This window comes from Orbicella faveolata, unplaced genomic scaffold (genome assembly GCF_042242905.1).
Source record: "Orbicella faveolata isolate gen_17 unplaced genomic scaffold, um_ofav_v1 contig_34, whole genome shotgun sequence".
Taxonomy (NCBI): domain Eukaryota; kingdom Metazoa; phylum Cnidaria; class Anthozoa; order Scleractinia; family Merulinidae; genus Orbicella; species Orbicella faveolata.
Genome location: NW_028301563.1, coordinates 15802501 through 15927500, shown reverse-complemented (window position 1 = coordinate 15927500; position 125000 = coordinate 15802501). Strand labels below are relative to the sequence as shown.

At 39.5% G+C, this 125000-nt stretch overlaps 6 protein-coding genes, 2 long non-coding RNA genes and 1 pseudogene across 15 annotated transcripts in view; 6 read left to right on the top strand and 3 right to left on the bottom strand.

Moving 5' to 3' along the window:
• LOC110042855 (alpha-parvin-like) overlaps positions 1-14633 on the top strand; it is a 23160-nt gene extending 8527 nt beyond the window's left edge. The window contains exons 5-13 of the mRNA XM_020748237.2: positions 160-221; positions 2936-3017; positions 4976-5159; positions 5961-5980; positions 7961-8022; positions 9231-9299; positions 9693-9794; positions 11787-11856; positions 13265-14633. Of these exons, the coding sequence (XP_020603896.2) occupies positions 160-221; positions 2936-3017; positions 4976-5159; positions 5961-5980; positions 7961-8022; positions 9231-9299; positions 9693-9794; positions 11787-11856; positions 13265-13341 (728 nt within the window). The 3' untranslated portion in view covers positions 13342-14633. The remainder of the gene's footprint in view (positions 1-159; positions 222-2935; positions 3018-4975; positions 5160-5960; positions 5981-7960; positions 8023-9230; positions 9300-9692; positions 9795-11786; positions 11857-13264) is intronic.
• A 769-nt stretch (positions 14634-15402) lies between these two features.
• On the top strand, positions 15403-20847 carry LOC110042736 (N-acetyltransferase 8-like). 2 transcript variants are annotated; one of them, XM_020748108.2, is made up of 2 exons: positions 15403-15524; positions 20088-20847. In XM_020748108.2, the coding sequence occupies exon 2, from the start codon at positions 20090-20092 to the stop codon at positions 20837-20839; it is 750 nt and encodes a 249-aa protein (XP_020603767.2). In that variant the 5' UTR covers positions 15403-15524; positions 20088-20089; the 3' UTR covers positions 20840-20847. The 2 variants fall into 2 exon arrangements, with proteins under 2 accessions (XP_020603767.2, XP_020603764.2); XM_020748105.2 differs by having other exon boundaries at positions 15403-15528.
• Positions 20848-24105: 3258 nt separating this feature from the next.
• LOC110042832 (uncharacterized) lies at positions 24106-32993 on the top strand (annotated as a pseudogene). Its single transcript, XR_016210109.1, has 3 exons — positions 24106-24797; positions 26794-31138; positions 31742-32993. The product of XR_016210109.1 is annotated as an uncharacterized LOC110042832 (transcript).
• A 6730-nt stretch (positions 32994-39723) lies between these two features.
• Positions 39724-40546, top strand: LOC149105016 (uncharacterized). Its single transcript, XR_016210093.1, has 2 exons — positions 39724-39851; positions 40130-40546. It is a non-coding gene; the product is annotated as an uncharacterized LOC149105016 (long non-coding RNA).
• On the bottom strand, positions 40501-41511 carry LOC149105015 (uncharacterized). The gene is made up of 2 exons (XR_016210092.1): positions 41346-41511; positions 40501-40960 (listed from the first exon to the last, which is right to left on the bottom strand). It is a non-coding gene; the product is annotated as an uncharacterized LOC149105015 (long non-coding RNA).
• A 5817-nt stretch (positions 41512-47328) lies between these two features.
• Positions 47329-63398, top strand: LOC149105014 (uncharacterized). 3 transcript variants are annotated; one of them, XM_089298908.1, is made up of 11 exons: positions 47329-47392; positions 50208-54844; positions 55274-55318; positions 55923-55967; positions 57204-57248; positions 58289-58333; positions 58433-58477; positions 58828-58872; positions 59377-59421; positions 59654-59698; positions 62775-63398. In XM_089298908.1, the coding sequence occupies exons 2-11, from the start codon at positions 50259-50261 to the stop codon at positions 62797-62799; spliced, it is 4971 nt and encodes a 1656-aa protein (XP_089155034.1). In that variant the 5' UTR covers positions 47329-47392; positions 50208-50258; the 3' UTR covers positions 62800-63398. The 3 variants fall into 3 exon arrangements, with proteins under 3 accessions (XP_089155034.1, XP_089155035.1, XP_089155036.1); XM_089298909.1 differs by lacking the exon at positions 57204-57248; XM_089298910.1 differs by lacking the exons at positions 58289-58333; positions 58433-58477; positions 58828-58872.
• LOC110043805 (uncharacterized) lies at positions 47337-93760 on the top strand. 2 transcript variants are annotated; one of them, XM_089298906.1, is made up of 11 exons: positions 71402-71689; positions 74624-74687; positions 75280-75343; positions 75854-75912; positions 82950-83014; positions 83979-88651; positions 89001-89045; positions 90272-90315; positions 90421-90501; positions 90717-90797; positions 91722-93760. In XM_089298906.1, the coding sequence occupies exons 6-11, from the start codon at positions 84030-84032 to the stop codon at positions 92015-92017; spliced, it is 5169 nt and encodes a 1722-aa protein (XP_089155032.1). In that variant the 5' UTR covers positions 71402-71689; positions 74624-74687; positions 75280-75343; positions 75854-75912; positions 82950-83014; positions 83979-84029; the 3' UTR covers positions 92018-93760. The 2 variants fall into 2 exon arrangements, with proteins under 2 accessions (XP_089155033.1, XP_089155032.1); XM_089298907.1 differs by lacking the exons at positions 89001-89045; positions 90272-90315; positions 90421-90501; positions 90717-90797; positions 91722-93760 and adding exons at positions 47337-47392; positions 70571-70633 and having other exon boundaries at positions 71625-71689; positions 83979-88655.
• Positions 93761-98482: 4722 nt separating this feature from the next.
• Positions 98483-106883, bottom strand: LOC110043804 (uncharacterized). The gene is made up of 3 exons (XM_020749311.2): positions 106710-106883; positions 104319-105234; positions 98483-103783 (listed from the first exon to the last, which is right to left on the bottom strand). Exons 2-3 carry the CDS (start codon positions 105157-105159, stop codon positions 100590-100592), a joined length of 4035 nt encoding a protein of 1344 aa, XP_020604970.2. The 5' UTR covers positions 105160-105234; positions 106710-106883; the 3' UTR covers positions 98483-100589.
• A 2488-nt stretch (positions 106884-109371) lies between these two features.
• Positions 109372-120179, bottom strand: LOC110043813 (hemicentin-1-like). Of its 3 annotated transcripts, none has more exons than XM_089271855.1 (7): positions 119979-120179; positions 116828-117088; positions 115887-116243; positions 114371-114652; positions 113496-113729; positions 112638-112910; positions 109372-111807 (listed from the first exon to the last, which is right to left on the bottom strand). In XM_089271855.1, exons 2-7 carry the CDS (start codon positions 117081-117083, stop codon positions 111278-111280), a joined length of 1932 nt encoding a protein of 643 aa, XP_089127981.1. In that variant the 5' UTR covers positions 117084-117088; positions 119979-120179; the 3' UTR covers positions 109372-111277. The 3 variants fall into 3 exon arrangements, with proteins under 3 accessions (XP_089127981.1, XP_089127979.1, XP_089127980.1); XM_089271853.1 differs by lacking the exon at positions 119979-120179 and adding an exon at positions 119338-119548; XM_089271854.1 differs by lacking the exon at positions 119979-120179 and adding an exon at positions 119338-119541 and having other exon boundaries at positions 109372-111801.
• Positions 120180-125000: the final 4821 nt, after the last annotated feature.

The window sequence follows — 125000 nt, the reverse complement described above, 5'->3', positions numbered from 1 at the left end:
TGGATTCTAATCTAGATTGAAAAATCTAGACCGCAGTTAATATTGATTTCAGCCAATCATATTCATGAATTTGGTAGTGCCCGGTACTTTTGAGACGCACCCATTATTTAGTTCTTAAATAAATTTACATGTAACAGTGCTTATCAATTTTTCTATTAGAGAAACTCGCAGAAATCAAGCTTGCTGAATTTGAAGAAGTTACCCAGTCAGTAGAGAGCCAGGTAATTTGTGTTTCAAGTACGTGTACAGTGAATACTACAGTACAGTTTGAGATCTGTTAAAATTAATTTTGTTCCAAATTATTCTTAAGTACGTACATATAGTTACATGTCCCTGCTTTCCAGATATAGTCTAGAAAGTACGCCCAAATTGACACACGTTGACAGAGGTTATAAATGGAAAACATTTTAATGAGCAGTTGAACCATCTCTTAGAGTACATCATGCAGTGACTTCAAATGTCGCCACCTCCCCCTTATCAACCTTCTTATATTGAAACTTTATCAAATATTCTGAAGAACCCCTTTCAAAACATCTCAACCCTTCTCACCTATAGTCCCCTCTCTAGTGGATAAGTAATGACACTAAAAGTTGTGATATTTTGTGACACCTGAATGAAATTTATAGATGTACAATCATGTACAGGCTTTTCTATATATTACATGTATCCTGTATATGCACACTGCTTTTCTAAAGTGCTAGTTCCCCTTGAGATGCACTATAGCTCAGAGTTGTAGCGAAGAAAACAGTCTCCAGCTAAGATTTTCATTGAGCTGGTCACCTTTTTAGTGCAGAGTGCACTATTGGGATGGTTATGGGAGCTGCCTGTCTCTAAGGAACTAAGGCGCTATGGCCCTATGGCACTAAGGTGTAAACTTTAATGTTTGTTTAAGTAATTAATTTCAATTAATTAATTAGTCTAGAGGCAAGGAAGTAGTCGGGGTAGGGTGGGAAAGGTACATGTGTACTCTACGTAAAACACATTCCGTCACCGTCACTTAGCTTTGAACATCGCAAAGCTATATATTTGTTTCAGGTAACCCCTTGCTCTCCTTGTGGTACCATTCTCCTGAGAACAAAACTAATTTGCCCTAAACACATGCGTAGATTAGTTAGCATTTGTGGCTTCTATATTAGGTGAAGGATCCACTGCATACGGAATCACGCACAAATGTTGAGTGGTTTTCCTTATGGTAGAGCTCAACATGTAAGACGCATGCGTTCTAGCATCGTTAGTATTATACACTATCTTTCCACACGGTATTTTATATATCATGTCATGTGACCAAGGACGGCAGTTATTTTTCGGGTGGTGCCGATTGTCCCTTTTTATTGCAAAAGTGAAACATTACTGTGGCTGCGTAGCTTTTAGAATTACACACAGGTTGGTTCAACAAATATCATCTGCTGTTTACAATCTACAATAGTGTGCTTGTCAGGGTTCAAATGTATTGCTTCTCCTTAGCGGCTTGTTTATTTCTTGCCTTAATTGTGTCTGTAAGAGAGACCAAAAAGTTCCCAAGTTAGTGGCTTTAATACTCTGCAAATTGTAAACTTGTAACAAAAGAAACCAGGAAAATGCTCAAATATTGCTGCAGATGACGTGGCTCCTAATGAAAGCGCAAATTAATTTACCGGTAATCAGTCTTTGAGGAGACTCATCCATATCGGCCAAGTAGCGCTGTTTATCTTCAATACTTTTCGTTGAAATGCTTCTCAGCCAAGAATATCGTTGTGTGTTAATTTTGAATTGTTTTATTGTTAACAGCAAAGGTGGCAACAGAAAAAGAAAGTGGTATTTTGTGACTATCTGATAATTAAATTAGTTCTTGTTCATCGGTAAAAATTTGCATTTTTAGTAAAACAACATTGTTTCTGTTCCGTTTCTTCATCACTACATCAGATAGTTAACTTTCTTTCATTTATCTCCAAAAAACAAGGACATATTGCATATGTTTTGGAGAAATTGTCACGTTTGCTTCTTCAGCGTATTATTGAATTTAAAATGAACGAAAACCAACGTAAAACACCAGTAGTAATTAATTTGTGCGTAATTTTTGGACCTTAAATGAAAATACCACCTTAAACATACACACTGCAAAGGGGAAAAGCAGTAGCAGACTACCAAGGTAGACACAAACCGGAAGTGAAGCGAGCAGGGGTGAGTACTTATGGGACTACCGTACCAGAGCTATCAATTGCACTCTGCACTATCTGAGATTGTCTCACTAGTTTTGTGAGAGACCTGGAACAAAATTTTCGTCTCCAGTCATTTGCAACCCCCTGAATGCAGGGCTACAAAACTTCATGTTTACAAGGTGGCGGACACAGTACACAGAAAGAGATCACACTAAACAAGTGCTCAAGACAAGATGTTATTTAATCAATTACTTTACTCATGTTAGTGGCACCGATACTTAGGGTAGTCGGGAATTTATTCCAAACTTTTCATTTACACAGTTTGATGTGGTTTCGATATCAAATGCATAACCTAAAAACCGTTCGTTGTCCTTTACCAAGTGATCGCCCACCAAAATCCAGCTGGTGATCATCTCTTTCTGCGCTGGGGCTTAGTGATAACCCTGGTAGCTGAGAGTTGGTTGCTCTATGTACCACATGCTGTACGAGCGCAACTTTGTACATGTTCCTACGTGTTCCACTGTCAGGTGGAGATCTACAGGTTTATACTGGTTTCCAGCATTTTACAGAAATCATAGGTCAGAGTTTCACGACTGACTCAGAATCCCATATTAGTAGATGTTAGGGAGTTAACTTTTGAGAGTTGGTGCTTGTAGAGCGTTGTCTCAAGTGACATACATTTACAGCAAAAATAACTTAAAATAAACATGTTACTATTAAATGAAGTTGGGACTGCTCATGTCTCTGGCCGAATTGTTATGCTGTTGTTTAAATTAATAGAGCTCTCATTTCAACAGAAAGCCAAGTTGTCTGTTTTACTTGAACATGTAAACAAGCTCCTAGGGATTCCTCAGCAACGAGCAAAATGGACGGCAAATAGTAAGTTCAACTTGTTTAGTTGAATTGTTGTCACTTACATTTGCTGCACATGACATGTTACAAAGTTTACCGGGAAATTATTGTAAGTTATAAAATTATTTTTAATGGTAGTTTTGGGAGGTGCAGTGGCCTCATGGAAAGTGTGCTCGTCTCCAGATCAAGCGGTCTGGGTTTGAGTTCTGGCTGAGGACATTGCATTGTGTTCTTAGGCAAGACACTTTACTCTCACAGTGCCTCTCCACCCAGGTGCATAAATGGGTACCGGTGAACTTAATGCTGGGGGTAACCCTGCGATGGACTAGCATCCCATCCAGGGGGAGTAGAAATATTCCTAAGCACTTCATGCTACAGAAACCAGGATAAGCTCCAGCCTGACGGGCCACTTGCTTCGTATGCAGACTTTACCAACTTACACATGTATAGAGTAGATAAGTAACAATTTTGCTGATGTTGGACTCTTCTGATCCTAAAGAGTGATTGGAGGGGGGAGAGTAGGGAACATGGGCAGGTAGTGCAATTTGACACCATTGTGACAAAAATTTGGATCGGATCAACCGTAAGAAACTCTTACAGATGGTTGCTCTGATCTCTGTTATTAATATTATTTAACACAGCACAAATGTGATATTTCGCACACCAGAGTGCATTATATAGAGGATAGTACACGGTGGCGAGAAGATATGAATTTTATGTTCGAGTGGCAAGAACAATATCTCACTCGTTCGCTTCCCTCACTCGTGAGATATTGTTCTTGCCATGAAAACATAAAATTCATATCTTCAAGCCAACGTGTAATGTTCTTTTTATTATATGGAGAAACCAATTCAACAAAAGCAAAAGACAGGAATCCTGAGGTCATTGAACGATACGATACTCACAAAGGTGACATACGGAAAATATGCCACTCGGGTCCCAGATGAAGTGGCGTATGGAATCTACGAGTGGTTTAGTTCCCAGTAAAACACTCTTCTCCATATAATAAAACACGGCATGACACGGCTTTTGTTTTTGCATCCTTTGACACGCTGCTTTGTTTAACTGATCATGGTTTATCTGGAACAAATAGGAAATTTTAATTATGTGTGCATCGTGACACACTGCTACCGTGTTAATGAAAATTTCTTTTGTCTGCCATGCTAAAATAACGTGCCTGTGTCATCACCATTATACTGGAAATCCTGTGCAGGGTCCGAAATTAACTTTTTCAGGCAGGCACCAACTGGCGACTGAATTTTTTTTTTTTTAGTTGCCATATGGAATAAAATTTTTCCTTCACAGCAAAACACAAACCAAAATTTTTGGTCACCACAGGCTGCCGGCAAAATCAGATTTGAATCGATCATCAGGAATCAAACCAGTGCTCACGTCATCTTTTGACTACTTTGACAGATCTACATTTCCACCTTTTGACGCCCAGAGAATATCTAAATCTTCAACTAATTTCTTCACGGATGTTCCATCTCCCCTTTGTAATAAATTACAGAAAGATTTCAGAGCATCTTTGGACAACATATCGCCTGGATAAATATTCATGTTGAAAGAACGCATGGGGCCTGTTGCGCCCGCAATACGTATGTTATGGAAAACTGCTGAAAAACATGGCGGCGTAGCTTCGCACTGATCGTAGCTATGAAATGTTGTGGTAGACTTACAATAACAGGAAAATCAGTTTTATACTTTTATACAAAAGCAGTGGAAAGGTAAAAAGTAAGTGACCAATAATTGATGGGTGGCTTTGAATTTTATTTTAATTGATTTGGCTGAAAATCACAGTTATTGGCGACCGGGAAAGCGCAATTTCGGACCCTGTCTGTTGGTTCAGTTTAATATGGGTCATCATGCACTTAATCGTTTTTGGCTACTGTACCTTGCAAGTGAATAAAAAAAACATAATATAATTCATTTATTAAATGGTTCGATGGCAAGCCTGTTAATCTTGTGTTTTCAATTTCCACCAGCTATTCATAACAAAGATATCGTAGCCATACTACATCTGTTGGTTGCCCTGGCACATCATTTTGAGTGTCCACGTAAGCTGCCTAGCGGTGTCACAATAAACATGGTTGTGGTGCAGAAAAAGGGTGGAATCCTGTTACCTATGAAGGTTGTCGAGGAAATAACAGCAGCAAATGAAGGAGAGGAGTAAGTCTATGCATGCGGAATGGAGAGTAGAAGATCTAGAGTAGAGCTATTGAGGCTATCTCTGCCCCCCCCTTCTTGACACACACATGCTTTACTCAAAAGGGGGGCAGGATAAGGCAAAGAGGTACCCTTATTTCTACTAAGGTTAGGGGGGAGGGTTATGCAATAATTAACCCTGCTCGTTTTTCTCAAATAATGTAATATGTATAATATAATTTTATGTATCCAAAGCCTCAGGATGGGTACAATTTAGTTCCTATCGTGGATCATAAAGGGAGGATCAGCCTGAAATGGGTACCTTAAATAAGCCTTGAGTTGGTTATCTTTGTGTGAGTTCAAGTACATTGTTTACAGAAAAGGGCCTTTCAAAATATCTCGCACACATGTAGTAGCAGATCCATCTTCTAATGTAAATTAATTAATGCAGTTTCTCAATGTGCAAGTTAGAAAAGGGGTGCAATATTTTTACAGTAGACATTATATGTATATAAAAAGGTTAGGGTTTGGACCTTTAGGTAGAGCATAAAAATTTGATAGGTATTGCCCCCCCCCCCCTTTTTTTTCCTGACACAAGTCCATTTGGTTTTTTTTTTTCTTTTTAATATTATTTTATGCTCAGTTGTATTCAGTACTTATCCAAAGATATTAGCTATCTAATTCTATGGCTCAAAACCTGATGTGTTAATTAATTAAGCAACATAAAGGAAAATTAGATTATCAAAGAATAGGAAAAAAATGATCATAACTTACAGGCCTTATGTCAAAATATTTGCTGACTGTTTTTAATTTTTGTTTTTTCAGTGCACAAAATGGGAAGCCAGGTAAGAAAATCAATGTTTCAGTAAGTGTTTAATACTTCAATGCTCCCAATAATGATTCCTTGTCAAACTTTGTATATTATAAGATGCTATCAGGCATAATCATATCTATATAACAAAATTCTCGATCGAGATTGGTTCTCCACGCACCTATTTGTCACGTACTCGGTGCGTGATCACTTGGGTCTCCAATTACAGGTATCCAATTTGAACTTTTTGTGATTGGATATCTGTAATTGGATACCCACATGATTCGCACCTCAATTACACTTGCTTTTAGTGGCTTCCATAGCAATGTTTTCTAAATTTTTTAAAACTTATGAAAAGTGCTATAGATGTTTTCGCTGAAAAGAAGTTCTTAAAAGACAGTCATTTAAAATTCAGAAATTTGTTATAGATATGATTAATTAGTAATTGGACCTCGTGTTGTACAATTCAGGGAGTAATCGTGCTCATAATTTAAAATCAGCCTGACACTTCGCTCATCCGATTTTGGAATTTCTTGCATGATTAATAATGGTAATAGGACTGAGTGGAGTCCAATTCGGTCTGTAATCATATGAGTGATTAACAAAATCGAACGACTGCAAAGCGGGGGTCCGATTTGTTAATCACGAGTATGATTACAGACTGAATTGGACGACACGATGTCCTGTTACCAATTAATCATAACAATTACAAGTTTCATTTGATAAAGAGCTTTTTATTGTCATTTTAAATATCATAATTATAAAATATGGAGAACAGCTTGCAAAATGGCTGTAAAGTCTCTTTCAAAACAGTCACCAGAGACTAAACCTCCACAATTTTACAAAGTCAGTCTCAGTCAGTGGTTACTATAGTGATTGTAATCAATGTTGTGATCGGTGGATTTAGTGGAGAGGACTTAAAATGATTGGCTCATGTAACTGTCCGATTACAGGTGTCCGATTACAGCCAACTGTCCGATTACACTGTCCGATTACAACTTTGCAGATTAATTAGAGCAAAATACAGCAGTTTATGCACCAATCACATTTGAGGAAATTGTAATTGTTATGATTACTCCCAGAATTGTATGACAGCAGGTCCAATTACTATAATAATCACTTTATTACTAATTATTAAAGCTGGGTGATTTCACAATAATTATGTCATCGTGTGGACCAAAGCTCTAGCTAGCGATATATAAGATTTGCATGTAGGACTAAGGTTCAGTTGTACAATGTTCAGTATTTTCTGTGCAGAAATGGAGAAACAAGAGAAGTAGATCTTTTACTAAATTCCTGTTTGAATTTCCTTGCAAGGGGGAATTGACCACAATATCCACTTGTCTTTCACCATTTTCACATAGAAAATACACTAGCAGGTCACAGGAGGGAACTTGACATGGCAGCAAAAGCAAGCTTTTTTCCAAAACCAACATTGACAACAGACTTAAGATAGCTTATTCCGAAATGGCATAGACAGGGTCAGATTTAGAGGGGGGTGGGGGTGGTGGATTGGGTGGCTAGTCACCCCTTTTGAAGAATCAAAAAATAAAAAAAGTTAAATAGATTGGGAATATTAAGGAGAAATGAAGGGAAACACTTTTGGCAGTTACCTCAATTGTTATTTCTACTTTGTGGCATTGCTAGTATTTGTGGTGTAACAGTTTTAAATTAGGTTCCAATTCTCAAGTTGAAACATTTTTGGGGCATGTCCCATTAGTTCTACAACCCAAAGGTATCATTCACCACCACTTGAAAAATCCTGGATCTGCCCCTGATGGAAAACTACATTGACAAACTAAGCTCACCATGATTATGGATGCATATTATAGGCATTGCAACTTTCTAAGTTTGAGACTACAGTGTACATGTACATGGAACTGCATACCAGACTTTCAAATGAATAAAATACTTCAGACATCTTTAGTCATTTTATTTTATTGTGATCACTGTTTTACGCAATTTACATTCTTTGCTGATGTTAATGGCATCTATCCTTTCCTTTTTGTTTTAGAGAGAGATGCATTTGATGCACTTTTTGATAATGCCCCTGAAAAACTGAACGTTGTGAAAAAGGTAATTGTAACGTATAGTTAGTCAGCAGAAAAGAGATTTTTTTGTCGAGATGCAGCTAAGCTTATTTTGCAAGAATTCATACAAGGGTAGTTCTCACAATGGAGATGTATGTGATTCAAGGTACAGTTAACCCTTTAAGCTCCTACAGTAATCACTGGGTTGCTACAGTTCAGGAAATGGTCAGGGAAAAAAAGGTCAGGAAATATTCACGAAATTTCATTTTGAGTCAGGGAAAATTGACAATTTGAAGAAACGTCAAGATAATTTAACACAGCTGGTTTAATACCATTGAAGGCTGGAAGGAACACCTCAGGTCACCGTGTTCTAAGCGACATTTTTACTTAATGAAATAGAAGGCAAATTTATTTGAAAACTTGTCAGTCAGATCGAGTGTAAAGGATGCCTGTGTGTTGAGGCCAGAAGTTGCTGCTAGATCTGGCATTTTGTATTTATTTGGTCAGGGAAATTTAATTTTGATCAGCGAAAAGTCAGGGTATTTTGAAAAGTGATGTCTGTGGCAACCATGAATCAGTATAAAATGTCTCCTTCTAATACCAAAAGTTCCTCATTGGAAATGTTATGAGAATTCAGGATATGATCATCCAGAATAAATTTCTTGACATTTTAACAACTTTTATCCACTGCTGCTACATTTAACATACATTTATAAGGACTAGAGAGGATAATTTATTTCTGGATATGAGGTATTAAAAAGGGTTATGCTTATTTTGCAAGAACAAAATCTTTATGTATCATTAGGTTATGTTGAAAACAGAGAAAGTAGGTTAACATCTAGCTGTGTTCTTTTTTTGTAACCTGAAGTAATGTGTATTTCCACACGATACCTATACATGTACTTGTACCTTCCCCAAGGAGAGTTTTGGAAATGACCAGTGGGAAAGAGGGTACCATACACCAAGGAAAGAATATTTGTATGAAGTTAAGTTAGAAATTCCAGTAGGATAGGTGTCAAAATCAAGAAAGCATCTTTGGGACGTTAATGGCCAATTACAGGTACCTCAATGAGATGCACCTGCAGGGAATCATGGTAGTTGTATTCATCATCTTGGACTGGATATTTTGTCCTGATGAATACAACTACCATGATTCCCTGCAGGCGTGTGTCATAGAGAGAATTGACCATTGAAGTTAATGGATCTGTTTTTGACCAATACAATACATAATAAAAGTTTTGCTTCTTTTGACAGTCGCTGCAGAGCTTTGTCAACAAGCACCTGAGTAAACTGAGTCTGGATGTTGCTGACGTCGATTCACAGGTATGTATATCTAATATGTATAATTATTTCCATGTACAAGTGGAGCGGTCGTAATACTTTACCTTAAAACAAAGTATTCACTCTGGCCAGTCACAAAGAACGCAGACAATCCAGTGAACCAATCAAAACTCGACACAAATATAAGTGCGGAAAACGTGTGCGAGCGAGTCACAGTTGGTTCTTGTTTTACTTCTGATTTGATGACAAACTGGCGTGAGTTTTTTCAGCCAATTACATTGCGTAGTAATGCAAAATCAAAGCATTGAAATGCGAATTACTTTCGACACCCAAGTGAAAACCACTCTAAATGTGATTTCTAAAGCTTGATTTGTAACAGAATGAAATGACAATCTCGAAAATGATAGATTTTTTCATTTCTGATTTTCTCTGCAGTTTCATGATGGTGTTTATCTTATTTTCTTGCTGGGTCTCCTCGAAGGCTTCTTTGTTCCTCTGTACCAGTTTTACATCACACCTTCCAACAAAGAACAAAAGGTAGGTAACGTTCAATTGTGTGTGTGATTAATCAGTGATAAAATTATGATCAAAATACAATGGCTTCCCAGGGTTAAGGACACAGGTGTGGCAGGGATAGCGCAGTGATGAAAGTGCTCACCTCCCACCAGTGTGGCCTGGGTTCGATTCCGGTCCGGTGCCATATGTGGGTTGAGTTTGTTGTTAGTTCTCGCCTGGCTGCGAGAGTTTTTCTCCGGGTTCTCCGGTTTTCCTTCCTCCACAAAAACCAACATCTCCAAATTCCAATTCAACCAGGATAGAGGACCTGCATGAAAACCAGCTAGGGCTGAGGTGGCTTCCTCTCTAAATATCGTACACACAGACTGCTGGCAGCCGATCTTTTCTCCTAGGGTCAGATTAGTGTTTATCCGTGCACAAGAGCGCAAAAAAGGTTTGAAATATCTCGTCTCGTAGTGATAAATCCCTGCCTGATATCGAGAGAAACACAGACTGCCAGCAGTCTGGTGGACACAGGACATGACGACTCAAGCGTAACCACAATGTACGCAGTTTACCATAACTAAATCACCCACTTTGCTATGAGGGAGGGCTAGCCCCTCCCCCGGGGGGGGGGGGGGAACTACCATATAAAAGGGACACATTTGCTCGTGGTACCTTTTAGGGGTCCCTCTTAGGATGTTCAGCCTCAAAAGGTCCTTAAATTTTCGAAAATTTAAGGTGGCTCTGACCCCACACTACAGAATCTTTTTACACTTGGCAAAAAGTTGCATCTTACCATGCTGATCATAATTCCATGATAAAAAATGGGAATCACCAAGCTCGTTTTTGAGTTACAAGCGCTTAAAGCTAAAATTAAGGGTGTTTTTAGCAGGTCATATTGTTGCTATGCATATAAAGGATGAACGCAACTTGTTTACCAATGATCGGGCATTTGTATGATACCATTATTGTAGCATCACTTGTTAAACAGTGGTAGCCGGCATTCATCCTTCAAAGTATAGCTGTTAGAAAAGTGCTGGAAACTGTTGCCAACCTCCTTAGTGAGTAGAATAATGGATTTACACGTGCGTTATAAATCTTTGTACATTTTTTTGCCGTACTCTGCAAAACAACAACATGAAATGACTAAGTTCTGCATATTTTGGAGAACGACAGCGACGGCGGCTAATTCTTCGTACTTCTATTTGGAATGGAACGCTGGCATTACATATTTAGCTTGAGCAAGTTCTGAGACCAATAGGCGCACTGAACAGATCTAGATAGCCTGCGTAGCTGGCAGGATCTGCGAGAAAGCGATATTTGGCGGCGGAGCTGCCATTTTTTTCACTCATTTCCCGCGAGGAAATTTGCGAGCGACGAAGCCGCAAGTTCAGCTCCACTCTTCGCCAATCCCCTCGCGACTTCTCCGTTTCGCTGCTTCAAAACAAAAGCACTCGGGCGCGAAATCCCGCCAGCTACGCAGGTGAAGATCTAGGCAATTGAGAAATTTGAATGTAAAATACAAATTCATTTTTGGTAGACTTTGTCCCCGGGGTCGCGGTCGTCATTGCTTAAGTTCTCTAATATCCCCAATACGGAGAGAGCCATTGATCGATCGCTTTGAGCAAGAAGCGTCAAGAGAAGAGAAGAGCTACTGGGCAGGCAATCTTTAACTTAGCTTTGCGTGTTGGTGAACCAACTAAAGGGTGTGCGCCTTCGCCTTTTCTGAACCAATCGTATAAACAAAGGCCTATCAACAAGGACTTCCATATGCGTTTCATTCATTTCGCCACTGAAAACAAGCCTCAACAACTTGATTTAAAATCAAACCCATATTGCCAAGTTGATGCTGGGACGTTTTTTTATTTTTGCCTGGCTTATGCCATCAATTAGAACGCTGAGGATACGTCTTCAGACACATTCCCATAATCTTGAAGCTCTCCGAAAAACATTGCTAGTATATAATCCGTCTTGTGAAGTGATTTGAAGAAGCGGTTGACAGTTGTAATGTTCTTTCTTTACAATGAACAGCTCCATAATGTAGCCTTGGCTATCGATCTCATGAGAGACAGTGGAATGAAGTTTTACGCTAAACCAGAAGGTAAGGAAAGGAAATTATTTCCAACAATAATGCAACTCTGGCATATACCATGCATTGTAGATGAAAATACTTTGCGATCGCACGGTTGATATTACCCTTGAGAAATGATGTCCTCTCTTACCAACATGTTAGCTCGATCTGTTAAAGCTGTTTTCTGCTCAGGGGCATGTCTAACTGAATTGCGGTCGTTTCGTCCGCAAGCCAGTTCTCCCGGACTGTAAGTCGGTTCGTCGGACTGTTAGCTCCGTGGTCATTGGATTAGGTAAAGTTAAGTCTGCATACGAGCCAAGTGGCTCATCAGGCTGGAGCTTATCCCGGTTTCTGTAGCATGAAGCGACAAGGAGTATTTCTCCTTCCCCCTGGATGGGATGCTAGTCCATCGCAGGGTTACCGCCAGTAAGTTCACCGGTACCCATTTATACACCTGGGTGGAGAGAGGCACTGTGAGAGTAAAGTGTCTTGCCCAAGAACACAATGCTATGTCCCCGGCCAGGGCTCGAACCCGGACCGCTCGATCCAGAGACGAGCGCATTAACCACGAGAAATAAACATGTTTTGGGTAGTTTTGTTTCATGATACCCACAATGTTGTCTTTTTCGCTCGTTTAGTTAAAAGAGAGAATCTAAGACATCCTTCTTTGAACTTTCATTCCGGGCGAACAGACTTATAGTCCGGGGCGATCTGACATCGGGCGAAACGACCGATTACCGTCTAACCTCCTACTCAGACATTCTAGTCGTCACGCTCTCGTGGGTAAGGGAAAGGTTGCGTGACTAGCCCAAAGGACTTGTGCACACACATATAAAGGAGGCTACTGGGAGTCAAGAAATGTTTGTTCTCTTCACGGGTCGAAACCATGACATACTTGTAAAAGACACAGATTGCTCTGGGGTGGACGGTCTTGACAGACACTGCTAACCTGTGTCGTGTGGTGAAAAATGGTTCATCACACAATCACACGATAATTTAATAGTAACGCGTTAAGATTTTTCGTCAAACACAATTGATTGATGTACATACATCTCGAAAGAAACAGCCGTCAAGTTTTCAAGATTTGTGTCATCATTACTGGAAAGCTCGGGAAAGGTACACAATTATACAACATTGTTTCAAAGCCATTTTGCTGTGTTCATTCGAAGTAGCCTGTGAACAGGCTCCGGCTGGAAGTGTCTGACCGCGGCTGAAAGGCCGAGAAGGAACTGGGTGAGAATGAAGGGCCCGAGGGGGGAATGGGTTGGGGGTTGTGGCGTCTCCCCTTCCCTCTCTCCCCTAATCTTTCTTCTATCCTCTTTCTTCCACTTTCTCTTCATCCCATCCTCGACTAGAGAACCTGTTCATCACAGGCTACATTCGTAGCAGTTTTTACTTAGTTCTGTCGTTGACATTAATTTTGTAAATCTCTCCCCAGATGTAGTTCAAAAGGACCTCAAGTCAACATTAAGAATCCTCTACTGCTTGTTCCAGAAGTACAAGAACTTCAAATAGTTCACGAGTCAGTGTTCCTTGGCTTGTGTATAATTTCATTCTAGTACTACGTAGGGACAAAGTGCTACAGAGCTCATCCTTGCTGCTCACATGTTATTTATCCCTAGTATCGCAGTGTTACGTTAAATTAGACAACGAATAGTTTCTCTTTCGCTTAGTTCATCAAAGGTGACGCGAAAAAAATATGCGAGGAAAAATGGCCGCGCGATATCTGGGGGCGTGAAGATGTGTAGATATTCTCTAGGATAGTGCGGTAGATGTTAGAGAAATGGAAACTCCTTTAACTTGTTAATACAGATCACTATTTTTGTACAATAAAACCTTAAGATACTATTTTGTACTATAAAACGGGTATACGGATTAGAGTAAATCTTTTGCAAGAATGTATTTGAGAGGCTGTTTTACCAAAAACAAAACCCCGTTGTTTTAAAGTAGCCAATGCACCTAGCTACACCTAGCTAGTTCACTGGCCTGCCACTTGATCGGAAAAAAACAAACAAATATACCTACTAAACGTAACAGGCTTAAAAATCCCAACTGGCGGCAGGCAGGTCTACCGAGAAACAACTCCAGCTTAGTGGTCAGAGCGGGACTTGAACCCGAGACCTCCGGATTTCAAGTCCGGCGCCCTAACCACTCGGCCACGCTGCCTCTCGCTGACTGATGATGCAAGATGTTATGTTGAGTAATGAATTATGGATTCCGAAACCTTTTTGCTACAATCCTAAGATAAAGGGTGTTGTATGTGAGGAAAAGTTTATATAAATCATAAGCCAAGAGTTTGTTTACAAAATTTTCCAGTGTTCTCAGCCATGCTGCCTCTCGCTGCCCGATGATGCAAGATGTTATGTTGAGCTATGGATTCTGAAACCTTTTGCTACACTCCTAAGATAAAGGGTGTTGTATGTGAGGAAAAGTTTATATAAATCATAAGTCAAGAGTTTGTATATGAAATTTTCCATTGTTCTCACAAGACCGACCAAAATTAATGATAAAATGCATCTATGAAGGTTTTACGTGTAAAATGAGTACAGTGGTACTTTTAGTAGGTGATAGGTTTCATTTGTATTGTATGTCACTGGAACATTACAATAGGTTATAAATACACTCTTTTACCACTTTCAATGATCTTGCTGTCACACAACGGTTTTTTTTTTGGATGTGTTGTGTGACCTGAACCAAGGTAACGGGTTTTTTCGATTGTAAACAGCTACTTCAATATACTAAATAAAGATAGGGAATTATAGCTTTATTTTTATTTTGAATATTTTTGTAATAAAAATATAAACTGACCACTTGCTCGTTCATTCTCTTGATGTGACTGAAAATACTGCTTACAGTGTTGCGATTGGTGATATACAGTTTCTAAGGGTTTTTATAATCCAATCTGTTTGTTTTTTCTTTTCTTTTTAAATACTGGGTGACTTCTAATAATAATAATAATAATAATAATAATAATAATAATAATAATAATAATAATAATAACCATCATCATCATCATCATCGATATTTAAACAGGGTGACCCCTTCAGTCGCAGGACTGGTATCAACGGGGGCCCTGTATAACGTAAAATAAATAGAGAGCATGTGTAAATAATATATATCTATAAAAAACTAACTACTTTAAAGGATACGCTGAAATGTTTAAAAAATTAAAAAACTTAAAAAGGTAATAGCGTTCTCATAATAATTGTATATCGAATTGAAACTTGAACTTGAACGTGAACTTCTGTTCACCTTCATCAGAGTTGCAGTCAAGAAGGAATTCCAAAAAGAAAAAAACCGATCGGATTACAAAAAAAAACTGTGTTTTGCTTGTTTGCTTCTGTTGACAATGATCGGACCTGTCGGAGGCGGAGCGCATAAAATTACATTAACCAGGGGTGATTCCGAATGTTGCGGTCAGAAGAAACGGAAACGGACCTTTCCATTTGAATTCCAACCGAAATTTCCGAAACCCCTGGTATACTGGATTAATGTCGAGCCCAGTGTCTGTCCTACTTCGCGATCAACCGAGCCGGAGAGAGTCTGAACTGGAGATATAATTGGTGTTAGCTTATATGGACAGCAAAACAGCTGACCAAGAAGCGTGGGAAAGGTTCTGCAATCTTCTGCAATATGTGGCGAGTTAGAAGCTGTACGTTTCGTGTGATTCTCAGAGCTTTGGAGATTCCTACTCGAGGGTAGGTAAGTTGCACTTGACTTATTAGCCTGATTTAAATTTTTGACTTTCCATTACCAATATTCGATTGTTTCTTTTTGCTCGGAGCTCAAAATTTTGTTAGTCTGATAGAGTTTTGACAATTTATATGATGGTGTGTTTCAAAGGAAATGAGTTAAATCTCTTTTTCAATTATTTCCTTGAAAAGCATAGAAGTATTACTTTATTAAAGCTCGGGAAACCCGCAGGAAACTGCAGGAACTGGGAATATTCTTCAAATCTATGCTTCCCAGCCCTTTAAGGCTTTGAATTGTTGGATCATATGTTCTTAATTGTTCTAAATCGATTAAGGTGGCCGAACACAGTTTTCGCGCGCGCTTTTGCTGATGCAATTGAGCGCGCGCACAAGGATTGCAAAAACAAACATGCCGTCAATAGAGCGATCATTTTACTTACTCAACACCCGCACTATCTTTGCTATTTTTCTCTATTATTGAACGCAGTGTATTGATGGTTTTAGTCTTTTATTACAAAGTTATGTTAGAAAAGGTAACGACGCAAAGAACCCAGCAATTCTCAGCTTTTTCTTAGTTACCGAAAGAACCCAGTTAAATGCAGCGCATGTGCAGCTGCTGGAAAAATTGCTTTTGCAGAAACTTGCCGATTTCTGACGATCCAGCCGTTAGAATTTCAAGAAATTTGGCAAAAAAATAGTTCAGAAGCCACGTGAATGATCTATTGCAAAAAAGTCTTACTTTTGACATAGGGAATTTTTAATAATACAGAACATGCAGTGAAAACGATTTACGGCGAATTACGAAAATCTCCTATGTCAAAATTTTATTAGAACAGTGTTGACAGAAGGGATTTAATGTCAATTCGTAGTGGGCAAATGATGAAAAAAAACTAACGACTGGATTTTTTTTAAATAAACAAAAACCATTTTTTGAGCCTTGTTTTTAACCAGCCCCATTGCCATGGCAACAGCACACACCTTAGCCAAAATGCGAGAATAAACCCTTCTGTGGTTAACCTTGACTCTAGCAAAAAAACGGGCGCCAAAGCATAAATAGCTTAAAAGTAATGGTGAATTAGGCATAAGCTCTTGAAAACTGTGTTCGGCCACCTTAACACTCAATCGACATCTCAATCAGCATCTCAACGAACACTCAATCAACATTTGATCAGTTGACTAATTTTCAAAGCTTTCGAATTTTCAAAGACATGCCACTGAGTGTTGATCGATTCGTGTGAGTTGGTTGACACTTAGCCAACTATCAACTGACTGTCAACCAAGTGTCAATCAACTGTCAGTGGAGATGTTGATCAAGTGTCGGTCTAGTGTTGACCAAGTATTCATAGAGATGTCAATCAAGTGTCCATCAAGTAATAATTTACATCAAATATGAGAGACAGTGTTTCATCGGGATATCCAAACACCGAGAAGAAAGCTGAAAATACCATGGGCAGCAGTGTTTGGATAGCTGATGAAACACTGTCTTGAGTGTTTGATATATCTTCTCAATCCAAACAAAAACTAGGGAGTAAACGGAGAAATAAAATTTTCAAAATCTATGCTAATTAAGACCGGGTATCCAGACCTATTTCTTTGTTTTAACTTTGTGAATTATTAATGAGTTTGAGAAATGTCGATCAAGGGTATTGATCAAGGGTATTGATCAACACTCAACTGCGGATGTCTTTATATTTAGTACACATGATCCATTTGTTAGGGAGGATATAAGTTCAATATCATTTGGATTGCTCGGGTCCAGAAAAATAATATCCATATATACCCCTACCATGGAGGGAATTTCCATTTTTTGAACACAAAAATAACCTCCACCCCACCTCTCTGGAATTTCCACAAGTATTATGTACACCCCCCGTACTCTCTGAAAAAAATAGTTTTGGCAAGAAAGTGTGTTAAAGTTGAAGTAAACACTCCAAACAATTAACCGTCTGTATTGCATGTTACTGCTGTTTATTCTCGATCCATCTTAACACCTGAAGAGACACACAAAGAAAACATTGGCAGGTTTCTTTTACAGGTCACAGGTCACAGGTCACAATCAAAAAGCACTCAGTAAAACTCGCGATGTAAATTTTACCCGAGATTCCCAAGAGGTTTATCGATGTTTCCATGCAACAAACCCTAACTAAAAATGTTTTACTGTATAATTTTAATGACAAAAATTTCTAGGGGTGATATATGTACGAAATGGGTTGAAATGTAGCTTTCAGACATGTAGTGTTACATATATTTTATCGTAATAAGATAATTCATTATGATAGCAAATTGAACTGTTTTATTTCTATCTTTTTTTGAAATCTTTACAACGAGTATGTACTAAACAGAAACAAGAGGGTCCCCTATACCTCTTCTGAAAACAATTTCATGCATAAGTAATTGGCCTTTTCATGCATCACAAAAAATTCGAAAACAGTTTCGCGTTCACAGAAAAAAAGAAGCAATCACTTTTTATGTAAAAATGCAAAGGCTAAATCATGTGTCACATAAAAGTACAAATTCTATCCACCTTTCGCAAAACATACAGAACCCTCCATTTTGATGCATCAAAATGCCGTGTGTGACACATCGTGACAGACTAGATTCTAGGCCCTCCTGGTTCACTGTCAACATCAGTGTAAGCCTCTTTCGTTTTCATTTTATATTGAAAGGCTACAAACAATTTATGTTTTCAACAGAAATAACTCTTGGCTTTCTTTGGATCAATTTTTTTTTCTTTCAGTGCTACAGCTAATTTCGCCTATGCGTTTTTTTTTGTTTTTTTTTCAGAAAAGAGCTGTTATAGTTACACTTGGGACGCACTTGTATGCATCTGTTTTATGATGTTTTGGCATATTTTTGGTGACCTGTGACCTGTGAAAGAAACCTACCGAGAAAACATACCGACAGCAATTTATTTAAATATGCTGGTAACTTGTCAAATTTAATTACCTTCCTATACGACTAAGTCTCATTTTGTGAATGTGGTACAATTTTGGTTGAAGGACTGATGAGTGTAGATGAAATTGACACTGTACTTTTATCATGAACACGATCGCTAACACACTAATGACGAAAGCCAATTTTACAGCAAAATCACATACAACTGGACAGAAATAAACATGAACAAGAAATTCTCAAGTTTGTGAAATCATAACATCATTTCTACCTTTATAAAGAAACTCATTTTCACGAAAGAAATCAACTGCCACCTAACAGCTTCAAACAAACTAGGCTAGTCACCAGTGCTTTTCGGTCCACAAGGTGGCTGCATGTACACTGGTAACAAGTCATGGCAGCCATTTCCACGCAACAGCATGTTCTTCACTCTTGTCAGCTTCCAAAGTGCTTTTTGAAGAAAGAAAGTTTATTTTTAAACATAATGTGATTCAAATACAAGTTTTCAAGCTACTATTTTTTCATGTGTAAGATCTATGGTGGGGGTATGGATATTTTCTGGAACCACACATTACAGAAAAACCCAGAATTGCTTTTGATTGAAAACATGCTCAATAGTTTTCTTTAAAATTATGTGTTGGGCAGAGTGGTTCATACTGCTGGAACTTATTCCAGATTCTCTAGCAAAAGCAGCTTGCAGTATTCCTTCACCTTCTCCTTCTGGATGAGATGCTAGTCCATAGCAGGGTTACCCCTCAGCATTAAATTTGCTACCCACATGTGCCAGTTGGCCAGTTACACAATGTGGTTGAGGAGTTGAACTCGGGACTACTGAGAACCAATCCAGATTGTGATTGGGATCAGGATTTGAACCAGGGTAATCCAGATTGCAAATCCAGCACCCTAAACCACTCAACCACATTGCCTCCTTAAACTGAGAAACAATAGGGACTGCTTCTGGTATAATTCTCCTTGAAATTGTCAGGGCTACGTCAACCATGCCAGTCATCAAGGAGATGGTGACATGCTAACAAATTTCCCTAAATGGAACTGTTAGACGATCTGAGGATTATTAGAGAGCATTTGTATGCTGCCTTGCTGACAAGACAAGTTTCCAAATGACAAGAGTGTGATGATGTAACACATTCTCTCAAGCTTTTAAGTGCTTACTTAATTTGGCTCCGAAGTATCTTGGTACTTTACAATGAATAGGACGTTTCATGATCATGCCACTAGAAGAAGTAACGGCCTGCACCCACCGAAGCCTCAACACAATATGGGAAAGAGAACTTTTAAGTATGCAGGAACAATCTGTTTCAATGCATTACCCGCTTGCATTGAAAGTGCCCCATCCTTGAGTAATTTTAAAAGCTTGATAATTAAGCATTTTTATTAGAAACTTTTATTCCCTGGAAATTGATAAAATTTTTATCATATAATATTTGATTGTGTATTTTAGCCTTTTAATTGTTTTTTGGAGTTTTAATCATTTTTTCTTTTAAATTGTACTTAATGTTTTAGATTTTAAAAATTGTACATATCATTATTTCCTTGAGCCTTTATGGATACCAGCCTTGTTGCTGAATGGGCTACCCTCAGCTGGTAAAATGAAGTTACTTACTTTACCTTACCTAACAAACTTGCAGACAATCGTAAAACTTCCTTTTTTCAATGCAGACATGACACTACAAAGGACTCCTACAAGTCGAGCAGAAGTCAAACGACACGAATACACTGACGTCATTATTCGTTCATTCCAATCACGTGACAGTCACGTGGTTCGCAACATCTTTGCAGAAAGCATGGGAGAAATGCGTGGTCCCTTTGTCCGTGACATCATGTCACAGGCTATTTTGTATGGATTGTTGCTATTGCTGCCTGCAGGGCTTTTAAACCATATATGGCCCCTTTGGTCGTTCAAGCTCTATATTTTAGTCCTATTTGGTTTATTACTTACCGTGTTCATTGGATTACACATTGGTTTCTCGAGGTACATTCAAACTTGCTTGCATACAGATTTAGACAATGTGGAAAGTACCTACTTGTGTCAAACGAAATCCCACATGTGGGTGGCGGAGTTACACAAGAAAATCATCGGCATGGTCGCTCTTGTTCCCCTGGACGACCACGAGGACAGCTTCGGAAGACGTCGGGAAACTGTCGGAAGGCTTCGGAGAATGGCCGTTTTGCCCGAGTTCCGACGACTAGGGGTAGCTAGGAAACTGCTCAGTGAACTTTTAAATCATGCAAGAGAGATAGGTTATGAACAAGTCGTGTTATTGACAACCAGCGCTCAACAGGCGGCGCTAAGTTTTTACCCAAAGCAAGGGTTTCAGTTGGTGTCTAAAAGACTTGCTAATAGAGCTCTGAGAGGGTTCTATCATTATGTGTACTGCTACGATCTTGAAAGACGGAATAAAGTTCCATGAAGTTGAAATTTCTCTTATCTTTGGCTTGAAGGCAGTTAGGAAAGAGAGCTAGAGCTTTCAATAATGAGCTGTGACACTGTCGCTTAAAACTTAGTTATCAAACCTTTTTCGAGGCCTGATGCTCAAATTCCTCAGTCAAGGAAGAATTATCTCCCGACATAAGATGAGGTTGGCAGCCAGCCATCATTGTTTAACTCACGTACAGAATTTTACCCCGTAAAACATCACCACTACCCGACAATAGCAGATGACTAGCAAGTGCGTGCGTTATGGAAGAGGAAACGGGACAACCCTGCTTCGAAAGATACTGACAAAAATATGAAACAGTAACAAGCGTTCTTAAAATGAAATAATTATTTTCCCACAAAAGACCATGAAACCAAACTTAGAAGAATTCGATTTCGATAAACCATGGATATTTCACAGTGGGTGAGGAACACCGCTTTTCTGATCTCAATTTATGTTGGGTTTGAGATCAGAAAGTAACTGAGTGCAGCCCCATATAAAAAGAACGGCGATGCTCGTCGAAAAGAACCCCTCATAAGAGGTACCAAAATCCCGCTTTCTGAGCGTGGCTTGAAATTTTTTTTTACCCTTTAGAGGTACCAATTCTAAAACAACAATTAATCTCCTGTCATTTTTTTTTTTCGGCTCAGTACCCTAAAAGGTACCGCGGATGCTTTCGCTGTGGACCTTTTTAAGCCGTGAACACCCTAAGAGGAACTAAAACCACTATTTTAAGGTACGACAAGCACTCCTGTCTTTTTTGTATGGGAGTTGCCTTCTTCCCCCCCCCCCCCCCCCCCTCTCCCGTCGATGTACCCAGGGTCTTAATTTCCCTCCCCCTTCCGATGCAGCCAGAGTCTTATTGCTGGGATCTGAAGGAGACAAATCTCAAACAGTCTCCCGGATCGTTCACAGCCGCTCGTTTTCCCAGTTCGTGAATGCCCGGGCCTTACTTGGCGCTGTTTCAGGTTTGTTTGGTTAGGAAGATAGGGAGGTCGGAGGCTGATTAGACGGAGCAGTGGGGAATTATCCTAAAAAAGGATTAATGGAGTTGATATCTAAACTGAAAGGACAAAAATAAAGTACCTGATTGATAAAAATCTCTCTCATTGTCAAGGCAGTGGGGGCCATTTTAAACTCCCCGTTCATTTTAAAAATTTATAACAAACGTTCACAGGCTATATAAAGTTAAAACTTTCAGAGCTTTCGGCTGTCAGACTACAGCCTTCGATGGTCAGACTACAGTCTGACAGCCGAAAGCTCTGAAAGTTTTAACTTTATATAGCCAGTGAACGTTTTTTTTATAAATTTTTAATATGTTTTGTCCTGGCTACGGTTCTTCTATTTTTATCCCCGTTCATTTTTGTTTGATTTTGTTATAATTTTGTTTTTCTTTACGTTGTCTTCTTTTCTGCAAAAACATTCAATATGATCCTACAGGCGGGTTATAACAAAGGACACAAAGGCCAAAGGTATCATAACAAAGAGGATTGCAGCCATTTCAAGAGTCAAAATATTTATTTTACCACCGACCGCATGTTTTAATAAATTGAAACTTAATCCCTCTATGACCTTATCGATGACAGGAAGGCTACTTGTGCATAATAAAATGACATCACGATCACCTTCATGAACGCATATCTGATGTGAATTCCTCGCCAGCGCTGTTACGATGCACAAGAAAAGCTACCCGCAGTCGCTTTGCTACGGCTTTATCTTCAACCTGTTGGTTGCCCTGTGCACGATAGGCTTCATGTGTTACTTTTTTTACCGATTTGATTCCAGACTTGTTTCACTGGAGCGACGTTTGTGGGAGAAGCAACGAGACGAGCGTGTCACAGCCGGCCGGAAACCAGCGTTTTTAAAGCACGAAAACCACAACGAAAGAGAGCATTTGAAAAAGAAAAACGGGGGGAGATTGGAGGACAGTTATCTTCAACGCGGAGTCCATGCAAGAGCGAGAAAGAAGCAAAGAGAGCGACTTTTGAAATTGTCTGCCTGAGACGCAGGTTACCATACCACATTGGTGTTCAAAGACTTCAAAAGGTTTTACGATGTTACGGGATCTGTTGATGGAGACATCCTTACCATATTACCTTCGATGGATAATGTCTGTCATCTCAGTCCTTTATATTTATATACACTAGACAAAGCGGCTTGATATACGCAAGGTGAAAACAGTTTCTTCTTTCTAATCCGAGTAGTGCCGACTACAAGTTAGCGAGATCGATTTTGTGTGACAGTACGTGACCACTTTGTCAATGACCGATTTGTCACTAATATCCCCAGGGGTAGGGGGAGAGGACTCCCATTTGAACAAAATTTAAACGGGGATGTTCGTCGGAAAATTGAATTAAATCTCTAAACTGAGATCAATATAATGTGGGTGAGAGTCGAGCTTTTTTTTTTTTTTATCTCTCAAGGACACCACTTTAAAGCGAATTTGACAGCGTCCTTTTAATATTTCCTAGGCATCCCCAACCTTTTCACTCTAGGAACAAGTTAGCCTCTTCCAGGGGTTCAGTTTTGCTCCGCCGTCTTTTTCGCGCTGCGCCCCGACTCTGAACGCCTGGTAGAGGCTTAGAACAAGCGCGAGTACGTATGTGGAGCAGGGAAGGAGATTCTTGCGCGCAGGCGGAGGCCATTTTTCGGACGCGTAACTGGCGCTCACTTCTCGCGCTCAGGGTCACCACTGACCAATTGAAAGGCTGACCGGACGGCTGAAAAGAGTAAATTCTATGCCCAATATTTCGGTTAGTTCTTCAGGGGCTACACTGAAGCTAAGTAGATATGGATAAAACGGTTACCACTGACACCTGGCGTCTTTTTCTTCAACCTGCTCGCAGGCTTGGGCTCACGTGCAATCTATACCATTAGCCCATTCTAGCCTGTGAAAATTCGACGAGCAATTTTTTTCCACTATTATATACTATTGTAAGTTCATTTTCATAATTTAGTAACATCTAATAAACCTGAAGAGGACTCCTCTGGCCAGCGGAAATATTGTATTAAATATACTACGTTGTGTCAGCCTGGCAGTAGTCTTTGACTTATCATTGTTTTACTTTTCAAGTTTGGCTGATTAGATCTCCTGTGAGATCCAACGTTCAATCAAGCGAGATCTTTGCAGTTTTTTAGTTTCCTAATAATATACATGCAAAACTTTCAGCATACTGATTGGCTGAGGGGCACGTCAATTAATCACAAACAGTGCAGAGAGTTGAAACTAAATTGTATGTATATTATTAACAAGTAATCAAATGATTTTTCCAGTGCACTTTGGAATAAATAAGTACTCTAAATTTTGCAGAGATTAATATCTCCGAGGGTTGTCTCTGCAAAATTTACTTGTGCTTATTTACTCCAAATTGCACTCGAAATCATTTGATTACTTATACAAACCGCTCAATGAGGGACAACAGATATGGTGCAGAGGAAACTTTTTACTTTATTTGTCTTAAGTGTTTTTAATATTTCTAACTGTAAAGCGCTTTTGAACTTTTAGGATATTGGCGCTATATAAATATTTTTATTATTATTATTATTATTATTATTATTATTATTATTATTATTATTATTATTATTATTATTATTATTAAACTTTCCCTATGGCAGTAGCATGGATGCCCGTGATACATTTAAGGGACTTGTATACACATATTGTGGACCCTATACAAGGCTCCTTTCTCTTTTAAATTTCCGATTAGCTTTGAAAATTTATACTGGAGTTCCACGTTCCCCCCGTCACTGTATTCTAGTGTCCAGAGCCTCTTCCGCCTGGTATCGAAATTGAAACCGCTTCCGTTTTCAAAAGACACCTCTGGTTTCATTTTGCGCTTCGGTGAGCGAATTACTCGATCGTTTGAAATCAAGCTGTCTATGAACTTCAAAAAGTTGTGAAGCAGCGACATGGAACGGCTGAATTTAGATAACAAGCATTAACTTGAAGAAGGTAAGCTAAGAATTTCGAATCAGGTAGTCCTTCTGTCAGCATTTCCTATCTAGTACTAATCGTTCGCGTTGAAGCTGGGCGAGAAAATCTAGAGAAAACTTGAAATTTATTTCACGGTGTCTACATGGCCCAGTATTACCGCTCCAGAATTGTTTTTTCAGTTTAGAAAAGATGAACAGGCACATTATTCACTTTCTTAGGTCTTGTCTGGTTCAGGCTCTATAGTTTAGCTTGTTGGTAGCGAACAACGTAACACGTATGAAATCGAATGCATAGTTATTTTAATAAACTCAATAACTGCGAGCGTTGAAGCCACTACAACGACTTGTGTCTGAAAAGTTTAAAAGATATGTTCCGCAAAAGATGTTGATGGCCAAATGACTACCATTGCTGACTAATTCGAACAAAGCATGCGATACAAATTGTTACAACGACGTAAATTTTTCAATCCTACACGATATATAACCTACTATTAGAAAATTTCCCTTCCGGTTTGTTCAGTCCCATCATTTAAAATAAATTAAAATGTTCAGTAAAATCTATGAAGCCCTTTCTTACGTTTGTTTCTATTGTAGCTACGATGCTGAAGGCAGAACAGTACATATAGATTAGACGTTCATCATTTTCATTAATTATTTTATTTTATTTACTTTATTTCAAAATTTAGTGTTCGTAGAAGGCGCGTGGGTGTCGCGTGACTTGTTTTTGTCGTGCATGACGTCATATTTAAATCACGCGAACCGTCGTTGGTCAAGGATAAGGATTATTAGGACTCTGGGAAGTAGATAGAGTACGAAGTTAATTTTTTGGCAAAGAAGTGTTCGTTTAATATTCATCCACTTTAAGGCAACGTTGATTAGAAATTTCATAGCAAGGATATATCAAAGCTAGACGGGGAGCAGTCTCTCTTTAGCTCGAAAATCCGTGAGTAAGAACAAAAAACAAGTGAGCGTGTCGGGGCGCGGGATGACGAGCATTTGTTAATATATAAGTTAAAAAAATATTTTGATGCCGCTCACAAACACAATTTTGAGATGCTTTCTATTGGCTTTGACTGGATCATCTTTTGGCTGTTAAATGCAGCGAAACCTTAATGATCATTTTATGAGCATAATTGTGGAATCTAGAATTATAATGTGTGAACTTTGGCATAATTCCCCAGCCTTTTTACATAATTCCACATATTGAAAGCAGTGCTAGCAGCATAATTTGCCTTTTTTAGGAACACAATGGGCCTCCGGTTTGAAGAGAAGTTTTGAAAAGCTCCGTTTCCGTGACGGAAGACCTAACCGTAAAAAGAAAGCTGCGATTTCAAATTGCTCTGGTTTAAAAAGCGTTTTCGAGAAGCTCCGTTTTCATGACGGATTAGGCTAGAATTAGTGTGTACGGTAGGCCTAACCGTAGAAATAAACCTGCGTTTTCAAATTTCACTGACGTACCTCATTCCAATATTGTTCCGAGGAATAAACGCTCTATTGTGTCTAAATTTTCTTCCTCGCGCCACTTCAAAAATCATGTATTTTAGATGAAAGGCGTGAAAAGCCAAGTGTAAAATTTGGAAAAAAAAAAACAACAAAAAAAACAGACAAATTGCGTCTTTCAATTTTTTTTCTATATGCCCCACGGTCGAGTACTATTCATCCGGAGATGCACTATGGGCAGATAGATAGTGTCTCTCCGCCGATAACTACCATCGCGTCACGTGATCAATTTACACCAATAAGAATCGGAGAAAATTTAGTAGTGAATTATAAGAGAGGATAGAGGCTTCGGTCAACGTTGCACTTAGCTTAAAGTTTATATTTCCAAATAGTAATTTTATACATAGCGCCCTCTCGCTGACGAATTCACAAGCACTGTTTTGGAACGTTTGTTCAACTATTTTATTCGCATTGTATATTTCATACCTCGTTCTTGTAGGAAATTAGCCAAGAGCCATGGGCTCCTGAATTAACCCATTCAAATGCTGAAAGAGGCGGCATCTTTTCCTTGATAGGTTTGGCCATTTATATTCAATCAGAGAAGCATTTTGTAATTAACGTCAGCACATCTTTCTGAAATGGAAGGACCGGCCCTTTACAGTTCAGTTGAGAAGACAAACGGAGCAAAGTTGAGCAGGCTTCTCATTGACGGTGGAACAAAGGTGCTGAGGAAAGTGTTCAACAGCTATCATTCCCCTGCAAATCTAGTGACTGCTCTTAATTCCAACTACATTACTCTTAACAAACTCTTAAAGAAACGAGTTTTGCATAAGACTCACCAGCTGGTGGAGGTGTTCCTGATTCTAACACTTTTGACATCACGCTTCTTTTTGTCCTGCTGACCAACATTTGCGGGTTGCACCCTCCCCCCTCTGGATGGCACACAAAGCCACCCCCCACTGATCTCTCCCTTGAGGCAAACCTTGCTCGTATGAAGTATTTTCGCAATGAGTTACACGGTCATGTTACAACAACAGGTCTTGACACAGCAACGTTCACTGCTCTTTGGAACGAGATCAGTGCTGTTCTTGTTGTTCTCGGACATGACCAGGCAGAAATTGATAGACTGAAAGCGGAATGCGGCGGGGAGGAGGATTATCTAAATGTTCTGTTTGAGTGGGCTAACAGCGAAGAGGAAATTAAGTCACAATTGAATGAGATAACTCGCGCTCAGAAAAAAACACATAAGGCTGTAGAGGAAGTTCGTCAGATGCTCAAGAAAACGGTTAATACAAAATTAAATCGAACGACAAAAGACAACGTTTCAGAAGAAATCCTCAAAAACCTGGCAAAGTCTGAGTTTAAGGGAGACATCGAGTTTCACGCAGGAAGATTTCAAGTTAACACCCGTGAGTGGGTCTTCAAAGAAGTGGAGGACTGGTTAGACAACAGAAACTGTCAAAACCGCGTGATGGTGATCAGCGGAAATGCAGGCATGGGAAAGTCGGTTATCTCTGCTGTTATTTGCAAAAGAATGCAAAAAGCTGACAGACTGTTAGGTAGCCACTTTTGTCAGCATAATAATACCCGTTACCGAAATCCTCAGTTGATGCTTCAGTCCTTGGCCTGCCACTTATGCCAAGCCCTGCCAGAGTACAAGAATATCCTTGTGGAACAACTGTCGCGAAATTTGGGAGTAGAATTAGATAACCTGGGAACCGAAGAGCTGTTTGCGTTGCTTTTCAAAGAGCCCCTGGGCATTGTGGCTGATCCTGGTAAAAACACGCTAATTGTTATAGACGGCTTGGATGAAAGTGACTACCAAGGACGCAATGAGTTGCTCGACGTGATTGCCAATCAGTTTTGCAAGCTTCCACTGTGGATCCGATTTCTGGTAACCACTCGTCCCGAGAGAAACATTGTAGAGAGTCTCAAACATCTGCAACCGTTACAGCTGGAATCAGATGCCGAAAAGAATTTGGACGACATCGAATTGTTTTTCAAGAAAAAGCTGCAGTATGTGGTGAATCGAGATGTGTCAGACGCTTTTATAAAGAAACTTGTAGCAAAGTCCGAAGGCCTGATGCTGTACGCCTACTTCCTCGTTGATTTTATTCAGAAGAATGCGTTACTTCTACAACAAGGGGAGTTGGATCTCAACTTGCCGTTAAGCATTTCCTCTGTTTACCATTCTTATTTTAAGCGTCTGGAGGTCGAACTTTGCAATGAAGTTTGTATAAACGAGGAAACGTTTCTGATCTTTCTTTGTGCTGTTACTGCTTCGAGGGAACCATTACCGCTAGCTTTCGTTTCAAAAGTCTTTGGACTTGGAACCATGTCGAAACTTGATCAGAGAAAAGCAAACAAAGCTATAAGCTGCGTTTCCGCTCTTCTCCCAATTCGCGATGGTCGTCTGCACATAATTCACAAGTCAGTAAAAGACTGGTTGACTGACAAGTTCTGCTATGGAGATCACGACTTTATTGTTGACGAGAGAGAGGGCCACTGCATCCTTGCAAGGCTTTGTGCCAGTGCACTTAAGGATTTGAAACAGAAAGGCGTTCATGATGCACAGTTCAGTGACACTGAGAAGTATGCCCTTCAACATGGTGTCCAACACATGCTGGCTCTAGGGGAGGATTCAAGTCCTTATGGAATTGAATCGACGATAAAAATGTATGTGATTGATTTGGAACTAGTGTATGCAAAGCTCTGTGTCAGTAACGCGTACAACACAGTAGCCACTGAAGATATCCTTACCGTTCAAATGCATGAGATGTCTAAGGATCTGCCTGCTGAACTGCAGAGAGCCCTAAGTACATTGCTGTTCTTGTTACGGAAGCACCGTAACACACTGAGGGATCTTCCGCGTGTCCTCTTCCAACTTGCACTGAACGAAGGCGGACCACAGGTGTCCCCTGAAGCATTCAACGTGTTGGAGACCAGATATTTTGAAATTCCGTACATGGAATGCCTAGATGACGACGCTCCCCAAGGTGGTGCCTCAGTTGAATTACACTGCTCAGATACAGTAGCTTGTTTTGATGTATCATCTCAGTTAGACTACATGGTTTGTGAATACCATGATGGAACGATACAACTGTGGTCGCTCAAGACCAGCAAGCTAGAATGGGTAAGACCTGTCATATTCAGGAAAGATTACGTCGGTGTGCCATTTGGAAGTGCGTATAAAATACCTCAGTCATCTCAATTCGGAAACTTGGACCAGAGTCTGAGGCCCCTCTCATGTTATCGCTCTGTCGCTTTCCATCCTAACGGCAACTTTGTGTTACCAGGGAACCTCAGTCGTGTTTATACCATTGATGGGGATCATCAAAGGCTCTTTCCCTCAAGTAGCTGCAATTTCACTGTTTGCCACTTTTCTGATGACAGCACCAGGATGCTAACCGATTGTCTCAATGAGACACGATGCGTAATCATGTGGAGTTTGTCAACTGGTAAAGAGATCACTCGTTTAACGAGAAGTGAACCTGTTCTATCGTTTGCCTGTTCTCGTGATGGTACGTTGTTAGCGATTTGCCATCCACATTCAATCTGTCTGTTTGAGGTAGGCTATGATTTCCATTGTCTCGGAGAAACGGCAATACCACTTTCCTGTGGGTTGATCAACTTCTCACATGACAATCAAGTTCTGTCTTGTCTCCATCTCACGGAACTGTCAAGACACACTTGCCGTTTTAAAGTCAGTTTAGAAGATTCTCCTAACATCGCATCGAAGGCTGTTTTGGAGGAAATTGATGAGGACCAAGACAACTCCGGTCCCTGGGAGTTTGAACATAGAATTAATGGAGGATTTTTGTTAGGAGACCCGATTGACATCTCAAAAAAAACGTTGTCAAGCGTGGTGCCATTTTGGGAAGCAGGATTCATCTCTGTGCTAAACGAAGAAACTGCATTGATGAGTAGTCCAGATCTCAACTACCTGAGTCTGATAGATCTTCGCAAGCTGAAAGAGAACAGCGGAGAAAGTCCAGAAACCACCGTGCAAGATTTTGCATTTTCTATCGATGGACAGACTGTTTATGTAGTAAGTAATGATGAGACAAGTCAAACAACGGTCACTGCCTGGGACGTCTCAAATAGAAAGGTTCAAGGGCGACTAGAGCTTCGGCTGATCTCTCTTGTACCTGTGAGAGATGGTGTTGTTTTGGTGGCACAAAACAAACCACCTGAGCTGTGGAATTTCAAGTTATCCACTTGTGTCAGATGCTGGAGCACGTTGACTGGAGTCACGAATTTGATCCCTATATCCGAAGAACTAATCGCATGCGTGGGAAGGCAAGCGGACGTAAATATCGTAGCTACGACTGGCGGAGAAATTGTGTCGACGATTCAACCGTTTGATCAAAGGCAGGTTATTGCATGCAACAGGAATTGCCAGTTAGTAACTTTTAGCCAAAAGAATCGCTTTCCGCTCAGCTCCAATGAAGGTTGGATAGAAGGGACTCTGAGGTTGTCAAATACCACGACACTGATCTGGGAACGGGATACGTCTCTGCCCTGGTGTGAAGGTTACAAAGATCTGCCACATTGCATCTTCTCTCCTAAGGAAACGTTTGTAGTTGTTTGGGGAAAAGCTCTCCTTGACGGCCCTGGTGTACACATCCTCGATGCACTTTCAGGAGGCACACACCACACTCTTCCTAACAGCAAAAACGTGGTTGACCTCAAGTTTGTCTGTGACGAGGAATGTCTTGTCTACAACAGAGGAATCAACGTTCTTCGTCTGTTCAACGTCAGGTCAGGCGATCTGCTGACTGTTATGGACATCGAGGAGCGACCCTGTTGCTTAGCAGTCTGTCTCCCCCACCATCTCATCGCCATCTGTTTAACGGGCGTCAGATTCAGGGTCCTCAAAGTGTGGTCGCCACAAATCAAAGACAGGAGGGAAAGCAAAAGGTTAGCTTTACGTTGTGTTTGCTTGTTTTAAAATCAGCAACAGTCCACATAATGGAAGTACCCAAAACCTATATGACTTGCTGGGCTGGACCGAATGATTCCTCGGTTCAAAATTGAATGTTTCTTTTCGGCGCCGATAACGTTTTTTTTTTTTTTGTCCGGAGCTGATAATGCTTCTCCGTGAGAGAACATTTTGCTGGAAGCTTGTCATCTCATTTATAAGCGACCTGTATGTACCAGTCCGAATCAAAATCCTGGTGTTTAAATTTGTTGTTACCTCTAGCTTTGATAAATTAATTGGGTATTCCGCCCCATTTCGCGTCAGCTGTTTTTTTGCAACTATTAAAATATTGTATAATCTTGAAAATATAGAAGGGCCGCAGCCAGGATGAATCATGGTAAAATTTGGAACGTCCTCTGGCTAAAAGTATATAAAAATACAAGCATTTGATTGTCTAACTACAGTCTTCATCAGGAGAAAATGCGCCCGTTGAAGACTATAGTTAAGACAGTCGAAAGCTTGCAGTTTTTACATGCATACTTTTAGCCACAGAACGTGATTTTGTTTTTCAATTTTATCGTTGTGTATTCTATTTTTCACAGAGTTACACGAAGCAACGAGCAGCACGAAGGATGGCTAAAGGAACTCTTAGATATGATCATCTTGGGTTGAGACTTCGGGCTACGAAGTGTGTGATAAGTTCCACAGCTCACGTCGACTCTTTCATCTTATTAAATACAGTGCCATTTCAGCTCTCTCCTCTGCAGAGGCTCGAACATTCGTCATAGAAGTCCACTATGCGAAGTGAGTGCAGGTGCAAAGTCGAATCACGTAGCCCTGCGCCTGCGCTCACATCACCCAGCGGATCCTCTCCACCCGAAAATAAAAACGTTTGAGCCTCTGCGTCGCCTCTGCGGAGGAGAGAGCCATGCCAGCTTATTGAGACCCTAAAGTCACCCATCTAAGTCAGTTCAGCTTCTTGAAAAAGACATGGTCTGCCGTTTCGAGAAGAAGTTGACTACAGTCGAACCTCCCGTAAGCGACCACCCAAAATGTCAAGCCCTGGTGGTCGTCCACGGGAGGTGGTCGCTTACGAGAGCTTAGAGCATATTGGGTTAAGATTTTGGCTCATTAGCATAGGGTAACTGCAGATACTTATCCCATGTTTAAATTGCTTTATTCATGGGAAAAGTCAATTTGGAACCGGTACTTCACATTGATAATTTTCAATGCGGTAATGTTGCAACACCTAATTATCCAATTTAGCTCTATTATCTGTCAAGTGGTCGCCCACGGGAGGTTAAAAAACAAAGGAAAGTTTCAAACTTTTAGCTCTAAAAGTGGTCGCGGTCGCTTACGAGAGGTGGTTGTTTACAAAGGCTCCAAATATAATGATTTGACTTGGAAACTTTTGGTATTTTGGAAAACTGGTCGCTTACGAGAGGTGGTCGCAACTGGAGGTTCGACTGTATTCAGTTGTAGATTGTTTCAGTTTTTTTTTTTTTTTTTTGATTTGCTGATTTTCATGATTACCATTTATTCAATAACATCAATATGCTTGTCTTGCTAATCTGTTTTACATAAGTTGAAAGGTTTTCTTTTTGAACATGTGACCTCAACTTATAATTAGTTGTTATCTTGTATGATTAAGTTGAAAATTTGAGCAGGCTGAGCGAAATTTGTATTCATTGCGTTAAATTAGAGAGAAAGATTCCGCTTTTTAATATATACAGTTACTTAAGAGGCAATCGCAAAGGATAAAGAAATTAAGGACGTTCGCGCGAAAATTTTCCAACATTGATTTTTTTCTGAGACTTTTACCACTGTAAGATGATGAGTTAGTTATGTCAGAAATGTAAAAAAAAAAAAAAAGAAACAATGGGGGGAGGGGAGGGGGGGGGGGGGGGGTCACTGACTTCGTTTTGGAGAGAACATGTCCGGAAGAACACCCTAAATCTGAAAAGATCGGGCTTCGTTAGTGAATAAGGCCACAGTGTCTGTAGGCCCCAAAATATTGCAATTGGATCTTTGAAGTGAAATGTTCTCTGCCAAATATTGTTTAAGTGGACCTTTATATTAAGTGAATTCAGTCAACTGGTGAGGTTCTTCAAAGAACAAGTTCGCATTTAGCGGCCATAGTTTCACGCGCCTTGCAGCCGCAAGATGCAGGATGGCAGTGGACAGAACTCTTGAAATTTTTTTAACTTCCCACATTGATTTTTTGTTCATTTTTGGACAATGTGGAGATAATTGTAAATAAAGTCTGTTTCTGGAGAGAAAAGTAGGGGTCACCGAACGTCCAAGATCGTTAAATCCAGGCAAAGCTATAACAATGGTCATCTGCCCTATCATTGTTCATTTTATTACTTAGGGCGCGCTCTCATGCATGACGTGGCGTGTGAATTTGCGTGCGCAGTAAGGATGCCCAGAAACAATCCACCGTAGGAAAAAAGATGGCGGCTGTACAGTTTACGACAATGCCTTGCGAACGTAACACAGCCTAAAAGGCACAAAGAAAGCCAAATTTTACAGTGTTTGTCCCTGTACTAATGACATTAAGTAGCCCATGTTTGAAGATTTTATATTGTTTCTGTACGTTTTTTATGAACGTTGTTAAGGTTTTCGTGCGCTAAGAACTTCTATGGGTAAATGTACCAGTCGCCATCTTTTTTCCTACGGAGGACTAGCGCGAACGTCCTCAAGTCGAATTACGCGTCGGTTCAATAATACAAAAGTTTAAAAGATAAGGACAGGGGAAAATGTTATGTTGATATGAATCTGCATTGTATTAAAGAGGACTTGAACTATTCAGTGACACCTCTTGATAACGGAGTTCGAGGGCTGTACTGTAAGTTACGGACCGATTTTTTTTCTCATGCGCTTACCATAAATTGAAGGAGAAAAACGAGGATCCGTAACTTACAGTACGGACCGAGAAGAAGAGGTTAGTAAGATATTTATTATAACTCTACTACGCGTCTGCCGGGTGCGGGAACGATTTGTATTCACGCGGAACGGCATCAAATTTCTGACGCACGTCAAAAGCAAAACGAGTCAATTTGAAATCTTTGTTAAGTGACTCTTAAGTTGTTAGCAGGTTTTAATACACAATTTTAGAAGTAAAAGAAAGTTTTAAACTTTTACTTGCTATAAAAGTTAAGAACACTTGGCGATAAAACACAAAACATTGTGGCAACAAAAACAGCTTTAAATTTTAGCAGGCCGTACAGTACAATATGGCCCGCTAAATTGACCAATCAAAGCGCGCGTCGTAACTGAGAGATACAATAATTGTTAATATTTTCCGTACAATTTGAGTTACGAATTTAAGTATTTCCAATAACAAACGGGAAATTGCAAAAAAAATTTTGATAATATGAACAGTTTTATAATTGCAAGTCCGCCAAACAACGCAACATATAGTTTGGCTGTTAAGGCTGATAAAATGCAGCGAAAAAAAAAAAGTGCTCGCGACTTTTTACTTTTTTAGAGGCAGCGTGGCCAAGGTGTTAAGGCGCGGGTGGACTTGAAATCTGGAGGTCGCCAGTTCAAGTCCCGCTCTGACCACTAAGCTAGAGTTGTTTCTTGGTAGACTCTAGTTCAGCTCCTCACTCATGCTTGTGAATAGTCGACTGGTCTGCTCCCGCCAGTTGGGATTTTTAAAGCCTATTACATTTATTTGAAATATTTCTTTCTTTCAGTTTAAGTGGCATGCCTGAGAAGTAGCCAGTTATAGCTAATCGCATCGACCACCATAAATATTTAAGAACACCATTTTTTTGACATTTTTTAAACAATGCACTGACAGCAATATCAGCTGCAGGCACGCTTAGACTAAACAGACTGAACATTATGAAGACATGATTGATCACTGATTGCAGTTATACACACAACTTGAGCAGTAGTGAGATTAAAGCCTGAAAAGGATTCAGGCCTGAACGGGATTCGAGCCCATGACCTCTGCCATACCATGCAGTGCTCTACCAACTGAGCTTTCAAGCCAGCTGAGAGCTGGTCACGTTGAGGGTTCGTAACATACCCGTAGATGGTCAAGAATACAAGTGAATATATAAAATATCATATATTTAAAGTGCGGAGAATGATATGAAGACAAGATTGATCATCGAAGTTATACACACAACTTGAGCGGTTGTGAGATTGAAGCCTGAAAAAATTCAAGCCGGAACGGGATTCGAGCCCATGACCCTCTGAGATACCAGTGCAGTGTTGTACCAACTGAGCTATCAAGCCAACTGAGAGCTGGTAACGTTGTGAGTTCGTAATACACTAACTTTAATTTCTTTTGACTTTGTTTCTAGTGCGTAACCCACACACACGCACGAAAACTATGGTTTTCACACGTCACAGCACGCGCGCACTTTCCGTGCGTGCGTACACGCACGGTCTTTTGTGTGGCTCTCTCTTTTCAAATACTGATGATGGGCTAGGCCCAAAACGTCTAGTTTACGCTACTTTTTGACACTTTCATGAACTTTTTCAGCCTTATTTTTAGTTGATGGTCAGTGTCACGCATCACATGATTTTTTCTTGCTCATTTTTACTAATTTTTACATAAGTTAAAATACCGAAAACGCTGACCGCACCCACAACATTTGAGCTGCGAAACAGCCCAACGTTTCTGCCATAGGTTCTGCGAAATTATGTAACGCACACTCTTAAAGCGGCTCCTGCTGACCCGAAATAAAAGCAGTGTAGCAGAGGTTGTGTTACTCTACACGGTAAATTATACAGAGGATATTACTCGGCGGCGCGAAGATATGAATCTTATTTTTGAGATGTAAAAACGATATTTTACGAACGACTGCAGCATCGGGGGAAAAGGGGAAATTACATGAACCACTGAATTTTTTTTTGTGTGTGTGTGCTTTCTCTCCCATTTTAAACCGTCTACATGCTAAATAATGTAAGTCCTCTTAGATGAAATAATGGAAAATTCTTTGTTTTTATAGTCTAGCTAATAAATCATAGAACAAAGTCCAGGTTCTGCGAAATTATACGGTAGCTAGTTATGTTAATTTTAGTAGTGGGATATCTGTAAACTAGCTGTATGGTCAAGCATGGTGACACTTTATATAAAGTATTCCATCCCATCCCATCCCATCCCATCCCATCCCATCCCATCCCATCCCATCCCATCCCATCCTATCCTATGCTACCCTATCGCTAATGACAAATGCTTCATACGGGAAACTGGTTCGGAACATACTGGGTATCTCTGTACAAGTTATGGGTTTCGCCTCACGCCCTTTACGGGATGGAGTGCCCTCCATACATCTCGAACCCCAGTTGTTGTACAGTAGAAAAGGCATTTTACGGACCTCGTTCATTTATCTCGAGGTGCACCGTATGCACATTACTCCACAGTTCACAAGTCCTTACGGTGCCATTCCAGATTGTATACGCTCAGGCTTCTGCGACATTCTTGGGACTGTCCCAGCTCAGATTACATTTAGGTGTGACAAACACCGCGGTAAAACGCACTGCGCATGAGTACAAATTTGAGCTTCCGGTAAATTATGCATTTCCGGCTACGTATTAAAATCCAATGTAAACAAGATAAAATCCCGTACCGCGAAGTTTGAAAACAAAAAGTAAGAGTGAGCAAAAGAAAGTAGGGGAAAGGTTTGTCTCGTTGAAAAGTTTATTTTTCATTTAAGTTTCAAGCGCTTGCACCCAGGGGTTTGGTGTTTGCACCAACAACAAAATATGAGAGAATTTCGGGCGCGTTCGCGCTCGACAAGGGCAATTTTTTTTTTTACGTAGTTCTCCTTGTTGCGTTGGTTTGGTTGTGCAGTTCCTTCGCAGAAAAATGTGGGAAAGCCAACAAAAGCAGCCGTAAATGTGCCGGCAAAAAATATTTTCTGTTTGAAGATTTAACCAGAGCTGCCGAACTCAAGTGGGCTCAACAGTTTGCCGTGTTCACCGGGACGAAATACGGACGACCAACAACAGATGTTCGGTTCCTAGAGAAAACCATTCGCGAGGCGTCAGGAAACAGCGGATTCCTGCGAGACTTTTTGCGGTCCTGGATGCCATAGGAGCAACATGTCATGGGTACAAGCCAAGTGCAAGGTGGTGCTACAAATGCTGTACCAGAGTGGACGAAGAAACAAGGTTTACCTCGCATCCTGAATAGAAGCCGCCGGTGTTACGAACTACTGGCAGGTCAGTTAATTAGACATTGGTTAATTATAATTGACACGCAGGTTCGCACTGCCTTGGATTGCTGCAAGGATTTTCGGAATCTCCTTACCAGCAAATTAAATGAAATTAAGGAAAAGGAAAGCATACTCTCTCAAAGATTTTTGTTGCAACAATAAACAGGTTGTTTGTATCAAAATTTGCGGCGAAGTAGACATGATACCAAAAAAAAATTCATTTTAAATTTAGGGCCAGTTCAGACGCCAAACTTTTCATGAGCCGAACTTAATTCGAATTTGGACCGACCCAAATTATCAAGAGCACACCTGTTGATTCAGACGTCGAACTTAATTCGCCGAACTTTATTTAGCCTAAACCAAAACACATCGAAATGTCAGCGATTTTCAGGCAAAGTAAAAACTGCTTGTAAAATGCGTTATAATAAGTTATGCATTAGGTTCGGCTCATGAAAAGTTCGACGTCTGAATCAAAGCCGTTCCAAAGCCGAAATTCCCGGCTGAGCTAGGCGGGAAGAACGGCCGGGCCGTTCCAAATTCAAATAGCCGTTCTTAACTGATTCAGACGCCGAACTTTTCATGTACTTAATTCAATATATTTGGTTCGGCTCATGAAAAGTTCGGCGTCTGAACTGGGCCTTAATTATATTTCGTGTTAAATGATCCAAGTCTTACGCATGTATGGTTCTCCACTAAGATGGAAATAAACAGACCTCAGATGACAAACTTCAAAAGGTACCTATAAAATTATCTTGCACTACTGATTTTGGAGTGTTATTTGCAGTTAGTGCACCTCACATTTTTATTCTACTCTTCTTGACTACAGTACAGTACGGTCAATTGCTTCACTAAAATTCATTGTTGGGGTGCAGGTAGCAAAAAGCCACCTCAGGCGGTTCAGTCTAAAACTGGTATATTTTGGAAAGAAAAAGGTAACACAGAAGCTGGGAAATATTATTTTGAAAAATTAATTGCCAAACGAATTTAAAGAAAAATAATAATTTTAAAGACAGCAAAACAAGAACTTTATGCCACTTGACAAACTTATTTTTCCTATGACCAAACTCATAAAATTGCACCAATAATATTGTCTAAAATTAATGTCAGTTTCACATATACTTACTGAAATTCAGTAGTACTGCAATGTTGTCCCCACACCGAGGATTCAGTTAGAGGGGTGTCCAGGAACCCTATGGGCACCCACTTCATGAAAAATTTCACTAAAAATTCACCTACTCCATTTTTCATTATTGGGGGGATATGCTTTTTGGACATCCATTTTCAGTATCTGGATACAAACAAACTCATCACTAATATGTTTATTTCTTATTTTTTTTAAAATTTTTTATTTAGATCTTGCAATTTACCAATTTTAAGACTACACAAGAACTTAAAGCAGCAACACAGCAGTAGTGAAGGCCTCCAAAAAGTTCAGAACCATTTCCAATTGCTGTTATAAAGCCTTAAATTTCTAGAAGAGGCTTGTGGAATAGACCTGCAGTACCCAAAAAGCCAGCAAATGTCCATGGCAGAAATACAAACATCATTTGGGGTAGTAAAAATAAATTGCTATGGTGAAGTTACAGTGGATAAAACAGTTTGTAACAGGATGACAACAGCAATCCATGACTTAACTCAACTATCAGGTTAGTATCACTTACCTGAAATGTAAAGATACAAGATGTACAAGATACAAGTATTTTGAAGGATAATTGTTTGACATCATGATGATCCATGGCACACTATAGTAACAACATCTGACCAAAACTCATTCAAACAGATTATCATTATTTACATGTATTGCACATGATCAATGACAATATCATAAATTTCATTGTTCAGTTGAAGTCATAAGCACTAATGAGAAGGATTTAGAGGACTTCTCAATTATTATGGCAATGATTTGGAAGAGTTATCTGAGGAGTCTCTTGGCCAAGAAAAAAATGCTGCACCAGAGTTGCCACAAACTATTTAAGTCTCATCCTTTTAATGATTTGGAAAACTGATAATTATTTTGGATTGAGTATTGACTAGTGACTTAGGTAACAATCAAAATAGCATAATGTTGTTTAGGTGACTGGTAAGGGTAACAGACACCATTTCAAGATTATATTTCTGATACAGGTATTGTATTTGTGCAATCCAATAAGTAAGAGGATGTGTTAAGACCAACACATGACAGTGATTGACACAAGCAGAGAATCAAATATTTAAATTTAATAAATAAAATTATTTCAATATTTTATTTAAACAAGTAAAATAGATATTTACCTTTTCTATTAATTTCAGAAAATTCATTTGACCAGCTGATCGGAAAATTTTAGATATCCTTGCAACATCATTATGAAAGCAGTGATGCTGTGCCACTGTATGCTCCTGGACAGATGAAAGAGTTTGTGGGCAAAACTGCACCTGGTCTTTTCAATGTCATTTTGCAGTCTATTCTCTGGGAAGATCCAAGATTGAGTGAAGAACACCATGTATTAGAGGAAAAAAGAACTCTTGTTTTGTTGTGCACAATAGCATATTTCAGGTACTTTGCCCTGTTTTGTTCTTATTTGTATTTAAAATACAGGTCTCCTTGGAAGACCATAAGGCCACTCAGTTTAAAAAGTCTGTTTGATTAATTATTGCATGTTTCTTAACTAGAACAGCAGACACAGCTTTACCCCAATATAAATGTCAGTTCTATTATATAACGAAGTAAAATTACTAGATGTTTTACCTTTCTTCACATTTAACCCCTTGAAAGGTAAGGACATAAAAGTAGTTTCAGTGAACTAACTTGCAATAATGCCATTCTTTTTATAGATCTCAGAAAACAAATACACTTCAAAGAGGAGAGGGATTATTTATCCAGCAACATGGGGCATCCTGAGATGTTATCAATTCTGGGAGAATTTGAGGTTTCAGCACAAGCCGAAGGGATGTGGATGGTCAAAAAGGCAGGCTCCTCAGGGAGCAGCCAATGTTTGTAAACCCTCAGATTTCAAATGTACTTCGAGTGAGTTTAAAGTACGGTAGCTTAAAATCTGAAAGCTATAACTTTAAAATTTTGTGAATTAAAAACTTGTCCGGTTAGTTGAACAGTCTTTTTGTGTACATATGGATAGGCTAGCAAAACAGTGGCGCATAAAGGAAACATGTTATTGTAACATAGAAAATCATATAAGTCACGGAAATGATTTTAAATTTTAATAAATTTATTGTTTCAAATGAGTGAGTTACTACACAGTTCTGTAATGGTGTTCTGCCTCTTATTACTGGCAATGTACAACTTGAAGACTCCTTTGACCTATCCATCCTGAATGAAAATCCAATGGTACCTCAAAGTTCTCTGGCATTTCATTTAGAATGGCTCACCAAAGAAGGCAGTCTTGCTGCTGTTGTAATCATGAAATTCTGAAAGTAAAATTGAAATTTATTTCCAAACCGAAAGTTTGTATTTTCATGCAGGCGCTTGACTATTACATGTAGCTTGAGTTTTAAGTGAGGTTCTCATGATCAGCTCAACAAGTTGAAATCGTGAGATCACTTCCATTATGAAATTCGTAGTATTATAAGCTAAATAAAATCGATAAACAACGAATAGACTTACGAACCTTCTCTGTCACCATGAAAAAAATTTTCAACGGATATAATCTTGTAGCAGTCCAAACAACAAATTGAAATAAAAAAATAAAAAAAAAACATGTATAAATAAGAAGAAGAACCCTAACTTTAGATATTTTTAAATTATTTGATCCCTCTTTTTAACCATTATTGTACACTATTTTTAGTATTATGACGATTGTATTGTAAATTTCTGTTTTCCTTATCTAGACTTAGTAGTAGTAGGTCCACATCAGCTGTACAGTTGCATACTTTAAAAACCTACTTATCAAATAAATGTATGTATGTACAACACGAACTGACAAGAGGCTTTCTTAGCTACTAATCAGTAATGACGGCCACTGCGGAGCATTTCGTAAAGGGTCCAACGAACATTTCCAGGACCAGTAATTGCAACAAGTTATTGTCTACATACCTTTTTTGTATTTGTGGTCTTTTCTTCTTTCATCTGTGGCTGCTGATTCACAACAACAAGCTTAAACACCGCGAGGCGAACAGCAAAATTAATCTGAACCACCGAACACTTCGGACAAACCGGAAATGCTGAACTTGACGCATGCGCATACGTTTTGCCGCGGTGTTAGGTGTGACTGCCTGCATTCTGTCGCTTCGCCTTGCAGAAGTTATTTTCCGTCTGGTGAAATTCCCTCATTTCTGGAAAAATCAACTTATTTTTCCAGCGAAGTTAGTTCAAAAACCATCATTTGTATTCTTTGTCACAGCAGGAATACGTTTCCTTAGTGATAAACGACTCAACGATGTGTTAACTGCGGTAAGATCACTTCCGCTTTTGAATTCATCAGTTGGTGAAAATATTTGATAGTTTCGACAAAGCTTTCGGTATTAATGAGTGTTGCTGTCATCTTACAGGACCCAGTCCACGACTTACACAGGCAAGGAGTAAATTTCATCGATTAATACTCATTGCTGGTAAGCACTGTAGAAAACTTGCGACTTTGATTCTATAAATCAGGTTTCCAAAGCTGCACCCCCCCCCCCGGCCTTGCAGCCCTTCACTATTCGTTCTTGCGGCTGCATATTTCGGTCTTAATCAAGAATTATTCAGCCTCTTGAAAGGCTGTTGTTATGCTGTAGTTATCCTTTACTTCATGATTTCTATTTAGGGTTCTGTTCACTTCAATTAATATTCATAGCATTATGGCCAAAGATCGATGTTTGATGTACTGTCTGGCTGGTGAAGGGGTGGGAGGGGGGAGTGGCGAAGGGAAAACTTTCGAAATCGTTGTAAAACTGCCTGAGTACACCTGAAAATTAGAAAGGTCATCATTGTAAAGAAAGAGGAGGACAAGGGTGTCCTTTGATGTCTTGATTAAGAGTAAGAAATCAGATATTTTTTAATCAGCATAATTTTTTTACACTAAAAGTAATATAACTTTGAATAGTTAGAGTCAAAAATAATTTTACGAAGAAGAACTACAGAATAGCTCTGAATGTTCTGCAGGCTTGATAAAAGTTGTTTCAAAACTTAAGCAACAAAATATTCTGTTCAGACTGAGTGAATAATTATCAAAAATTGATTTGAAAGACAGTAGACATTTCAGTGCTTCCAGATGTATAAATGGGTATCGGCAAATTTAATGCTGGGGATTTAAACCCTGCAATGGACTAGCATCCCATCGAGTGAATATTGTTTGTATTGTTGAAGGTAAATTTCTGCAAAACAATTGAAATTTTTAGTTTTTCACTAAGTTTAGTTGAGAGTTCTTAAGTTGCAAAATTGTGATTAAAGTGGAGGAAGTTCTACATTAGTTGCCAAACATTTAGTCAGAATGCACGTGATCGTATTGGTCACAATTTTGAGGCATGCTTAGACAGTTGTTTGACTGAGAATTATCAGGAGAAACATCTGGGAAGATTTATAAGCTTAAGATCTCTGTTGTCAGAAGTCTTAGGGTCAGTCAAAGCAGGAATTCTAGAGGGTTGAAATGAAAATGGAAATCCTGAAGGGAGAGAGCCTTTGAATTCCCAAGGCATGGAGAGATGTTTAGAGCATTTTTTGAAATTTCTGAAGGCAAGCCGTGGGGGGAGGGGGGGGGGGGGGGTGGTGCTTAAAACATGGAAGCCATCCCTACATGTAGTAGTTAGGTATGGGTATTTCCTGGACCCCGTTGTCTAGATATGAAGCAGGGCTTAAGATTGTCACCGATACGGTCGCCCGTGTGACTAACATTTCATCCAGGTTGGTGACCAAAAATTCTGGTTTAGTCACCAAAATGGTGTCTACATTTCTCTGTGTTGTACTGTGCTCAAAATAATTTTCGGACCATGGTTGGTCATGTTGTTTTAATTCTCATTTGCTGGGTTTGAGAATGCAAAAATTGAAAACAAGTTAGTCAACTTACCAACATTTCAACAAGTCATGTAACACTCTTGTTCAGTCAAACCATACACTTTTGTCATTGTTTCTGGACATGTACATGTACAGCATTTATGTTGTTTGGAATGCCTTAAACTTTTGTTTGCAAAACCATCATCAAGCGTTTGTGTAGTTTAATGGTTTGGTTTGTTTTTATTGCTTGAATGGTTTGTTTAAATGGTTTGAATCCTTCGATCATGTGGTTTGAATCGTTTGTTTATATGGCTTGAATCATTTGTGTATAATCATTTGGTTTTTCTGGTTTGGATCATTTGTGTTCGTTTCCATCGTTTGGTTTCTATCATTTGAATAATTAATATTATATCAATTTTTTCCCAAAAAATAACAGTCCATTTACTTTTTAATGGCCCCCGGCTAAGCCAGTGATTAGGTTTTTACTGTTTGTTTTTACTTGTAAAGGAGGCAATTAAACAGTACTCTGAGAAAAGACATTTTACTATCATAAGAAACGTATTTCCAAGAAGCTGCCATTTCTCTGAAAATAATCGTGAATGGTTTTTCAGAACTTACATTTTCAAGTGAAATTTCGGGGTAAGATTCCCGCAGGACTTTAGCCAACTTTGCTTGACCAGAAAACCATTATTCAAGTGAATGATGTTGTGCTTCTCTTAATACAACAAGAAGTTCTCTCTTTGTGTCTTTGCCTTATGATTTTGTTATTAAAACAGAATCTTTCGACTGTATTAAATTTTGACCATTTATAAACTCCATTTACATTCACTTTAACTTTCGAAGCTTGCTTGCTCAACGTACCTAAATGTTCCCCTGCGTCAATAAACATAACCTGATTGGTTAAAATTAATCAAGCAAACCAATGAGCTTCACAGCCCGAAAATGGCATAAGCAGGGTGAATCTATTTTGAGCATTACGAAAGCTAGAAATGGTTGAAATGAAATGTAATAGACCATTGAAATGAAAGATAGAAACGATTGAAACGAAAGGTAGAAACTATTGAAACCAAAAGTAGAAATGTTTAAATCAAAAGGTAAAAACAACAAAACGATAGAAACAAAACGGTCAAAACGCATGACAGAAACCATCGAAACACTGAATACAAACGCTTGGTTGAACTCTGAATGATCAACCTAAACTTTAGTCAAATGTTTTAGAATGTAATACTAGAAAATGATTTCTAGCTCTAAAAAAGCTACCGTTTGATAAGAAATTCATCTTTGACTGCACCTTGGTTTTTGAGATCGTTGTGCCTTGTTTTTAGTGGAAGCAGAAATAATTGCCAAAATTCTTAGTGCGTTCACTCTGTTTTATATTGTAAATTTCGAGTACAGTGTTTTGATTTTGTTGAAAATTCATAACAAAAGAATGTTTGGCCATTTTCTTATCGTTGGGTAAATGCACATGAAATTTACTCAACATTTATGCTGTCAGATTGATCTTATTGTTCATGAATTTTGCACTTTAGCTTGCTATTTAGCGTTATATGCATATTTTGTTACGCCATTGTACACGTCCAACACCGTGCGCATGGCCTAAGCTGTAAAAAATCATAATTCTGTTGTAGTCATATTAGAGAGAGCTTTTGATCACAAAGAACTAATGACCATAATTTGGTAGATTTTACCACTGATTGTGGGTAAATTTTGGTACCATTGCAGCAATGAGTTGAGATTGTCTCAAATTTCATTCGTGAACAAAATAACTTTACAGATACAGATACTGATAAGGCCTTCGGCTTTTTTGTTGGTACATAATAATATTATTTTCATACATTTTGTAACAGTAACTTCTATTGTTTGGTTCTGAATTACTTTAGATACTGGGTTTGTGCTCAGTGTGACATTTACAGTTTGATGGAAATGAAGCAGACTGCAAAATGCGTGTTTTGATGTCCAGGAGTCCCAAAGAGTCTAAGTTGGAAACAACTTGACAATCAAGCTTTAAGTGTTATTTTGGCATCTTGTTCATTGATTTTTGTGCAGTGAAAGTGAAAGAAACAACAAATATCTTGAGATCTGTAGAGCAATACCTTTAAAATATACGCAAACAAAGAGAGGTGCTCTTTGACAAAAGTGTGACAGTAAGGCTAATCTTAAGTGTCATGAAACCTGAATCTGATTGGATTCCCTTTGCTGTACGGAAACCCTCTGCTGTTGGAAAGGCTGAAACCTCTGTTGTCCTAACAGATGAATTTTTTTTTCCAATGGATAGCAGCAGTTGTTCAAACGGCTGAATATTTTTCTGAATATTTTTCTGAGCACATGACATCCTGATGAGGAGGTACAGTGGAAACTTTGACTTTCCGGATGTGTGGCGATTCTGCCGATTTTGAGCCATTCAAACAGATACCTGTTGGTGTAAGTTTTCATGTGAGAGGTCATAATAAAAAAGATTTACATTTGAGGATTTGATTGTTTATTCAAAAAAGAACAATGTGACTGTCTCAACATGATGTGACCGGTCAACATGTCCTGCAAGTGAAGTTTTTGGCTGGTCAAGTCACCATTCTGGCCTGACCAGGCGTTATTTTGAACCCTGTGATGCAAGTTGAAGATGAATTGTAAGTGTTACATGTATTTTCTGAAATATTATTTGCCAGAGGGTTTCTTTTGTTTTTGTGGTGAAGCTGCGATTGTGAGCGGCGAAAGCCACAATCAAGATCATGGCGAACAAAAAAAGAAAACCTTCTGGTCGTGGCAGTTACAAGTCGCCCTTCTATGTGTGCAGATATTGAACTTGGTCACGGATTGGTCTTCATGCCTAGTGCCAGACCTTTCCAAGTGATAATGATCTAACGCTGGCTTTCATTGGTTAAAATACTTCAATGCACCCCAGGAGCAGTGAAAACCATGTCTTTTAGTAGGTCTCAGGATACGATAAATACACATGGTATGGTGCAATCACCCAAATTTTAATGACTAAGGATTGTCCAAGAAACTATCAATTCTGTAAGATGTGGTAGGATTTTATTTTACAGTTTTTTATGGTTAGCAGCCATGATACTGCACTCCATTTTGGAAAGTATAATTTTGAGATGGAAAGTAAAAATTGAAATCTACTTTCCAAAGTGGTTTAAAGTGGGTTAAAGTTTTATTGCCAAGCTCTTCTGATACAATTTGGTGCCATACATGTGTATGAAGCAAATTTGGTTAAGTCCTGTACATGTATTTTGGTGAGACCAAACAAGCCTGATGTGCTGTAAAAGTTTTTGTTACGTACAATAAGGTACAAATACAGTGTACTTAAGAGATTTACAGTACCCAAACTTGGCCAAAAATCTGACTGTGTCAGGTCAGTGTGAAATATTAGGACAATTAAGGCCTCTGGTTGGTGTAACTGGTAATACAACATACTTATGTATAACACCCTTGAGTAGATGTACTAGTAGAGTACAGCAAATGCACTTTGTCATGGCCTGTAGCAGTCCCATAGGCTATCTTGTGAGTAAGCTCTTTTAGGGTTAGATACAAGATGCCCAGTAAGGGAAGAACTTGGCAGCCTTTTGAATATTTACAGTGTTTTAAAATCTCAACATCCTTGGGGTAAAATGTATCTTGGGGGCCACTCTTGGGGACGTTTAATACCGTGCTACTCAGTGTATGCTTTGTAACACAGACTCGAAGTTTATTATGTGCCACTCCAGGGTAATCTGATTCGGTGTGAACAAACTAAAATGAAAATATTTTGAATCTTCAGCATCTCTAGTGAGTCAAACAGCATTCACAGATTTCAGAAGACTTTCAAGGTCTTAATATACTTAAGGTAAGTTTTATTAACAAGACTTTCTACATGTAGCTAGGAGTGTTTAAATTAGGAAACAAACTTGTGTTACTTACCACTGTCGATTTCTCTCTGAGTATTAGTATTAGCTTGGGGCTGTCTATATACATAGGAGTGGACACACTCTGGGGTACAGTAATGTACATACTGATCATTGTATCCACATAGTTTTATCAATGCCTTAGAGTTTATCATACTGAAATGATTTGCAACTTGAGTGGGAAAGGAACACACACTAAAATGTTAATCTGTATTATTTTCAGAACTTCCAACAAGTCAAACTGCCTTCATACAGTAGATTTAAGAATCTGAGTTTCCAATAACTCAGGTAAGTTTAAACAGCAGTTTCTTTTCAATAGTTTTCCATCATTGTAACTGATGAAGGTCACTGAAGGGACCAATAGATACAGTCCAACCTGTCCATACAGACACCTCTCCATATGGACACCTCTCCATACGGACACCTCTCTAACATGGACAGTTTCCTATGTACCAACAATATTCTCATCATTCCCTCTAAAGAAAACCTCTATAATACAGACCCTCTCTAAAATGGACAACGGACACTTAATCTTGGCCCAAAGGAGCAAATTCATATACAAATTTAACCTCTTTACTACGTACACTCCAGGGACCAAGTGTTGATAATGTGCAGTATGCACAATTTCTTGTCAGTGGTTGCACAAACATTGACACTTTATCATTCAATTTAAAGTTAATGAATTAATTTTTAGATTCAGAAATCCACAAGACGCTCTTTTTGGGCCTGATTTTAGTTACTAAGCACTCTAAACTGTCTGTGAAAACTTTTAAAAAGTGACATCATCATATTGATCTCTCCAACACGGACTCCTCTCTAATATGGACACTTCACTCTGTCCCTTCGGTGTCGGTATTAGAGAGGTTCGATTGTATCTTCAAACCTGCTGGCTTTTATCATATCGCAAGTCTTCCCGTGTTTGGGTAGGAGGTAGCAGGTTATGCAGAGGCCCTCTCTAGGGATTTGCACTATTTTATTCCGCAGGCCATTGAAGTGTGGCATTGGGAAACAAACAATTACTTTCTCCCCCACAAAGGCACCACCTGCCACAGTTGGTGACTTTGAGAGGATTTGGAGAAACTGATCAGCCTTGTTGCAAATAAGTGGACTAACCATTATCAAATTGCTTTTTGCATTTGGAAACTAACAGAAATGAAAGCTGTGATGCACATGTACATGTAATATTATCAAACCTCAATTAACTCGCCTTCCTTAATGAGGTTGAGCGCTTGCTGTCCAAACATGACATGGCAACTTTTAGTAAACTTACATGTACAAGTGCCCCAGTCTGATACTGCCTGTGTTTTTCTGATTGGTAAGAATTATAGTGAAGTCATTTTGTTCATCACAGTGTGTTTTGGGTGTACAAGTAGCCTTGGTGGCCCAAAGGATCTCATTGGTTTTACATGTAACCCCTGTCTGTCATGGGCTGTCAACCATTGAGAGTAATTCCCCGAACCCACGCAGGAACTTGAAATTTCTGGTTCCAGTTTGATCGTGCACACGTAATCAAGTTTAATGACAGTTTCTGAACATGTCTAGAGAGGGTTGCTGCAGTATCTAATGCCTCCAATTAATCCCAGAGGTCTCAATTTCTTGGTGCTGACCAAAAGGATTGCAGCCTCTGGGAACTAGATCTGCTAGATTAAATGAATTTGCCCTGCCTCTGGTTTCTGTAATTGTGTAGTTTTATGGAAGAGGCCTATCAGCTCTGATCCCAATTCTCAGGCGGTTGTTTTTGTATTACCCAGACTTTTGGACCAACCTGGCATGGTTAAGGTTACTTTCCACCTTCAAGGGCACAAAAAATCGTTTTATCTTTTATTTGACAAAATTTAAGTCATCCATTTTATCTTAAGTTTTCAAAAGAGAAATATTAAAAATCTCGAAAAGCAGCCGAGTTATTTAGAAAAAATATATTTTCAAATAAAGTTAATAAACCAGGAAAGTGTCATACAGTCAAAGCTCTCTTAACGGACACTCGTAAGCGGAGAGCTCTATTTACGGCCGCCCTGTTTGAAACCCCGTTTTAACTCCCATACAAACTCTGTATTTTTACATTCTCGTAAGCGGACATTCCCGTAAGCGGCCGCGGACACTTTCAGAGATAATGACTTCGACTTCTTCTTTGTTTGAAGCTCCCGTAAGTGGACACCCCAAAGAAAATCCTATTAACAACCTCTTGTCTGTATCAATCAACTTCACATCGCCGTTCGTCACAATGAGTTTTCAGTAATTACAGTCCCATATTTCAGTGTTTGTTTTATTGTCATCTAGGTCCGATTACATTTCGAAACATTGGGCAAGCTCCCGTAAGTGGCCATCTATCCCCTACATCTCTAGTGGCCGCTTACGAAAACCATTCTCGTAAGCGGCTAGCTCCAGTTATGGACACTTTTTTCGCGTCCCGAGGGTGTCCGCTTACAAGAGCTTCGACTATAATCGCTTAAATGGACGAAACCGCGAGGGGACATTTTTGCGGCAAACGTTTATCTTGGTGCTCGTATTTCATGTTGTTTGGTATTGTTTATATCGCGCATTTTTTCTTTTGCCTTTGGCTACTTTGCCCGTTTTAGTGTCTTTCTCTTCAATGCCACAGCGAGATAGAAAACGTGTTGTAATGCGATGCTTTTCCCGGGAAATCCTGATCAATTGTCAATGAGGTTAGGACGTCCTGTTGTTCAATTGGTTTCTGGTTTCATAAGGCGAGATAATCTCTTGGCATGGCACGAGTTGTTTTACGAACCTTTTCGAGCTAAAATCTCGTGGTCAGTGCGTTCGACTCCGGATTGAGTGGTCCGAGTTCGAGCCCTGGCCGGGGGCATTGTGTTGTGATATTGGGCAAGACACTTTACTCTCACAGTGCCTCTCTCTACCCAGGTGTTAAATGGGTACCGGAGAAATTTATGCTGGGGATAAACCTATGATGGACTAGCATCCCATCCAAGGGATAGTAGAAATACCTCAAGTCACTTCATGTTACTGAAACCGGAGATAAGTGCTGGCCTGATGAGCCGCGTGGCTCGTGTGCAGACTTAATCTACCCAATATTTTTAACAGTGATACAAAAGGTAAGATGAAATTCCTTTCTTACTTCACACAGGTAATGATGAAGAGCTTTATGTAAACTCTGTACAATGTAACTTGGATTCAGATGGCTGCTGCTGCTGCGCCTTCGCTCTTGGCCAGCTCTGGAGAGACGACAAATGGAGCCAAGCTGAACAGACTTCTTATTGATGGCGGAACGACTGTTTTAAGGAATGTTTTTGATGGTTATCATTCTCCTCCAAACCTGGCTGCTGATCTCCATGTAAATTACCCAACTCTAAATACGCTCTTAAAGAAAAAAGTCTTGCGTACAGCTCAGTGGGACCAACTGTTCCCACCTGCTGGAGTTACACCAGACTCGAAAACATTTGATATCACTTTACTATTCGTCCTTCTGACCAACATTTGTGGACTATCCCCACCCCCGTTAGGTTGGCACGTTATCCCACCCCCAAGTGATAATTCCCTTGAGGCAAACCTTGCTCGTGTTAAGTTTTTCCGCAATGAATCGTATGGTCATGTGTCCACCACTGGTGTTGATACACCAACTTTCAATGCTTTGTGGCAGGAAATTAGTGCTGTTCTTGTCGCTCTGGGTTTGGATCAGAAAGAAATTGATAGATTGGAGGCAGAACATTGTGGGGAGGAAGATTATCTTGACGTGCTACTTGACTGGGCCAATAGTGAAGAGGACATCAAGTCACAGCTGAAGGACATCCGTCAATATCAGGCCACAACACAACAGAAGATCGAGGAAGTACGCAAGACCCAACTAGATGGCGACAAAATACTCAAGGATAGCAAGTCAAAACTGGATAAGATGCACCAGACCCAGATCAACATGCAAGAAACTGTTGAGAAAGTACGCCAGACTCAACTAGAAGATGGTGAAGCACTTCAGGATAGCAAGTCAAAACTGGATGAAGTACGTCAAACCCAAACCTACATACAAGAAACTGCTGACAACGTACGCCAGACCCAGCTAGAAGACCATGAAACACTTCAGGAGAGCAAGTCAAAAGTGGATGAAGTTCTCCAAGCCCAAACCAAAACACAGTCAAAACTGCAAGAATTACATCAGACCCAGACCGAAACTTTGCAAGCAGTAAAGCAAGCTGTTGGCAGCTTGAAAGAGGGAAGAGACACAAACAGGGTAGAAGAGCAAGTCCTGCAGAATCTTGCCAAGTCAGAGTTCAAAGGTGACATCGAGTATCATGTAGGACGTTATCAAGAAGGTACTCGTGAGTGGATGTTCAACAAAGTTGAAAACTGGTTACACAACAGAAATTCTCAAAACCGCGTTATGGTAATCAGTGCAAATGCAGGCATGGGGAAGTCAGTCATTTCTGCTGTTATTTGCAAGAGAATGCAGGAAGCTGACAGACTGGCAGGAAGCCACTTCTGTCAGCATAACAATGCTCGTTACCGAAATCCTCAGTTGATGCTTCAGTCCTTGGCCTGTCACTTGTGCCATGCTTTGCCAGAATACAAAGAAGCTCTTGTGGAACAGCTGTCAAGAAATCTGGGTAAAGATCCTAACCACATGGGTGTCGAGGAGCTGTTTGCACTGCTTTTTAAGGAACCTCTTAGCACTGTAGCTGACCCAGGAAGAAACATGCTCATGGTGATTGATGGCTTGGATGAAAGTGACTTCCAAGAACGCAATGAGCTACTTGATGTCATCGCCAACCACTTTTGCAGGCTGCCATGTTGGATTCGATTCCTTTGTACGACCCGACCAGAGAGGAACATTGAAGAGGCACTGAAACATCTGAAGCCATTTCTGCTGGAATCAAATGATGACAAGAATATGGAAGACATCAAGTGGTTCTTGGAAAAGAGGATGCAACATGTTATCAAAGCAGAAAAGCAAAGCGACATCGTGGAAAAGCTTGTCGAAAAGTCTGAAGGGCTCATGCTGTACGCATACTTTCTTGTTTCGTTTGTTGAAGAGCATGTGCCAGTTCTAGACCAAGGAGATCTTGATGATAGCTTGCCACTAGCAATTTCTTCAATCTACAAGTCCTATTTTAAACGACTAGAGAACGAACTTAAGGAGCTGGGTGTCCAGGAAGAGAATTTTCTTAAGCTGCTTTCCATTGTTACTGCATGCAGGGAGCCCTTGCCAGTTGGCTTTCTTTCCAAACTACTGGTACCCGATGCTAGCTCAGGACCTGGAAAGCGGAAAGTACTTAAAGCTATTAGCAGTGTGTCGTCACTTCTTCCTATTCGTGATGGCTGTCTTCACGTCATTCACAAGTCCGTTAAAGACTGGTTGATGGATGCTTGTTCTTATGGAGAGCATGACTTCATCATGGATGAGAAAGAAGGCCACCGTATACTTGCCAGCCTCTGTGCCAAGGAACTCGATCATCTGAAGCAAAAAGGTGTACGTGACGCAGAGTTTAGCTCCACTGAGAAGTATGCTCTACATCATGGTGTACGACACATGTTACAGTTGGACGAGAATATGAGTTCATGTAACCAAGAGAAATGTGTGCAAACATACGTGATAGACTTAGAGCTTTTGTATGCGAAGCTCTGTTTAAACTATTCAATAGCAGCCGAAGATATTTTATGGCTTCTAATGCAGGAAAATTCTCAATTGCTTTCTGAAAATAGCAAACGTATGTTGAGCACCTTAATTTACCTGTTAAGAAAGTACTACAGCACATTTACAGGTCATCCTAGTGTATTCTTCCAAACCGTGCTGAATGAGGGAGGATCAGTTCTATCTTCTATGGCATCAAACATGTTGCAGACCAAATATCCTGATTTACCCTATATGGAATTCATGCACAATCAGATTCAGCAGGGAGCAGTTCAAGCGAGATTTCAACATTCATCTTGTGTGGCTTGTTTTGATGTTTCACCACAGTCAGACTACTTGGTGTGTGAATGTGAAAATGGAACAATTCAGCTGTGGTCACTCCTTACAGGCAAACTAGTTTGGGAACGTCCTGTGATGATCAATAAAACTTTCTACTTTGAGGCATTTAGAAAAGTGCCATCATCACCTGTCCTTTCACACTATCGCTCAGTTGTTTTTCATCCTACCATGGAGATTGTTTTACCTGGAGTTCTCAGCTGTGCCTATAGTATGGATGGTGACCTAATACCACTTTTTCCTGAAAGCAAATGCAGTTTCACAGTGTGCTCAGTCTCGGGAGACAAGACATCTATCCTAACTGATTGCCCTGATGATGCGAGGTGCATCATTTTGTGGAGTGTGATAAATGGCACAGAAATTAGTCGCACTACCAGATGTAAAGATGTCTTGTCTTTTGCATGGTCTCAGGATGCAGGTCTCCTAGCAATTTCCCATTCAACCGGTTTAATTTCTCTGGTTGATGTTGGAACTGGTTTTAGAACACTAGCAGAAATGACTACCTCAGAAGTATGTGGAATGATAAAATTTGCACCAGACCATCGATTCATTTATTGTAAGCACACACCAGTGCCGAAACGCTTGTGTCATAACGACCATTTCCTTTTTTGTCTAAATGTAAATAATGAAAATGACCGTACCTTTTCACTAGATGTTTTTTATGACAGAGTTTCTTATGTACCCTGGAAATTCGAATCACATAGTAAGTGTGGTTTTTTGTTAGGGGATCCTATTTTATGTGTATTTGATGGCTTCACCCAGAAGGCAGAGGGAGTTGCATTTTTACTAACTGAACAAAGTGTATTAATTTCATATAGAAATAATAGAAAAATGATAGAAATGTTGAATGTTAATGAATTAACGAGCGGGCAAAAGCTGCATCACACACCCACAAGTCTTGGAAATATTACAAGTGTAAACAAGGTTGCATTTTCTCTAAATGGCGAGTCTATTTATGTTGTCAGTGGTACAGCAGTAGAAACAGTTAGTGCACTGGACATTTCTAGTGGGAAGCTCAAAGCTGAGAAAAGCTTTAGGACAATAACTAATATTGTGCCTGTAAGAGAAGGTGTTCTGTTCTCAACAACAAACCATACTCTCGAACTGTGGAACTCTCAGCTCTCTGTGTGTGTCTGCACATGGCCCAACTTACCAAAAAGCGTGTATGTGACCCCGTTATCAGAAGACCTAGTGGCATATGTAGATTGCACATACAGGAGCAGTAAACTTTGGAAGCAAGTGACTTTCCTGGATACGAATGATGGAGAAATAGTATCAACAATGCGCCTTTCTCTTGATGAAGAGTTTGTGGCAAGTAACAGGAAATGCCAGTTGATAACCGTGAAGAACTTGCGCTCGCTTCGTTTGCTTGATGGCCAAGCTATACTGTGGTGTAGAGATTCTCCTTATCATGGTCGTTTTTCCTGTGAAGGGTTGTTTTCTCCTGCAGAACAGTATTTAATTTTATTTCCGTTGAGGGATAAAGGTGCACATGTCCTTGACACAGTTTCAGGGAGAACACTACACGTTTTATGTAGAGACAAGGTGATCAAAGACTGTAAATTTCTCAGTGACGATGAATGTGTTGTCTGTTCTAAGGAGTCCACAAGGCATCATTTTCTTCGACTATTAAATGTCAAGTCTGGTGACCAGCTAAGTGTAATTGATATGGAAAGCAAAGTGATTTGTTTAAACACTAATCCTCGTAAGCAGCTCATCGCCATTGGTCTGGAGCAATCCAAAGACAATTTGAAACTCATCCAGGTGAAGTTGCCAGGGAGTAAAGAAAGCAGAAAGAGTCAAAGGTAAGACCCTGATAAAAGCCAAGTACTGTAAGTTTTAAATTAAAAGAAGTTAATGATTGCAAAACTATTTAGTCCTCTATACTGCTTAGAGAGCTTCAGTACATGTATGTGATATCCTTGTGTGGACTTAAACTGATTTTTAGATGATTATCACAAATATAATTGTAACTTTATTCCCTCCAAATATAAACACAAACATTTTAGACATTTATGGTATGTCTTGCACGTTTCTAATTCATTTCATTGATCATCATTAAACATCGTGGTTTGGTTACTCAATATATAGATTTCCTGATAACCATTTGAACAGAGCCTCTGGTAAACTGATAAGCATTCAACACAAATTGGAATGAAAGACAGTTTTCAGAGCATCTAGTACTAGTTGGGTGCTACATGGACAGCTATTAAGCACATTTTATTTTTTTCCAGGATGACCAATGCACCAGAAATTCCAGCGAGAACAGGAATTAAGAGGTTAGACATTATTAGCAACATCTTCATGTACATGTAATGTACCTCAAGTTGTAATACCTGAAATCTTCCTTTAAATTACCCACCCTCAGGCATCCATTTAAAGGGAGGATTTCACGGTTTGGCGCACGTCTCTAAATCTCAATACTTTTGTTCACTTCTTATCAATGTTATCGCTTTAAAAACCCCACCTAGATATAGTTCAGTAATCACATGCTGTAGCTAGTCATCGTAGAATGACGGATGACTAAACTTCTCAGAAAATTTCAGCCGATTTTACTGACCCTGTCGACCATTGAATTTAGTTTTGACCCATACAATTTATATTCTAGGGTTGATGACTTTGCGGCTATTTGCATGTAAAATTAGGTTACTAACTTGCTTACGATTGGTTCATAAACAATGAGAAACTGGGCCTGTGCCAAAAAGCGTGCACAGGGGAATAATAAAATACAAACATGCCCCGAACTGTGAAAGCCTCCCTTTAACCAATCTACCAACCCCTGGTCCAAAATCACAACAAAGATGACCTTGCAGTACTTATACATATAAAATGTAATAACTTTGAGGACTTTCGGAGGCCATGGTAAACGTGTTATTTTTTCAGGATGACCAGTGCACCAGAGATTCCAGCGAGAACAGGAATCAAGAGGTTAGACATTATTAGTAACATCTACATGTACATGTAATGTACCTGAAATTGTAAAATTATTTTATTTGTGTACAGTTTTGGCTCAATTCTCCCTCGGCTTGCCTTATCCAGTCAGTTGCGTTCGTTCAGGATTTACATCCGAGTACTTTGTTTTTTACGACCTGGTCCAGGTGGGGAGGTACTCCTAGAAAAATCCGGCGAGGGTGTGTGACCCGCTTCCCAAAAGCTTTACCCCATTTAAGACCAAAATCTGTGATTTTCCTTACCCTATTTATGACCTGACCAAAAATTTGATACCCTATTTATTACCTGACCCTTAAAAGGGATGCTGTCGCGATTTATTTGCTTAAAACTGTTGTAAATTCACGAAATGGTCCCTAAATTTATGTAATAAGAACTTACATGTACTTAGCTCTAACTAAATGATTAAAAGCAATTTGAAAGTCCACACTTCAGCAACATTTTTGCAAAATTTCAACGATTTTTGAGCCAAACTCGAACCTTTGAAGACCTGATATCCTGACGCTTTTTCAAAAATCCATATCACAATCCGTTTCCACCCTCGCCATCATTAGCCATCCTCACTTCGTAATGGGTTTTAATCATTTGTCGAGTACTACACTACAAAATAAAACCATTACTGTCCAGCTTCCAAAGAGCGATATATGTTTTTGAGATTTCCAAAATCATGCTAAAAATGGTGATAGTGTCCCTTTAAATTAATAGGGGAACCCTGTTTCAGACCTGCCTTATGATAAGTTACCTAGTTCAGACCGATGTTAAAGGCATTGTGAAGGGCTTGTAGTGATGGTCTTATCGATGATGATGAAAAAGTAAAAAGAGCATACCCAATTCAATACTAGAGTAAAAAACCATACACTATTTGAGAACAAAAAGGCCAAAATCGATACCCTATTTATGACCAAAACGGCTAAAAAAAAAACATACGCTTTGGGGCCGTACATACCTAAACAGCCCACATAAAGGAGGGGTCCCGGGGGAACCTAGTTTACCCCTGGCTTGAGTCCGGGACAAGCATTAAAGTGGGTGTGTAAAGTTGTATTTAGTACTGTTAAGAGATTGTTTAGTACTACAAGTAGAAGAAGGAGTTCAGTTGTAGAAAAAAAGATTGTACTCAGAAAAACTCAGTTCAAGTCTCGGAGTCCGATATCACCCGTTGTTGTCAAGCGAGAAGCACTGTCAAATCTGCAGCTAAACTTTATTCTTCTTCTCCAGGATGACTAACACACCAGAGATTCCAAAGAGAACAGGAATCAAGAGGTTAGAAATTTTAGAAACGTTTGTGATACACCCTCTACCTAAATTGTAAAATTTTCATACTTGAATCAAATTTTGTCTCAGTTCTCCAATATGCCAATTTCGATATATTAAATTATTAACTTGGCTCCGAGGCTCAGGGGAATAAAAGCAAACGAAATTAATTAATCATCCCTGATCCTCGATGCAATTTGTTTTTTGTTATTCTCCTAAACCTCGGAGCCAAGTTAGAATTTTATTTATTGAAATTGGTCTAATGATGATTGTCTCAGTTCTTGTAAAATTATCTAACTGCATTCTAATTGGCTGCTTAAATTCAAAACATAACACGCACCTGGCTGGATTTCTTGGTCTGTTGGATACGTCTTGAAAGAAAGTTGTATTTGGTGTCACCACTGAATACTGTGAGTCCAACTTCCAAGATTTCTTGCCATATATTACTGTAATGATTTCTTGTGATTTGATTTTAAAAAGTTATTGGATGAGATTTTTTTGATATCCAGAATAATCAAGGTCGAGGTAGGGGTTATCAGCCGAAGCCGAAGGCTGACGCTGATAACCTTTACTGAGACCTTGATTATTCTGGGTATCACAAAAACCGAATCTAATAATTGTTATATTATACATTGAACGGAAAAAAAAAAAAAAAAATGGAAGTCATGGTTTTGCTTCTTCACTGACGGCAAGCAACACAAAGCAAGAACTTGACATGATTACCCTTAGAAATTATGCACCGCGGTCATACACGACATGATTACCCGTGATCTTGACATGATTATTGTATAATCTGCAGCTAGATGACGTCACAGGCGCTGATTTCGAAAATTCACGGTACACTTTTGGCCAATCAGACAAGTGATAGTGAGTTCAATGTATAACAACAATTGTTATCGGATTTTAACACTTTGGGTTCCTGTTTGATGAAATCTGACCCAAGAAACTGCTGAGTGATATGCACTAGATGGACTCTAGGCCTTTGCAAAAGATATGGGTAGCTTCATATACAACAATCTTAAAACATCTGTTTTCTTTTCTGTTCCCAGGATAGCCAACACATCAGAGGTCAGACAGAGTGGAGACAGCAATAGGTTAGCAAAATAGACCATGCTTAGAAGTTTTTGAAAAACTATATAGGCTGAAAAACTACGTGAACAGTAACTTATTTATTTCTGTATATATGTTTTTAGGATGGCCGACACACTGGGATCAAAAGAGAACACAGGAAATGAGAGGTTAGTTATAAGAGAAGTTAAGAATATAAGTTTTAAGAATGGCGCCTCTGGCAAACGGTGAACGTTAAATTTTGTCGTTTGTCTTTGACCATTTCTATACTGAGGTGAGAATATTTTTTATGCCGTAAATAGCAGATTTTTTTTTTTTTTATATTTTGTGTTGATGGATTTAAGGATTATGGAAAGAAACAAAATAGCTAGGAAGCCATTCTGTTTCAATCTATGGTTGACTGTTTATCAGTATACTGTGAATAAATAAGCAATAGGTTGAAATCACATCGCTAAACTGTTCTCCAAAATTGAATTAATATTACTCCACCAGTAATCATAACATTGTACTTTTTTTTCAGCATGACCAACACACTAGAAAGTGAAGAGAGAACAGGAATCAAGAGGTTAGACTATGTTGGCAATGCTTGGCATACTATAATTGTTCAATTATAAATATATCAAATTTTGGCCCAGTTCTCCATAACAAAGAGTAGAAAAGAACAATAATGATAGTCACAGTCCTTGCCCATTTTTTAACTGCATTCTGATTGGCTGCTTAAATTTAGAGCAAAACACATCTTGACTGGGTCTCTTTGTCTGTTAGATATTTTTTGAACAAAAGTTGCATTTAGTGTCACCATTGAATACTGCGAGTCCAGTGTCCAAGATTTCTTGCCATGTATTGCTATGTATTGCCATGAATGCCTTGTATTGCTGCCCTGATTTCTTGTGATTTGATTCTAATTGTTACCGGATTTTAACACTTTGGCTTCCTGGTTGATGAAATCTGACCCAGGAAATTGCTTAGCAATATGCACTAGATGGACTGTAGGTCATCAGATTACAAAAGGTATAGGTAGATTCATAAACAACAATCTTAAAACGTCTGTTTTCTTTTCTGTTCCCAGGATAGCCAACACATCAGAGGTCAAAGAAAGCAGAGGCAGCAATAGGTTAGCAAATAGGCGATGAAATATTATGAAGGTGGAAAACAATGTCTATTATATATTTCACAATTTACCGACAAGAGTTCAAGCTGTGTGAGAATCTGAGATAAGAACTGCAAGAATTGGATCAAAATAAACGTCAAGTCACCAATTTTAGATGAATTTTTTTTCGGGTTAAAATACTGCATTAATCGTAACTATCAACTTAAAATGAACATTTTATTTTACATGTTTTTAGGATGGCCACTTCACTAGAGACAAAAGGGAACAGAGAGAATAAGAGGTTAGATATAAAAGAGGTTAGATATAAAAGAGGTTAAGAATATAAAGTTTTAGAATGGAGTGTATGGCAAATGGTAAACATTAAACTTTTGGCGTCTGTCTTCGGCCGTTTTTCCACTAAAGTGAGAACATTTTTTCACGTTATAAGTAGGATTTTTGTGTGCGTGTTTGCTGGATGGATTTAAGGATTGATGGAGAAGAGAACAATAGTAGATAAAATAAGTCTTTAGTCCAATACCCACTAGTCACTTTTTTAGAGTAATCAACTTGAAAAAGGACTCAACTTGAAAACATTGAATTACTTTGAGTATTAGGTGCAAAAGATAGTTATCTTTTTACTATTGCTGCACCTTCTTAGAGTTTACTACGTTTCACTTATCCGGCTGTAATTGAACAAGTGATTTCTTTTTTTTCTTTAGATGTAACCTTTCAGAGAAATAAAATTTGGCATAATACCAGGACAGAACAGTTTTCCCACCCAGGGGATGCTGTGTGGTTTATTCAAATTTCAGAGATACTGTCGCTTGTAAGGGACAGACCATAAGAAAAGTGATGGCGGCGGGGCGGGGGGGGGGGGGGGGAGGTGGAGGGGTGGAGGGGTCACTTTTTCAACTTGCAGGAATTTTTTTCACGTCCACTGCCTGTGCAGGATTTTTTTTTCGGGGTCAGGTACCCTGCACGAATTTATCATTGTTATTATTATTATTATTATTATTATTATTATTATTATTATTATTATTATTATTATTATTATTATTGTTATTGTTATACCATTTATACGAATAATCCGCGGCTTACACAAACCGGGGATTAAATAAGACGCGAACTTGCCGTATAAACGGTGCATTTTAGCCAGTTCACGTCTTACACAAGCCGCGGATAACATAAGCCGCGGCTTGTGTAAGACGAGGGTTTTGAGCTCGGCTTAAATAAGCCGCGGCTTATGTAAGACGCGAAGCCACTCGTATAAATGGTATCGCGGCTTGTTTGCGGCTTACGTAAGACGCGAACTCACACTGCGTAAGCGCAAGTGTAGCCACGAGAGTTAAATTTTCCGTTTTTTGGTCGCCGTTTTCTTTTTTCTTTTGTCTTTGTTGTTAACTAATTAATCTCGTTTTTCCTTCTATTTTTTGCCGATTTTCGGTTTATTTAAGTTTAAGTTCGTATTCATTAATTTTTTTATTTGTTATTTTGGTTTTAAGTGAATCGTTAGAATTAAAGACAAATTCAAAACGTACAGGAGTGTTATCTACAGCAAGTTTTTCCCGCGCTCGCTCGAGCGCTCGCGCAATTCCGCGATTGCTAAGGACAACCAACACAAAAGCGAGGCATTAGTCACACATAAGCCGTGAACCATTCATACGAGCACTTCGCGTCTTAAATTAGCCGCGCTCGTATAAATGGTTCAGTTCGCGTCTTACGTAAGCCGCGGCTTGTTATTCTGCATAAATGGCCCTAATATCGTCGTCTTTGCGGCTGCCGCCGCTGCTTGTGTGATCGTCCGGGTGAGGGTAGTTCTGAAAAGAACTGTTGTTGGTGACTGATGTTTCGACAACATGAGCGGAAGTCATCTCCAGAGTCAAGTCAAGAGTGTTTGTCAGTCGATGATGTTACAAGTCTGGTCCGTTGAACGTGATTGGTCAGTGTAGCCATGATGGTATTGGCCGAAAGACTCGCGTAATGTTTGTCATCAGCCATCGGTCGGTTTCGATCCGTCTATTGTTAAACAAATTGGTCGGTTTTAGGTCCGTCTATTGTTAATCAAATTGAGTCGGTCTGTTAGAAGTCCATTTGTCGGTTTCGTTTTCGTCGTGGATAAGTCGTTTGTAAGGCGCCGGTAGTTATTGTACTAAGTTAGTGTACCAGCTTTCCAGAGTCAGGTATTGAAAATAGTGTGAATGTTAAGCATTGAGCAGGGTCCAGTCAATGTTGTGGTTTATCAGTTGTTGATGTACAGCAGTGTGATTGTTGGCATCACCATTTTTCGTAGCTCGTTTGTGTTCAGTCAGTCTCGCGTTAAGGTTTCTCCAGTCTCGCCAATGTAGGAAGCCTGGCAGTCGGAGCATTTGATCTTGTAAACTGCTCCCTGTCTGTTGTTGGGTTCGTCCCTGTCTTTAACGTTGGTCAGTAGGTGTCGTAACGTGGTTGTAGGTTTGTGGGCTACACGGATGTTGTAGGGCTGCAGGATCCGTGAGATGGTCTCAGAAGTGCCCTGAAAGGTGTTCATTTGACTCTGAAGATGTCTTCCGCTCAGGTTTTCGAAACGTCAGTCACCAACAACGGGTCTTTTCAGAACTACCCTCACCTGGGCGATCACACTATACGAACTAATGATTGTCTTTGTTTACGACGTTTGTCCAACGTTGATCTTAGCGGCCATCTCACGGGAAGTGTTACGGTTCACCGTACCGGTGTGCATATCTGTGTCCACAGTCGTCATTTATACATTTTAGTTGTGAAATTATTCCTATACACGGTCGAGCCTTTCAAAACACGGTTTGTGCTTGCTTAATTGCAAACGAATCAAGCAGGATGGCCGTTTATAGCACAAGGTTATTTTTTATCACTTTTAAGCCATAGTTATCTTTAAGGGTTTTTCTGCGAGGATGTTTGGCTAGCAGTGTCCATGATGAGGTTTCTACACACAAAATGCATCAGCCTTGGAAGGGAAAAATGTCCGTTTTCCTAATTGTAGAGAACACCAGGTGAATGAGGGTTACACCAGGACCAAAAAATATAAATAAAACTTCAGTGTAAAGTGGCTGCCAAGGTGCCCTTTAGGCGATTACAGCTTGTAAGCCCGCCTGTGCAATTCACTCTGCCGGAATTTTGTTTTCTTCAGTTCTTCTCCCTCCCTTGCATGATTTTTTTTTTCAAACCCCCGCCATCAATTTTCTAATGGTCCGTCCTTAAGGCGGTCCTAAAAGACAGCAGAGTAGGAACCCGCTCGTACTTTTGGATGAATACTCCGCGAAATCTGATCCCTCTCTTAATATATATACTTTTACCTAACTTTATTTCGCAACGATATTTACTTTGCTATGTTTCATGTCTGTGTCTGCTTTTTTTTTTTTCAGTCGTTGTCGGTGTCTGCTTGTGTAGAACAGGGGCCGCATGACGCTGCTTTCCAAAGCCATTAAAAGAGGACTTCAATCAAGCAACCCCTTCACTACATTAGCCTGTAGGAAGAGGCTTGATTCACCCACGAAGAGAAAGCTAGAAACTTGTACAGATACTCGTAATTTGTTTGTTTGTTTTTTTTAGCAAGCATAGTGTTGTATATTGCCAAGATTTCTGCGAAGAGCAGTGCTTCGTGTAACTAAGAACGAAGAACAAACCTATCAAATGTGAAAGGAAAAACTAGAACAATGCTATTTTTTCAGTACGTGAACAAGACGGTATTTTATTGCTTAAAACGCAGTCATCAATTCAGTGAACCACTGACCAGGAAGCTGAAACGAATTTATTTTACATATTTAAACATTAAATGAACCATTCCGTTTAAGGAGTTGTAAAGATATTTAGTTTAGAGAGCTGACACGTCCTCATTATCTATAAAAACACCAATGAAATGCCAGGAGAGCTTTCGCGCAAAAAGATAGCATCTTCACACGTGAAAATAACATGTTATCTTCACAAGTGAAAACGTCACCGTTGCTATGGTTTCGTAATAAATCGCGCCTTTCGTAGAGGAAGTTGAACGGTTTGGTATTTCTGGAGTTTATATATAAATAGAGCATTACATAGCCGCTTAGAGATACGAAGTTTCTCTTCTCGTGTTGAAGAATATTTCAATCGTTCAGTTTGCCGCGGGTCCTAATTAAGACTGAAATTGTTGTCTAAACCAGGGATCATCCACTCCCAACAATCTAATGAGGAGAATTAAGACAATATGGACACCATGTGTGTTCCGAGCAGGACGCCCTGTCCTTCATCTCCTTCTGAAGGGTTGCAAACTTTGATGTTTGACTTTTGACAGAAAGAGACCGGAGTTACAAAGAACGTCATTCCGTTTCTTTTGTGATGTGCATTTCCAGTGCTAAGGTTAGAGAACACCGCTCTAATATTTAACTCAGTGATGTACTGTTTTAATGGCAATACTTGTGACGCCATTGCTTTCCTTATTTGCATAATACAAAAGCCTAAATATCTCTAGAGGAAAACGCCATTCTCTATTTTGAAAGACCTTTCAAATAAGCGGTAATTATTATTTTTTACTCCATAGGCTTTTAAATCAAGCCACCCCCAAAACTACTTGTCAAGTTTTTCTGCCCTTAAAAACGTCTCCGAATCGAAAATTTAAATCCCCCAAAAATCATTCGATCATTACCGTCAGCTGAAATCCGAAGTACGTTGCGCCGTCACGCAACGTATCGCCGCACAACTTGCGATCGTTCCCAGGGTCCTCTCTCTTCCTTGTGGAATCAAGTCACACGCCAAGTAGAAACCACGTGACAAAGGAACAAAGAAATAATATTGCTGGCCCTGACAGAGTGTGGGAAATCCCACACGAAAACTTACATGACATGTACTACGAAACCACTCAATGATCAAATTTGTTCAAGTTGTACATGCAAGTCAAATATGAAACAGTTCTGGTGAAATTGTCACAGCATACAATCGCCTGCTAACAAATGAGCGCGCAAAGCTGAATAAAAACAACCCAGCCTAAAAATGTCAATAAAATGCTAGATACATTCCCATGATTCTATTGATCCACAATCCAGAGAGTCCAGTCCAGAAGTTCGTTTTCGATCAGTTACACACGTGGTGATTGAGAGTCTGTCTAAGGCTTCTTCGCGGTTTCCTCTCATTTCTGCTTTCGTTGCGACACTTGGACCCTCTATTTGTGGTGCAGATCAAGGTTGTTTCGGTGGCTCAAATAGTCAAAACATCGGGAAAAGGGAAGGTTTACTCTACGTGGTTAGTTCAGAAGACTTTATTTATGTCCTTTCTGTCAGCATAAATACTTTTCTTTCGTGTTTGGCGACTCACTCACTGATTTGTTGTAACTGCCGTATGATCACTTCCGCTTTGCCAATTATTACATGGACTGAACACAACATGAATTTGTTGTCAACAGAACATGAATTTGTAACGTAAGTTCATCTTTTACAAAACGTTTGGCACTTCCCTAACGGGATTGCTGTCATTTCTACCGATTTCTAGCTCTGAAATCCAAAACCTGAGTGAAGAAGCAAGTGATCAGATATTTCTTTACATTCTATATTGTCTTTGAACTTTAAAACTGAGCTGAAATTTCACGGGAAGTGTTACAAGCTTAAATCTGGTAAGTAATTGGGAGGCAGACCTAAGGCAGCTTGTTCTCTATTATTTCAATACATGTTGAAGATTTGTTTCGGGTATAACTTTTTTGACTGAGAGTTTAATATTACACAGGTGTATCAACACAGGTACTTAAATGCAGTAAAGCTGTGAATATCAATCACGGATGTGAGCTATCTTGCCTATTTTAATTATTTTAATTGTAGGTAAGCAGTAATTCTCTATGCAAAATTAAGCTTGAAAGAGATCTATCTTCTCCCCACCCCACCCCAGCCTCCATAGAATTCCATCACTTAATGATACAAGAATTTGGAATTATAATTATATTTTATTATCACAGCTCAAAGGATAAGTTTGTCATTTACCAAACCAGTGGATAGTGTTTTTCCTGCATTCTGATTGGCTACTCAAACTCGGGATAGTATGTGTCTTGACCACCTCTCAGGAGGGTCCCCTATCCCTTTTATGTGAAGCGTGATTGAGCTATTTCATTTCTTGTGAATTTTGTGATTTCGAGTTTTTTTCATGATTCGTGATTAAAGATAAAATCTTTTCATGTTCACCTGAACATTTTTTTTTTATTTAAACGTGACTTGTGAATGAAGAGTTCAATTAAATGTGATTCGTGAACCACTTTGTTTTGCGTGATGAATTTTTGGCCATTTCACAGTTTTGAAAAGGTGCATATAATTGTTTTAAGGTTTTGACATGACATGGTCTTCGTATGGATCAATAAGAGTCATCAAATAGACCACTAATGGTTTTTGAACAAATAAGATATGACATTATGTCATGTTTTGTCACGTATCAACCCTGGAAATCAAATCTTGGCATTAAAAGATGTTTTATCAACCAGTAACCTAACATGCATGTGTAATATGTGAATATGAGGCTTGGTTTGATCTAGCTATTTAGGCAAATTTGTAGCTTATTCCAGTGAGTAATGCCTTGGCATGAAGCAACCATCGAAGGGTTATAACCCCCAGCATTGAAGTCGTTACCATTATTTTATTACACCTGGGTGAATTGAAGATAGTAGAGTACATTGTATTGTCTAAAAACACAATGCATTGCCCCAGCCAGGGCTCAAACCTAGACTGCTTGGTCCAGAGTCTAGACGGCACATCAACCATCAGCCCAGTGTGCCTCATGAACCTCTGTAAATCGTAGATACAATTCCCCCCCAGGTGTACCAAGTGTGCTGTCTCATAAGCACATGTATTCGGAATTCTGCTGGGGAATGCAGAAATGCACTTGAAGGAACATAAGCATATATGAACACGACCTCATCTTCTGTAAAAGACGAGCTGTTAATTAAGACCAGTAAATGGTGGCATTTAATAGTGTAAGAGACGTCAAAACGTGACTCCATCGGATTGTTATATGACTAAAAGTTTAACTCGCATTTAACCATGGCGGTGTGGAATTAACTTAAAGACAGTTAACTATCAAATGAATGTCTCTGCAAGATGAGAAGGGGTCTGACAGACCTGTTTGTGATTTAGATGAACACTAGATCGAAGAGCTGAACTCAGAGGATAAACAGCTTTTAATTTTAAACATGTTAGAAGAAGTGAATTCAAAACATTAATTTGTGAATTTGGTTTTTATTTTTATGTGACATGTGATTGTCTTCAATTGCGCATGAACGTGAAGGAATTTTGGATATTATTTGTGAGATGTAAAGACCAAATATTTTTACGTGACTGATCATGAGTTTTACAAAGGGGTATGGGAGACCCTCTCTCAGCTCACAAGAGTCATAACAAAATGCTTTCTTGGTTTCCTACAGGAACACTGAAGAAGAAGTTTTAGCAGCTGTGCCTACAATTTCAATTTACAACCAGAGCTGTGTCATTCAAGTTTTGAGTCAACTGTAGCCTTGATCGTCACACCCACAACAAACTTTTTACCTTTTAGGTGAATCAACTATAGTCCAGTTCACCCATAACATCAAGGGCCCATCAAACATACTTAGGTGTAGCAGGTTACGGCCCTTCAAGAAATCCTTTTAGGTGTTGGTGAAATTTAAACGATTAAATTAATAAAATTTATTGAGGACTTCTCATTTATTAGAGGGGCCGGGGAGGACTGGTGCAAATGGGGGAAGGGTTATTAGAGTTTATGCAACCAAAAAGGAGAGGGACGCAAATTATTTAAGCAGGGCTTAGGGGAGGGACATGACTTGTTTTGTTAATTAAAGCATTGCTGTATTTAAAATAAATAGTCACTTTGGGATTAGCATCCTAAGACTATGCAGAATTTCGGTAATTTTTTGAAAGATAGTATTAATACATGTAGCATATTTTATGAAAAGGAACTGATAGCTAAAGGTCAAAGCGAATTTTGTTTGTTGCTAATTTAATTTGTCATATTCAATTTCAGTGAAAAGTTACAGAACATTTTCGAAATAGGATTTAGAGAAATATGGAGTGATTGTACAGAAATCGCTCTTTATTATCCAACTGCAGCAAATACTGTCTAAATAACAGCAATATTGTACAGTTGTTTGTACAGTAGAAAACCTGTTTGCTGGACAGGTCGGCGCGCGCACGCAAAACTGTCTCACTCTCCCTCTTTCACTGATAAATTTATTGACTACAGCAGTTGGATAATAATCTCTTATTAGATGTTTTGGTGTGTAGTATCGGTTTTTATTATATAGACACGAGTGTTTTACTGGAAAATACACCACTCGTAAAATTCATACAAAACCACATCCGGGACTCAAGTGGCGTATTTTGCATATCCTCACTGGTGAAGATATCGATGATTTCACTGATATCAAGTTTGTCTCTTAAATTGTACTTAAGTTCGTTGGTGTATCATCGAAATATCTTCGGGGTCTTCCTCGAAAGTTTCGGCATTCTTCGGTAATCTTCGGGAATTTTTGGAAATGTTCGGCAACGTTCGTGTGACCTTCAGACAAGTTTTGGTGAATCTTCGGGAATCTTCGGAAAGTGGTCGGAAATCTTTGGAAAATCGTCAAAAAACGCCGTCATCAGTATGGCTATATAATAAAAAGAACATTACACATTAGCTCGAAGATATGAATTTTATGTTCACGTGGCAAGAACAATATCTCACGAGTGAGCGCATATTGTTCTTGCCACTCGAACATAAAATTCATATCTTCTTGCTACCGTGTAATATCCTCTATATATTTTTACTCGTTGTTTGCATTTTGACTCGCCGTACGGGCTCGTTAAAATACAACACGACTTGTAAAAATATACAGCCATACTACACACCAAAACATCTAATAAGATATACGTATCATATGTTGTACAGTATCTCTCAGTTACACGCGCGAGCGGCGAAGAGCAAAGCGATTGGACGATAAGGAGTCTGGTGAAGAGGCGCCAAGAAAGTGAGCTTGCTTTTATCTCTGTAATTGTTTCATTTCTACCTCGCCTGAGCGAAGTGAAATACCATTGGTTGAAAAGCAGGAAAGGCGAAAAAACCGTCAATCTACTGTCAAATTGTATATAACGACCCTGTATATAGCGGTCACCCTGTGTATAACGATCACTGAACAACTTCCCAAAAATCGTCCCTCATATTTACTGTTAAGTTGACCTGCATATAGCGGTCTCCTGTATATAACTGACGCGATCACCTTATAGACTTCCTTACTCCACAATTTCATTATCTTTTACCTGTATATAACGGTCATGAAATTGGGTTACGATTAACGAATAATGACAAACTTTATTCATCAGCTCGTTAAGTAGCAGCCACCCAGGCAGGAGTCTCACAAAAATTCAAATGTTAGTACTAAACACAACTTGCTAATACATGTCATCGCCTACTTCCAACACAAGCTTGCGGCAGATAACATTAAAGTTCCGTCGCTTTCAAACAATATTTACTGTATCTGTAATAACACAACCGTACCACATCGTTTTCACTTTCATCGTAGTTCCCTGATTATAACACTGCACTGTACTAGTCTGTTTAAAATTGTTGGGTGACCGTTATATACAGGTTTGACTGTATTATGTTCCATGAGGAGCGATTAGATCCCCATGGAGTCGGTTTAATTTTTACCAAACGTTCCCACAATAAAAAATAAGTCGTCCATATTTGGAGTGGAAGAGGTAAGTGCGCGTATTGCTGATGTTTTAACAAAGTTCCAGTATATTTCTGGTTAAATTCTAAACTAAAGAGGGAGCGGGAAATAGCAGTTGAAAGTATGTTAATGAATCAAGGCGTACTTGTCGTGTTGACGACTGCATATGGGAAGAGTTACAAACGTATGTGATTGCAAGCGGCCACGGAACAACACGAAGGCGTTTGCCCGTTTACCAGCATCATCATCATCAAAGACCAGACTATCAAGAATGGATATCGCACCTGCATGTTGTTATGAAAAAGATTTACAATTTTCCCGAGAAATCTAAGCTTCTTAAGTCCATACTTCCGGTGAAAATTAGTTGGCTTATTTTTTCCTCGTTTTCCGGGGTGGAAATGAAAACTTTGGAGAGATCAGAGCAGGCTCACTCGGCTCGTCTCGTCTCGCAGCTTCGCCGCTCGATTTTGCCCTAGCAACATTAGGCTGCTCGCAGGCTAAGTGGCAAAGCTCAATTGCGACTGTCAATTCTGTTTGATTTCTGTTACATTTATGTCTTTAAGTTTCCTTCTTTTCCTTTCTTTAGTGTCCTTTTCCGTGTAGTACGTCTAAGTTTGTTAAGATGTTGGTCTAGACACTGCGTTCCCCTGATTTTATCCAGTTTCGAAAATAAATCTAATTATTAAGACACGATGAAAAAAAAAAAAATCAATTCCGTGCTATATCTATAGGATTTAACTAAAACATTGCTTTGTTCAGTGAGATTTGTTCATTCTGAACTTGTGTTCCGGGTGTTGTGTAAATTCTGATGATGTGCTTGCTGTTTTAGATAGGAAATTACCACCTTCTTTCTCTTTGTTGTCTCTGTGTATTTGTTCCTTTACATGTATGTGTGACAAATAAATGAGCGAGGAAAGGAACAAAATTACTACGCTCCGTCCGATATTAAAAGGCCAAACCCATGTGAAGGAACGCGTGTTGGTTTTTTTTATCTGTTTTTCAATCTTGCGATTCTCGCGAATACAGTGCTACATGTAGTAATAGAAAGGTAGAGTTTATATATTGACATTCCACGCTATCAACGGTTCGATGAAATTTGAAATATTGAACCAGCTTTCTAGCTATATTTACAATCTAGTTACCACTACTATCAATGATTTAGTTTGCTGATTAACCAGTAGTTTATTTATCTCAATTCGGTTCGAACACAGGAATCAAGTCAGATACGATGGGGCAGTGATATCGGAAAAGAAAACGAGCTGATTCCTTCCACAGACATGGCATTCTGATGTCCAACGTTTTGCCTTTATTCCTGCCCCAGGCTTGACAATGACAGCGTCAAAATGAGGGGCTTACCCGGATAAATATTCTAATTATTATAATAATTCTTAACACCTCAGTAGCTGACCACACCGACACAACTTGAAACTAGCTTCATGAAGATTATTTCTTAGCTTCTCATCTGATCCTGTCCTGTATTCCATATCTCTGTTAAACTAGTTCATTTTTCATCAGGATTGTCTGACACTGACGAAATCGCTACCTGTCGGAAACCTTAAAGCCATACAGCGATCGTTGGTATGTACCTCTTAGCTTATTGCTTAGCATACGGCTTCTAACTGAACTGTACATGACATCAATGTAGTCTAGATGTCTTTTAAGCTCATCCCTCTGGGTGATTTGAGCAACTTTTTTCTTTACCCAACGTCATTGTGAGTGGTTGGACTCCCAAGCTCACTTAAAGTTTCATGTATGTCCAACACAAACCTAGCCATCAAATCTAAAGATTTTCACACAATTTTCACGAATAGACTTCCGGTAGACGACTAGATGTGTATTGGACAACCCTCCTCGAACGGAGGCTTGAGTGAACAGTAGAGCAATGCTGGTTGCTATTGTTACAGTGGAGAGGTTTCAATCCAAGTTAATTAGCGCTCATTAAGAAGCCATCATTGCTTGAATTCAGCTGTTTAATATATGTCGAGGGGAATGTTAACTGACTGTAGCATAAATTATGATACAGTGTTCGTGTACTGTCAGTTGCCACGCCATACACAGGAACAATTACTCGTTTCACCGAATGTTTCTGAATCTTGAGAGTTGTCATGGATCGAGTTATGAATTTTAATAGGAAGAATTTACATATGAACATTGCAAGCTTCAGTTAACTTTCAAGCATTAATCGAGCATTCTAACTATCACAATTTAGTTGTACCATTATTATCATTCAGTGATTTATTTTGCTGAACCAGCTTAAGTTGCTTGATCTCGACTTTACGGCAACAATAGAGAATAAGAAAACCAAGACTCCCTCTTCAGAAATGACATTCTAATGTTGAACAGTTTGTATTTAATCTTGCCCCAGGCTTGGAAATGACAGCTCAGAAGAGAAAGTAATTAATGAAGAACTGTAATTGGTGCTGAATCAAACGTCAAAACAATTTTATTAAAATTAGGGGTTCACCCTCATAAATATTCTAATTCTTGAAAGAATATTTAACGCCTGTGTGGCTGGCAACATCGTGTCCTGTATTCCGTATCTCTGTTTAACTAGTTAATTTTTCTTCAGGATTGTCTCACACACTGACGACAGCACTACATGTTGGAAACCGTCAAGTCATAACGTCATAGCTGGTATGTACCTATTTGCATATTGCTTAACATACGGCTTCGAACTGAAACATGCATGATATCAGTCATGTGGTTTGCTAACCTTTTCCTTCTAGATTATTTAAGTCACTTTTTCATCTCTTTATCGAAAGTCATTGTGAATGTGGCGCTTCTGAACTCATTTAAGTAAACAGAATTGCTTTGCTTAAAGCTTTTTGGAAATGTGTTACAGTTGGGTAGTTTCAGTCCGAAATTAACCGAGCTCTAACCCGATCTTAAGTCATTAGTAAACCATCAATGCTTGAATTCAACATGCAGTTTGTCAACTTTTAACATGTCAAATTTAATGTTAAGTAACTGTAATCTGAGTATCTGTGTGCTTTTAGTGGCCAAACTCAATTACGACTGTCAATTCTGTTTGATTTCTGTTCTATTTATGAAGCTACCTCTTTATCTTTTCCCTTTATTCAGTGTCCATCATTTGGGTGTAGTGTATATAAGTTTGTTAAAATGTTGTTAAAACTAAGACACTGCGTTCCCCTGATCTTATCCAGTCTCGAAAGTAAAACTAATTAGTTATTCAAGATGTAAAAAATCTTTTGAGTACCATATATAGGATTTAACTACAACATTCTTTTGTTCAGTGTGTTTGGTTCAAACTTTGTTCACTTGGGTTTAGTGTGTAAATTCTGGTGATGTGCTTGCTGATTTTGACAGGGATTATTTGCCGGAAAGGAGAAGCTGAGACATTGGAAAAGGAACACATTTAAATTATCGCAACTAGAATTTTTCTAAAAGAATGCCTATTTATTGGTTACTTAGTAGCCATGGTGGTGTCAGGTGACTTGACAAATTGGTTTGTTGTATTTCCCTTGAGCTAGGATTCTTTTCTTTTGACTTCTTCTTGATGACGACAAATCATTCAGTAAAGTTATGCTTTCTACTGAGAGAAACTTGTTTCTAATCGAAGAGGCGTCTGGTATGTATATCAGCACACCCAAAAGACAAGAACTTTGCTTCCTGGACAAATTTAAAGAAAAGTACCTCGAATCTGTAAAATACAGTTCTAGAAAGCAACACTAGCCAAACGGCAGCAACACAATAGCTCTATTTACTGACAAACGAGACGACAAAACTGTAATTGCGTCAAAACAACTTGATTAGAATGAGGGGGTTACCCTCGTAAATATTCTAATAATAATAACTTTATAACTTTACTAACGAGTCGATTATTATTACTAGCAGTTGCTCACCACTAATTGAAGACACTATCTATGCAATTAAAAGAGTGATAAAAAGCAAATCTATAATACAAATTAAATAGTGATAAAATGAACCCAGTAGTAAATCTATAATTGAAATTAGTGTTTGCCAAAAGTCACTGTCTTAAATCTTGGCACACCGAATTCCTTGACACTTAAATCGTGCACACAACTATTGATTTAAAATAGGTCCCTAATATATCTAGGGCACAAGTTGTTATTCACTTTGTACATTAGACAATAGATATCCTGTAATCTTTTATTCATTAAAGATTGAAACCCAATAAAGCCTTAAAAAAATATGGTAGCTTAGGTTGGCTGAGAAGTTAATCATGAAACTAGCTTTATGAAGATAACTTCTTCGTATTTGATCCTGTCCTCTATTCCATATCTCAGTTAATCTAATACATTTTTCTTCAGAATTCTGATTTTACACACTGACAAAGTCGCTATATGCCGAAAACTTCAGCCATAAAGTGATAGCTGGTATGTACCTCTTAGCATATTGCTTAGCTTACGGCTTCGAACTGAACTGTACATGATATCCCGAATGTGCATGACTAAGGTATCTTTCACCTTTTTTCTTCTAGGTTTTTTTAAACAGTTTTTTCAATCTCCTTACCGAATGTCTTTGTGGATGCTGGGATTCTAAATTTACTTGCTTTTGTGCAAAATAATGTCTTACACTCGAGTAGTCTCAGTCCAAAATTAACTGAGTTCTAACCCGATCTTAAGTCATTAATAAACCTTTAATGCTTGAGCTCAGCATGCAGTTTGTCAGTTGTTAACATGTCGAAGTGAATGCTAAGTAAATGTAGCATATGGTGCAGTATCTGTGTGCTGCCAGTGGCCAAACTCAATTGCGACTGTCAGTTCTGTTTCATTTCCGTTGTATTTACGACGCTATGTTTTTCTCTTTTTACCATTTATTTTCCTCTTATTTCTATTTATTTAGAGTTCGTTCCGGTGAAGTGCATCTACGTTTGTTAAAATGCTGTTTAAAACCAAAAGGTCTAAACACTCAGTACATGTACTTTCCCATGGCGTTATCCAGTTTAAAAAGTAAATCTAAATATTAAGTCACGATGTAAAAATCAATTCAGAGCGAAATATATATGATTTAATTAGAACATTGCTTTCCCCATTGGAATGTGTGCCAGTTTTACGTTTTTCCGACTGTTTCTCGACTGATCTTGCAATTCTCCCAAATAAAGTGTTACATGTAGTAAAAGAAAAGTAGAATTTATATGTTGACATTGCAAGCCATTAAGGATTCAATGAACTTTGAAACATTGAACCAGCTTTCTAGCTATTACAATCTTGTTACCACTATTATCAATGACTTAGTTTGCTGATTCAACAGTAGTTTATTTATCTCAATTCGGTCCCAACACATGAATCAAGTCAGATACAATGGGGCAGTGACATCGCAAAAGAAAACGAGCGTGATTCCTTCCACAGACATGACACTCTGATGTTCAACGTTTTGCATTTATTCCTGCCCCAGGCTTGACAATGACTGTGTCAAAATGAGGGGGTTACCCTTATAAATATTCTAATTCTTATAAGAATTCTTAACACCCTCAGTAGGTGACCACACCGACACGCTTGAAACTAGTTTCATGGAGGTAATTTCTTCTTATTTGATCCTGTCCCGTATTCCATATCTCTGTTAAACTAGTTTATTTTTCTTCAGGATTGTCTCACGCGCTAACGAAAGTGCTACCTGTCGGAACCTTCAAGCCATAAAGCGATTGTTGGTATGTACCTCTTAGCATATTGCTTAGCATACGGCTTCAAACTGAACTGTACATGATATCAACAAGGTGGTTTAGATGCCTGTTAAGTTCATCCCTCTAGGTGATTTGAACAACTTTTTTCTTTACCCAACGTCATTGTGGGTGTTTGGACTCCCAAGCTCACTGAAAGTTTCATGTATGTCCAATACAAACCAGTGGAGTTGCACGGACACTAGTTCAGGTCGATGGAGTAAGCGGATGTCTAGTCATCAAATGTAAAGACTTTCAAACAATTTCACGAATAGGCTTCTGGTAGACGACCAGATGTGTATTGGACAACCCTTCTCAAACGGAAGCTTGAGTGAACAGAAGAACAATGCTGGTTTCTTGTGCTACAGTCGAGTAGTTTGAATCCAAGTTTTTTGAGATCTTAGCTCAGTAGGAAGCCATTATTTTTTGAATTCAGCTGTTTAGATAAGTCGAGTGGAACGTTTAAAAGTGACTATAGCATAAATTATGATACAGTGTTCGTGTACTATGAGTGGCTAAATTCAGTTACGTCTGTCAATTCTGTGTCGCTTCTGCTCAGTTGTGTTCTTTTCCTCTTTTGCAGTTTTCCTTTTCTTCTCGGTAGCGCGTCTACGTTTATCAAGATGTTGTGAGGATTAAACCGAAAGGTGTAGACAATGTCCTCCTCTTATTTTATTCAGTTTCGAAAGTAAAACTAATGATTAAGTAACGATGCAAAATATTGTAGATCATTGCTATATGTAATATTTAGCTGGACTATTCTTCGTTTGAATTTTGAATTTTCCGTTCCCTACCAAGGGCTGACGTATTTCCACACTCTAGATAAAGATATGATCCAACTAAGGAATAAGAAAACCATGATTCCCTCCTCAGACATGACATTCTGATGTTCAACGCTTTGTATTTATTCCTGCCCCAGGCTTGACAATGACAGCTCAGAAGAGAACTTAATTAATGAGGAACTATAATTGGAGCTAAATCATGCGTCAAAACAATTGATAAGAATAAGGGGGTTACCCATATAAATATTCTAATTCTCGTAAAAATACTTAACGCCTGAATAGCTGGCCGCACCAAGACAGTTGAAACTTGCTTCATGATCATTTGGTCCTGACCTGTATTCCATATTTCTTTTAAACGCGTATATTTTCCCTCAGGATTCCGTCAAACAGTCATCAAAGCGCTACAAGTTGAAAGCCTTTAAGTGAAACGGCTGGTAAGTACATTGCTTATCGTATAAGCTGGCTGATATCAAGAAAGTGGTTGAAGTATCTTTTAACGTGTTTCCAGAAAGTGACTTATTTCTTTTACTGAATGTTATTGTGGATGTAGCGAACAGAACAGCAATGATGTAATCCAGTGATATTGGAAACAGGTTACAATCGAGTAATTTCATTACAGTATTATTTGCGTTCTAACCCAATCTTAGCTTATTTAAAAAGCCATCAGTGCTGGAATTTCAGCAGTTTTTCAGCTGTTAACAAGTGGAAGTGAATTTTAAGTATCTGTATCATATGGTGTACAGTATCTGTCAGTTACACGCTCGAGCGGCGAAGAGCAAAGCAATTGGGCGATAAGGAGTCTGGTGAAGAGGCGCCAAGAAAGTGAGCTTGCGTTTATCACTTTAATTTTTTCATTTCTACTTTGCCTGAGCGAAGGGAAATACCCTTGATCGAAAACTGAGCAGGAAAGGCGAGAAAACGGTCAGTCTATTATGTTCGACGAGGATCGAAGAGATCCCCATGGAGTCGGTATTTTACCGAACGTTCTTACAAATGAAAAATAAGTTGCCCACATTTGGAGTGGAAGAGTTAAGTGCGCGTATTACTGATGTTTTAACAAAGTTCCAGTCTATTTCTGGGTAAATTTTAAACAAAATAGGTAGCAGGAAATAGCAGTTGAAAGTATGTTAATGAATCAAGGCGTCCTTGTCGTGTTGCCGACTACATATGAGACGTGTTTCAAACGTATGTGATTGCAAGCGGCCACGAAACAACACGACGGCGTTAGCCCGTTTACCAGCATCATCAAAGAGCAGACCACCAACGCAAGATCGCTTGAAGTCAAGTGTGTGTCCTTGCTAGACATAAACTTCGACGGTTTTTGTTTGGCAAAACTTTATCAAGAACGGATATCGCGCCTGCATGTTGTTATGAAAAAGACCTACAATTTTGCCGAGAAATCTGAGCTTCCAAAGTCCATACTTCCAGGGAAAGTTAGTTGGCTTATTTTTTCCTCGGTTTCCGGGGTGGAAATGACAACTTTGGAGAGATGAGAGCAGGCTCACTTGGCTCATCTCGTCTCGCGGCTTTGCCGCTCGATTTCACGCTGGCAACATTAGCCTGCTCGCAGGCTAAGTGGCAAAGCTCAATTGCGACTTTCAATTCTCTTTGGTTTCTGTTATATTTATGTCGATGAAAAAAAAAAAAAAAGAATTCCGTGGAGTAAGCGGGTGTCTAGTCATCAAATGTAAAGACTTTCACACAATTTTCACGAATAGACTTCCGGTAGACAACTAGATGTGTATTGGACAACCCTCCTCGAACGGAGGCTTGAGTGAACAGAAGAGCAATGCCGGTTGCTTGTGTTACAGTCGAGGCGTTTCAATCCAAGTTTTTTGAGATCTTAACTCAGTAAGAAGCCATTATTGCTTGAGTTCAGTTGTTTATCTATGTCGAGTGGAATGTCAAGTGACTGTAGAATAAATTATGATACAGTGTTCGTGTACTATCAGTGACTAAATACAGTTACGAGTGTCAATTCTTTTTCGCTTCTGCTCAGTTGTGCTCTTTTCCTCTTTTGCAGTTTTCCTTTTTTCTCTGTAGCGCGTCTAAGTTTATCAAGATGTTGTTAAAAACCGAAAGGTTTAGACAATACCCTCCCCTGATTTTATCCAATTTCGAAAGTAAAACTAATTATTAAGTCACGATGCAAAATATTGTAGTTCATTGCTGTATGTGATATTTAGCCGAATCATTCTTCATTTGAATTTTGAATTTTCTGTTCCTTACCAAGGGCTGACATAATAATTTATTTCCACACTCTAGATAAAGATATGATCCAACTAAGGAATAAGAAAACCAGGATTCCCTCCTCAGACATTCGGATGTTGAGCACTTTGAATTTATTCCTGCCCCAGGCTTGGAAATGACAGCTCAGAAGAGAACTTAATTAATGAAGAACTGTAGTTGGAGCTAAATTATGCGTCAAAACAATTTGATAAGAATGAGGGGGTTATCCCTTACAAATATTCTAATTCTCGTCAAATATTTAAGGTCTGAACAGCTGGCCACACCAAGACAGTTGAAACTGGCTTCATGAAGGTGATCTTCTTCCTATATGATCCTGACAAGTATTCCATTTATCTTTTAAACGCGTATATTTTCCCTCAGGATTCCGCCAGACAGTCATCAAAGAGCTACGAGTTGAAAACGTACAAGCCTTAAAGTGGCACTGCTGCATGATATGTACATTGCTTAGAATACAAGGCGGCACTAAACTTTACGTGATATCAAAAATCTGGTTTAGATATCTCTTAACCTGTTTCCAGAGGGTCATTTGAAATAATTTTTTTTTCATTTTTTTACCGTATGTTATTGTGGATGGTGCGATTCCAAGCTCAATTGAGCGAACAGAATAGCAATCATTTAATCCACTTTTTTTATTTCTGTGAATTTTTCCTTATATGTGTTACAAATAAGACAGACAGGCAGACAGGCAATTTATTTTAACACGGTATCGCTTCGATTACAAAGAATTGGTTTCCAAGAAAGCCGTGCTAAGAAATTACTAAAAACAATACAATTGCAAAATTTCATGATAGAAGAGAATTACTATTGTTAATTGCTATTATGGAGACTGACTGTGCCAAGAGATTTGCGAAATGACTTAAGAGACTGTTCTGCTTTCATCGCATTAAGAAGAGAACTCCGTAGTCTAGCACCACGATATGAAAAACTCTTTTTCAAGTTTTCAGTTTTGGGTGAGACTGTTCTGCTTTCATCGCATTTGGAAGAGAACTCCTTTTTATTTAATTAGCACCAGGATAAGAAAAACTCTTTTTCAAGCTTTCAGTTTTGGGTTTCTGCTGTGCTAAATTGTAGCTACAGTCTTTGAGATGGTAAGCAGTGCTGTCTCGAATCAGGCTAAAGACCTCAGTAAGGTACTCAGCAGCTTTGGTATGCATAATTTTATGTATTGTGATTGCATTATGATGTTGACGTCGAACTCCAAGAGTATCCCACTGAAGCATTCTCAAAATATCCGCAGATCTAATTTCCCAGTCACTTTGAGTGATTATCCGACCTGCCCGATTGTAGATTTTATCAAGTCTGTCTGACAGGCCCTCGTTTAGACCCGATCAGACAACATAACAGTAATCGAGGTAGGGAAGAACAAACGATTTAAAAATTTTAATTAAGACCTCTTTCGGGACAAAAGGTCTAACCAGTTGGTTTTAATCCAGCAATGCCTGAAGATAACTTCTGAGCAATATGGTCAATGTGATTCGACCACGATAGATGCTCGTCAATATGAACGCCTAAAGATTTGGCTGTGTTAACTCTCTTTATCGGATCATCACCCAGTTTTATTCAGAGGGGAAACGTCAGTTGGGCTACATTTAAACTTAACTTGTTGGCAATAAGCCAGTGCCCAGGAACAAAATTACTACGCTCCGTCCTACATTGAAGGGCCATACCCATGTGAAGGAAGGTGTGCCAGTTTTTCTGGCTGTTTCTTGATCTTGTGATTCTCTCAAATACAATGTTACATGAAGTAATAGAAAGGTAGAATTTATAATAGACATTAGAAGCCATCAACGGTTCAATGAACTTTGAAATATTGAACGAGCTGTTTATTACAATCTTGTTTACTTACCACTATTATCAATGACTTAGTTTGCTGATTAACCAGTAGTTTATTTATCTCGACTTTGTTGCAACGCATGATACAATGTTAGATACGATGGGGCAGCGATATCGGACAAGAAAACCAAGGTTCTCACCTCAGACATGACATTGTGATGTTCAGCGTTTTGCATTTATTTCTGCCCCAGGCTTGGCAATGACAGGATGAAAACAATTTGGGGCTTACCCCTGTAAATATTTTAATTATTTTAAGAATACTTAAAGTGGTACTATGATCAAATTTTTCCCCCCTCATTTTTTAGGTGTATCACATAGAATTCCATGAAAGAATGAAAACGCTGTTTACCGTTTGCAAATATCTGCATTAGTTCTGGAGATATTTAATTTTGAAAAATGTGTAAAATGTGCAAATGAGATGACTGATGACGTCATACACTCAACCCAATTTTATATCAAGTATATAAACAGTCCGGAGTATCCCGATAAATTAGGACAGTCATGACGTCATGAAGCTATTGTTAGCAGGGAAAATGGCGGACTTTTTATGCGGACCAAGAAAATATGTTGTTTCCAGTCTCGCATAGAGTCTGGCCAGCATTATCCAGAATTATTTGCGACCAAACGTTGAGAAGAGAATAAGCGGCCATTTTGGTAGTGGGAGAACGTTGACCGTCTTCTAATCATTGAGTTTTTTTGGTGTCAAGCGACGATGTAGACGCGATTTTGTGGCCAAATATTAAGGTTAGTAAAGTGCACGCGTTATTTTCTAGTATTCACGTATTTTTCATTGAGCTGTGTGTATTTTTTACTGGTTCTAGTGTTGTTAAAGTTTCATCATGCCAAATTACACGGTTGTAAACAACGTCGACATTTTGTAAACACTCTTTGAATTTGAGGCGTTACAAGTGTACCTGAACCGCTGTTGTTATAAGGCTTGAGTAATGCATCGGTCCTTCATTTTTATGACAGTTGTTTTCAATTTCTCTCTCTTAAGTACATGGAACAGCATACTCGACTGCTCGAGGCACTTTGCCGAATTTTGGGGGAAAAAACAAACGGAAAAGAGAGGAAATAAGACGTCGCTAAGTACGCGGACGAAATTAAACAAATTTGGGAGGTCTCTGTTTTGGTCGATTCACCGAATGTGCACCCCAGTTTTATCGCTGGAGAGCCAGCAGCCTGTTGAAAACCACCTACAGCACAGAAGTGGCAGCGAAACAGACAGGCCAGGGGTAGTGCAGTGCTTCCCTGTAAATGGATGCTATCAGTATCCCAACATGGATAGTAAAGAGACCTTCTACTATCCATGATCCCAAGGAATGGCACAAAGGGTAGAGAGATTGTTTGTGCTCATTTACCAGACGTTGAGGGCCATTCAAACATGTAAGTTAAGGTTTGTAGGGGGCATTGTACTCTTTTTTTTTTTTTTTGGCATTTTTTAAAAACCATGCACACTGCAGCTGTTCCTAGTACATGATTATTCTTTTCACCTCCCCACGAAGCTTGAATGTACCAGAAAGTAATGTTTTTGCAAAATAATTCTTATCAACGCAAAGACTGAAAAGTTACGAGAGTTTAGAATGTAGTGTCGAGTGTTGAACATTACTAATTGTGAAACTAATGCAAAACATTAATTGGTTGTGACCAGGACACAGGAAACATATCAGTTTGGTTAAGAATATGTAATAAAAAATAGAAAACATAAGAGTTACCGGACCACTTGAGGGCAATCTCTTATTTAGTGAGACTAATGTGGTAACTACATTCAAAATAAATAAAATAAATATATGTGGAAATCAGACATGATATCTTTTAGCACAGTAACAAGTAGATACAAGAAATATTTGAAATAAATACCAAAATGGAGAAATTTCAGATTTACAAAGAATATATTAACAGAATTTTTGACTATCCCTGCATCTGACAACTCTAAAATTTTGGATACATTTTTTCTAGCTTAGCTTATTTTGTATAAAGAACAAGAATTTCTCACTCGTATACGTTATTGAAAAGTCTGTTTTAATGATGATTTCATTTCCTCGATTTAGGCAAAACGTATAACATTTTGGACATCTACAATTTATCTTTGCTGACGGACATATAAAAACACGCGCGTGCTGTCGATTTCGGCCCGATAATCCCTAGATAAGAGGAAAGCCTCAATTCTCATATCGATCATTTCTGTGATTAGAAAAATGTTGAGTAAAGATGCTTACCGATTGTACGGTCTCTTTCCAAAGAATGATAACAGCAGCTCGTCAAACGTGGCCCGCATTGCGGTCTGTGGTGCTTCCTTCGGTCCGAGGATAATCGTTATCTGGGCAGAATTGTCTGTGACATGGAACGAGAACACAAACTTTCCTTTTATTTTATAATTTGGACAGTATTTAACTCAATTCGAGATAAATATATACCTCCTGAAGGCCCGCATTCATGGCATTGGAAAGTATTCGCGACTCTCTTTGTCCGCCATCTTGAATCTCTTGGTTTGTTGTGAAACACAACACTCCAATCAAAACACGCATTCTCATTGGTTGAAACGTGAGTTTCGTGACATCACAGATGTCCTAATTTATCGGGATATTCCGGACTGATAAATAGAGCTATCTTGGTCAATTTGCAGTGTAGACCATTGAAACGTGGTAGGCTAATAGTTCTGCAGGAAACACACCTACCGCTGTAAAAGATTCTGTTCCCATGGCAACTCACTCTTTTCCAGTCCCCACCCTCTTGATTTCAATACGTTAGTGATTTTCAGGTCGCAAAACATTAAACGAGCCCACAAACTTGAGCTAACATATTTATATGCTTGCTGGATCAAGCATATGAGGCACCATTTGCAAATATCAAAATGGAATGCCAAAGGTGGCTAGAAATGCCTTTTATATTGAGGAGGTCTGGAACCCAGTATGTTGCCATGGTAACCAAACTGTTAAGCTCATATTGTGGAGCACATTTAGTAGAATCATACTGTAAAGAATCAAACATTTCTGATACAAATTGGCTGAGATATCTTTTTTCATGATATTTGATCAAAATTTGGTTGAGTGTATGACGTAATCACCGGGCTAATTTGCATATTTTAAAAACTTGAATATCTCTAGAACAAAAAGAGATATTTGAATATCTCTGGAACAAAAAGAGATATTTGAATATCGTAAAAAGCATTCTTCTTCTCGCACAGGCTACTTGTTTATGTTTTAAAATGGTTGCGATAGGCCGAGAGAAAGATGAGATTTTCGTCATAGTACCACTTTAACACCTCATTATTAGCTGGCCACACCGAGACACTTGAAACTAGCTTAACGAAGGTATTTTCTTCTTATTTGATCCTGTCCTGTTTAGCATACATGTATCTGTGTTAAGCTAGTTCATTTTTCTTCAGGATTGTGTCACACACTGAAAAAAGCACTACCTGCCAGAAACCTTCAAGTCATAAAGTGATAACTGGTATGTGCCTCTTAACTTATTGCTTCGCCCTTAACTGTACATGATATCAACAATGTGGAATAGATGTTTCTTTACTTTTTTCGTCTAGGATATAAAAAAGCATTTTACCTCTTTACCGAATGTCATTGGGGATGTTTCGTTTCCAAGCTCACTTGATTGAACAGAAGAGCAATGCTAAATTATGTAAACTAGTGTTTTTGGAAATGTGTCACAGTCTAGTAATTTCAATCCAAATAAAGTTAACTGAGTTCAAACCCGATATTAGGTTACTGATAAGCCATAAGTGCTTGAATTCAGCATTCCGCTTGTCACACATGAAAATAGTATGACAAAACTCAAACCTTTTCTTATTTTGGGCTAATAGCTTGGAGTGAATGCAGAGTGATCAATTTTTTTTAATGAACTTTATACTTTAACATATATGTAATATGTACGGCATCTTTGAGAAAAGTACCCAGGGAGAGCGGTAATGTGTCTGGAATTATGGAATTGTGCTATACCTGGACATAATTAAAAAAGCATGAGCCAGCTAGCGTGATTAAGAGTCAAGACTTAATTCCTTGCAGTGTGTTGCCTGCTAACAAGTTGTATAGGAAATGGCATTATGAACGTCCTTCACTTGACAGACTAGAAAGAGATTTTAAGATAGAAATAATTGATAAACCTTTGCACGAAAAAATAAAATTTTATTTTGTCCAGGTCAAAATCTCTTGTCTGATGTGACAGCTCTCAGACGCTAACAAGCACACATGAAATTTACCGATTAATATTTACAAACTTCTTTTAATGGAAATTCCACTACTTGTGTGAGACAATGAAAATTAAGCATGAAGCACATTACTTAATATACAATAACTTTATTTTCACATCTACAAATTGACTAATTGATTACATGTACCAGTGACAGGCTTGCTTAGTAATAAAAGAAAATGAAGTTATTTTCTTACGTGTCTCCTACACACAGGTACAGTCAAGGAACTTCATGTAAGCCTCACTACAGTGTATCTGGATAAACATGGCTGCTGCTGCGCCTTCACCTCTGGCCAGCTCTGTAGCGAAGACAAATGGAGCCAAGCTGAGCAGACTTCTTATTGATGGTGGAACAACGGTTCTACGGAATGTCTTTGATAGATATCATCCTCCTGCAAACCTGGCTGCTGATCTTAATGCAAACTATCACACTCTGAACACTCTTAAAACGAGAGGGGTTTTACACAAACCTCAGTGGGATCTACTGTTCCCACCTGGTGGAGCCACACCACACTCCAAAACATTTGATATTACTCTTCTGTTCCTTCTCCTGACCAACATTTCTGGACTATCCCCTCCCCTCTCAGGATGGCCCAAACCACCACCTTCAAGTGACACCTCTCTTGAGGCTAATCTTACTCGTATTAAGCTGTATCGTAATGAGCTGTATGGTCACGTGACTTCCACGGGCGTTCAAACAGCTGTGTTTAACGTCAAATGGAAGGAAATAAGTGCTGTTCTTGTTGCTCTTGGGTTGAATCTGACTGAGGTGGTCAGATTACAGTCAGCGCCTTGCGGGGAAGATTACATCAGCGCTGTGATCGAGTGGGTTAAAAATGACGAGGAGATTAAGGCACAGCTGGGAGAACTACCTAAGAGGCAACAAGATGCACGCCGGATGCAAGAGGAAGACCACAAAACTCTTCAAGATACACAGGTGGCTGTTGAAGGTGTTCGGCAGATCCACAAGAATACTCATGAGGTTGTAAAGGAAGTTTTGAAAACCCAGCAAGAAGCAAATCAAATACAACACGAGGATCATAGCACTCTTCAGGAAACACAGCAGACAGTTGAAGCTGTACGGCAGATCAACCAAGACACAAACCAGGTGGTTAAGGAAGTTTTGAAAACCCAACAAGAGGTACATCTGAGGCAACAAGAAACTGCTGAAAAAGTACGCCAGACCCAACTAGAAGACCGTAACACACTTCAGGAATTACATCAGACCCAGAGCAAAACACAACAAATTGTCGAGGATGTAGTGAAGATCCAAGAAGAACATTTCGAAACTTTGCAAGCGGTCAAGCAAACTGTTGACAGCTTGAAAGAGGGAAGAGATGCAGGAGCAGAATATCAAGTCCTACAGAATCTTGCCAAGTCGGAGTTCAAAGGAGATATTGAGTTTCTTGCAGAACGATATCAAGAAGGCACTCGTGAGTGGGTGTTTAACGAAGTTGAATACTGGTTAGACAACAGGAATTCTGAAAACCGCGTAATGGTGATCAGTTCAAATGCAGGCATGGGGAAGTCGGTCATCTCTGCTGTTATCTGCAAAAGAATGCAAGAAGCTGGCAGACTGTCAGGAAGCCACTTTTGTCAGCATAACAATGCTCGCTACCGAAATCCTCAGCTGATGCTTCAGTCCTTGGCCTGTCACTTGTGCCATGCCTTGCCAGAATACAAACAAGTTCTTGTGAAACAGCTGTCAAGAAATCTGGGTAAAGATCTCAACAACATGGGAGTGGAAGAACTGTTTGCGCTCCTCTTTAAAGAGCCTCTAAGCACTGTAGCTGACCCTGGAAGAAACATGCTCATGGTGATAGATGGCTTGGACGAAAGTGATTACCAAGAACGCAATGAACTACTTGATGTTATTGCAAACCACCTTTCCAAGCTTCCATGTTGGATTCGATTCCTTTGTACGACCCGACCAGAGAGGAACATTTCAGATGCATTAAAACATTTGAAGCCATTTCAACTGGAATCAAATAATGATAAGAATATGGAAGACATAAAGCATTTCATTGAAAACAGGACACAACATCTAATCGAACCACAAAAGAAAGACGCCATTGTGGAAAAGCTTGTCGATAAATCTGAAGGGCTCATGCTGTACGCCTATTTTCTTGTTTTATATATTGAAGAGAATAAATCAGTTCTGGACCAGGAAGATATTGATGGTAACTTGCCATTAGCAATTTCTTCAGCCTACCATTCTTATTTCAGACGACTAGAGAACGAACTTAAGAAGGAACTAGGCGTCAACGAAGACAATTTTCTGAACCTCCTTTCTGCTGTTATAGCCTCCAGAGAGCCCATGCCAATTGACTTTGTTTTTAAACTATTGGGATCCAACGTCAGCTCACCACTTGCAAGGCGGAAAGTACTTAAAGCTGTCAGCAGTGTGTCGTCACTTCTTCCAATTCGTGATGGCTGTCTTCACGTCATTCACAAGTCGGTTAAAGACTGGTTGACAGACGCATCTTGTTATGGGGAGCATGACTTCACCATGGACGAGAAGGAAGGCCACCGTATACTTGCAAGCCTCTGTGCCGATGAACTTGATCATATGAAGCAGAAAGGTGTACATGACGTACAGTTTAGCTCCACAGAGAAGTATGCGCTACATCATGGTGTACGACACATGTTGCAGTTAGATGACAATATGAGACCGCGGAGTCTGGAGAAATGTGTCGAAACATACGTGACAGACTTAGATGTTTTGTACGCAAAGGTGTGTGCTAACAGTTCAATGGCAGCTGAAGAAATTTTATGGCTTCAAAGTCAGGAACTTTCTCGCGCCCTCTGTGCAGACAGTAAAGATTCTCTGAACCTCTTAACGGTACTTTTAAGGAAGTACTTCAATACTTTTACAGATTATCCTTACGTATTTTTCCAAACCTTGCTGAGTGAGGGAGGATCAGTCCTATCTCCTATGGCATCAAACATGTTACAGAAGAAATACCCTGAAATACCTTACATGGAATTTGTGAACAAGGATACACAACAGGGAGCTGTTCTAGCCCGTTTTCAATGTTCATCTCAAGTGGCTTGTTTTGATGTCTCACCACGGTTAGATTACATGGTGTGTGAATGTGATGACGGAACGATTCACTTGTGGTCTCTCAATACTGGCAAGTTGGTATGGGAACGCCCCGCTATGATAAGGAAATCGTACTCCACAGGAGCATTTAGGAGGTCGCCATCTTCACCTGTCTTTTCAATTTACCGCTCAGTTGTGTTTCATCCTACTGCAGATTTTGTCTTACCAGGAGTCCTTAGCCATGCGTATGATTTCAACGGAGATCTGAAACCCCTCTTTCTCGAAAGCAACTGCAATTTCACCGTATGCTCAATTTTAGGACACAAGGCAATGATGTTGACTGATTGCCCTGATGATGCAAGATGCATACTAATCTGGAGCCTGAAGGATGGTTCAGAGATTCGCCGAATCACCACAGTTGAAGATGTTTTGTCTTTTGCGTGGTCTCGCGATGGAAGACTACTAGCAATCTCCCATTGTACGGGTTCCATTTCTCTTATTGATGTGATTGATGGTTTTAGAATACTAGGACAAACGGCTACCCCAAAGGTTTGTGGCATGATAAAGTTTTCACCTGACTGTGGAACTCTTTTTTGTTGCCATTTATCACTGAGTGATCTGAAAGAGTCTCTTTTTCGTTTGAAATTCAACATCATGGATCCCACCTTTCGGCTGGATAGTGTAGAATCCTATATACCATGGGATTTGGAATCAAGCAGTGAAGGTGGATTTATGTTAGGAGATCCCCTGTCATCTTCATTTGACAACTCGTCTCTGGCCGTTTTTGATTGGAAATTTGATTTTGTTCTTAATCAGCAAACTGTTTTGAGGAGCTGTCCCCGTGGTGTTTGTGTTGATATGTTGAATATTAACGAAACACGTGGAACTGAGAAGGAATTCGAAGGTCCACTTAGCAGCATCAAACAAAGTGAATTTTCTTTGAGGGGCGAGACCATTTATATTGTCAGTGATGATGAAATCAGAATGCAAACAGTCAGCGCTTGGGACGTTACAAATGGGAAGTTCATTGCAAAGAAAAACATGCAACTGGCTAAGTCCACCCGTTTTCTGGAACGCTGTCTCAGTTATCTCGCTGTTGTACAAGAGGGTATTGTGTTATCACCAAGAGATGGTACTCTTGAATTGTGGAATTTTAAATTGTCTCAGTGCTTCCGACGTTGGACCCAGCTCTCCAGAATCACACAGATTATTACGATATCTGCGGAACGAGTGGCATGTGTATATGAAGATGGATGGACAGAAGCGGTGATCGTCCTGGATACCTCTACGGGTGAAATCATGTCGAAAATCGAAACTGATTGCAATGTTTGTGTGGCCTGTAATAGCAAATGTCAGGTGTTAACCTTTAGAAGAGGATCATTAGAGTTGTATGATGGCCCAAGTAAAGTCTGGATGACGTATCTATACGACCAGCTGTCTTTACCCACGTTAAGTTATTGGATTCCACCAGGCCTCTTTTCTCCTGCAGAGCAGTTTGTTGTAACTTGGTCAAGGAATGAGATGTTGGTTCTTGATACGGTTTCAGGAAAAACGGTACACATTTTATGTAGAAATGATCGGGTCTCTGATTGCAAATTTGTCAGTGACAAGGAGTGTGTTGTCAGCTCCAGAAGTCGCCTAGGGGGTTATTCTCTTCGACTGTTCAACGTCAAGTCTGGTGACCTGCTGAGTATTATCAACTTGGAAAGAGAAGTACAATATTTAGCAGCCTGCCCTCGAACGCGTCTCGTCGCCATTAATCAGCGTTACTTTAAACACGGATTCGGATTTAAACTTATCCAGGTTCAGTTAGTACAAGATAAAGGCAACAGGAAGAGCAAACGGTGAGCCATGAACTGGGTAGAAACTTGATTATAAGAGTTGATTTCGCGGGAAGGGCCTAAAATTAGATTTCGCCGGTACTTTAATGTTAGTTTAGGCTAGGCCTAGGTGAAACAAAAAAAATTGGATGTTTTTTTTGTTTGGCTAAATATTCTTTTATTTGGAAGAAAAATAATTATTATTGTCATTATTGCAATTGGACCTCACCACTTTGGTCTCTGGTCACAAAGTTTGGTGCAAGATAACTGATTGGTAAGTGATTTTTGATGACCTAATATAAAGGCTATTCCATAAGCAATGGGCAGCTTCATACAACAATCTTCTTAAAAGACTGCTTTTGTATGTTTCCAGGATGGCCAACGCCCTTGAGATCCAAGATAGCAGAGAGAACGAGAGGTTAGCCTTATTATAACATCGTTTTTTCATTTAGATTGTGAAGAATGGTGCCTGTAGTGAGGTTTATAATGTACACCAGCTATCGAAATAATTTAGTGCACACTTTGCCACTTTGTCTGCTTTAAATTTTTGTTTGCGTAATTCGAGTTATAAATAAGCCGCGTTCTCTCATGGTGGTTTTCATTTAATAGAATACTTCTCTCACCCCGGCCTCTCCCCGACCCAACCATCCCTCTTTTTGTCTACGGACAACCAAACCTATTTCCATCATCCAAACCATGTAAAATCTGTAAATTGGCCACCTCTTCGATATCCCCATCACCAATTTTTGATTAGAATAGACCTTCATATAATTTGTCTTTCTTACACGTACAAAAATAAGCCTATCAAGAATAGCGTTTGACCAAAAGTCCGCCGAGGGGTTCAATTGTCGGGAATTTGGAGGGCTTAGTCTCGTACCTCCACTCTTTGTTCCTTACTGATGCGGGTTGAACAAAAAGAATGATTCTGGAGAGGTCCATCGAAAGATCGACTTTGATTGGTTTTAAACCAAAAAAGACGAAAAGAAGTAAATTACCAAGGGGTTCGACTAAGCCAGGAATGCGTAAATCAACCCGGAATAATCCGATTTAGTATATACCACACAAGTGAATAGTACTTTTCGCGCACGCTGATTGGCTAGCTCGGAGGTGATTAGCCAAGTACTATTCACCTCCGAGCAGCCGAAGAAAAACAAAATGGCTTCCCGTTTCAAATAAAGCTACTCTTAAACAAATAAAGTTACTGTTCGGTCCACTAGTTATTCAGCTTGTGTGGTATATACTAGAACAATTATTCACCTCAGTGTCGGTGAAAGTGGTGGATATTTACCTCCACTTCGGTGAGTAATTGTTAAATATACATATACTTTTGAACGTCCAATTTCAGAAGTGATTGGTTGCTACATAATCACGACCTTCTTAGACATCACGCGTTAGGTATTATTTTCACAGACTGAAAGCTTTGTACGGCTCCAACATAATTTGGTGGCCGTGGTATGAAGAGCTCAAAGGTGGCTTCAGTGTACGATGCAGTGTTGATAACGTAGGATCCATAAAGAAGTATATCAAAGGATCATTGCCGTATTTGCTTGACTAGTTTAAAAAACTTATCATGGTAACTTGGGAAATAATCATCACACAAGTGATGGAATGTTGCCATCAATTTTTTTTCGTCGTGTTTTTCAGAGGGCTTGAAAATCTGGATGTTAAAGAAAAGAAACAAGAAACTGGTTTGTAAACTCAGTCAGTGTTAATGCATTGCGTAATTTAAGTTCTGGTTACAGCTATTTTCATTTCCTAAAGCATTATTTCCTTTTTTTTTTTTTGCATTCTAGATACTTCTGAAGAGCGAATAGAAGAATCACCATCATGTTCTGGCACAAAACGCGCTAAACGCACGCCTGACCACCGTTCAGGTAAAATATGTGATATTAGAACAAGAATTTGAACAAAAGAGTTCTGTTCTTTTAGATTTGGAGATGTAGCAGCGAGCTCATACATATGTTTAGCAGAACCTTTTTGTCTAGTCCTTCTATACATAACTTATGGATACACAAGATACGGGATTAATTGAAAATCACATGTAAATTGACTTTACGTAGCAACTAATTTTTTTTCCTAAACATTCTAGGTACTTCTAGAGAGGGAAGTGAAGAATCACCATCATGTTCCAATTCAACATGCCCTAAACTCAAGCCTGAGCACCGTTTAGGTAATATAACTAATAGCACAACAAGAATTTAAACTAATGAACTCAGTTGTTTTAGAATTGAAGCAGTATATGTAGCAGCGACCTCAATTATACACTTATCAGTATCAACGTTTGCTGTGTTCACACAAAGCTGAGACAGGTTTTATCGCATCACGAATGAAACATAGACACTGTGCATAAATGGCGCCGATATTTGAATAACGATACTTATGCATCCTCAGCTTCACAATCATGTGAAAATTCCCTTGTCTGGATACGTAAGTGCCAGGCTAAGGATGTTTAAGGTGCCATTTATGCAAAGGGTCCATGTCTCACTGCGACAGGTGTTTGCATCAGGCGGCATATTGCGTGAATCATGATGAGAATGATTGAAGCTACCAGTCGACAGCGAAGGAGAAGCAAATGGTTGAATTTCTTGTTGCCAAAAGATATTGAACCTCAGACGAAATGTAACAGGGAGTTTACTCTAAGCGCAACTGATAACATTATTGATCCGCTTGCTTCAAAGCCGCATAAATTAGTGAACCACGCAGGACACCGGAAGCGAGTCTGGAGACGAACATTGTTTGTGAACAGACAACTCAGTCACAAACAAACATGTTTAGGGGAAACTTGTTAGCGGTGGTAAACTAACTGTAAACACGGTTCGGTGAAAGTGTGAAGGCAGCTTATTTTCCAAGTCCGAGAACAAATCATTTGAACTCAAATAAGCCATATTCTTAGTCTCGGTATTGGACTGAAACTAACATGCAATGGAGGCTCAGAAAGGGGGAGGGGGAAATATCATTAAAAATATATTAATTTTATTTACATCGGAACAGACTCCCTGCATTAACCTCAGTTGCAAGCTAGTTCCAGTACACTACATGGAAAATGTATATGGCCTTTTACAAAACTTTTGAACATGCTTTTTGTTTCTTTTAGCTGCGGTTCTCAAAGAAGGCACACCCTCATCTAATGATCTAGAAGAACTGTCCCGAAGGATTGTTAAGGACTGGAAGAAACTTGGGCGTCGGTTGTTAGACAATGACGAGGACGCGCTAGATTCAATTGATAAAGAGAATGAGGAATACTCTGAGAAAGCTTACAAAATGTTGTTGAGATGGAAACGGATAAAAGTCTTAGGTGCAACTTTCCAAGTCTTGTATGACGCCTTGTGCCATCATTTAGTAACTCGTCAAGATTTAGCCCAAGAATTCTGTTTGAAGGACCATGATTAACAAATCCAATTCTTGTACATTATTCCAATATTATAGGCGCGCAGGGCGTGCAGAAAGCTTTAAATGCAGGACTATCATTGATAGCTTAGTTACGCCTGTAAAGTAGAGAATATAACAAGTTTTCAAACTTGCGTTGGAAACAGTTGCATTTACAAATTTAGCTATCCTCGCTCCTTCTATTGTTTGGAAGTAAATTTACGGAACGTTTGCACAATTGGCCGGTCACTGTTTCACAGGAAACAGGCTTTGTAGGATATGCGATGAATTATGCACGAAACAATTTTTTTCTTTTTCTAATACTTGCGAAGTAACGAATACAAAACTTTTGAGAAAAGAATGGGCCGGGTCCAGAAAAATAAGAAAAACCTACATAGCGTGGTATGATGGCATGAGGGAAATCCACTCATAGTCTGCATAATATAGATGTCGTTAAAAAAGCACGTGGTCCATAAATATTTTAAAAATTTTTTCCTTGCAAATAGCGTTGATAAAATGGAGCAAGTGAATTTCTTACACCCTAACGAATGTTTTAATTCGTTGACAACCATTCCAATAATTACGTTTGCATTCAATCTCGGCAAACACTTGAGGAGGGGGGTGAAAAGGTTTTCGGATCGACGGATTTGGTCTTAAAAAGCGCACGGATTGTGGATTTTTGCACTAAAGCGAGTGGATTTGCGGATTTTGAAAACACAGTGGATCATGGATCAGCTGTGAATTTTGGCGCAGATTCCAGATTGTGCCTGTCTTAATGTTCGCATCTTGGATCCTAAACAAAATTTGGATCTTTGTTCAGCCTTGGTCGTTATGTTAATGAGTTCATCCAAATTATTTCTCTTTTCGAACGAAGCTCATTTAAACTCAGGTGTGAGACTGTTATTGGAATTGTACTCTGTTATAGTCATCAAGCATGTTGCCTTCTTTACTATTTGTGCGAAATTGACAATGACATTCACATTTACCAGTTTACCTTTGAACTTTGGTATGAGATTTGAACAAAAATATTGGCAGATCAACGGATTGGTGAAAAAAAGGCACGGATCGGCGGATTTGCATGCCCCTATTCATCCCCCTCCTTGAGATATATTGTTAATACATATATTTTACCCTCAGGTATTTTTCATGCTGATTATAAGTGAAACAAATTCTTTTGTGATTTGTATCAGTAAAAACGGACTTTTAAGAGGTCGTCTACAATCGTTTTACTGATCACAGAATTTGCCGCCATAAAAAAGAAACAAAACAAAATAAAACAACTTCTCAATAAAATGAAATAAAATAAGTAAAAAGATATGTAAAAACTAAATTAGGTAGGAAGCTAATGTCTATTTTCACTGTGACCTTAGATAAATAATTCATGGCTTTAAATAAGTTCCTCTGGGCCGTCAAAGAGAGCTTTGTACACATTCCATTCTCTGTAAAGAGCCGTTTTGTATTTTGCTGTAAGTTAGAGATCTGATATGAGCTTGTCACAAGTGCAATATTAAGTCTTTGGAAAAAAATGCGGTTTTGGAAAAGACAAGTAACACGTTGATTTAGAATTGAGGAATTTGAACAAATGGACCATGGCTCCTATCACTTTTTCACGACTTAAATATACACAAAAATAGAGACCCTAACTTAGCCTTAATAGTTTTGTAAACCGTGCTTATAGGTAATGAATTGTCATGGTGTAATCACCGTTATCACATTATTCTGTCAAGTTCTTAAAAGCGCTTCAATAAATTGTTTATTTTAACGAAATATTTGGGTTTTATTAGTTGTTAGCATATACCACTCAAGTGAATAGTGCTTTTCACGTCTTCTGACTGGTTGACTAGGAGGTGATTAGCAACTTACTATTCACCTCCACAACGGTGAATAAAAAAAAAAAAACTACACAGAAAAGAACCTCTGAATTTGCGTTTTTTCATTGGTTTCCTTTCATGTGAACAAAACGATAAGATTAGTCCAGGAAAACCATGAATGCGATTCACACTACGAGTTATAATTGAAAATTCTCTCATAATTGCCCGAGCCTTTAGACGAGTGCAATTTAAATAATTTTCAAATATTACGAGTATTGTGAATCCTTAATTTTTCGAGCTTTCATACGATAACTCATCATAGTGAAATAATATATAGATTTAGCTAAGCCTAAAGCGGAGCTCCTGATTGTGATAAATTAACCTGGCTTGAGCCTGTGATCCAGTCGAAAACCAGTACCTGGTTAGTGGTCAACTTAAAGAAAACACCTGACCTCAATGAGCCACGTGATACTGGCCAGCAGATACCTTGTTTTGACGGGTGTCAACTGTCCTTAACATGGATGTCCAATATCAAAGATGTACGCTGTAAACCAAGGTTGTATGACTTTGTCGACTTCTTAGCTGGAGTAATTGGCCGTCTTGTTGAAAAGCGCTGCCGACGTCGTCGTAGGGCGCACGCGCCCGCGATTCATGTCGCTAGCCATGTTGACCTTGAAAAAAGAGTTGCATGGTTTTCTATTTGTACACATGCATGTCGTTCCGTTCCTATAGTTATGGTGCTTCGCACGAAAGCGCGTGTTACTTTGCACTGTAGTGCAACGGAAAATTTACCTACTCCAAGCCAATCACAGTGAAATGATTTTCCCAGTTACATAATCGAGGAATTAGAAGTTATTCCACATTTCACAGAAATTATCACGGTTCACGAGAACAAAGAAACAATAACAACAAAAAACAGGCCATTTTACGTTAACGTTTCACGAGACAAAACAGTAAGATCATTCATGAATCAAAGAAATAACCACTTGAATAAACTCTGTGAGATTCCAATACAATTTCGAGAATGTAACTGACCATTTCCGAGTTGCCTTAAGCGTCTTTTTCAAAGCAAGTCTTGGTGCCCAACTTTTCCTATGAAAATGAGATTCCATTCACATAAAAATTAAACTCATTTTCATATGAATAGTTGTGCACCAGCCGGGCCTTGCTTTGAGAGGCTTAAGGCAACACCGAAAAGGGCCGGTCGAATCATGGGGAAGAATGTTATCTTTTAACTGCTGAGTATAGTTAAGCTTAGTATTGCGACAGTTAAATTGAGTGTCAGCATCATCTTTGGAGCTGAAAACATTTTTCCACCTGAAAGGATCGATCCATCTAAAGATGGCGGACTGGCTTAAGTGACGCAGATGTAGAGAATGCATGAAAAAATAAATGTTATTTACGAATTGGGTAAAATCAGAAAGCACACAAGCGAGCGCAACGAACGAGTGAGTGTTCTGATACTGCTCAACTCGTAAGTAAACATTGAGCAAAGCGTTTTATTGGTACTGAAGAGTTCCTTCGTGCCAAGATTACAGTCAAAGGAGACAAACCAAAACGACTTAGCCTTAGACCTCGTCCACACCGCTAGAAATTTGAAACAAAGCTTTATTTCTACGGTCAGACCCACAATCCACACTAATCCGTCGCGAAAACGGAGCTTTTAATTCGAAAACGCTCTTCAAACCGGAGGAATTTGAAAACACCAGCTTTCAGTTTTAGTGCTGACAAAATACATTTGAAAACGGACCTTTTCGAAAACGATGACGTTGCGATAGTCACGTGATTTCCCTGCCCGAGTCTTCCTCAAACATAAATCCAAAATTGCCAGTGATTGTTACATTTCAACTTTCTCCGAGCGTAGTGTGGACGAAGCCTTTAGAGGCGTAAGTGATTCAAGCCTGAAATCAATACAATAAAAACATCAGTATATATAATTGGCGTACAGCACTACTTATAGTAAAATTGTGGTAGAAATTGCCGAAGTGTTCTATTTTATTTAATGTACAACATTCTTGCCATATTTTTGGAGTAAAAACTACCGTGCCTCTACAAAAGTGTGCCCAGATCGCTAGGACGCCAAAAGTTTGCAGCAGTGATCTTTTTGGTCAGCAACACCGCACCCCTACCGCTTCCTGCGGTAATGTAAGGTCAGGGTCCGTAATTTCACTGCGGCTTATAGACCCTTTGCAGAAATGACGCCTAAATTTGAATAAAAATACTTATACATCCTAAGCCTTGCATTCATGTGAAAATTTGCTTTGTCTAGAAACATAAGTACGAGGCTAAGGATGTACAAAGTATTCTTATTCAAATTCAGACGCCATTTATGCAAAGGGTCTACTATAGATACAGCAAGTGCGATTGATAGCCTCAAAATTATTTTTCTTTTCTTTGCAATTTTTTTTCGCCTATTGTCTAAACACAATTCAATTATTTGATTAACATACCGCCAGCAAAGTCCCGTGCGCGTTTTATGATGTGAACCAATGAGATATCATGTTTTGGTGGAGAGCGTGCAGTAAATAATTTGATGCCCAGGTTAATTTTCGGGTTATTCACATCGTGTATGAGAAGAAAGAAAGCTTCGGTGGACTTTTTGAAGCTTAAAACATTGAAGCCCTTCTTGACAATCTGACAACACTAGGTTTAATCGCTTTAAAGCTGCAGCTCAAAATTGTCCAAACTCACAGGGAATGACAGTGTCTGGAACTAGAACATGCACGGTGAGTAAGACAATCTTGTATTTTTTATTCGGTAAAGCTCAATTGTCTTATTCTGGGAGATTTAAAAAGTCAGCATTAAACCACATGTTTTCATTGGAATAATGATCAGTATTTGACGTAATATGCACTCGGTTTCCTTTGCTCGTACTTTTTAAGACAGCTCAGAATGAATCATATTCCAAACAAACTTCCCGAGACAATAATTACTACAAAATGTGGACCGCGGATTGATCAATAATCAAAAACTCGTTTGACGCTTTCGCAATGATTTGGTAACAATTAATTTACACATGAATTTTTGTGCTCCATTCACTGTTGTGGTACAGTCGCGAACATTTGTCTACTTTGGCCTCGTCCTCACCACACCCTAGAAATTGGAAAACGCAGCTTTATTTCTCCTGTTAGGCCTTAACCGTCCACACTAATCCGTCACGAAAATGGAACTTTTCGAAAACGCTCTTCAAACCGCAAGAACTTGAAAACGCCGGTGTTGCGTTGTGTGTAGACGGAAAACAAATACGATAATCATAATATTCTCCTGCTTGAGTTTTATTCAAACACAGATGCAAATTTCTCCGAGACGAACCGACTCAAATTGGGTGTATTAACCAACCCTTGAGACCTCCGTCTTCGAATTCGTCCTGCATAGTGTGGACAGTGCCTTTGAAGTCAGTGAATAATTGTTAATTTATGAAATACGTTTTCAAGGTAAATTTATTGCACGTTTATAACATGAGCATGACGGTTGTTGCTGTTACCATCTTTGCCAGGTGAGTGTCACGTGATTTGCATGCCCGGATAAACGCTGTCACACTTTGGAATATAACGCGCGCTTTTGATTAGTGTTTATTTTCATTTTGACTCGAACCTTCATTTTCTGTTGCTTATTTAATTATTACAGAACTTACAAACGATGTGAAACAAACAATATGGACCGTAGTTTGCAGTGTATTATAATTTTTAAGTTCATCATTCCCTCGCTTCGGCTCGGCTCAATTCGGATCCTTTCGGAACACTTCGATCGGTGATCGGTTTTCGGCTTAAACCGAGAATCTACGACAAGGGCCTTGTATCGCTTTTTCCTCGACAGCAGGCCAGTGCAAATGTCTGCGCAATTAACCCTGCGTGTCGCACGTTACAGGAACGTTCATGCAAATTGTAGTGCTGCGTGTTGATAAAGTTGGCACCGTAAGTACATGTCGTTAAAGACAGTAGCATTTTGGGCGATTATTCTCATTTTTTCTAGGCACTTGTTTTAAAGATAGGAGCGCAACCTCCCCCTCAGATTAGTTTGGTTCATCTGGAATTATGTAAGCTAAAGCAACTAGAGAATTGTAATAGCCTTTGCAAATAGTAAACTTAGTAGAAACTACTTTTTTGACAAAAATTCTTGGACATTGTTAATTACCCATCTTTGGTTAACAGAATAGATACCAGATGCATTCGCGTAGAAAACTTATCTACGGATCACGTTTTCTCTAATGTCGAAGCTCATTTTCGGAGACTAGAGCGATCCCATAGCACGCAACTTAAACAATAACTTTCGGTAAAGAATGCGTTCTGTCTTTAATCTGTATGACTCTTTTTGCCTGGAAAACTAATTCTAGCGACTTTTTTGTTCAAGGTTCTTAGTTTCATGATCCACATCACACGGACACAAATGGACGGGGATTGGGGTGCTCGTCGTACATTTCAGGGGCTAGAACAGCAGTTTTGATACCTCTTAGGCAGCGGGAGCTTGCGCGATACCTTTTATGGTATTGATTCGAAAAGGATGTGACAGGAGATAACGTGTTGCTTTAGAATTGATACCTTTTAGGGTTGAAAAAAGTTCAAGCCACGCCCACAAGACAGGTACCTCTTAGGGGTTCTTTTCAAAATTTCCGACGAGCACCCCCGTCCTTTTTTATATGGGAGTTCCCTTCGGGTTGTGGCTCAGATAAAAAGCAAAATAGCGATGTATGTATTGTCCTGTATTTTGTACCCTCATGTTTGCATAACATTCAAGACAAAGAACTTGACGCACGCAGGTCGCTTTTGTCAAAGAACCTTTCTCTGTTGCCATACATTTCGAAAATATTGCTCTCCAGGTGTCAAGATATTTGCTGTTTCTTTCACTTTTACCACACAGCACAGCACTTTTACTGCGCCTGCCTAGACTGCGTATGCTCATGCGTAAGTGAAAACCAGCCTTAAGATTATCAAGAACAAGATGAAGGCACATGAAAGTAATTATAACTCATCATAATTCATTAGAAAATAACCCAAAGTAAATACGCGCGCTGCTTGGTTTAAGACCATGTTTCTGTAACTCGATAAAAACAGAACTATCACGAGCTGTTGACGTATGAAGGCAGGAGCAAAGAGAATTTACATTTTGATGATCGCAGTAAACAAATTGTTTTTCTTTTTTTTTCATCACGGTATTTTTTAAAAGAAGTCGAAAACATGTTTTCCGTGTTTCTATCGAGTTTTAGTATAAATGTACTAGCGTTCTATTACGAATGCCGTTCTCTGATTGGCTACGCTACTCACTATCTATTCTGTGATAGATAGTGAGCAGCGTAACAGTGTACCCTTGTCAACAAAATGACGGCCGCTTCTTAGCGTTTTCGATGTGTCTGTAAAGGGGATTTAGATAAAGTTCTGAACGACTAGTAGATTTATACTAAAACAATTAGATTATTCGCTCTCGATTTCTATGCGTGATAGTTGCGCGATAGAAATCTCGAGCTCATAATCTAATTGTTTAATAGAAACACTCGTAAATGTTTAGGAGAACTCGAAAAAGGTGTGGAAACACTCGCCTGTGGGCTTGTGTTCCCACAGTATTTCTCGTTCTCCCAAACTTTCACTTGTGTTTCTTCTATTAAAAAATTAGATTATTCGCTCTCGATTTAATTCTTTCGCGTGACAGTTGACGAGGGCGCAGCCCGAGTCAACTGTCACGTATAGAAATCGAGGGCGAATAATCTAATTGTTTTAGTATAATTATACTAGTCGTTCAAAACCTAAATCCTCCTCACAGACACTTCAAAAAGGCCAAGAAGAGGCCGTCATTTTGTTAATATGTATAACAAGGGCACACTGCTACGCTACTCACTATCTATCACAGAATAGATAGTGAGTAATGCAATCTTCGCATTCGAATTTGGGATAGAAAACACCAAAGTGGTTTTAACTTACCGTCAAAAATGTTTATATTCTGGAATTGCTTTGGTTTTGCTTAGCGCGTCCTGTGATTGGTTAATGAACTCACGCCAACCAGGGCAGTATTCACTTGTCTTTTGAAAGTACTTAACGTTCACTTTGGTTTTGCATTAGGACGCTTTGCTAAAAAGAATATTCGCACCACTTTGTCATCCAATCAATAGGAAACCAAAACTAATGGAGTCCCGTTCGCACACGCTCTCCCACGCTTCGCGTCAGCTGCATATTATTCGTTAAATTTGTCTGTTAATTCCTGTGTAATTTGTGTCGATTTGTGATTGGGCAGAATGATTGCTTTGATATTGGTTTTACGCCACTTGATTAACAACCAATCAGATAGCAATCGAAGGCCATGTTAATTTCATTTCCATCGAACCGGCTCGACGCGAACGAACCCAAACTTAAGCACAATTGCCAGTGGAACGCCGCTGAAAGTTCGAATTTAGAGCTCTCTATTGGTAACCTCCGCTGACTAACGACTACAATATGTATTACTACATGAAATTCTCGCGACAACGTAATTTCACGATTTTGAAATATTAAAGAATTTGTGCAACATTTCCGTAACAAATAAGTAACTTTCTTTTGTCGCAACAGTCTCTGCGATGTAGAGGTAAAAATGTTTGTGACAAACGCTACCATTTTAGGCAATAACGTAGAAATCTTGAGGTGCAACTGACGTAAAACTTGCAAATAGTAGACTTCACATGCTCATTCATTGCACTTACTCCAAAAGTTTCCTAGAGTCTGTTCTTACGACTTGAAAAGTGTCGGCCTATATTGTACCGACTAATGTTCTTACCGAAAAGTATCGAACTGATATTAATGGAAGAGGTTTGAATCGTAAAACTAAAGTGTAGCCTCGTGCGTGACTTCAAGTAGATGGCTACTCTTAGCAGTCTCTGCATGTTCCTCGCCGAGCAATTTTACTCTGCTATCAAGTGCATGCTGCAAAGACCGATGAGCAGAGACATAGTCTCCTTGTTCGTGTTGAGTGATTCCAAGCTCATGCCAACTGGCAGCTGTCTGTAAATGTTCCTCGCCGAATAATTTTAGTCTAACATCAAGAGCATGCTGCTTTGACTGAAGAGCCGATGTGTAGTTTCCCAGTTGATGCTGTGTGACGCCTAGTTCATGATAGCTTTCAGCTGTGTCTGCATGATCCTCACCCAATAGCTTTAGTCTGATATCAAGCGTATGTTGGAAAGACAGACGAGCAGACTGGTAGTCTCCAAGTTGATGTTGTGTTTCTCCCATTGAGTGGTGGCTGTCCGCTGTCTTTAAATGTTCCTCCCCAAACAGTCGCAATCTGATGTCAAGTTCTTGTTGTTTAGACTGAAGAGCTGAATTGAAGTCTCCCAGCTGATGTTGAGTGTAGCCTAATGAACGGAAGCTGTCAGCTGTTTTTGGATGTTCCTCACCAAAAACTTTTAGTCTGATGGCAACTTCATGCTGTTTCAACGGAAGAGCTGAATTGTAGTCTCCTATTTCGTTATATGTCTGTCCCAGGGAACGGTAGCTGTCAGCTGTCCGTGGATCTTCCTCGCCAAACAGTTTCAGTCGAATGTCAAGTTCGCGCTTTTTAGACTTCAGAGCTGATTTGTAATCTCCTAGCTCGTGTTGTGTGTATCCTACTGATCGGTAACTGTACGCCGTCAGGGAATGATCTTCACCAAAAAGTTTACGTCTGATCTTTAGCGCAAGCTGATTATATGGCAGCGCTGACACGTAATCTTCTAACTGATAATGTGCCCATCCCACTAGGTAATAACAAACTGCTGTTGCTGGATGCTCCTCGCCGAATACAGCAAGTGCAAGGTCAAGTGCAAGCTGCTGGGACTGAAGAGCCGCTGAATAGTTGCCTTTGCTGTAATGGATCTGTCCAAGATCCTGGTAGAGCCCTACCAATGCCTCCTCGTGAATTTGCGAACTTGTTACAGAGTGTACCTCGTTGCCTTCTTTTGACAAACTGCTCTCGTTGCTTTTAAATTGCTGGAGGGCAGTTCGATGAGATGTTATGGCAGACTCTGCAAACTTGACAGCTGCTTCGTATTTTCGTTGCTCTTGTAGCATCACAGCAACTATGCGGTGAAATTTGAATAAACCAAGTGACGGTTTGCAAGATGCAGCACCGTTGTCTAGTATTTTGAGTGCAACGTTGCCAAAACCTTGCTGGGTGTCAATGTCAGAGAAATTCTCTGTTGCTTGGCTTACATGATACAACACTTGCATTAAGAGTGGTGCATTCGCCTGATCTTTGGATGGTGTCTCTTCTCCTCGAGCTTTTGGCTCCCTCGTTGAAGGAGGAATTACGAGGTGTTGGTTGTCTGTACACTCGCATTCTTGAAGTGCCTTCGTTTGGTAGTAACTTGCACTTGCCGGGTTATTTCTGCATTTGTAGTAGACAGCCAGGATTTGGTAAGTGATAAGTTTGAGAATCACCAGAGCAGGGATGTTGCTCATCATAGAAAGGGCTTCATGGAAACATTTAACGCCTTCTTCCGATTCATTTGTAACAAGACAATGCATGCCTAAATAGCACAGGAGTTTCCCCTGTTCTTCATTAGGGACTGAGGAAGATAAGGCTTGGCATTCCTTAGCTTTGTTAAGAAGTTGACTCGTTTTTCCAGTTTTACCCCATGTTATCTGACCGAAAGCTTTGGAAACAAGTAATTTTCTGTAGGAGATGTTTTTCCCCTGCTTGTGGGACTCTTCAAGTGCTGAATCATAAATTTTAACAAAGGAGGTGACATCTCTCCACAAAAGCATGTCTAAAAACTGCTCTGCTGTCGCCAGGACGTCAAAAACATCATCAGCAACTTTGGGATCAGAACAGCTTTCAATGAGACTTTCAGTGATACTCTGCTTCTCTTCGTAGAATTCAATAAAAGCGGGCATAGAATGTCCACTGAGAAACTTCTCATTGAGAGTTTTGAAGAGTGTAACGTAATAAGCACGAAAACGGGATTTGGCACAGAAAACAGTTTCCGGCATCTCTTGTTCTCCCTTCTCTCTGGAAAATGATTGGATGAGCTTGTGTATCGAGAACAGACCATGCGTAGTGCCGGAACTGAGAAGGGATTTCCTCCGGAGCCTTTGCAATATCTTGTTTGCTCTAGCAGTGTTTGCCAAACCCAAAACAGCGGCAGCGATGTCTAAATGAAAATTGTCAGGAAGAATAGCTAGTGACACCAGCGCTCGTTTTTCTTCCTCTGAGAGTCTCTGAAAAGAAGTTCCAAAAAGAACTTGCAATCTCAAATTGCTTGGATAATCCGGATTGTCCAACATCTGAATGATGTCGGTTGAGGCCTTCAAGTAGTTCTCTAAATACTGACTCAGTTCAACGGGGTCATCTTCCGAAACAGAGGAACACAGTAGCTTTATTGCCAAAGGTACATGTCCACAAACTTGGGCCATTTTTTTGCAGTCAGAGGCACTTGCCATGGGAAGCAGTTTGTAAACAAGCTCCTGGGAGAAGATGTCATCAAGGTGTCCTATTCTCGATCCCTGGTGGCCTGGGAAACGTACGTCTATGAACTGCAAAGATTCTCTGGAAGTTAAAAGGAATTTCACCTTTTCATTGCTTCTCATAATTTCTTCCAGTAGATCAATGACCTCATCCTTCACGTTCGGGTCACCGGTCTCCAGCAAATCATCGGCATTGTCCAGTATGCAGACAAGACTATCCAATATCTTACTAAACGTTTGGCATAATTCATCATTGAGCGATAGTTGCTGAGCTGTTTGATCATTTGGAAGAGACGGACCCTGTCTTAGGAGGCCAAGAAACTTTGATGTTAGATCTGCTTTGAACTTGAGTCCTCGTAATGAGACGAAGTGGACTGGCAATCCTGAAGACTGGAGCTGATGCCCAACTGCGATTGCAACCGAAGTTTTTCCGAATCCTGGCGAGCCCCAGATTGAAACGAGTCTTGTTGATTCCGAAGTTACTTGGCAAGTGATCTCATCGCATTCTCTTTTACGGCCAGTAAAATGTGGAACGATTGGAGGAAGAGATGATCGTTTGAGTGATAGTTTCGTACCTTTCAAAAGAATAGCAGAATTTGTAGTTGAGTATCCTAAGAAGTAATATCGTTCTTTTCTGGTTTTCAGTTGGAAAAAGTCGAAATCTTGACAAAAGAGAAAAGAAAACAGGGAACGGCCTTTTGCGGGCGACTCATAATAATTATGCTTCCCTTAGTCTTCTTAACTCTATGCACTAAACCGGGTTCATCAAATGAAGGTACACTTCACACATCAAACTCAATTGTTCCTGACGGATCTATTTGATTGAGTGCTGATTATTTTCAAACATAGCAATGACGTTAAAACAAAGCAAATAGTTACTTAACGGGCAAAAGTTGTTTCGTGGTTATCATAGTTCTTCTTTATAGCAAATTCTCCATTATTGACCCAGGGAGAATGTGTAAAGAAGGTGTAGTTAAAAAACTTTGCTTGGATCATGAATCCGGGGCATGGTTATTAATAAAGCATACCTCACGATCCAAGGATTTGACTACACGCAGTACCTTGAGGAATCGAGAAGTGTTCTAAAGGAGAGGATGCTAAAAATATTACCTGGTCTCTGGCTCTTGATCATGTCCTCGACTTTCTCCTTCAGCTCAGCTATGCTCTCTTTCACCTCTTGGTTTGTAGTAGTCGTCGCTTTTTCCCTCTCATCTTCGGTTTTTTGTAACTGAGCGATATCGGACCGTATGCACTGCACCTCATCTTTCACATAGCACAGTTCTTCCTTTACGTCTTTTTGAAGAAAAGTCTTGTCTGCTTGTAACTCCTTCCTAATTTCTCTCTCCAACTTGTGAACCATTTCAGTAGGAAAGTCAGAATCGTTCAAACTTCCAATTGCATCTATGGGGTCAGTCTTCAATCCCAGAGCTTTAAACGCGTCTTTAGAGAGTTGAACATGCTGATCAAATGTTACTTTGTCAATCTCTGGAGTGGCTGAGTGTAATAGAGAATTTCTTAGAAGTCTGAGCTGGTCAATGGCAAGTGCAAATGTTTCAACCTTGTCTCCGGTAAGGCTCACCACAGAGGCATGGAAGCTTCCACATGGCGGTCCGATGTGCTTTATGAACGAGTCGCTAAGTACTGTGTGACCGCCTTTGCTGTGTGGTAAAGCGAAAGCCTGTGAGTAGATTGTGGCTTGGAACAGGGCAGTGCAATCCCATTCATCGTAAGAAAGGTGTGTGGGAACTCTTGTTTTTCCACCCTCTAAAACAAGGAACACATTCCTTACGGCAAGGGAGTCATCCCACATTTTATGACCATGGCGACTTCCAAAGAAGTTATCCCACATATATCTGAAGGTCTGGCGTAGGGCCTTTGGGTACTCATTGAGAACAACAAAAGCGAGCTTGAAATAGTTTAATTGCTCCCTTGTAAACGGCTGCAGGACCATTGTTTCTTCACAATCAGTTCTTTAAAAAAGAAAAGCGATTTCCACTTGAGTCAACAACGGGATCTGCCGCGTTACCTGGTTTGGAGAGAAAATTTCAGCAATTATTGGATGAGGTTTTGCCTGATTTCCAAAATGATCAAACTTTCAGCCTTGGTTGATAACACTTTACCGACGAAAAACCGATTTCAATCATTTTTTATGGTACATTGCTGAAAAGGAAAAACTTAACACAGCTTAGCTAAAGAAAATCACTCGGCATAAATCCGATGTCAATCCAAGAGTACATTCAATTGTACATTCCGATAGTAAATCAAATCTCAATTCCAATTTCTTTCAATTTTATGCTTAGGCTTGTCTGATTAACGCGTCAGCCAAACAAAAAGTACAAGTTACGTAAGTACAAAATAAAGTAAAGTAGCGTTATTCGTTACAGCATTGAAACTCGCGTGTTTTTGTATTGTTTCCAAGAACTTTCCAGAGGGGGCCAGATAGTTTGCCAAAGAAAATTCCTGGCCATTGTCAATCGGACCCAATCAAACTTAATTTCAATGGAACTCAATCGAAGTCAATTCAAGGATTGAGTTCGACTGGGTCCGATTTCCGAAAGTTCCATTGACTATGCCGGGAAAATTTAATGCCTCCTCGACCACAAATTTAGAAATCACGATTTGCCTCGGGATGTAATGCCTATGGTCACACAAACATCATTAACCTTAGTTTGCCCGGGTTAGTCTTTAGCTAAATAACTCCAGTTCAATCCTAAAAGACACCTTGAAAGCTAAAAATAGTGGCGTCTTGTCTTGAACAACCAAAGTAAGACCAAAATCGGCGATTTACACCTCTAATTGAGATGACGAGCATCTCCGACAATTTCATATTGGAGCTGTAACCCTTGAGTTTTTGAATTACATAATTGTGTTTATATGGCACTTGTTGGTCTGCATTCTGATTAGCTTTACGTTTGTAAACTAAAGTTCAACCCATGCATCCAGCACGGCCTATATAACTATTGTTAGTTTGTCTTGTTTTGGATCATTGAAGCACGAGTTAAAGTGAATAAAGCGGAAGAGGTCGCACTATCGAAATAGCTAACTAGAGCTACCTATAGCTATGCCGCAAAAAAAAACAACAACAACAACAGCAACAAAAATCGTGTGATTTCTCCTTAGTTTGTTGTCTCTATCCTAATTTTAAGTTGTCACCACACAATATTGCATTATTATGGATAGCATTGCAACCTGTAGTATCTTTACTGAAATGTTTATAAATCAACGATAGAACTAATTTTGTCTCCTTATATAATATTCGCAGCATAACTTGTTTCTGTCTGCGTGGTTAACCCTCTATTAGAAGCAAAACATTCCTATAGCTGTCTCTCCAATCATGTATTCAATCAGTATGGCGGTTATGCTGGTTTCAGAGGTTTTCTCTTTTCAAACTTCTCAGTTGTTTGACCGCTGTAATGGCAGAATGAAGAAAGTAAACACCGATATGGGACTAGGGTATAAGAAGGTATGTATACAACAGCATGCATGCGTCTTTGTTCTTACTTGTAAATTTGGTACATAGCTTTGGGAGTACAATCTTTATCTCAAAAGCTGAGTTTTCGTCCTGTATTAGTCCCGACAGAAATATAGTGCAAGCGGTCGTATCAAACCTAATACGCTTATAATGCCTTCTGGCATGAACTTCCTTTCTTTCTCAGAATTGTTGACAACAGTCTAGGACGTGGCTGTCCCAAAACATTGACCCTTTGATATCGGTAAGCAAATGTGTGACGAGTCAAATCGTTAAACGAGTTGACGACGAATATTTTTCTTGAGTTTCGCTTATGCAAGTAGTTGCTGCGACATGAATAAAAAATAACAAGACATTGAGCAGTAAATTTGACAATCAAAATAGCCGGGGTAATTTGCAATGAAGATATCACGCTCAAACGAATATCAAAATAATAATTATGTTTTTGCAAGAAAAAAGGCCATTTTAAATACGCACCGGCCTTTATCTCCGGACCTTTTAATTGCCATTTCGAAAGAACCTTTCTAGCACCTCCTCCTCTAGGTAACCAGCTAATTAGGATTACCCTGGGTATTGCTCAACAATATTCAGAATTTTAAAGGAGCAAAAGTTTGGAGGAAACAAACACGGTAATAACATACTCAGACATCTTACAAGCCTGATTTTGGATCTGCCGTTCGATTGACGATGCCGGGAAAATTCAATGCCACCTCGAGCACCAATTTTGAAATGACGATTTGCTCGGGATGTAATGTCTATGGTCACACAAACATCATTAACCTTAGTTTGCCCGGGTTAGTCTTTAGCTAAATAACTCCAGTTCAACCCTAAAAGATACCTTGAAGGCTAAAAATAGTGGCGTCTTGTCTTGAGCAACCAAAGTAAGACCAAAATCGGCGATTTACACCTCTAAGTAAGATGACGAGCATCTCCGACAATTTCTTATGGGAGTTGTACTCTTGAGTTTTTGAATTACGTAATTGTGTTTATATCGCACTTGTTAGTTTGCATTCCGATCAGCTTTACGTTTGTAAACTAAAGTTCAACCCATGCATCCAGTACGGCCTATATAACTATAGTTAGTTTGTCTTGTTTTGGATCATTGAAGCATGAGTTAACGTGTATAGAGCTGAAGAGGTCACACTATCGAAATAGCTAACTAAAGCTACCTCTGCCGCAAAAAAATCGTTTGATGTCTCTTTAGTTTGTCGTCTCAATTCTAATCTAAATTTGATGTCACCGCATACAATAATACATAATTATCGGTAACATTGCAACCTGTAGTATCTTTACTGAAACGTTTATAAATCAACGGTAGAAGTAATTTTGTGTAATTATATACTAATTTCGCAGCATAACTTGTTTCTGTCTGCGTGGTTAACTCTCTATTACAAGCAAAACATTCCTAGAGCTGTCTCTCGAACCATGTACTCGATCAGTGTGGCGGTTACGCGGTTTCAGAGATTTTCTCTTTTCAAACTTATCAGTTCCTTTGAGCACTGTAACGGCAGAATGAAGAAAGTAAACACCGATATGGGACTAGGGTATATGAAGGTATGTATACAACAGCATGCATGCGTCTTTGTGTACTTACTTGTAAATTTGGTACATAGCTTTGGGAGTACAATCTTTATCTGAAAAGCCGAGTTTTCGTCGTGTATTAGCCCCGACAGAAATATAGTGCAAGCGGTCGTATCAAACCTAATACGCTTATAATGCCTTCTGGCATGAACTTCCTTTCTTTCTCAGAATTGTTGACAACAGTCTAGGACGTCGTTGTCACAAAACATTGACCCTTTGATATCGGTAAGCAAATGTGTGACGAGTCAAATCGTTAAACGAGTTGACGACGAATATTTTTCTTGAGTTACGCTTATGCAAGTAGTTGCTGCGACATGAATAAAAAATAATAAGACATTGAGCAGTAAATTTGACAATCAAAATAGCCGGGGTAATTTGCAATGAAGATATCACGCTCAAACGAATATCAAAATAATAATTATGTTTTTGTAAAAAAAGGGCCATTTTAAATACGCACCGGCCTTTCTCTCTCGACCTTTTAATTGCCATTTCGACCGAACCTTTTTAGCACTCCCCTCCTCTACGTAAGAAGCTAATCAGGATTACTCTGAGTATTGCTCAACAATATTCAGAATTTTAAAGGAGGAAAAGTTTGGAGAAAAAAAGAACAAAAAAAAAAAAACACGGTAATAACATTCTGAGACATTCTGCTGTTCCGGTGACACTATAACTTCATAATAACAAAGTTGTATATATCCGTTTGAACGGGGGTAGGGGGGGGGGGGGGGGAGCGAGCCATAAAGCGACACTTTATTTGACGTGAGATTGTATACGGATATCCGTGAAATGTAGTCCGTTCTGAGATGTGGGCGCATTTCTGAGAGAGAGGGCAGCAGCTCGAGGAAAACTGTGACGTATTCGAGGAACAGATAAAGTTCAAGGGGAAATATAACAGAACTTCTTGTTACGGACATATCTCTCAACTGCGGACAGTTTGTGACGGCGGGTTTTGCCGCTTTAAACTCTAAGTTGAGAAAAACGGGGCGGTTGCAAAACTTGTGCGCTTGACTCTGGGAACTTTCATTGACTGGGAATTGGTTCGGAGCAACTCGCTTGGCTGCCATGAAGGAACTAGTCACGGGTTCCAACGGGTACCAGCCAGATCTGCAGCTATTGGATAGGGACACTTTTCACACGTTTATTCTTGTTTTCATATCGTAATTATAAATCTACGATGTAAATCGAATTACAAGGATACGGAGACTCTCTATTTAGGATAGCGAGGTACAAGATTACGTCATCTTAGGAACAATTAATTGAAAGTAGCATGAATAAATTCAGCTGCATAATAAATGAAGGCAGCTTGAAGCCTTGATAAATTCAGCAGACGAATGGTAAAGTTTCCAATGTACATCTGCAGATTGTATTCACAACTTAAGAAACTGTATTAGGGCAGCTTACAATTCAGAGTGTTTTCAGCCTAAAAAGCTGTGGACAGGCAGCTTGTATCATTATAAATTGAACTAAGGGAAGATTAAATTTACTTTTTTGCACAATTTTGTTTGATCAGCGTAAACTACGGATAATTTGAATAAGATAATTTTAGCTATCTGAAATGAATGAGTTGCGAATATCTAATATGCACAATTTTCAACTATCTTAATTAAAGCGTTTAAAAATATTGCTAGATTGTATAAAATATGTAATATTTTTTGGAAGGAATTTGCTGTTTCAATGTACCTTAGGTTGGCGATTTTTCAGTCTATTGTCCAAAATAAACTGATGTTATCTTATCTACCATTAATTGGCCTCCACCAATGAGATGAAGACAAAAAAAACAGTTCCTTTAGTGTCAGTTCAAAGAATTAAGTAGTATCGCATGAGGACCCAGAGAACTCCTGTAATATAGTGACGGGGATGATCATGCGTCAGTAGGGGATGGAATTCATGGCTCGGTACCACTTAGGGTGTTGGAATCGAACATCAATGCGCAAGTTATCCCGGTAATTCTAAGGGTATCGAGCTTTGTCACATCAGGTTATCTCCACCCACCACCCTCCCCCTTCCTCCCCTCACCACCACCACTACCGCCACCTCCCGTTTTAAAAAACGGGAACCGGTTAGGGGTGAAATGCTATTCGAGCCACGCTCACTGATACAAGTTTTGGTTCCCTTTAGCGGTTCATCCACTCACTTTCCTGCAGAGGTCTTTTTGGGCATAAGAGCATTGTTTCTCTCGAGCCACTTGATGATTTTCGTTATTCTGTTTATCATTCTGAATTGTTGAACTTACCTATTGCACAAGCATAAGTAGAGAAGTTAGATATTCTTTCGTTCCATGCACGTTTTGTCACTTCAGCGAAAAGCTAACATATTAATGATAGTATAATTAAATAATTGCGCAAGAAGAATTGGAATACAACAACTAACGGATAATTTTGAGAGAAAAGCTTGGATAAAATTGTCCTTTCTAAGCTCCTCTTAAATGAACGCCTTTCACTGAAATGATAGACTTTTACTTCAGTACATTTCTGACCAGCTACAGGCGTGAATATATTTATATACATGCTCCAAAGTAACTTAAACACTCTGACATACATAGGTATAACAACTGAGACGTCAGCTATTTAATTAAATCTTTAACGACGACTAATGACGGGTGATGTATCCTACCCGCCGACTAAGCATAACAGGAGCCGTAACAAGTTAGAGCTGTTGCGAAAGAAATCTTTGGTTTAGCTTTGGCCAAAATGGGTCAAAAACCTGGACACAGGTTCCTTTACTCTTCTACGACTTATTCAAGCCATTCTCCGCTTAGCTCAAACTTAACTTAAAATAACAGGCTAGGGCAGGGAAGAGAGAGAATTGGGAATGAGCTTCTCTCCGTCTCCCCTAGTCTTACTCTTGTTTTCTCCAAACTCCAAGTCCCAACCCAGGTTTTATGTTGGGTTAACAACCTTGAGGAGTATCACAACTGAGATGTTCTATTTCGACCAGCTAGTGGATTAAAAGACCAGAACGAAACTTGTTCTTATAACAAAAGTCTTAATGGACCACTATACAGTGATGTCCACTGTACCTACATATCAGAGGAGGCCTCCGAGGCATCCACATTAACGTATGGACGTCTGCCTGTATTGCTGCCTGCCACCACCGTGCTAAGCCTCAGTGGTGCATACATGCAGTTGGCAGCGCTGTCGTTACGGTTGCTGGGTGAAATGTTGGTGTAATCAGGTCTTCGGACTTGCGGGCCATCCACTTGGTGTTCAAGGTTATTATTTTCCCTGCGATTTAGGCTCATGTAAGGTCCGTTTGACCCAGTCCAGGTCTGGATGACGTCGTAAGGGAAAACCTCGTCGTTGTCACGCGTGGCATTCTCCGTGTGTGACACAGGTCCTGGTGATTCAACGTCTTCGATGGTCACCATCTCGGTGGAGGTAACGCTCTGCGTTGTCATTTTTCTGGGCTTGCTTAGCTTGAGTATCCGTTTTCCTATGCTGCTGACCGCAACACTCACAACGAAACAGATTGCGAGAAGAACGGACAAAACAGCAATGATCCAAACCAGGGACGCTGAGCTGGATTTGGTTACCTGGTTCTGGACTGTTTCTAGGAGACAAGAAAAAACAATCTGTGTCAGTGGAATCGAAGTTGTGTTTCCGAGAAGCAGAATAAAATTGTCATAATTATGTTTAGCTTCATGCAGTAACTGTGAGGCTGGCCACTGTACATACAAACACAAAGACATCACTTTAAATTCCAGCCAGTCCCAGATCTTCGGTTTTGGGGTAGCAGAGAAGCAGAGGGAGCAGGGAAAGCAGGAGGAGCAGGGGGCAGGGAAAGCAGGAGTAGCAGGGTAGCAGGGGGAGCAGGGGGAGCAGGGGGAGCAGGGGAAGAGGGGAGCAGGGGAAGCAGGGGAAGCAGGGGAAGCAGGAGGGTCAGGGGGCGCAGAGGGAGCAGGGGGAGCAAGGAAAGCAGGAGTAGCAGGGGAGCAGGGGAAGGAGAGGAAGCAGGGGAAGCAGGGGGAGCAGAGAGAGCGGGGGAGCAGGGGGAGTAGGGCAGTAGGGGAGCAGTAGGGCAGTAGGGCAGCAGGGGCAGCAGGGGGAGCAGGGAATCAGGGGAAGCAGTGGGATCAGAGGGAGCAGCCAAGGTTCATGTGGCTTCCTCTCTAAATATGCAGGTGACTCATGGGATATTCCATGGGACCGTATACCACTGGAAAGCGTTCCGCAACTAGTATAGAACTAGTGGTGCATTTGCCAATGACCTTGTCATAGAAGCTTTATAATGCGGTTTTTCAATTTTTGCAGAAACACCTTTCAAAGATCGGGGACTCAAAACAATTTTATCCCGACGTTTTCTTACCACACCAAAACCGCTTTACCTAGTTTAGACATCCAGCTTAGATAAATATAGCAAACAAACATGGACTCTCTTACCTGGTTCCGCTACAGGAGAAATGACAAGAGATTTTGAAGCACTGCCGGCCAGATTTGTCACGTGACATTCGTACTCGCCAACAGCTGTGTTCTCCTCCAAGGAAATTTTTACGGTGTCTGTTCCTTTGGCCAGCGGAGAGCTATCTTTTCTCCATACGTACTCTGGTGGATGTCTGTTAACAGTGTCGCAAAGTAACAGAAGCTGTCGTGTATCTTTACCGTTGTCGTGTTGTCTCAGAAGAATTCCTTTCACATCACTAATCACAGGCTTCTCTAAAAAATTAAAAGTTGCATTAACTGAATAACATATTTTATGTCAGTTAGGCATTCATGTTACGAAAGTATGGACTAGAAGCCCTTCTATTTAACTTGATAGAAACACAGAACATTTTGGAATTAATCGATAGATTTTACTTAATTGTCCTCTTATTGGTTTCTAAGGGAGGGAAAATCAGTAATATTTTCTGTGTTCCTGTCGAGAAATAGAAGCACGCGAGGAACGTTTCGGAGAATTCTTGAATGTTGCGGAGACAGTTTCTTGTATTTCCTGGGGATTTCTCGTACTCTCCCTGTCTAATTTTGTAACTCTAGAACTCGATAGAAACATGGAAAATGATTTGTATGCAAAACCAAGGTCGAAAAGAACAAGAATTGACGAGGCCTAAACCTCGTCTGCCACCGCCAATTCCTACGCACCTCGTTAACTCTTGGGTGCTCTCATTCAATTTCAATCCGCACGAATTTTCATCGAGCCCGCCTGAATATTTACTGGTTTGAGGATTTGAACTGGCGTATATTTTCAGTTCGTTTCGACTATACGCTGTTTCGACCGTTACTTGTAGTAATTTGCGCACTTACCAATCACAAGGACTTTCACTGATCCTCTAGGTCCATTGTCCACTGCGCAGTAATACATGCCCTCGTCTGCCGCAGTAGCAAGGTCAATGGAATATGCTTGTCCACGTGCTAATGGAGTGGCGCTTTCGTCTTTGTACCACGTGATTTCTTGATGTGATTGACCACACTGCAGTGTTATAGAGTGGCCAGCAATTACTTTGGCGTTCTGCGTGGAAGTCACAATGATAGGAAGACCTGCAAGGCAAAATCCAAATTAAAAGTGATGGGAAACAGCCCCTCTTAGTGAATGGGTTCCAAGGAGGTTTCAAGGTTACTAGTAGCTTTCTAGTTCTGCTTCTGACTGCGGCAGTTACTTTTCGTGTCAGCCTTCGGACAAAGCTTATAAACCTTTAGACTGTAGACTTATAGGGACTATCGAGTTGAAGGTTACTAACATGCTGCGAACTGGTTATATACTACTGTTGCTTCCAGTGATTGCCACTAACTGTATCTGGGTAGCGCTACTTCGTAAGCGTGAAATATTTTGGTTCAAATCTGAAAGTGAAGAAATGAAAGTGAGGAGGGTTAGGACTGCTTGTCCACACAAAGATTTAGATGCCGCTGTTCAAAACCCCGAGAAAACGAGATGCATGAACCAAAAATAAATCACAGTATTCGACAAATGGCCAATGCTAACTGGATGTCAAGGAGTGGTGTCTCCCTGGGAGGGCAGTGTGGTAGAGTGTGTGGGGGACGTAGCGGGGAGGAGGAAGTAAACGATCAAAATAATGCTTAACTCGTGCTGGCTAGCTACCCTGAGCCCTGCCAGCTTTTTCAAAAACTGAGTATTGAATTAGCTCACACCGATTGTACAACCATCCGCGTAAACGACTTACCTCCCTTCCTGTTGATTGACACATATGACGAGCTCGACCCATTGCCTGCAGCATTCTCGGCTTGTACCCTCACTCTATATTCTACGTTTGGTTGCAGATGTGTCAGTAACAGAGATCGTTCCTTTGAAGAGGATTTCCGTGATACAACATTTCCATCTGAGGTCGACAGTTCCACGTGGTAGGCAATCACTGTATCGCCGGACGCTGGCATGCTCCATCCAACACGAACAGTGGTGGAATTTATATGCTCTATACTGACATCTTTGGGAACATCAGGTAACACTGTAAAGTGAATCAAGAAGATTTAATCAAATTAAGTAAATAAACTGCAAAGCCGTGAACAAAGATCCTGCTTGATTGAACGTTGGATCTCACAGGAGATCTAATCAGCCAAATTTGAAAAGTAAAATGATGAGAAGTCAAAGACTACTGCAAGGCTGATACAACGTGGTATATTTAAAACAATATTTCGGCCGGCCAGACCAGTCTTCTTCAAGTTTAGATGTTACTAAATTATAAAAACGAAATTACAATATTAAAAAAATAAAGGCTTAAGGTTATCACGATGAGGGATTGAAACGTAAAGAGCAAGTTGTCGATAGAACTGCTCGCTTTTCCACCTACTCTTATTTCTATAATTTTTTTGGCGCACGCAAAGAACAAAGGTGCATGTTTTGTTTCGCCGCCAAAACAAAACGTCTAACACCCTTCAGCTACGCAGTGTTGCCACTATTAAACGAGCTACGTCGCAGTTTGCCCGTCTTGAAAAGTTATACCTAAACTTTTCACGTTCGTCGTTTGTAATCCGTGTTAATCTTCTCTCTATCCTTAACTATCTTTGTTCCTTCATAGTTTACTATCGTCCCTTTGCTGTTTTTCTTTCTTAGTAAACTACTATTTTTAGGTTTCCTGCAATTAAAGTGTAATTCTATGCGTGGCCAAAATAACTAAGAAATATCGTGACTGAGCTCCTTCAAGGTGTAGGAGAGACCACATTGACGGAAGTAGGCCGAAGAGGGCTTGATCATGAAGTGCTTGACATAGTTCAGGCCCGAATTTTTTCAGGCTTTAATTTCACAACTGCTTAAGCTGTGTGTATAACTGCGATGATCAATCATATCTTCATATCTTTCTCCGCAGTTCAAATATATGGTCTTCCATATATTCACTTGTATTCTTCACAATCTATGGGTATATTACGAACTCACAATGTGACCAGTTCCCAGTTGGCTTGATAGCTCAGTTGGTAGAGCACTGCACCGGTATCGCAGAGGTCATGGGTTCGAGTCCCGTTCAGGCCTGAATTTTTTTTCAGGCTTTAATTTCACAACTGCTTAAGTTGTGTGTATAACTGCGATGATCAATCATATCTTCATGTCTTTCTCCGCAGTTCAAATATATGGTCTTTCATATGTTTACTTGTATAGTTTAATACACTCAAATAACGCCAAGAACTAGACTTGTTGAAACAAGTCGTTAAACTGATAATCAAGCTAAGGAACTGTAATCCTCTCACCTCGTTCACATATAAAGGGGAGCTTTTCTGTGCACTTTCCCAGTGTTCTCCTTATTCCAACGATCTTTGCGCACCGCCCGTTTCCAGACTGGGGATTATGAGAATTGTCGCCAAGTAATCTGAAGTGAGCCCCTTTCAGTGAGCCAATCCAAACACTTGATGCGTTTACTTGCTTAGCAAGGTCTCTTATGAAATCCAAAGATTCAGAATCCCTGGAGACCTTTGCTAACCGCGCAGAGGATTTATTGCAGTAGTCATAAGCTCTGTACCAGCTCTCAAGCACCGTACGAGCAGAATTCATGAAGCACGAGTTCTTGTACAGGCTCCAACCATTTGCGCAAGATGGTTCTCCGGGCTCTAAAGGGAAACAAATATGAACGACTTGTGAACACGATAATAATATAATGAGTGATTGAACGGTTTGGTGGTGATAAAAACAAGTTTTTTTTCCACAGCTTAGTGAGTGAAGAGCGAGAGAATCATTGCCGAACATGTAAGAGAGAAAATTTCTTCCTTCTATCAGTTCCCTCAGTATTCCCCACGCCCACCTTTCCGTCCCACTCTACGCATCACGGATTCTATTTTGTTTGGGCTCTCGGCGATCATAAGACTCACACACGGGGTCTGTGAACCGATCGACAAACGTTGTGATAGTCAAATTTGTTCGTTCATTGACGAGGTACCTTGTTAGAACAGACGTGCATAAAGAATACATCCAGGCTTATTCGAGTTAGCATTTATTTTTATTTAGGTTACTTTGACTTATGGCTTTCAAAAGGTGATTTGGATGGTCGCATTTAGAGGTCACAAAAAATTCGAAAATTCCCTTAATTTCAAAATTCTTAGTATAGTTTGATAGCCAACTCTATAACCGGACGCACTACATCGCTTGGACGCCAGACACCTCTAGAGGTATACGTTAAAATTGATAACACGTTTACCTATGACGTTGACCAGAATGTAATGCCTTATTCCCCAGAATCCCCATTCTGCTGCAGAACAAGAATAAAACGCCGTGTCATCCACGGTTGCCTTGGTGATGGTAAATGAGGGCCCAGTGGAAACGTGCTTTTCAAGGCCCTTTTGGTTCCGTGCACCTTTGTACCAATAAACCAGATGTTTGGGACTATCCCTTGGTTGGCATGACAACGTCAAATTTTGACCTGTGTACAGAGTCAACTCTTCTGAAAGGTCCATCTTTGCTATTGTGAAAAATGAAAAATTGAGAGAGAGTGAGAACATGTTGTTATAACAAACAATAAATTTAGTGGCTGCTGCCTTTTTTATTTTGTCTTGCAAAACATAAAGGCCTTGTTCCACACCAATCTTGCTCTCTCTGCTGAGGAGATGAACAAGGAGATGAACAAGTGTTCAAAAAGTCGCTAAGTTAGATTCTTTAACTCGAACAAAAGGCACTTTACCCGAAAAATATCCACCGGCCAAAAACATTGTTTTCCTAGTGTCGTCTGCGCGTATCTTTTGCTTCTTTGTCAACTGATGTTTCCGGCCTGAAGTGTTTTTTTATATATAGATATTGAGTTTCATATGGTCGTAAAACTAAAACGGAAGTAATCACTCTGGTCAGTCAGAGAGGAGGCAGTGAACCAGTCGAAACTCAAAGTAATTATATATAGCTGACGTGAAGCCCGCGGGGAAACGTCCGCTACAGTTGGTTTTGGCTTTACTTCTCACTGGATGAAAAACCTGCGCAAGTTTTTTAAGCCAATCGTTAATGCAAAATCAATTATTTTTCGACACTTGAGTGAAAAAGGTTCTGACAAAGAGTTACCTGTTTTGATGACAGGCGTTGAGTATTGATTTATTGAACATCTTTACTTCATTATTTACATTTCAACACGAATAAAATAAATACTTCTGACAGTACAAAGAATGTAAACTGGATGTGGTCGAAACTAGGTTAAAATTATGAATACTTATATATAATCCCGGGGGAGATCACTCACCGAAAACTTGGGTTTGGGTATGCGCGCGATTCGTGATACCCTTAGATTATTTAAAACAGATATACATATGATGTTCCTTTAGCACTAGTCCCAAAATTGCAGCTCTATTTCAGACCAGACATTACCAGGAACTTCGTCAGTTTGCTTTCACATTTGAAAAGGCTTCAAAACCCCGATGTTCATTGAATTCGCACTTCTCATGAAACGAATATGACAAAGATTAAAAACGTTTTGTCTAGGAATAATATTCCTAACTGCTGGACAGAGTAGACAAACTAAAGCGCCGCATTTTCCTGTAAAGCTTATATTAGGGGAGTACCCTAACCACCACCGACCGCCCCCGAGTAAGTAATGAGTGATCGTGGATGAGGTATTCCGTCGTGCTTTCACCACACAATATTATTTTAGCCTAAAACATAACCGCAGTTTTGTAGGAAGTCAACATACGGTAACAACGAGGTCAAGCGCGGGGCAGCGACTTCGGAAAGATTAGTTTTCGTGGGCACGTTGCTCTGGAGATAACTTCCTACTTCCGCTCCTTACGTCAGAGAGCAGAATTCTTTTGAAACAAAAGTTGGTCGGGTTGTCACGCAATGGAACAAAAGAGTTACGTAACGCATCTATCGCGGTCATTGCAGCAGAGAGACGTTTGTTGTTAGCCAGCTGCGATTAACAAGGAGGCCCTTTCTTTGGAGATTGGATAGAAGTGGACCAGACACCGGGCGCGAAGGCTGAAATAATTACTGTCTGGTTTGAGTTAGCAGGATCCATAGGTCATACGAGTCATGCAAGTCGTAAAGAGTTTTGGTAAAATTTGATAATTTATACGCCCTGTGTTAGCCTGTGTATCTCACCGATTTTTTCCTTTTTCGGGGAGGGAGGCTGTGACACAGGCTAGCCAAAGACAAAAAGCGATGAAAGGAATAGTTTAAGCAAAGGTCAAAACAGTGGTTTGGTGAAAGATAAAATAAATGAACGATTTTTTTGCTGTTTCAGATCGCCCGTTTCATTACATGCCATTTTTTGAATTTGAAAACGTTATTTCTAATCCTATCTTTTTGACGCGAACTTTTACACATTTAGCAGACTGTCTTTTAGTTGTTGTTGTTACTTATAAACGTTTAGGCGTAAAGACGTATTTCTAATTTAAACTTTAAACTACATACATTGTACTGTTTTACATTTCCCTTTATGTTAATTTGATTTCTAGGAACGCCTGTCTTAATATACTTCCAGTCGGAGGCAATAACATGACAAACAATCGTCAATACTTGCATTCCATACTTTCCTTTAAAATTCCAGGCATTCACTGCTTTACCTTAGAGCAATTTCATTCGATACAAATTCTTAATTAAGCTTTTATGGAAAAAAGGTCCTCTGTTGTTGCTGTTGTTGTTAGTTTTTTTTTTATCAAGAGGCACGGCCTTGCCAGAATTTATCCTAATACTGCTGTTAATTATTCTAATAAGTTCTGGTAAGCCTCTTACCTTCAGATACTACGGAATAGGTCACTGTGAGACAAATCAACACCATGAAATGCAGCAAAACACTCATTTTAAAAATCACAGCGAGGTTGTAGGGGAGCAAGCGTGTAAGCTCTTTGACTGCGACTCGCAGAATGATAGCGGGGGACATGAAACTGGCAAATCTACCAATGAAACAATCCATTATGGGTCGTTTCCGGTGGAAGTTGCTAAAGGTGAAAAAAGGTGACAGCAGAATTGCACGGAATCGCCTTAGATGACGCAAAATGCTTTAACGAAATCACTGAGTTAAGAAGCTGACGATAGACGGGTCAATATTCACGAAAGTCTTCCAAGATACTCGTGTCTGAAAAAGGAAAAAAACCAAAACACGAGGCTATTGATTCAACACCCTCCATCGAATTTGCTTCAAAACTGATAACCGGCCTAATTTGATATCCAGGAAACCGCAAGCTGTAACCGCACGTACGCACCGCAAGGCACTACCTCGCCGAATCGATGACAGCTTTTGAAAAAATCTTCCTTATTTTTGTAATAAAACTTTTCAGCGCCTCAAGGCAAAGCTTTTTTAGCGTTTCCTATAGCCTGTGCAGTTTGAGTGAACACCAAAGGAAGGTTTACAAAATTATGATTTCCGATCTTACCATTCTGTCACGTCTAATGGCTGTCAGGGTTCCAGTTCCTTGGATGGTTTGGTTGACCGTCTGCCTCACGAAAAGTCAGTACCAATTCGCCTTAAATTTTCTGCTCGCTTCATGATCAGTCTCTTTAATACCATTCAAGACCATGAACACCCCAAGATAGCAATCAATTGCCTCCTCCAGCTCCTCCTCAGATGACCTTTCTCAACTCTGCTTAACTTCGGTCGAAGCAAGAGCGGAAATAAACAGGAAAAACCTTAATAAACTTTTGGCTCTCGTCTCGATTTTTCCTACACTTGGATTGTTCTTTCACAGTGCCGATTTCCACAGAAGGGAAAGGGGGAGGGAACTCTCTTTACACACCAGCTGCAGTTCGTCGTACCATTAATTAGAGTTGAAATTCTAGTTTTTTTTTTGACCGCTCATAGTGTTACATATATTTACTTTTCAGTTGCTCCGCATTCTGGTATCTTTTAGGGCGCGTTTTAAGCTAGCCTACGAGTGCTAAATCCGTCGTGCGTGACGCGAAAGAAAACCATGCATCTACGGTCACGCTTGACGGACTACGCGAAAGAGGGACCACGGTACTCGCAGTATAGCCAGCTTCAGCGTAAGTCGAAAGTCAAAAGATTAGTTGTTAAGAAATAATTTTGTCTGAGCTATACCCACACCAATAGCTTCTTGTGCCTTTCAGACTGGGGTTCTTAAAAATCCTTTCACGTGTAATTTTTCTGTACCACCCAAAACCGCGACATGGACACGCGTCGGTCCACGAACTTGATAACTACAGGCCACAGTAACAGACAGATCGAAATTGACCGTAACGATAGATTCTGCAAGGCCTTTTTTTAAATATTCATTCGATAAGTCTAAACAGCTTTATGCCAGTCATTTCCGTAAAGGTAACGTCGTAATGCAAGGAATTATAGCAGAGACTATAGTTCGCACAAACCTTGCGATCCGGAGTGTCGATAGGTTAGAGCAGTAACATTTTACGGGACGGGGATAGTGAGGAAAGGGCACTAGTATCAGTCGCTCCTCCCCTCTCTGTCCCTTTACAGACCACTGCAGCCACCCTCCTCCCTTTACCCTCCAGCCCTCCGATCGAGCATCCTCTCTTCTCTGTTGTATCACGTGTCTAGGCTTTTTTTACCTGCAATGCAGTTTCTGTAACTTCAGCGTAAAAAAAAATTACCCAGTGCTAGAAAATACAAACAGTCTTTTTCCATTGAATGTTAGGTTTTTACAAAGCTGAATGAACTTGTAAATGACTAAGACAATAACATCTTTTTTCTTTGTTTTGATACTCTATCACGTAATCCGAAATGCCCGATAACATTACCGATGACGTCACAGGAAGTTCGACTGCATGGCGCGCAAGCCGGAAACTGGACAAATGATGGAAAGATACGATTTGTATCCAGAACAAACAGAACAGTGTTCTTTTATGCTTTCCGCACGTGTATCAGAACAAATTAAGAGTCATTAGCTAAGGATCACTCTTTCCAGCTCTTTGGACCGTGGCCCAAAGTTATCAGGATACGTACGAACGTGCAAATCTTTTCGCCATTTCTCGTGTTGAAATGATTGCTTCCGGTGGTTTTCGAAGTCTAGAGTGACGTCACAAGTTCCTATGGAGTAACAAATCCGGTGCCAAAAAGCGAAGTACTTTTTGTCTCAAATGTATGAAATTCCCAAGCAGTTTAACCAAAACAAAATATAGAATGTTCACAGCTAAGAATTTTTAAATTGCTAACATTCGCCACGTATTTTTTTTTCTCGATAAACCTTTCTTTCAAGCTTTTTGCCCTGTTGATCTATTGCTGGTTTTCAGTGTCACGCAATTCAAAATAGATCAAAATAAAAATCAAAACCGGTCAATAGATAAACTCCAGAATCTGGGAAATGAAAAAAGGTAAATATGCAAAGACTCCCGCCAAAATTCTGGTCACAGCAATTTTTCTTATGCGAGATGTGCGGAGAAATTTTTTACCCAAATTTATAGCGATTTGTATGGAGACGCCGTGCTGGTGCCCATCCGTATGGGCACCAACATGAAACATCTGTCACTGAGTTTTGCTACAAAAGTGTGAATTTATCCCTGGAGGAACTCTAAAACATTAAAATAATACTTCTTCTAAGACATGAACTGTTCCAGATAGCCAAGTTCCCCGAAATAAGTCACTTTTTTAACCATCATGACAGCTCTCTAGGCCGTCATGTAAATGCCGCGTCACGCAAAAGCTTAGAAATTCAAGCGGAGTGTATCACAAAACCAAGAACCCTTTGGGAGCGAAAATTTGTATGAATATTAGTTTTCAGCTGCTCTTACAAATCATTTAAGTAAAATCTCAGGAAGATCAATAGTTTTGTAGTTCGAATCTTGGTGACGTCATGTGAAAACCAGCTATAGCCTTCAACTTTTACGCACCGCAAAGCAGCAAATGTTAGATGTGGTCCCGAGTTCCCCTTCCCCGTTCGCCGACAAAAGAACGCCTGATCTTAGGTTAACTGTTTGTCGGATGCGTGTGTACTGCTTTCGTTGACTGAGGTAGTTTGTAATTGGGCGAGACCACAAGCGACAGACCACAACACGCTATATCAGAGAACATCTATTTTCTTAGTCGAGGTCCGATCCTTCAAAAACATACATATTCCTACTTATGGACCTTTAATGAACCCAATCCTAACATTGACCAGATATGACTGTGAGAAGAAATTCATCTCATTTATTGAGATTATAGGAATAAATGAGTAAACCTCCTTGCCGGCCTCAAACCAAAACTGCTCTAATTTGCTTTCAGACCACAGGGCTATTTTTTCACCTTATCTCAGACCAGAAGTTAATCCGTGTCAAGATTTTAATTTCCGTACTAGCCTGTGAGCAGGCTCACCTTCGGGTCCCGCGCGCGAGCGGCGAAGAACAAAACGATCCGGCGGGAAGGAGTTTGGTGAAGAGGTGCCAAGAAAGCGCGGCTTCGCCGCTCGATTTCGCACTCGCGGCTACGCCGCGTGCACTTGTGCTCCAAAGTGAACCTGCTCGCAGACTATTTCCGTACAGGTGCTTCATCGCGTGCTTTTTTGTTTGTTTGTTTGTTTGTTTGTTTGTTTGTTTGTTTTACAAGGTACCGTGGCTAGATTCGCTGCTAAGCGATAATTATATGGTGCCATCAGGAAAGGAGTTGTCAAACCACGTGGATAAAAACTGAAATTAAAATGAAAAATACTTCATTTAAGACCGACGCCGATTCCAAGTCCGGACTTTGTAGTTTAGTTCAGATGTCGTAGTCAAAATTATGTCAACTACAGTGTTTCGTTTCTGACTGCATGTACACGTTTTCTGTCGCTTGTTCGACTTAAAACAAAACTCCATCGAGTTTTCAAAAGAGTCTGTCACGCTATTCTATTTCACGCCGAAACTGAACGTACCTGGGAGAAGAAAGAAAAGAATAAAAAATGGAAATATAATAAATGGGACAAACTGCAAATCATGTTCATTTTTAAGAAGCCCATCTCAGACAAGAAGACCAAAACTGAAAAGCCATCTGTAAGTTGGCAGATGGATGGTGGCACATCATCTAGCGGCAGATTTAATGAGTTTGATTTGCATAAAAATGGACTTACGGATGAACTGTATTTTCAGAACAACGATTTCACACAGAGACTCGTTTTGACACAGAGGCAAAAAAGGCCAATTGGTTTTGCATTACTACGCTACATGATTGGCTTAAAAAACTCACGCCACTTTTTCAGCCAATTAGAAGTAAAACCAAAAGCAATCGTTACTCGCTCGAACACGTTTTCCCGCGCTTCCCGTCGGCTGCATGTATTTAATACATTGTATTGTATGTGTCCATTGTGCACGTGACGGGCCAGAGTGATTACTTTCGATATACGGCACTCAGTTGGTCAGCAGTTGGTCACGTGATTTGCTTTTCAAGATTACACTAACTTTTAGCCATCTATTATGCATGATGTTATCAGAAATGGCTTCACTGAGGTTGATATATCCTTCAAAAGGGAACTTTTATGGACGTTAAAAATTAGAAGAAGACCCTTTAAACTCCAGTCACGCTCCAGTGTTTTGCAAAACAAATCCTTGTAACTTTGCAATTGTTTTCAAGCTGCCATAAAATCTTTTGCTTTGGTTTTAAGAGCCTAGAATTTTCCATTCTTCCTAATACTTTATCCATCTTTAAATGTCCAATATTTATATGCCAGCAGTTTCCCTTTGTAGTGAGTAATAACATAAAGGAAAAGGTTTCTGGAGAGCAAAACTTCCTCGCTTCCATGATAATAATAATAGTAATAATAATAATAATAAATAACTTATTTTGCGCAGATATCTATATAACATTTACAGCTGCGCATTACAACGTTTAAGAAAATATAACTACTTATGAACCCTTAATATTACTTAAAAATGCCAAAAACATCTCTAATACAAGTTTTGCAATATTCAAATCATCATTTAGTGTCAACCTTACACGTCGTTAGTCTGGACATTGGTGTTCTGCCTACTTAAAATATGCTCTTTCTAGTTCTGAAATTCATTTAGCTGTAGCTACAAATTTAGACATCGGTCACGTGACCAACCTTTGCAAAGAGGCCAATTGAGAACTGCTCTAAAATAATCTAATCAAAAGATTATATTCCTGTTACTTAAGAGATTAGGGAAACGACTTCAATTTCTGGCAGTATTAAGGATCAAACGCAATCACACACGACAATTTCTGGTTTCGATCAGATTTGTTCAGCTCTATGGCTAAGAGGATTTTTGATTTGGCTTAAGTACAAAATTCTGTCAGTTGGGTAAAGTCTCTGTCATATTGACGGGATAGTACTTAAAAAGAGTTCGACGTCCTGGGCCGGGTTGTTCAAAGCCCGATTAAGCAAACTCAGGATTAGCAAAAATTTTTGATTTCAGTTTTGTAACTTTTCGGTGACGTTTTTTGTTTATAATGTTTGTCCTTCAGGTTTGTGCTTGACTAAGCTCAAACTACACAAAACGTGAGCAATAACAAA

Coding starts and splice junctions, on each gene's coding strand:
- LOC110042736 (XM_020748108.2), top strand. CDS start 20,090: ATGACACTACAAAGGACTCCTACAAGTCGAGCAGAAGTCAAACGACAC.
- LOC149105014 (XM_089298908.1), top strand. CDS start 50,259: ATGGCTGCTGCTGCTGCGCCTTCGCTCTTGGCCAGCTCTGGAGAGACG. Junction 55,968..57,203: donor GCGAGAACAGGAATCAAGAG/GTTAGACATTAT, acceptor CTTCTTCTCCAG/GATGACTAACACACCAGAGA. Junction 59,422..59,653: donor GAAAGCAGAGGCAGCAATAG/GTTAGCAAATAG, acceptor ACATGTTTTTAG/GATGGCCACTTCACTAGAGA.
- LOC110043805 (XM_089298906.1), top strand. CDS start 84,030: ATGGCTGCTGCTGCGCCTTCACCTCTGGCCAGCTCTGTAGCGAAGACA. Junction 88,652..89,000: donor GGCAACAGGAAGAGCAAACG/GTGAGCCATGAA, acceptor GTATGTTTCCAG/GATGGCCAACGCCCTTGAGA. Junction 90,798..91,721: donor CAAGCCTGAGCACCGTTTAG/GTAATATAACTA, acceptor TGTTTCTTTTAG/CTGCGGTTCTCAAAGAAGGC.
- LOC110043804 (XM_020749311.2), bottom strand. CDS start 105,159: ATGGTCCTGCAGCCGTTTACAAGGGAGCAATTAAACTATTTCAAGCTC. Junction 103,784..104,318: donor GATCAAGAGCCAGAGACCAG/GTAATATTTTTA, acceptor TTCTTTTGAAAG/GTACGAAACTATCACTCAAA.
- LOC110043813 (XM_089271853.1), bottom strand. CDS start 119,518: ATGGATTGTTTCATTGGTAGATTTGCCAGTTTCATGTCCCCCGCTATC. Junction 114,653..115,886: donor CCCCTTTATATGTGAACGAG/GTGAGAGGATTA, acceptor TTCACTTTACAG/TGTTACCTGATGTTCCCAAA. Junction 112,911..113,495: donor AGTGAAAGTCCTTGTGATTG/GTAAGTGCGCAA, acceptor TTAATTTTTTAG/AGAAGCCTGTGATTAGTGAT.